This window comes from Hibiscus syriacus, unplaced genomic scaffold (assembly GCF_006381635.1).
Source record: "Hibiscus syriacus cultivar Baekdansim isolate YM2019G1 unplaced genomic scaffold, ASM638163v2 tig00110937_pilon, whole genome shotgun sequence".
Taxonomy (NCBI): domain Eukaryota; kingdom Viridiplantae; phylum Streptophyta; class Magnoliopsida; order Malvales; family Malvaceae; genus Hibiscus; species Hibiscus syriacus.
In genome coordinates this window covers 274,972-419,150 of record NW_024062922.1, presented here as the reverse complement: position 1 = coordinate 419,150, position 144,179 = coordinate 274,972, and the positions used below count along the sequence as shown (strand labels likewise).

General features: G+C 33.9%; 11 protein-coding genes, 1 non-coding gene and 7 pseudogenes across 14 annotated transcripts; 9 read left to right on the top strand and 10 right to left on the bottom strand.

The window, feature by feature from the left end:
* Positions 1-611: 611 nt before the first annotated feature.
* Positions 612-2,086, bottom strand: LOC120147346 (annotated as a pseudogene).
* A 1,295-nt stretch (positions 2,087-3,381) lies between these two features.
* LOC120147339 (oil body-associated protein 2C-like) lies at positions 3,382-4,252 on the bottom strand. The gene is made up of 2 exons (XM_039160737.1): positions 3,964-4,252; positions 3,382-3,883 (listed from the first exon to the last, which is right to left on the bottom strand). The coding sequence occupies exons 1-2, from the start codon at positions 4,250-4,252 to the stop codon at positions 3,429-3,431; spliced, it is 744 nt and encodes a 247-aa protein (XP_039016668.1). The 3' UTR covers positions 3,382-3,428.
* Positions 4,253-8,732: 4,480 nt separating this feature from the next.
* Positions 8,733-19,702, bottom strand: LOC120147340 (U-box domain-containing protein 17-like). Of its 2 annotated transcripts, XM_039160739.1 has the most exons (4): positions 19,697-19,702; positions 11,794-11,801; positions 8,873-11,043; positions 8,733-8,771 (listed from the first exon to the last, which is right to left on the bottom strand). In XM_039160739.1, exon 3 carries the CDS (start codon positions 11,035-11,037, stop codon positions 8,875-8,877), a length of 2,163 nt encoding a protein of 720 aa, XP_039016670.1. In that variant the 5' UTR covers positions 11,038-11,043; positions 11,794-11,801; positions 19,697-19,702; the 3' UTR covers positions 8,733-8,771; positions 8,873-8,874. The 2 variants fall into 2 exon arrangements, with proteins under 2 accessions (XP_039016670.1, XP_039016669.1); XM_039160738.1 differs by lacking the exon at positions 8,733-8,771 and having other exon boundaries at positions 8,784-11,043.
* Positions 19,703-23,863: 4,161 nt separating this feature from the next.
* On the top strand, positions 23,864-27,652 carry LOC120147312 (annotated as a pseudogene).
* A 332-nt stretch (positions 27,653-27,984) lies between these two features.
* Positions 27,985-31,304, bottom strand: LOC120147357 (probable alpha,alpha-trehalose-phosphate synthase [UDP-forming] 7). Of its 2 annotated transcripts, XM_039160751.1 has the most exons (4): positions 31,263-31,304; positions 29,183-31,228; positions 28,807-29,080; positions 27,985-28,633 (listed from the first exon to the last, which is right to left on the bottom strand). In XM_039160751.1, exons 2-4 carry the CDS (start codon positions 31,162-31,164, stop codon positions 28,322-28,324), a joined length of 2,568 nt encoding a protein of 855 aa, XP_039016682.1. In that variant the 5' UTR covers positions 31,165-31,228; positions 31,263-31,304; the 3' UTR covers positions 27,985-28,321. The 2 variants fall into 2 exon arrangements, with proteins under 2 accessions (XP_039016682.1, XP_039016683.1); XM_039160752.1 differs by lacking the exon at positions 31,263-31,304 and having other exon boundaries at positions 29,183-31,245.
* Positions 31,305-38,348: 7,044 nt separating this feature from the next.
* On the bottom strand, positions 38,349-38,867 carry LOC120147311. The gene has a single exon (XM_039160717.1). The coding sequence runs from the start codon at positions 38,865-38,867 to the stop codon at positions 38,349-38,351; it is 519 nt and encodes a 172-aa protein (XP_039016648.1).
* A 1,510-nt stretch (positions 38,868-40,377) lies between these two features.
* On the top strand, positions 40,378-40,450 carry TRNAR-CCU. The gene has a single exon. It is a non-coding gene; the product is annotated as a tRNA-Arg (tRNA).
* Positions 40,451-48,428: 7,978 nt separating this feature from the next.
* LOC120147358 lies at positions 48,429-53,715 on the top strand (annotated as a pseudogene).
* A 1,909-nt stretch (positions 53,716-55,624) lies between these two features.
* On the bottom strand, positions 55,625-55,998 carry LOC120147342. Its single transcript, XM_039160741.1, has one exon. The coding sequence runs from the start codon at positions 55,951-55,953 to the stop codon at positions 55,648-55,650; it is 306 nt and encodes a 101-aa protein (XP_039016672.1). The 5' UTR covers positions 55,954-55,998; the 3' UTR covers positions 55,625-55,647.
* Positions 55,999-62,016: 6,018 nt separating this feature from the next.
* On the top strand, positions 62,017-64,834 carry LOC120147299 (ras-related protein RABA1c-like). Its single transcript, XM_039160706.1, has 2 exons — positions 62,017-62,347; positions 64,182-64,834. The coding sequence occupies exons 1-2, from the start codon at positions 62,127-62,129 to the stop codon at positions 64,615-64,617; spliced, it is 657 nt and encodes a 218-aa protein (XP_039016637.1). The 5' UTR covers positions 62,017-62,126; the 3' UTR covers positions 64,618-64,834.
* A 971-nt stretch (positions 64,835-65,805) lies between these two features.
* Positions 65,806-66,464, bottom strand: LOC120147310. Its single transcript, XM_039160716.1, has 3 exons — positions 66,387-66,464; positions 66,148-66,294; positions 65,806-66,060 (listed from the first exon to the last, which is right to left on the bottom strand). Exons 1-3 carry the CDS (start codon positions 66,462-66,464, stop codon positions 65,806-65,808), a joined length of 480 nt encoding a protein of 159 aa, XP_039016647.1.
* A 6,944-nt stretch (positions 66,465-73,408) lies between these two features.
* On the top strand, positions 73,409-74,286 carry LOC120147298 (annotated as a pseudogene).
* Positions 74,287-75,250: 964 nt separating this feature from the next.
* LOC120147301 (major centromere autoantigen B-like) lies at positions 75,251-76,056 on the top strand. The gene has a single exon (XM_039160708.1). The coding sequence runs from the start codon at positions 75,550-75,552 to the stop codon at positions 75,997-75,999; it is 450 nt and encodes a 149-aa protein (XP_039016639.1). The 5' UTR covers positions 75,251-75,549; the 3' UTR covers positions 76,000-76,056.
* Positions 76,057-85,859: 9,803 nt separating this feature from the next.
* On the bottom strand, positions 85,860-87,807 carry LOC120147300 (60S ribosomal protein L11-like). The gene is made up of 5 exons (XM_039160707.1): positions 87,656-87,807; positions 87,438-87,545; positions 87,305-87,347; positions 87,014-87,209; positions 85,860-86,179 (listed from the first exon to the last, which is right to left on the bottom strand). The coding sequence occupies exons 1-5, from the start codon at positions 87,656-87,658 to the stop codon at positions 85,981-85,983; spliced, it is 549 nt and encodes a 182-aa protein (XP_039016638.1). The 5' UTR covers positions 87,659-87,807; the 3' UTR covers positions 85,860-85,980.
* Positions 87,808-88,973: 1,166 nt separating this feature from the next.
* Positions 88,974-91,270, bottom strand: LOC120147297 (calmodulin-binding receptor kinase CaMRLK-like). The gene is made up of 2 exons (XM_039160705.1): positions 89,800-91,270; positions 88,974-89,636 (listed from the first exon to the last, which is right to left on the bottom strand). The coding sequence occupies exons 1-2, from the start codon at positions 91,163-91,165 to the stop codon at positions 89,002-89,004; spliced, it is 2,001 nt and encodes a 666-aa protein (XP_039016636.1). The 5' UTR covers positions 91,166-91,270; the 3' UTR covers positions 88,974-89,001.
* Positions 91,271-99,477: 8,207 nt separating this feature from the next.
* On the top strand, positions 99,478-101,225 carry LOC120147349 (annotated as a pseudogene).
* An 11,977-nt stretch (positions 101,226-113,202) lies between these two features.
* LOC120147309 (secreted RxLR effector protein 161-like) lies at positions 113,203-113,955 on the top strand. Its single transcript, XM_039160715.1, has 2 exons — positions 113,203-113,567; positions 113,712-113,955. The coding sequence occupies exons 1-2, from the start codon at positions 113,203-113,205 to the stop codon at positions 113,953-113,955; spliced, it is 609 nt and encodes a 202-aa protein (XP_039016646.1).
* Positions 113,956-128,985: 15,030 nt separating this feature from the next.
* LOC120147308 lies at positions 128,986-132,409 on the top strand (annotated as a pseudogene).
* Positions 132,410-140,513: 8,104 nt separating this feature from the next.
* Positions 140,514-142,657, bottom strand: LOC120147350 (annotated as a pseudogene).
* Between the last annotated feature and the right edge of the window lie 1,522 nt (positions 142,658-144,179).

Here is a 144,179-nt window from a genome sequence, read left to right as displayed (position 1 = left end):
CAACAGATCGGGTCGTTTTTTTGGCCAACCCGATCCCAGTGTAAGAAAATATCATCCAATCCAAAATCTGAACAATGACATCAATGTATAAAAAAGACAGTCACATCAAAAGTAAGGAGCTTTTAAATACAGATGATAAACAATGACTTTCTGTGAGTTGAATTTTGTTTTTTGAGTTCTCCTGATCAAAGATTAAGAGTCTTCAAATTAACAACAAAAACAAAGTCATACATACATAATCAAGCAGATAATTTTCTTGACATATTCTTTGATCACATGGTAGGTATTAAGAGAGAAACTTGTTCCATAAGTTCACAGGCATTGATCTAAGCAAACTTTTATTGACCCAAATAAATAAATCAGAACAATAACTTACAGTATGCAAGTTGCAGCAGTCAGTGGACTTGGCAAATTACTTGATTTATAAAATGGCTACCACCAATTTTCAAGGTACGCAACCTTAAATACATTAACTGTTGATAATATATTACGGTGCATCATCATCATAACTTGTAGCAATTACTACGAACCAGTGTACATGCGTTACTATTGATGTAACGAGAGGACAAGGTCAGCCTTATTTGGTAAATTCTTATTAGGCTCTATTGAAGTAGTAGCAGAAGAGAAAGAGCTAATTGGGACTAAGGTTGCATTCAGCAGCCTTCTCCCAGGATTTGAGAGTTTTGTCCTCGGTATCTGTTTTGTACAATGCAAGGCGACTTATCTGGAATAAAGGAGGCTCAAGTGTGGCATGTACGCTACAAGGAAATAGAAGTAATTGTCAATTATCAAAGTCTCAAATTTTATTTTCAGCGAGGATAATAGTCCTCTTATCATAGAAAACAGTTCTATTCCATTCTTAAAGACAAACAGCAATCACCAACAACCACTTGTCTAACCACTCGAGTCCGACAAGCTAAAGCAAAGGTGAGGATATGGGCTCAATAATAAGCTAAATTAGAGAAATTTTGCTTTTAAAAAGAAGGGTAAACAGTCGTTTTAGGCATCAATAGTCATCGTCAAAACGACATCATTTTGTCCACATCATCACAGTGACAAAATGATCTGTCACGTTATTGTGCCGTTAAAATTTAACGTCCCAATAGCATAATTGAAGTTAAAACCAAAGTTCAATTCTATAATTGGAGAAACTAAAAGTTCAATGATATAAACGATCCCCGTCTAAAGTTCAAAGGAATTTGCTGTAGTTTACCCTAAAAAGAATTAGAGAAATAGGGTTCTGGGAGTTTATTTAGGGAAATAGAGTATCTTCTACATTGATTGCCAATTCTGCCTATTTCTCCCCACATTAACACCCCTTTTCCCCTTCTCAATAGAATACTTGTAGCAGTCAAAATGTTATCTTTACTCGATTAGTTACTCCACCTTCTATAATTCCAACCATTTCTGCAGATAAATCATATAAAAACCTCAGGGAATATAGCTATGGGTTAGTCTAATGAATTTCAGCATTAACGTGCAGTGGAGTTACTGAATATTCAGGGTGCCTAAAGATGTTAAAAAAGGCAAACACTTTTAAGCAGTAACAACTTACGGCTTGATCGCTTGTAACCAAAATGGCCACTACAATGCTCACTAGTTTCCACCACCTGGAGAAAATTTCAAAACAAAGTGATAAAACTCTTACTTCATTCACTCCAACAAAGATTTGTTCTTCGAATTTTAGCAAATGGAAGGAAATCCAAAGCGGGAATATTACCTCGGAAGTGGGGTGAAGCAGCAAAAAGACGCACTGATAAAAGAAAGTCCCAGTAGCCACACGATCGACGGTGGCATTATAAGCCTTGAGGCCACCACAGGCGGCCCTGAACTTGGCCAACGCATCATCGGGCGCTAAACTGATGGCCCCAACAACCGTGACATGGGGCTCGAACGGCGGCCCGCCGAACTCGGATCGTAAACCTTCCATCACCTTCTTCACCCTGGCGGTGACGTCTTCGGGCGTAAGTTCCCACACTGAATACACATCTTTCTTGACCACGGCTTCAGGGGTTGCCATGAACGCGAACGAAGTGGGAGTGGAAATGGATCGAGGTGTAAGAGAACAATGGATGGGAATTGGAAGGTGCTTTCTGGGGATTGAATTTGGGATTTTGGAGACGGAAAAAGTATGGGTTTGGGATTTTAAAATGGCAACTTGGGTCAGGTGGCGCATGGGAAGAGCAATATGCCCTTTGAGCTTCCAGTGGAATGCCAGGCTTTTGCGCCATGCGACAAGTTTTCATTTGTTTGTCATTTTTAAACAATCTCCAAGTGTGACTTCAAACCAAGATTTCTTATGATGTGATATATTTTATTAGTATTTTAAATAAATAAATAAAAATATTATAATTCGAAAGTGGTCTCCTCTCTTTCTGAAAAATTGAAAACCATTTTAATTCTCACGACGAAGATGTTATAGACAAATTATCTTTGTCGCTGCAGTTTCAACTCTCCTTTCCCTCTTAATAACAAAATCCGAGATTTCTCCTCTAAGGTTATTGAAAGAAAGATCAATTGTATCGTTGCCATAGATTTTCTTAGTGAATTGTGGTAGGAGTTCATGTTATATTGAATAGTGACTAAACTATGAGTAATTCTAAAATTTAGTAATTATACTGAATCTTTTTAAATTTTAATGACTAAAATAAGAGTAAATGAGAAGAAATCTATTTTAAAGGATAATTACTTTTATAATATATTTTAATTAATATTTAAATAAATAATGAAAAATAATAATATTTTTCTCTTAATTATAGATACTTATTGAACAATTGATAATAAACAAATAGGATTATAACCACTCCACCTAAGAACTGATTGGTTCTTACAAATTAATAGGTCCATAATAGTGAGGAAAACGGTTACATGGCCCAGTGCAAGGATGGGTTTATGAGTGGCGTTCTTGCCGAATTTTAAAAAAGAATATCAAATACATGTGAATATATCAAAAGTTTCATTTTTTTTAAAACTAACTATTAATTTATTCTGTTTAAGACGCTGAAAACATTACATTTTTAATTTTATTCATTACCTTTTAAAAAAACTAAAAAACTGTTGATGTAATATTTTTTCAATGATCAATTTATTTTTTTTAATGATAAGTGTTCCAAATGAAATCAAAAAATAATATTAGTGATATTTTTTAAGATAAAATAATTGAGTGACTAAAATAAAATCAAAAAAGATAATTTAATGACTAAAATAAAATAAAAAGATAATTGAATGACTAAAATGAAACTAAAATAATAATTGGATGACTGAATATGTAATTTAGTCTTAAATTTATTTGCTCCGGATCTGACAAAGATAATTGAACTTTGGACAGTACACACAAACTCTAATGATTATAACGGAAACTACACAATTTTAGTCTACAACACAAGAAAGCACTAATAAGCCACATTTTAGCCAAATTAAGGCGTGTACTAAGGGAATGGAGCTCTCAACTTCATCTCGGTCTTCTCAATGTCAATGGCAAAACCCTTCCCGTGCTGTTTCCAGTAGTCAGCCTGTGGATTGATCCATTCAGGTTCTTCAATCTCCACCCTCGACTCCCTTATTTCTTCACTTGATATGTTGTATTTGTCATCCCTCTTCTTCACCAGCTCCGGGTCTACCTTCCCCAAGTTCACCCCCTGCGGTGACATCATCAACGCCGGTGCACCAAGTGGCAGCTTATCACCCCTATCCACCTGCCATGTGCACCAGAACTTACCGTAGGTCTTAGCCAAGTTTTCCAGTTCTGGTTTCCCAATTATATCTGGGATTCTGGGATTAACCCAGAGGCCTGATTTGATCTCATAAGCATGTGAATGCCAAAGTTTTTGCTCTTCTGTTGGAAGGGCTTCAAACAGTCGATCGGAGATTATATATTCAATCCCTTCATAGAAACCGAATAACACTTGTTCAGTTCAGCATTTTGTTTCATTGTAAATTAGTTTGAAAAGAAAAAAAGCTGACCGATGAGGCGGGCATTGGAGTCATCGGATTCATAAACGGGACACTGGAGAAAGTCCTGGTTGAGCCTGCTGACGTAGTGGTGAGTCTCGATTTGACGACACATATCATGGCTATACAAGGCGAAAGTGCAGACATGTTGGCTGATTTGTTTCACCGGTGTCAAAGACTGCAACATTGATGCGCCCTTGTCGACCACCTGCTGCCCCATCGACATGGGTTTTCCGGGTGGTGTTGACTCGACAGCACCTCGAGCGGGTGTGGGAGCCGGGGACTTGTCACTGGAAGCCATTGGAAAGGACTTTGGGTTGAAGATTGGTGTGAAGATTTAGGGGGTTATATGGGAAGTGAGAAAGTAGATGGGAAACGTGGGGGGGATATTTTGTGGCCACCTTGACATGCATGGAGAATGAGGTGGCTGACGGTGGGCGAGGTGTCTCGCCAGGTGGGTGCTTTTGAGGGAAATTTGGGGTCCATGTGCTCTTCTTTTCAAGAAATTCTTGGATTCGATCCATCCGTTAATAAAATTTATCAATCTCAAAGTAATTTTCAAATAACTTAATTCTTTATCATATGTAGAAAAGAAGTAAAAATTCATTATGTAAAAGAAAAATGAATAGATTAATTTATTAATTATGACCACAAATGATATAATGAGTCGAATTATCTATTATTATTTTGCAACAAGCAAACATTATACGTCATTCAGACACCTAATGATATGTTGACTTGACTTGCATTAGGTAAGCTTATTTACTCACTACGAACCGATTCATACCCATCCTACAAGCCATCATTCAATGGTTCTTAAAATAAAATAATAATAATCTATTATTGACCCAATTAAGAAAATTTTAGCTGATCTTGTTCTAATATGTAATGGGGTAAGGGGAGGTAGGATAGTAGGCTACCCCTAACGTCAGGTTGAGAGCACCTTCCGTGGGAGACCTCAATTATGAATTGTCTACCGTAGAATTTGATCCCACGACCACAAGGTTAAAAACCTTATACACTACCAACTGAGTTAGACAGACAATTCATTTGACCCAATTAAGAGATTAAACCAAATATTTACGGTCTGGAAATGAACTTCTACGTATTGAAGTCCTGGGGTGGATGAATTCTTGGAAGCAATCAGTAAAAAGTACGAGGTGGTGGTGTTCACCGCTGGCCTTGAGCCATACGCGTCATTGTTGCTCGATGTTCTAGGCGCCAAATCTCACCGTTTATACAGAAATTCATGCAAGCAAATAGGTCGGGGAAGATTCATCAAGGATTTGTCAAAGATAGGGAGAGATCTTGGAAAAGTAGTGATTGTTGATGACAACCCTATATCATATTCTTTGCAACCAGCGAACGGGATCCCCATAAAACGATTTGAAGATGACCCGGAAGACATGGTATCGAAGAAATTGACTAAGATATGATAATCGTTTGAGATTATGAGATCTATCTCAGTTGTATCTTAACATCCATCTTAGACCGTCATCAATTTTTTAACGAAAAATAATGAATTTAGAACACAATGAATAGTCGATTGACCATTTTGTAACTTTTAATAGTAAAAAGACTCAACAAAGCAACTCTCTATAGTATGACGACCATTTAGTAATTTTAATAGTCGGTGAACTTAACAAAGTAGTATCTTATAGTCCTGAGACTATTTGTATACTTCACCCTAATTTTTAATTAATAACTATTTATTTAAATACAAACTAAAATATAAATATTACAAAATTATATAACATCGACACATATGAAATTAGTACTAAAATTCGTCACAACTTTAATATTTGTAAATATTGGAAAAAATATAATTAACATCGTAAACATAACAAAAAATTATAACATAATAATATTATAAAAAAATTTATGGGTTTGATCATGATATAGATTAAGTTGTTTGGTGTCTTTATTTTTAAAGGAATATTAATGATAAGTTTATCATTATAATTTAATTTTAAAGGAAGTAAATGATTTTATGTTAGATTTGTTGAGTCAAAAGTATTTTTCGATCAAAGAGATATCATATTTGCATTTAGTAGGCCAAAAGTGAGTCAATTGTAAATTTATGGTCCAACGGTTTTCAGTAACGACGATCGATGGCGATTGAAAATAACGGTGGTGAGTGGTGGACGGCAACAAGAGACTTTAGTCCAATTTATAGGTAAAATTGATATTTTATCTAAAGTTTCGGTTCAAAATGATACTTCATGTAAAGTTCATAGATCAAATTAAAAATTAATCCTTTTCAACTAACATGTCACATCATCAAGTTAACATGAATCAATAGCCCAGTAATCAAATTAAACATTGTTTCATCCGGTGGTTTTGAATATGATGTTTCCTTTGCTGATTTGTTTTCTTCAGAGTTGCTGGCTTTATCTTTTGAAGAACAAGTTTGATGTTTCTGTTGTGTTTTACTTGTTTCGTTCCATAGTTTGAAATCAATTTATTACTTCATTGGTTGCCGTCTAAACTGATGGTGAAGCAGAGTTTTGGGTAATAGAACAAATCTTAATTCAACTCGGTATACACTATACAACGTCGAGTCATATGTTACTTCATATTTGATGACAAATTTATTCAGTAGGGGACCCTATGAAATTGAAAACCCTCTTGGAGGAGTTCGCTACCTGAGGGAGCAAATCAAGTTCATTTATGAGAAAACGACCTTAAAGCAAAACCAAACTGTTCCATCAACTAACTAAAGACTCTGCATGACACGATTACCATGTATTTACTTCGTCAATTACAGTCTCTTTTACCGGTGACAAGTTACTCTAGTGGGACGAGGTATTAAATCCCTTAAGTAAAATCAGAGGTTCGAATCATGACGTTTGTGAATGGAGCTAACTGGGTTGGAGGTTTATCATTGCCTCTGCAGTATCCGATCCAAATTAGTCAATAAATAAATCGGAAACCGGTCATACCAAAAAGAAAATTAGTCTCTTTTGTCATTGAATTCCTGCTGCAGTCTTTTGAGTACCATAAATAAGACAGCAAGTGGCAGCTGTTCTCTTTAACCATTGTCCCTTATAACATCAATCAATTATTACTAGGAGGAATGCATTCAAAATTGTTCCTTGCTTTTCCCCCAATTGTTCACAAGGTTACTTGGATTAAACAAAACCAACCATGTTAATCGGTTAATGGGTGTAGTTTATCCAACACCGACCACCATGTGATTTCTTTACAAGGAGCTTGTTGAAGGAAGGTTGATGTCTTAAGTTGGGTAGAAAGTTGTTTATAGTTTCCATTCATAGGGGTTCAAGAAACAGCAACGGTCCCCATGAATGGGGTTCCAAAAGGCAGAGTATCACTGCAGATAAAAGCTCTGGGTATTTTTCTTGGGTTGGCGACTGTCTTCCTCTGGCGGCTCTCGTCTAGTGTACAAACTAGAGGGCATTGTATCCGACATGGAGTGGGGAAAGATGAATGTAGTTGATTTTAAATAAGTAGTTTGAACCTGCTTTCCCTAAGGAGGTGGGAAGAGACCGTTGTTGCCTCGATATTTGTTGAACTAAACCAGCCTCGGTTAAGGGGAAACACATGATGATGTCTTTTCCTGGTGTTTCCCTCGTGTGGTTATAAAAAGAAACATCAATAATCTACGAGTGTTGTCTCGCTGGAGGAGTTGAAGGTCCGGGTTGGGTGCGTTCAAACGCGTGCTAACAGCTATCAGGTCCTCGCCTCTGATCACCTCTAAACCCCTTTTTTCGATTGCTTTTTGTTTTTTAAATTTATTAAAAAATTAAAACATATATAATAATTAGATAATATATCAAAGATTACAACTATATTTTAAAATCGAAAAATTACATAGTACTTAAGGGTGTTTTTTTTATAATCACTGTTTTCAATTTATTAATCGACTAATCTAAATCGAGTATTTCAAAAGTAAAGAACCCTCCCAACCCAGTTTGCTCAATTCATAAAGCTAGGAATGATGTTTTGATGTTAGTTAGTTGTCCTATTGTGTAAATATTTAAATTATTTTTAAAAAATATTTGAAAATAAAAAAAAATTAAAATTTGCAAAGAAATAAAAAAAAAGTGTAAACAAATACAGATCAAAATTATTCGAAACTGTAAAATTTACAAGAATATTAAAAATATACAAAAATTTGATTAAAAATGAAATAATCATGTCAACTTATATCTATTATTTTTTATCAATTTGAAAGGAGAAAGAGAGAAGAAAAATTAAAAGTTTGAATGCAAAATATGTTAACAAAAGTGTTTTAAAATGGTGATAAAAAAAATTACTTATACATGGTGCAGTAGAAATTATTTTTTGAACTATAATATTTATTACAATACTTGGTGGAAATTATCAGGATTATATAATAATTTCTAAAAAGTGTATGAATTGCCCGACGATTTTTCCATACGATGACCTAGAAAAACATGATTTTTGACAGAATTTGTTGTTAGTCGAATAATATAACAAAAACTTTAATTCAGATTATCACATATAAGATTAATTCTTTTCACTATTTTTCAAGTAAAATGTCCATAAAATCAAAATGTTATAATAAAACAACAAAAAGATTAATTTCACTGTTTGGAAAAGAGAGAATGATAACATGAAGAATGGTGTGACCATAATTCATTGGCCGCCCCTTGTTAGAAAAAGAATTCCAATTGCATCCAAAGTCAGCAATCAATAAGTTTGACCACTGAAATTATCAACTCATTTAGAGGTAGAGTTAAATAAAATTCGACTCGATTAAAAAAAATGATTTTTTTTCAATTTGACTCTAAAATTGATCAGATATTCTCCCAACACATGATCAGATAATCTCAGTTCTATAATGTTTTTTTCATATTATCTGAATTTCAATGAAAGAATTTGTAAATATATTACCAACAAAAATGACAACATATATAAGCGACATTGTGATGTTTGCCTTCACAAAACCTGCACAGAGATGGACATAGGCACCGAGACATCATCGGCAAATCGTGAATCCCTGTTCGAAGTTGCTGAGTTGCCTGCAAATGCATATCCGACACCCAGTCCACCGAAATGCAAGGATGCATTCTCGCACCTCTGAAACACTCTTGCAAGTGATGCAGCCTTTCTCCTTGCCCGTTTTGTGCCCGTGAATAACAGTGTCTGAAGCAAGCCGGCCAATGCTGGGGCCTTGAGCACTCTTTCGGTTGCAGCAGCCCCACCACTGCGGCACAACTCGAGCAGTGCTGCCACTGCATTCTCTTTACCTCTTGCGGTTCCGCATCTCATCATCGTTATTAACCCTGTCACTGCCATTTCTTCCTTCCCCACAGCTTCAGCACCGATTGGTTGCCTAACGATTAAGGCCAAGGCACCCGCAGCTTCCTCCGCAACCCCTTCATTCACCAAAGCTCCTACTAGTGCTGTAACAGCTCCGGCTTCGATCATTCTTGCACAATTCTCCAAATGAGTTGACAGATTAAATAAAGCAGTTACAGCATCCTTCTTCCCTCTCGGAGTCCCCACTCTCAACAACCCTGCTAAAGCTTCAATTGCCCCTCCCTGATCGGCTATTCTCTTCTTATAGTCATGCACTGCTGAGAGGCTGAACAATGTTGCTGCTGCATTTTCCCTAGCCTCCGATGTGAGCCCCAGCCTCAAGACTTCAACAATCGATCCTAGACAACCATCCTCGCCCATAATCCGGATTTTGTTTTTATCATAAATTGATAAGTTCAGCATTGCAGTAACAGAATTCTCTTGGGCAACAGGGTTTGAAGATGACAGCAACTTACGTAAGTGTGGTATTGCCCCGGCCTCTGCAATAAAAGCACGGTTTTTCTTTCCTGTTTTCGCCAACAAGCGTATCTCACGAGCAGCAATAGCCTGAGCTCCCTGAGATCCATTGGCTAGATGTTTAACGAGAAGCGTTGTTGTTGCTCTATTGGCTTCGGTTGCAGCTTTGATTGGCAAAGCTTCAGCAAATGACTCTGTGGATCTATCTGCAGTCTCCACGTGATCATATGGGACATTATGAGCAGTACACCACAGCATGATCAAGCTCTTCAAAGCTCGATTAGGAACAAGGCGAGTATGGATGAGCATTTGCCCCGTCTTCGGACAAGTAAAATGGCCTTCCTCCATCCACCTAACTATCGAGCTCCGATCATAAGTCTGACCTGTCGAAATTATCACTGGATCCGTCATCAAGTCCAAAGATATCGGACAACAGAAGTCCTTAGATATGGTTATAAACGTATCCGCAATCTCCCGGGTAATCAAACCTTTTCTCAGTTTCTTCTGATTGCCAAAAGGCAGCTTCACCTCATCTTCCTCAAAACCAAATAGCAAAAACCTACAATATCTGGTAATTGCAACAAATCCATTAAGCACACAAGCTGTAGGTTCAATATCTCCCTCATGATTCACAATCTGCTCTTCCAAAAACTCGATTTCAGACCTACAACTTTTGGCATCCCTAATTCCCAATCTTTCCACAAAGAACAATCTTAAATCCACATGATTAGGTACCCTTCCTTTCTCAAACTCATTAAGAAACGAAAAGAACCTAAGCCTTAGATTTTCATCACTTTTATCAACATACAATTTTCCCTTCCTAGCATGTTTCTGCAACAGTTCAACCTGTTCCCTGACATCATCACTCAATCCAACATCATTTATTGGGAAAACATCCAAAAGGGTAGAAATTTCTTGATTAAGATCATGGAAATGGCCTGAAATCGAATGGTTTTGAAGCAAAAGCCACAACTTACTGGATTGAGCACAATAATCAAGCAGTATCTTTGACCTGTAGAGCAACAAATAGAGCTCCTTGAAGCACAAAATGGCTGTTGAAGGAAAGCTTGGCATAGACCCTGACCCTGAATCCCTCAGATACTCCAACATAACAAGGAAAACTTCCATCTTGCGAATCAAAGATCGAGAATTCCTCCGCTGAAAGAAGAAGACTCTGTTGGCAAAGCAAGAGATAAGTTCAGATGAGACGGCTGCTAGGGTTTGAACAAGAGCCACCTCGGTTAAGTCAACTGGCGCCAAGAAAGCCTCGAGAGACGGAGATCTTCTCCTCCTTAGAGAAGAGAATATAGCAGCTAAGGCCATGGTTAGCTCTGCAAAAATGAAGAAGAAGACCAAAGGATGATTTTTCAGCCTTATTCTAGCTCTGGGTTGTTGGTTGAATCTTCAAAGGATGTTGTCAACAAAAGATGGCAACATTTTATCTTTAAATTAAAAAAAAAAGTCTTCTTTCTGAAATGGGATTCTTTGATTTGTGTGAAAAACTAAAAACCAAACCCGCGTTTGGGAAGGGGAAGGGAAAGGGAAAAGGAGGTGAATTTTCCTTCAAAGACTTTTCTTTTATAATTAATATAAAACATATTTAAAATAATAAAAAAAAACTTTCCCTTTCCCTTTTGCTTTTGGTTTTCTTTGTTTGTCAAAGAATTTCAATGCAAGTTGCAGTGAAAATGACATGAATAGCTTTGAATGCCCATTCGTTTCTTCTACTCTACTGTTTAAAGAGAGGGTAGTGGTGGTTTAAATGCGTACAGCTATGGTAAAACCATACAAGACGCCACGATTTTTCCATTTCAAGCAAGGATTTAATTTTCCTGGATTTGGAGATTTTTTTCTTTTACCATTTTGAGAAAAGCTATCCTATTGTTTAATTTTATTTTGTTTTGGTTTTATTAAATTTAAATTTAAGATAAAAGTACATAAATGGTCTCCCGGTTATAAGACGTTATGTTATTAAATTTATCAATTATTAAAAGTTACCAAATAATCATTTAATTATAAGATGTTACTTTGTTTATAAAATAGTCACCCGACTATTCATATATATCAAATATAGAAGACTATCTCAACTGAATGTTAACTTGCTCATTGGGACATGATAAAAATTTGATTTCATAACTATTTAAGTTGTATTTTGTGGATCGAGTCTCTGTTTATATTATGTCATCGAGTCAGTTCTTGAAACACTATGACGTTAAACCTGTGTTTGAAAGCAACGACGATGCCAATAGATATTATTAAAATATAATTTTATCATTTCTCAATTAGTAGGTTAACATCCATATCAGATGACCGTAAATTTTTTAACCAAACAGGACAATTTTAGAACATATAAATAGTCGAGTTATTGTTTTGTAACTTTTAATATTTACGGACTCAATAAAGTAACACCCTATAGTCGGAGGATCATTTTGTAACTTTTAATAGTGGATGACTTAATAAACCATTGTCTTATAATCGGGGATCATTTGTATAATTTACCCTCAAATTTATTAGATTTAGTCTACTTTTTAATTTATAAATTAAAAGGTGATTACTTGAATTTAATTGATTTTTATTTATTTATAACTAATTCTAGAACTTTTAATATAAAATAAGTACATTTAAATGAGTAAAGTGATATGAATCAAGCGATATTGGTGGTTAAAAATTTGTTATTATTCATTGAGGTCCTGGGCTCGAACACTGTGTATATTAAGGGTGTATGAGTGTTCATTGTCAAAGGTTAAAAAATCTTTGAACATATAATATCTTATATTTACCGATCTATTTGAATCTGACTAGAAAATTGAAGATTGTACTCCACCTATATATATATATATATTATTTTATTTTATTAAATAAAATAAAGACTTAATTGAAAATTTTTATAGAAATAAATATTAATTCAATTATTCCTAAATATATAAAGAGAATTTATAATATTATGTCGGATTAGATTTCTTCATTCTAAATCTAAATCTGACCCTACTCGATAACACTCTAAAAAATTGACTCGACCTAAAATTAAATTTTTAAAATAAAAAAGTTGATTCAATTAAATTAGATCATATCAAAACTCGAGTAAAATAGTGTTGCCATGTTTCCAATAAATAATTCCTCACGGACTTTTTAAATTTTATTTTGAATTTTAAAAATAGTATAAACTTTGTTTTTATGTTTAAATCTAAAATAAAAGGGATGAGTGGACAATTGCATTTACCTCCATTCAAGGGTTGACCCGAAACAAACAGATGGCCCACTCGACATGTAGGCGCGTGGACTTTTGAAGTTTTATTAGAATAAGAAAGTGAAGCTTTTTTTTTTAATGTTTAATCTTTGTTTTGTAGCCAACTGCCAAGCTGGCAAAAGTTTAAAGGTTTCCACTTTGACTAAAAATAAACGTTTTTCCCCAAAACTCAATTATTACCCGACCCGACCCGTTGACCCGACCCGTTGACCGTTGACCCGTTGACCGTTGACCGGAGTTGACCATTGTTGACCAAAACTTTGACCGGCTTTGATCGGGCATTAAACGACCTTTGACTTCGACCGAGTATACCTATCCTGACATTTTTCGACGTTCCAAATCCGATTCCGCTGTCCGTTTTTCGAAATTCAAACCCGAAGACCTAGAAATTGTCAGTCAAACCCGTTGACTTTGATTTTGACCGAAAATTCCAAATTTCCGAAAAGTCATATTTTATGCTTTCGACGTCCTGAATCCGAATCCGAAGTCTGTTTCACCAAATTCGAACCCGGTAAGCCGTCTTTCACTAATTTATCACCCGATTCGATCCGTTTATCGTAATTAAGCTCCGTTTCTGATATAATTTATGTTGATATGTATCTGAGGAATTATTGGAAGTTGAATTGAAGATCAAAGGCGTTCGAATGGAATTTTTATGGTCGATCAGTATTGCACGGAAATCAAGGTAATACTTTACTACCTCTTTATGCTTTATGGAACATGTTGATATTGGTAAATGCATGAATAAGATAATGTTGATCACTTTTGTGGAGTTGAATAATTTATTCACTCGATATGAATGTGGTAGAAATTCTGTAACTGAATACGGATCGAATGACTAAGATAAGAGATTGATAATTGTTAGAATTAAATTACAAGTTTGTGATTGGTGATAAAGAAATCAGCTCTGGATTTGTAACTTATATTTTATATCATCAAGGGTTAAATGTTAAAGATACTTGGATGAAAAATTATGAGAATACTCCGATATGGTAAAATTACGAAATTACCCTTATGTTGGAAAATGATAAGAATTGTCCCTGGAAGTTGGTTAATAACTCTGAAAATACATATTGATCCGATATAACTACTGATGTGCATAAGAAATGTTAGTTTTATTTGGAAATTATGGATAATCGGTTTTAATCCTATGAGAGTTTGTGAAGGAATCATTTCAAAATCAAAGAATGTTCGGGGAAAGCAATTGATCATAGGATCTCTAAATTATAATTATTTTCGTTAAGTGCTAATATTGAAATTATTTGGTTAAGAAATTACGAAAATGCCATTGAGAGATAAAATAGTCTGAATTGACCCTGAATGAGAGAGTACTTTGAGGATTTGTACTTAACTCGATTAAGTACGAATTTAATTGTTAAGAGTAATTACTTGAAGAGTACTTTGAGAATTGTAACACCCCAATTTAGGGGCTAAATTTAATAAAATATAAATTGGTGGATTTAATTTGGTATTTTGAAAGAAATAAGGGATTAAATTGTAAGATTTCAAAGTTGACAGACTGTTTTAAGAAGTGCATGAAGTTCAGTGGCTAAACTCTTGGTTTAGCCATTTTTAATTATGAGATGTTATAAACCCCCCAGACTCCCGAATGTTTCTGGAAAATTTTCCAGTTTTCCTCTCCCGTTCTCCCTACTTCCAACTCCGATCTACTCGCCGTCCGACCTCCAAACGACAAGCCGAAACAACCATCGTGTTCGTTGTCAACCGAGGAACAAAACCCCTCAAACCTTTCGTCGTGAATCATCGCCGTTCGTCGTGAATTTCAGTCGGAAGTATCGTCGGTAATAACTCGGTTTTAGTTGGTTTTTCATCGATTCACGACGATCGGGTCATCCGTTTACGACACCTCCCGCACCATCGTGTTCCTTGTGCCGTTCCGAGTCCACCGGTGTTCTCCTTTTTCTCCGGCGGCGGCAGCGCGTTGGGAGGTGAACCGGGTCAAACTTCCCGATTTGTTGAAATCGAGCTCTCCGCCGTTCAAAATTGTGAACCGAGCTTTGTAAGTATCTCGAAATCGCTCAAATAATTTTTAGAAATTTTTCCGGATTTTATCACTGTTCACGCGCCCCCACGCGCCGCCACTGCGCGTGGGGAAGGGAAAAGTGACCGGTTTGACCGGTTTTGGAACTGTTTTGACCGGTTTGACCGGTCACAACCCGACCCGACCCGTTGACGGTCTCGACCCGGTTACCCGACCCGGTTACCCGACCCGACCCGTTGACCCGACCCGTTGACCGTTGACCCGTTGACCGTTGACCGGAGTTGACCATTGTTGACCAAAACTTTGACCGGCTTTGATCGGGCATTAAACGACCTTTGACTTCGACCGAGTATACCTATCCTGACATTTTTCGACGTTCCAAATCCGATTCCGCTGTCCGTTTTTCGAAATTCAAACCCGAAGACTTCGAAATTGTCAGTCAAACCCGTTGACTTTGATTTTGACCGAAAATTCCAAATTTCCGAAAAGTCATATTTTATGCTTTCGACGTCCTGAATCCGAATCCGAAGTCCGTTTCACCAAATTCGAACCCGGTAAGCCGTCTTTCACTAATTTATCACCCGATTCGATCCGTTTATCGTAATTAAGCTCCGTTTCTGATATAATTTATGTTGATATGTATCTGAGGAATTATTGGAAGTTGAATTGAAGATCAAAGGCGTTCGAATGGAATTTTTATGGTCGATCAGTATTGCACGGAAATCAAGGTAATACTTTACTACCTCTTTATGCTTTATGGAACATGTTGATATTGGTAAATGCATGAATAAGATAATGTTGGTCACTTTTGTGGAGTTGAATAATTTATTCACTCGATATGAATGTGGTAGAAATTCTGTAACTGAATACGGATCGAATGACTAAGATAAGAGATTGATAATTGTTATAATTAAATTACAAGTTTGTGATTGGTGATAAAGAAATCAGCTCTGGATTTGTAACTTATATTTTATATCATCAAGGGTTAAATGTTAAAGATACTTGGATGAAAAATTATGAGAATACTCCGATATGGTAAAATTACGAAATTACCCTTATGTTGGAAAATGATAAGAATTGCCCCTGGAAGTTGGTTAATAACTCTGAAAATACATATTGATCCGATATAACTACTGATGTGCATAAGAAATGTTAGTTTTATTTGGAAATTATGGATAATCGGTTTTAATCCTATGAGAGTTTGTGAAGGAATCATTTCAAAATCAAAGAATGTTCGGGAAAGCAATTGATCATAGGATCTCTAAATTATAATTATTTTCGTTAAGTGCTAATATTGAAATTATTTGGTTAAGAAATTACGAAAATGCCCTTGAGAGATAAAATAGTCTGAATTGACCCTGAATGAGAGAGTACTTTGAGGATTTGTACTTAACTCGATTAAGTACGAATTTAATTGTTAAGATCCTGTCTTTGTACAGAAAAATTTATAATATTTCGTTTGTAAAATCTGAGAAGACACTTGACCCGAAAATATTCGAATAAGGAGTAAATACTTGAAGAGTAATTTATTGGAGGTATTCTGCTGATAGAATTGTTCGAAATGACTGAAGTAAATGATAAGATTGAATTAAATAATAAGACCGGATGGAAGGAAATGATTGAAATATTCTAGAATTATAAAATGACCAAATTACCCCTGGAATGGAAATAACTCAAGAATGTCACCAAGCTCAGGAATGAATGGATATACTCAAGCTTTGAAATGAATAGAAAAAAATGTTAAGCACCAAAATGACCAAAATGCCCTTATGACCTAGAATAAGTAAATGTCTTGGATTAATTAAGAAATCCAAATAAACATGGATGTTGTGCTACCAGTAAAAGTTGTGAAACACAACTTAAGTGATTAACCAACATTAGTACTATATCATTACCTGAATGATATAAGTATCACTTGAATGTTTGTTCATCTGCTCAAATTTGGATCGATGATAATTCTGGAAGTACTTGGCGCAGCTCAACTCTAGAGCGCATACAGTACTAATAAGTGGGTAGTCGTTAGTCAAATCAACCAAGAATACCATAATAACTTTATTATATGAATAAATTGAAATGAAATGTAGTACAACGTGTATTTGAAAATTCAGAAACGTCTGAATTATTCTGGAAAACTTTAAAGTAATCGAGATAGACTTGCTTACCAAACGAACTAAGTAACATCAATGAGTATGGATTAAATAGGTGATTTGATGAGTTTGGAAACACTGTTGAACTTACATGATGAATTGTCATTATGGGTTATGAGCCATGGATCCAGTACGTCAGTATTTCCTGATATTGTTGAAACGTGGAAATGAAATAAAGACCGTTGGAAGATTTATTCAGTGATGATTATGGGGATGATCTATGGATCTGCACTATGGTATTAAAGAGTGAATGCATTGGAAGGATAATGAATTGATTTGTTGACATGCATCAGTCTGTGAGTTGTGTAACTTGAGTTGTTTGATAATACTATCGATAGTCATAGATCGTAAATGACTTGAATCTTCGATTACATATTTTGATCTAAAATCATTCGGTCATGTTTGAAAACGCAAGTAACGCAGAAGGAAAAGATTCTGAATACCTCATTTGGTACAATTGGGCTGAAATCCTATGAATTCAAAGTATATTCCTGAATACCCCTGATTGTTTGGGTAATGGAATCACTCGCAGTAAATCTGAATTTAGAATTATTATGTAAAAAGGTTTCTGAACGTTTTCCTGATGCACATGGAAACTTAGTGGAATTCTAAAGTATCAATCAGAAATGTCTGATTATATTGGTTAGAAATCGATTCTCTTCAATGAGATCTTATTCCTGGAATCTGATCAAATTGCACAAGTTCGTGTTATCCATATTGATAACTACAAAATGCGTCTGAAAAATATATGGATTCTCTAGTGTGTTCCTTATATTTTGAAAAAAAATGTTTTATTGTTTTAACACGTGGTACACTGAAATCTATGGTTTCTATTTTATGGATGCACCGACTTAACGGTGATGGCTTATGGATTTGTATCATTGTATAAACTGTATCTTGGAGATACATATTTGTAAAGTACAGCTCTGATCAAGCTGGAAAATTTTTATGGACCTAATGTGACACTTAGGTAGGCTCTGCGGCCCTGAGATCATTCTCGGGTAGGCCCTGCGGCCCTAAGATGTGTTCTTAGGTAGGCCCCACGGCCCCGAAATCTATCTTGGGTAGGCTCTCAGGCCCTAAGATGTTCCCTTAGGTTAATTCTTGGTAAGATGGTTTTAAAATACGAGTTTAAAAAGCTCCACTACAATATGGTTTATGGGATTTTACTGAACTATCATTTGATTAGTGTACCTATTATGATTTTTATCGTATTGATGAAACACACTAGACATCCTATTTGACCTCATGAAAACGTGATTGTATGAAAGGTTTCTTATGAACTGAGATTCATGGCTTCTACTCGATGAACTTCTAAGGGAACCCCAAATTATTCTACAAGCTGGTATACATATGATTCAATAAGGAAATTATATGGCTTTCCATTTATCTACATGTCATGTAGCATCATATGGTAGTTCTGTATTACTGAGCTTTCCAAAGCTCACTCTATTACTCACCTTTTCAGGTTAAAACAATTGTACCAGTGCATCTATCGACTTCAGTAAGGGAGTTCTTCCGGCGTGGTTGCAGAGTATGGTACTTGTGATTAGGGGGCATGAAATTGTATTTTGATTTATATACGAGTTTGGAAATCTGTTTTATTTTTAAATAGTGATAAATGATTTTATAAGTTTACATGTTCTGATAAAAAGTTTTAAAATTTCCGCTATTTTTACGGTGGGTCGCTCCGGTGGCCCTAATGTGACTTCCCGAATCGGATCGGGCTACCCGCATCGGTCTGGGGTGTTACAGAGAAAGTATTTTTTAGTCACTCAAATTTATGATTTTTTCATTTGAGTCCTAATCTTTTTGGTCTACATTCATTTTTTAATTTGAATTTTTTTCTTATTTTTAGTCATTTTAGTAATATGGAACCATAACCAACGGAGTTAGTTTAAGTGGTAAACAGCTTGATATCTGTAGACACCTGTTTTTGACCGGGTTTTATATTTTTATTTTTATTATTATAATTTATTTATTATTATTAATAATTTCTTTATTTTATTTTTTGTAGGAACCCATGTTCAACCCCACTACTCCACCACTACCCACTACCCAAAAATAAGGGAACCTCTATTGCTATCTTCACCATTTCAATACTCCCACAGCGTCCATGATCTGACGACCGACCTCTCCACGATTCTGGGCTCTTTTCTCTCTTTCAATTCCATCAACAGGAGGATAAAAACAGGACTCGACCTTCAAATCGAGGGGGACTCGGGCAGGGCCAAGGGGGCTGGTCCTTGCAACATTTAAAACCTACCCTGGAACTCCTAGAGATCAACTAAAAAGATTTGTTAGAGTCTGATAATGTTGCTTCCAAGCCTGAGAAGCAGAAAAAGGTGAACTGACTCAAGAATTCAGTCTGTCAAAGATCAAACCTGAAGAACGTTGCTCCTCGACACGGTGTGGGCAACAAAGGTGGCCATTGGAACCCACCGAGAGCAAGGACCTTTAAACCGAACACCGATAGTGGTGTGAATCCCATGACGATGAAGCCGTCCAGCGGTGGTGTGATCAGAGACGATAGAAGAGACTGGATCGTTGGTTACACCAAAAATATTGGATGTTGCTCAATTTTACAAGCTGAATTCTGGCGGGTTCTTGATGGCCTCGAGGTTGTTTGGGAACGAGGCCTGTAGCAATTGATCGTGGAGATGGATAGCGTCGAAGCCGTTCGTTGCTTGGAGTCTTCCCCTCGCTCTCATGAAACAACAATTGACAGAAGAATCCGAAGACTTATAAATCGGTAATGGATTATCAAATTCAGATACATGCATACCGTTTATTTGTTTTGCATTTAGAATTTGTTGGTTCCATCACTCTTTAATTGCCTCAATAAATACATGGGCTCCACGTCTAGCCTTAGAGAAGCAAAGTGAAGGGACAAACAACACGGGATGAGATTGATTTTCTTTCATGTCACTTTCCCACAGGCATCTAGTGATTGAAAATGGAAACCACTAACTTTCACAAAGTACTTAGTTTTTGGTTTTTTTAAAAAACTTTGATCATTACGTATATAATAAATTATTAATCTTATTAACTAGGCTTCTTGTGAACTACGTTAGTGGCATTTGATTTCTTTTGGTCCAGCCAAAAGAGCTCGACCATTTTGCTTTAAATTTGCAGCTGATGGCTCAAGTTATAGCATAAAAAATTACAATATGTATGCCAATGTGAAGAGATGAAATGAAACCCATTTTCCATTGACTACTTTTTCATGTTGGACATGCTTGGAATACTAACTCTTTGGGTTATTTTTTGTTTTTTTACTTTATTTATTTGAATTTTGTTTTACATATAGGATAATTTTAATCAATCAAAAGGTAATTAATTCGAATTGAATATTTTAAATTTAAATTTAAATTTAAATTTTCGCAATTAAAGACAACCGATAAATTAATTGGTACCGAAAGGGCGGTTCAAGGGTGCTAATCCTTCCTTGACCGTAACCGACTCCTGGACCCGACGTATTTCTGGTAAAACGCAGATCAGGTAAGATGGTGTCCGACCTACCTAAATTCGTTTTAAAGTGGTCGGTGGCGACTCCCAATCTACATTTTCCAAGTCGAAGCCCAATTCCGGGGCCCAACCGAAAGACGGCTACGACAATATCACTTAAATAATTTTAGATTTTAAGACTTTATGTATGTAGAAAATTCCTACTAAGAGACTCACTCGCTAAAATTAAGTATGCATAACGAGTCGATTCAGATTAATCAAGGTAAAATCTTAAAAAATCAAAACGACGATAAAATAATAATAATAGTAATAATATGAAACCATGACACTATCTGATGTGATACTCTTAAAGTATCACGTCATTAAAATAATAAAAATTCTAAGTTAGGGGGGAAATATGGTAAAACAATAAGTTTAAGAACCAAATTAAAAGAAATTATCTAATTAGAGTACTAAAAGTTACTTCATCCCAAAATAAAAACGGGCAACAACAAGAAGTTCATAGTAAATAACATATCTTTAGTTGAAAAAAGTTTTTTTTTTTTTTTTTATTTTTGTAGAGTTAAAGAAATTGTTTGCAAAGGATTTTTAATATATATTTAATTTGATCCTTTAAATTTTTTATTTTACTTTATACCTAATCTTGAAATCATTTGAAACATGATAGTGCCAAAACTAAACCACTCTCTTGATATTTTAACCATCAATCTCATATTTTACTGTTAAGGATAGATTCAGGGTAGTTTTTTATTGTACGGTAGCTTAATTATAATTTAAGATATTTTAAATTTAAAATATTATATAAATTTATAATATTTTATGTTACAATCGAATAATTATTTTACGAGAGTCTAGGGATAATAACAAAAAATATTACGAAAATATAATATTTTCGATTATAATTAAAAATATTACTCTGTACAACTTAAAATATTATAATTATAAAAAATTGTTACAGCAATTTCTATCGTTTTTAACCTCATGTTCACAAATTGTATTTTAGAATAGATTCGACACAAATTTAAAGATTTTACATAAAATATTTACCATGTGCAAGTTGGGGGTAAAACTAGAAGGAAAAGACAAGTGGAGTCCACTAGGGTTAACAGACGGTTGGTGCTGGAATCCAGGAAAAGCAAGTAGAATCGTTGTTTTAGGCCGAACGTAACATCTATTTCAGTTTCTGGTTTGGTTTAGGGTTCCATCGGTTCTTAGGACATTGCAATTTGCCCCCACATCTACTTTTACCCATAAGACACACACCTCGGGTTCCCTCAACTCCATCGTCTAGACGAGTTATTTAAATTTAATTTAATTAAAATTGAATTTATATTCAAATTAAATGGATACAACTCGAGTTTTAACAAATTGAAACGAGTCATATAATAATAGATTTAAAAAAATCGTGAGTAATTCGAAGAAAATAATATATTAATTTTTTAAATTAATTTTTTAATTATATTAATATTTATATGTTTTTAATATATATATATATATCATATAAGACTTTCATGTACTTAAAGTTTAGGTTTGAATTTGAGTTTGAGCTTCAATCAACTTAAGTTTAAGAATATTTTGAGCTCAATTCGAGTTTCAATTTTTAATTTCGAGCCGAGGTTGGCAATTTTAAACTCATAAACTTTATAGTGGAATCAAGTTCAGCTTTAAACTTTTCAATTCAAATTCAATAGTATTTGAGCTTGAGATTACAACCCTACCTCTATCCATCCACCCAATAAAAATTATGTTATTATTTGAAAAAAAAAATATAATGATAAAATCGTTTATATAATGTGGTGGAAAAAATTATTTATATAAGATATATAAATTATTTCTTCAATTAAGATGATTCGTTATAATATTTGGTAGACCTCAACATGATAATACGACGATTTCTGGAAAACATCTAAATTACTCATGACTTCTGGCCGATGTTATTGTTCCGTGCCCCTACCTCCCTTGTGTGTCGTCTGCCTTATTTTGTGCTCAGACTGCATTGTTGCCAGCTAGTGCCCACACAAGCAGCATAGAATATATGTCGTGCAGTTTACACGTTTTTCAAAAGTCATTGGGTAGTCCAGACATTTTTTTAGATGTTATTCGAAAATGATCACGTCGATAATCTTAATATACGATTAAAAAAGTGTTATCAATTTTATTATTATTGAAATAATAAAATCGATAAAAAAATTACCGGAAATATTATTATTTTTATTTGTTTTATTATTATTATATGTTTTACCGGTTTTGTTAACAAAATCGATAAAACACTATCAGTTTTGTTATTTTTCTACTGGTTTTATTGAGCATTTTATCGGAAATATAAAAAACATTAATGTTTTAGGTAGAAATAATAATGTTTTAGTAATTTTTTACCGGTTTTATCATTTTACCGCCTTGTTCTATACGTCATGCGAAATTGCTTCCTCACTTTCATGATTTTCACATTGAATTGTCATGACAACATGCATCGTATTTCACTTCTTCCTGTCATGCATCCTCAGGTATATCTTAATTTCTTTCATAGACTAAACTTGCTTCTAAGAATACCAAATTTTTAGCGGCCATCACTAAAAATGATGAGCCAAAGTTTTATTCTCACGTCAGTAAAGATCGACTTTCATTGGTAAGAGGCAATGAAAAAGGAACTGGTGGCACTTGATCAAAATCAAACATTGAATCTGAAACCACTACCATAAGGGAAGAAGCCGATTGGATGTAAATGGTTTACAAAATCAAATATCATTCAAATGGAATCACTAAGCGATACAAAGCCTAGGTTAGTGGCTAAAGGTTACGTACAAATTGAAGGATTGGACTAGACTGAGACATTCGCTCTAGTTGTAAAGCTCACGATTGTCCGAACTTTACTGGTTATATCTCTTTCCAAAGCATGAGAACTGCACCAACTTGATTTCTATAATGTCATCTTACATGGCGACCTCAATGAGGAAGTATACATGATACCATCACTTGGTTATTTATCACCCAATGAAAATCGAGTACGTCATCTTCGTAAGTCTCTTTATGGTTTGAAACAAGGCTCTCCCTAATGGTTTGTGAAATTCTTTCATGTCATTCTTCAATTTGGGTTTACTCAATAATAAAGCAGATACTTTCCTCTTTACGTACCACAAAGGTAATTCATTCACTGTTTTACTTATTTATGTGGATGATATTATCATTTCTAGCAACAATAATAAGCATACTCAAGCACTAAATATTTATTTCGACACTTGGTTTCATATCAAAGATCTCGATCTAAAGTACTTTCTTGTTCTAGAGATGGCTGATTTCGCTGATGCCATTGTCTTATCACAAAGAAAATATGCGTTAGACATTTTTAAAGTAGGCTCATTTGGCACTAAATCTTCATCTATTCCTATGGAGAAAAATCATAAACTAGCATTAGAAGATGATGTTTTCTTAGACAATCCAAGTGCTTACCGCGGCCTTGTTGGAAGGCTCATCTACTTGACAATCAATCATCCCGAGATTTATTATTCAGTTCATATCCTCTCTTTTAGTTCATGCATCAACCTCGACATGACCATTGGTTAGCATCTCTTGAGGTTCTAAAATATCTTCAAGCTGCTTATGGGCAAGGGATTTTGCTACCCTCTAACAACGACTTTCAACTGCATGCTTAATGTGATTCAGATTGGGCTGGATGTCCACTTACTCGTCGTGCCCTCATCAATTATTTCATTCTCCTCAATTCCTCCCCCATTTCATAGAAAAAACAAAAAGTAGACTGTAGGTTCTCGCGTATCCGTTGAAGCTTAATATCGCTCTATGGAAACTACTACTAGTGAAATAATTTGGCTTTATGCTCTCTTTCATGATTTAACAATTTCAGTCTATTCTCCTGCTCATTTGTATTGTGATAATTGCACTACTCTTCACATCATTGACAATGCATCAAGAGCGCACAAAACACATTGGAGTAGATTGTCATTTTATTCGAGACTGCAACAAAACCTGCTCCATCACTAATTCACGTGTTTTCTCTAATCATCAGCTTGTTGACATCTTCATGAAGGCTCTCGGTTCTCCTTAGTTCTCCTTTTTTTGTTGGCAAGTTGGGCATTGATAACCTCCATGCTCCAACTTGAGGGGGCATATTAACAGAGGCCATTAAATGAGAATATTTGTTTATCATATACTTTCACATTAATCCATAATCTTAAGAATATTTTATATATCTTTTCCTTATTTATATATTATTTTCCCTTGATTTATGAGATAATTGTAGTCAGGGTTTCAAATCACGGTCCGAAAACGTGATAGCGCTAGCGAAATAGCGATTTCGCCGCCGTCCGAGTTACCCGCTACACCCGCAATAGCGCCTGTGACGGCCTCAATCACGGTAAACCCAAATGACAGAAAACACAACCGCGGCCGCGATTTGAAACCCTTATTGTAGCACCTACTTGTATATAATCATCTCATTATTCTGTAACAAAACATAAGAAATACACCAGCCTTTTCTTCACATTTTAGCACCTATACTTAAAAATGAGGAAAAATAATTAAAAATAACCAACAAGGATAAAGAAGAAATGAAGAGCAAATTGACGTTTGCATCTTGCAGAGCTTGTTGGGGGGGGGGGGGGCAACACCAGTGGCCTTGGCTACACGAAGTAGTGGTATTGGCGATCAAAAGAATATCAGATGGTGACAATGCAAGCGAAAGTGGGCTAATGGTTGCTAATTCCGAAGAAGTTTTTAAGATTTTTATGGGAAAAATACTTTAACCATGACATCAATTTTTCTTAACGACGGTTAATGACATTTACTGTAAAGAAAACAAATTAAACATTTAGTAATTGTATTGCAAATTTTAAAATTTTAATGATAGAAATGTAAGTGTTGTAGAAGCTTAAGTACCATTTATGTAGTTACCTTACTTTTTATATACTTTCCTTTTAAGTATTTTAATAAAGCATAGATTGTAAAGTGTAAACACATGTAAAATATGCTTCAATTACATATGTATATCAAAATATAAATTTTAGAAATATAAATATTAAATATCTTAAATAAATATGTAAAAATTGTAAGTTCAAAAATTTAATTTATACACATATAAAAAAAGTTTTATTGGCTTAGAAATTGGCACGTATGGACCAATACGATGGGTACGTATATGATTATAATAATGACTAACACTACTCATAAAACATGTTTTTTAAATTGTCTTCTTAATTCTTATATATGGTTGGCGGCTGCAATTGTTTACCTTTCTGGCTTTGACCTTTGCCCTTGCTTTAACCTAATCCTCAGCCTTATTAATGACTACATGAGACACCTACTAACCTTGGATCCATTCTCACTCTTCACAATCAGGATTGAACTGCTTATTATTTAATTTTAAAAGATGAAATCTTGAATAGAAACTTGTAATAATTTTTTTATAGCCGACTCTAACTAAAACTCTACCAAACATAATCCAAAAAAAAATAGTTTATATCCATTTTGTAGATTGATTTTAATATTAAAATTCAACTACAAGTGTCTGGTGTAATATATTTCACCTTTATATTCTTTACTCACGTTTTTTGTCAATCTCTACTATTTTTTTTTTACCTTTGTATCTTTATCGCTTTGTTTTCCATTTTTGACTCAATTCAAATGCATTTCGGTATGAGAATATCCTAATTACCATTTTGCTTGTGCAGTGAAAACATAATCTGGAAAGCCTTTAGCCCTACAACCATCAACAGTGGCCGTGGGGCTGAATTTGAAGGTGCTGTCATTGCTATGTTCCATCTATTGATAACTAGGACGGACAAAGTTAGAGCACTTCGTGAGGCTTTCTAGCGACAGAATCTTCCAAATGTTGCAAATTTACTAGCTACAGTATTGATCTTCCTTATTGTCATCTACTTCCAAGGTTTCAGTGTTGTTTTGCCTGTAAGATCAAAGAATGCTCGAGGACAACAGGGGTCATATCCAATTAAGTTATTCTACACTTCCAACATGCTTATCATCCTTCAATCTGCTCTTGTTTCAAATCTTTATTTCATCTCCCAGGTACCTCCCTTACACCATATGAATGGTAAAAATGAAAAGCCTTTCATTTACTTTTAATGTCGAACTTCTCCAATGCTGTTTACTCTCGTGCAGTTGCTGTACAGGAAGTACAGTGGTAACTTCTTCGTGAATCTGTTGGGCTAGTGGAAGGAATCTGAATATTCAGGTGGTCAGTTTGTTCCTGTTGGAGATTTAGCATACTATGTTACTGCACCTGCGAGGTTAGAATCGATCTTGTTTCTCTTGCATCTCTTTTAACAAGTTCAGCGTGCCAATGTATCACATTCCAGATGTCTGAATTTTCATTTGTTTGGCTCTCTTCATATATGCTGATGTCTGTTTTTTTTTCCTTTTTTCTAGTTATTGCCTGGCAGCTTGGCAGACATGGCAGCAAATCCCTTCCATGCTCCTTTTTATCTGGTGACTGGTGTTCATGCTCTCGGCCTGTGCTTTGTTTTCAAAAACTTGGATTGAAGTTTATGGTTCTTCGGCCAGAGATGTGGCTAAGCAGCTCAAGGTAAACCTAAGTGCTAAGTGGCGTAATCTTGTTTGCATCACGCATGATATGGCACATTGTTGATCATGAATTCCCTTGCTTAGCATGTGATGGAACGATGCCAAGGCTTAATTGCTCTGTTGATTACACATTTCCTTGTTACCTCTTCTATTCCTTCTTTAAACCGAGAACTTCATAGAAAGAATTTTTGAAAGTCAGAACTTAAAAAGTATTACGAATTGAGTTTTCGAAGTTCAGAACTCAAAAAGCTCAATGTGATGTATCTTATGACGTTTCTATGTTTTAGTGTTATTATTTGCAGGAACAACAAATGGTGATGCCTGGACACAGAGATTCGGAACCGCTACATACCAACAGCAGCTGCCTCCGGTGGAATGCGCATCGGCGCATTAACCTTATTAGCCGATTTCATGGGAGCCATTGGTTCAGGGACTGGGATATTGCTTGCTGTAACCATCATATATCAGTACTTTGAGACATTTGAGGAGAGAGCCAGCGGAATGGGCTTCTTCGGCTTCTGAGCTCTATCAATCTGATTCAAGTCCCAATTAGGGGTGGAAAATTTGTTACGAGAATGTGGGAGAATGATGACAATTTTGATTATCAAATTTAAAGATTTAGAGTAGGTTCCAACTTTGTCTTTAAAAGAATCCAAATCTACTAAAGGGAAAAACATCCGCTTTGTGAGACCACTCAATAGGTTTTTTGATCGTTATGTATATATATATATATATATGAATTCAACACTTGGGTGTGGCAAAGTTAGTTTCAAATATGTAATGATTCTATAACATGTACAGAATTCAATGAAGAAGCAATGGATTCAATGTGCAAACTAAAGGACACTCAAATAAAAAAAAGGTCAAATTTGTATACGTTCATTCAACAGGATGAATCTTCAACCCAGCTGAAACCATCCCCAGAAGAATTTGATTCTGTTTCTTTTTTTGTAATGATACTGACTGTACTCCAATTCAATCTTTTATGACTGCACAAATAAAACTTATTCCAACCCTGTCTCCACATGGCTACACAGCAGGTCCCTTTCATGTGAAAAAGTTCTTCACTTGTATGTTTTTCAACGGCCGCATACTCGGACTAAAGGCCAACAATGTCCCTTTTTCATCACAGATCTCAAGCACCGGCATTAGCGCGATGGAAATTTTGCACGAAAGCCATGGGGGGATACTTCACAGGGTGCCTTCTGATTTGCTATCCGTGAAGGGTTCAGGGTCTGAAGCTTCTGCAAGACCTTCTAGCATGACTAAAACCTCCGCCGGGTCATCCAAATAATATTTGGCTTTGCTAGGTTTCTGACCGACTGTGCAGGCAAACACGTTTGTTTTAGACGACAGGATACCACTGGAAAGTGCGCTACTGATGATCTGAAACATCTCCTCATCGGATCTGTCATCTCCAATGCAGAGTACAAAATCAGCCTGCTTTCCTTTCTCAGACATCGTCGTGAAGATCTTTTCAGCCACCAAACCTTTACTGACTCCCTAAAAGCAACATTGAAAGTTGATTAATCTCGAGTGCCCATCCAAATCAACAAAACCAATGTTCATGATCGTTAAGCATACATCAAAAAGTTGGAATCTCGAATAAACAAATAGAAGAGATTAGCATATTGGATACACAAGTAAGAATATCAAAACCGAAGTTATGTATATACCTGTGGTTTCACTTCAACGATAAACTGGCCCGCTTTTACAGCCACAGGTTCATTTGCTAATACACTCTCAAGATGGTCTAACATCTCCTTTGCCTGGCTAGATCCAAAACCCGGGTCTGCATCCCGATGGTGCCAGACCAATGCACTCTCCTTGGATTCAATAGAGGAGCCATCAGTGGCCTCTGTATACAATTGCATAACAGGCTCAGCCATTTCTTTCCACCCAAATTCACTATTGTGCCCACAAACTTCCCACTCACCATTACTAGACCACCTGGAACATCAACAACTTCGAGATAAGTGCACCTATAGAACCAGCACTAAAATGGGAAGAAACAAAAAAAAAATGGAAAGGAGGAAAAAGAAAACGGCATACCTCATGAAATAACCATGCTCAGCTGCAATTCCTAGCTTCTTACATGGAGAAAACCACTTGCTTAAGCTATCTCTTCCTCTTCCACTTACAACAAAGACTGTATTCTTCGGATCACCAGAGAGTGTATTTATGATTGAGATAACCTCTGCACTTGGGGTCTTGTTATGTGAAGTTTGAGGCATTATGGTTCCATCATAGTCCAATAGTATAGCCCTATTTTTGGACCTTAGATACACAGATACAATGTGATCGATAGACAACTTTCTGAAGTTAGGATCAAGTGCTACAACTCTGAATCCAAAGCTCAAACCAATTCCCCAACAACGTCTTCTGAAATGGTCTTTACATGTCCTTTCCATATCCTGGAAGAAGCTTCGAGACCAATATGCTACATCATGTGTGCTAACGTATCTATAATGCTTCTCATGGCGCAACTGCTTCTCAGCAACTGCCATTGAGATTGCATCACTCATTGCCTCAGCAGTTGCTTCAATATTCCAAGGATTTACCCGAATTGCACCGCTAAGCGAAGGAGAGCAACCAATAAACTCAGATACAACTAGCATGCTCTTCTTAGGTCCACTAGATTCTGAGGATGAGTCCGATTCAGTGACTCCCTGTCGGCACACAATGTACTCATAAGGAGTAAGATTCATTCCATCCCTTACAGCTGTGACTACAACGCACTCAGCTACAGTGTAGTACGCAACTCTTTCGCTGATGGATACTGGCCTATCAATAAAGACAATCGGGTCATAGCCAGGTTGTCCAAAAGTATCGTTGATTCTCTTGCAGGTTGCCTGTATTTCAGCCTCTATCTCCTCAAGATCTTTCCCTTTTCCCTGGGCCGGGTTCGTGATCTGTACCAGAACTGCTCTTCCCTGCCACTTTGGGTGCTGTTTCAGCATCTGCTCCATTGCTAACAGCTTCAAGTTGACACCTTTAAAGACATCCATGTCATCAACTCCAAGCAATACAGTCTTTCCTTCAAACTGTTGTTTAAGCTCTCCGACTCTCCACTCCTTATCTGCAAGTCTCAATGCAGACTGAATCTGCCCCATATGGATCCCAACAGGCATGATCTTTACCCCAATTGTCCTTCCATAGTACTCCAGTCCAATATAACCCCTCTTTGACTGATATTCTAAACCTAGCATACGACTACAGCAAGACAGAAAATGTCGAGCATAGTCAAAAGTATGAAAACCAATAAGGTCTGAATTCAAGAGTGCCTTTAGGATCTCTTCCCTCACGGGCGAAGTCCTATATATCTCAGACGAAGGGAATGGACTATGTAGGAAAAAACCCATTCTCAATCTATTGAACCTTCTCCTTAAGAAAGTAGGCAACACCATCAAATGATAGTCATGGATCCAAACATAATCATCTTCTGGGTTAATAACCTCAATCACCCTTTGATAAAAGATCTTATTTGCAGCAACATAAGCCTCCCACAAAGACCTATCAAACCTGCATCCATGATTCGCTGAAAATGGAAGCATATAATGGAAAAGCGGCCATAAATGTTGTTTACAGAAACCGTGATAGAACTTCGTAAAAATATCAGGCGCAAGAAACGCAGGGACACACTTAAACCTATCCAACAAAAGCTGTGATACGTCATCTTGCTCACTGGGATCAACATCAACATTCAAAGAACCAACATACAAAACCTCCAAATCTTCAGGCAAACCATCTTTTAACTGTAACAACAAGGAATCATCATCCCAACTAAAACTCCACCCTTTATTATCAGGCCTACGTTTAGCTTTAACTGGCAGCTGATTACCTACGATAATAATCCTGTCCTGAATAATCGAGGACTGTACATCCGAGGCAACACTATTAGCCTGCTCATCATCGAGCTCCGAAATAACACCGGCCACAGTCATCACCCGTGGCAGCCGCTTGTGTTCATTAGGTTGACCAAGGAAATCACCAGAAGCTAGATCTAAGAGATTGGTATATGATCTTGATATCATCTTTAACCCTCTTTTTAAGTTATCACCCACAACAAGAATCAATCACAAAGATCTCAAAAAACACACTATAATAAATAAGAGCACTCAAAGATTTTCGTTTCTGTTCCCAAACTACTTTTTCAATTTAGCTCAACCTGCATTTAGTATCAACAAAAACATCATCTTTAAACGAGAATCACAAAAAACAAAATAAACCCATGAATAAATTCTATCCAAAATATAGAACAACCCAATTGAATATTATATCAGAATTCAATCAAAATAAATCTAAAAAGACAATAGCTTTCTGAAACCAAATCAATTCAAACTAATGGGAGCAAGTATTCGAACACTAAAAAAATGAAACTTTGAAACTAACCTCTCGCTTCAAAGCCTTTAATGGGAACCTTTTGGATCCAAAAATGAAAATTTTTAGGGGAAGAATGTGAAAAATTCTAGGGTTTGTTTTGGTTTCTTTTTTTATATAAAAAATCAGTCACATTGACAAAATCCCCTCCTATTCCTTCCTTCCTCTCTCTTTCCTTCGTTTGTATTTTATTGGTATCGTTTTTGCAAACCAAAGTGATATCGTAATGCCGATTGTGAAAAAAAGAAGCAAGCTTTGTTGCCGATGGGATGCTTTGGCCGTTCGATTTAATATAAATTGATCACAACCGTTCTTTAAATATTAACTGATTGAGCAAGTTGCAGGTGAATCTTGTGGGTCCCTTTGTCATTCTTTTATTTTTTTCTCAACACGAAATTTGGGAAATACATCACCGCAAAATAAAGATAAATTTTAGATCAAATTTGAGAAATATTTAATTATATTTATTATATATTGGTTGAGAATAATTTTATTTATTTTTATCAAATAATTTATTTAAAAAATGAATTTATTCAAAATTTAGCATACATAATTTTTATTAATGAAATATGAAATTTAATAGTTAAATTATATTTATATAAAAATGATAAAAATATATAAAACTTCACTAATTTCACAATAATTTAGATGGATTCTCCTAAAATAATTTAAGATAAACTATGTATTTAGTTGTCTATCTATTCTTGCGGTTTTATTTTAATTATCTAATTATTTTTTTAAAATCATATTTAATGTTATATTTTAATCTTCTACCGTTAAAATTAACGATAATATTAATGTGTTATTATAAAATAATATCACATCATCATTAAAAAATAAAAAATATTATATCCATAATTCTATTTATTTATTAACAACGAATGATCAAAATGATATGAAAATATAATATTAAATATTATTTTTTAATTATTAAATTATCAAAATAAAATTACAAAAATAAATGAATAACTAAATACGTAATTTACTCTATTATTTAATATCTTTGCTTTCCTTGTTTTGAAAGTTTTTTTAAATTATATATATATATTGACAATGTAAAAGACACAGGAGAGGATAAGGTTGGCCAGTAGATTATCTTGTAAACCCAGCTGGCAAATTTGAAAATTTTGGCAGTCACGGCAACCAAGGCTGACTATTACGTGGCATCCAGTCAACATCTCCACGTGTTTTCAAAATTCATGAAACCAAATGGTCCCACGTGTCATCTTAAAAAAAAAGGCAAAGAAAGAAATCACGTGTTTTCATGGATAGGCCTCAACTCTTTACTCTTCAACACGTAATAAATGTCTTTGGCCTCACCTTACGTGTCACTGAATCGTTGAAAGGGTCCTGAATACTTATGTAGTCCAACCCTGTATCTGAAAAATACCCAAGGGAGACATCCTGTCCTTCCTTTGAAGATGATAATAGACAAGGATAAGTAAAATTTTATTAGATTAAAAGAAAATAAAATAAATTACTCTACTTGATGTTATAAGTTTGAGTTTATTTAATTCTTCTTATAATTTTATAAATTTGATGTATTGATTTTTAAGTTTGATTTATAGTAATTAATGTATTGATTTTTAAGTTTGAGCCAAAAATTTTAATTATGTATGATAATTTATATCACATATGAAAATATGAAGGAATATAAATTTATATAGTATATATTTATATAGTACATAGTTATGGAAAATAGTTTAAATCGAAATCAAATAATATTATAATATTTACAATTAAATTTAAATAGAAATTCGAACAACTTGAATCAACTCAACTCAACTTGAAAAAATCAAAAAAAAATTTAAATTTTAAAATAATTTTTTTAACTCGAATGATTTAATTTTTTACTAGACTATATTCGAATCTATCAAATGTTCACCTCTAACAATAGATAATAATAGTATTTACTTTTTTTATTCAAATATTGTTGATTTAATATTTAACCCTGAATGTGTCTTAAATCATAATTTACTTTACTTGAATAAAAAAATACATATTTAAATGATTATTTTATTTACTAATACTGATATTTAACGAATTTAAGTTTTAATTAATCGCTCAAAATAAATACAAATAATAGAACATATTCGAATTTTAAAATATACATGAATTAATCTGTTGTCATCCTTTGCTGATAGGGAGCTGAGCTGGAAGGAAAACACGTCACCCGTGAAGTCATGAGAATGACGTGGCACGACTTGGTTTGAGGGAGGCGTTTCTTTGTTGGTGCATATGGATTCAGACAATTGTGGTTGGGATTTGGGAGGCGAAAAAAAACTATTTCTTTTTCTTTTTCTTTTAAGTGAGATGTCATTTAGGCCTCTGTGATTTGTAAATATTAACATGGAAGGAGGATTTGGAATGGATGGAATTATAGGAAAAGAATGGGGGTATTAAAGAGAATACAAGTGGGTTTGACCAGCTCTGAGCCGAGAGTTCCAGGCTGGTTAGGGTCAGACATTGTTGGTTGCTGCTGGAGGCAATATATTAACGATAACAACATCAACAACAACAAATAATAATAAATTTATGAGTTAATTGTATTTCAAGTCCTTAAACCATGAATTTTATTTTAAATTAGTACCTAAAGTTTTGAATGTTTTAATTTTATCCTTAAACTATAACTCTCATTTTAAATCAGTCTTCACATTTTTGAGCATCTCATTTCATCCCAAACTATGACCCTCATTCTAAATTGATTCCCATAAATATGAATATTTCAACTGTCTATATATCTAATCACATACAAATCGTTAGATCATATTTTAAAAATACAATTTAGGTTAAACAATAATTGAAATTAATTGTATACTTGGATGAATTTGGAGATGAAATTGTAAGGTTCAAAGTTTGAGGACTAAAGTAGAATGACAATCATGGTTTGGGGAAAATCCAATATTTAAAAGTTTGAGGACTAATTTAAAATAAGAATCATAGTTGGAGGATAAAATTGAAATATTTAAAATTTTAAGGGGCAACTTAAAATGTTGATCATAATTTTGGGATGCATTATACAATTAACTCTAAATCTATAATTCAACATTTTTAGCTCCTTTAAGTATATATTTTTCAGTTGTGAGGGTAACTTTTAACATTTTTTTATATATTATTTGTGTCGGGTAAAGTTGGATATGTATATTATCTCAAAAGTAGTTCGAGTTTAGGTAAGATAAAATCATCATATACTCAAGTCGAATTGAATTTTAAGTAAAAGATGTATTTTTTTTCCTTTTTATCCGGTCAAGTCGGATTGATCGAAAAAATTTTCCAACTCAATCCATATACATCCCTAATTTAATCTTAAAATTATCAATAAAAACTAATAATAAATGCAAATATTTGGGACCAGATATTCCAAACTTGCATTCGAAATTTGCAAAGGAGGAAAAAATGGAATACATGCACCAAATGGTTAAGATAAAGCACATGGAAAATATGGTGAGAAATCGAGTAAGGTAATGAATAATGGCAATAAGATTTAGGTACAATCACAACTTTTGCATAACATGCTTTCCCACTTCTCAATTATTTCATTTATGGAAAATAGATTAATAAAGTGAACCATATTTTTTTATTAATTAAAATATATTAGAAACTTTTGTACTACATCAATAATCCATTTTAGTTTCTCCGCTATTTAAAAATACGTAAATAATTAAAAGTTATTGGTTGTCATTTTTCTTTTCCACAAAATTTTTCTTCCATTCCTTATAAAAAATTATAAAAAAAATGTCTAAAAAATAAATATTTTACTTTAAAATGTTAACTATATCAATTGAATTTAAATATTTGGTTAAATATTTTTTAGGTCCTTATCGATGTATAACAAGAACAAATCGTTCCTTATTTCAAAAATTAGCAAATAAAGATTATCTATCACGACATTCAATTTTTTGATTGATAAGTTATATGGTTGCTTATCGAGTGATTCGGCCATGAATTAAATAGTGTTCGACTTGCTTTATTAAAATAATTTGTTATTTGGTTCGATTCATTGTTCGTTAAGTTTGATAAAATTTTACTCGACTCTTGCTCATTAAAAAATTTGTTGTTCAACCCGATTCGTTGCTCGTTTAGCTCACTAAGATTTTTACCTTATTTTTTAACTATATGTAAAATCTAGTTAATTAATAATTTGATATCTTTTATGTTGTTTATAAGAAAAATGATTTATTATTAGTAATTATTAATTAGCAATTTAACTTCTTTTTCATTATCTATTAGTAAATTAATAATTATTAGTTAGAATTTTTTAATGGAATAACATTTAAGATAACTACTAAAAAAATCATAAAAAGTAACAAATTTCTCGTGAACTTATCGAGTCTAATTAGATCATGCTCAACTCAACTCATTAATATCTTGAGTTGATTCAACTCGAGTTGAGTGTTGATTGAATTTTAATCGAGTTGAGTTTGAGCAACTCATGAGATACTAACTCATTAAATACACTGATATGTTACATGTGTGCTACATTGATTTTTCAATTTCAAAAAAAAATTTAAAATAAAAAACGATAACTTTAAATTATTTAAAATACTTATTAAAATATAAAATTTTAAAAAACATTAAAAATTAGTGAAATTTTAATAAAATTTTCCAAAAATTGAAGAAAACTATTAAAAATCATAAAAAGAAACATAATAAAACTTAAAATATTATTTAAATTTCAAAAAAATTAACATTTTGAAATAAAAATATTAAAAAATAATATTAAAAAATATTACACTTTTAAAGGATTAAAAAATAAAAAATAATATTCAAGAAAATTATAAAAATGTTTCTAAACAATTTTAAATTATGAGTAGAATAAAAACTAGAGGTACTTTACTCATAATCACAACGGTAGTTTTTATTATTAAATTAATATAATGTCTTTAATATGTTCATAATAATTTAATATATTTAAAAATATTATATTTTTAATGATTTCAAAATTTAAATTATTTTAAATATTATATAAAGTTTTAAAATGTTTAAAATTTATAAAACTATCCAATCACAATTGAATACATGCTAAAAATAAAAGATCAGTGTCATACTGAGTTGTCTTTATTTGTATAAGAATTAAATTACAATTTTTCTAAATTGATAAAAAAATTAAGAGATATTTAAATTAATATTTTAGTAAAAATTCACTTTTCTAAATATAAAAAGACTAAAATATTCGTTTTAATAATTAGAGGGTTAAAATAAATTATAAATATAATAAATGGATTTCTAATAGAGTTAACAATAATTATTCTATATAATTAAAGTTATTATATATATAATGGATGCACGAACCAAGCCAGCTAATAAAATCAATATATTGTGCAGTACTTGAAGTCCACTATGCCATTGGTACACAATTTTTTTAGTATATTTGATTATGTGCCGGACAATCAAAAAATAACTTTTCCATAAAATTATCAATATATTAAAGTTGAAATTTTAATTAAATATTACATCATATAATAAATTAAAAGAAAGAAAACAACTATAAATCAATACATAGATTGAAATGAAAAATGAATACAATGCTTTTCTTCATCAATACCCATATACATAGGCATTTTATATATGTTTGTATAGACCTTCAAGCATCTCTTGTACCTTCAATTGCATATTCCAAATTTATATAATTATGATTCTAAGTGCTAACTACGTCCTTCACATTATGGGTTAGGCCTACTCTATTATTTATTTATCCATTGGTACCCTAAACCCTCTCCGAATGAGTTATTCTGGAGCAGTTATCATCATACAATATAACTAATATATTAAAAGGGTTAGACCATCATAATCCATACAAGACGTGTCAAAGGATATTGTCTTTTGATATCACTATGTCACGTACAAAACAAGGTACAAAGATGTAATATCCAATTTGCCGGGATATCCTTTTTAAAGGTCCAAATATTTTTATTGAAGTTGATTGTGAACTATGAAACGCCGTCAATTTTCAATAAATTTTCAAGTGACATTCGTGCATTTCTAAGGCATTTTTGAAACGTCTTAAACGAACATTGATAACTCAAAATATATTTATTTTAGCGAATATAATATGTGAAGAAAATTGAATATGTGTTCAATTAATTCAAGAATTTTGATTTATTACGATTTTTTAATTATTTTATTGATTATTTGTAATTAAATTCAATTTTAGACTTTTCATTATTTATTTAGGGTAATTTAGGATTTTTTATTATGATATAATTTATTTTTATTTTATGTATCTAATATTAATGAAAAGATACTAGGATTCTCTTTTTTAGAGTTTATGAAGCCCCTATAAATAAGGCATTCATCTTATGAAAAAAGAGAGAGAGAGAAAATCTAAACATTTTTTTAATTCCATATAATCATGCATTACCATTCTTTAATTAAAATTAAAAGAAAATAGTGAAAACATGCGGATAAACATAACATTCCATATAATCATGCATCACCATTCTTTAACTCGACAAAATTTAATCTAAACATACATATGGGCAGATCCGCCTTTACACATCAATTTTTGAAAACTTTTATCTAAGCTTATCAATACGTTTATTACCATGTTAAATAGTACCAGTATAAAATTTTCAGCAAAAAATGGAGTTATAAATCTAAGTGAATTACAAAAATAACCTTTTATGGAGTAATTCATAAAAACTTAGAATAATTTTAGTAATCAACTTTAAATTTCAAAATTTTGATTTTATTATGAAACTAAGTTAAAAAATAAAAATACCGGTGAAATTTTAGACTCCTTTGAGTTAAAATTGAACTTAATTGCATTTTTTAAATTTTAAGACTAAAGTTAAAAGTTTATTTTTTCAATAAAAAAAAGAAGGTTAAAACCATTACATTAGTTTCTCACATGAGAGTAAGGCGGACCATAAGTGTCTCTACGAAGGATATCTAGTAATGGGGCAGAAAATGAATAAAAAATAATAAGAGAACCATCCGGGAGAGCGGTCATCTTGGCGATGTAGCCCGTAGCAACATTTGCTTCACGATAGATCTTCTTGAAATCAATGCACCAAGATTTGTTGTAGAGGGTTGCTATGGATCTCACCAATGCAAAAGTATTTTCTATGGACGGGAGAGAGAGTAATTGAAGAGCCTCGCTACTATCGGTTTGAACAACAATCCTTTCAAAACAATTTTGCCATACAATTCGGAGAACTTCAAGGATGCCCCAAAGCTGAACTTCTAGTACCGTAGTATGGCCTAGGAACATGCGAAAAGCAACTAAGCAATCACCATTGGAGTTCTGTATGAGAACTTTTGCTGAGCCATGATTGGTTGAACGTGAGGGAGCACCGTCCGTGTTCAGGTACAACCTTCCATCCTCCGACAAAGACCACGGAACTGGAAGGAGCATTGGAGTAGTAGGGCCGATAAGATAGCAATATGGAAGGATATCTTGGGGTCGATGTGGAGCTGTAGGAATATTATGCTATTTCTACTTTTCCACAATTGCCAAAGAATGGAAGAGAACAAAATGTTCAACTCTCCATTAATCTCGGAGTAGCGAGTGTTATCTTGTATCAATGTTACATATAGCTTGATTTAAACCACTAGATTTAATAGCTTGATCTAGTATCAGTGTTACAAAGGACATGATATTGATGTTAAATTTATTTAATATCGATATTATTCTAAAAAGCTAAAAAACATAATTTTCATATTTCAAAGCTATAAATCAACCTCAAATCATCATCGAACATTATAATCATTGCTCCTAGCAATTTACCAACATATCAAACATACTATAAAAGTACACTTGCATAACAAGTTTAACAATACAAAACACCCTAGATCAAAACTTAGATCCTATTGTTCATTTTAAGTCATATTGCATACATATTTTTTCATGTATTAAAGGTAATCTCATGCTTCCAACAAGTCTAACATACTATATTCATGCATTTAATCTTTCTCAAACAAATCAATCAACAAATTTCTATATTTTCACGCATTAAATTCTATTACATACTTGAACCTACACATTGACAAAACTAACATTCAACATACTCACATCCATCACATCATGTTATTAAAATAATATTGAAACACATTCAAAACCATATTAAAAAGTCTAAAGTACATTCAACAAGTCCAAAAGAGAACTTCTCCGGGTGTTGCATATTTTAAGTATCATGAATAATTATCTGATAATGATCCACGGGCATTCATATGTCATTTCTATAACATTTATCTTGCCCACTCGGTTGGTGGTCGGATGATTGGGAGAAAAGTAAACACAATATTAGTTCCAAATGTGTCGAAAAATAAAATTTCTCGATCCTTACCAGCTTCTATCTAGTGGATATCCCACAGCCATACTTATTTTGTAACAAGTTGAATGCATACACTTCCCTCGATATCTAAGTTCCTGACCGCCCATTCCTCCATAAAATGTACTCACTTAAATGAATATGAACTTGATTTACGAGATTGAGTACTCGAGCTCTATCAGTCGGCTGAGAAGATGCTTGATTAATACCTATTCTAAGTTATTCATCGTGTTTACTTAAGAGATGGACTCAAGAGGAGAAGAACCATTGCTTGGAAGAAATTATGAAATAACGATTTCGAATTACACCTTTACCGCTATATAACAGTTGTTATTCCGATAGTTGACCGCTATTTAAATCTCTGGTCATAGAATGCCAAGCATAACCGCTTTGTTGTTATGGTTTTTGTGTAACTAAATCAGGAATTGTTGTGCTTTGATATGGGATTCCAAGTCAGTATTTCTCAACATTCACTTGTATACCTGGATTTTTTTTCCTCTTACTAATACTGTTCAGCTACTCGCAAAGTTTCTTTCGTTTAATCATTTGCATAAATATGAAAGTATTTTTTGTATATGCACCAATGATACACGAGCGCCTGTAGCTCAGTGGATAGAGCGTCTGTTTCCTAAGCAGAAGGTCGTAGGTTCGACCCCTATCTGGCGCGCCATCTTATGTTTTAGTTTTGTTTAATTTTTGGGTAAATTACACCGATCATCTCCTACTCCTCATATTTTGGTTATTAAAGTTTAAAATTTTTAAATTAAATCAGTCAATTTTAAAATTGTTCATATTTTAAATTCCACTGCTTATTTTATTATTATTTTTTATAATGTGACATTTATTATTATTATTTTCTTAATATATTTGACACATAAATTAAATTAAAAATCCATCTAATAAATACGAAAATCATGAAAAATTAAGGGACTAAATTTAAAAAATAGAAAATTTGTTATCAAAAAGTTGAATTTAAAGTACATGTGTATTCTACGATGATTTAGGAGCATGTGGTTCAAATTTAGAAAAAAATGACTTAAAATGAAGTGAAATTGAAGGAGTAGGAAATTAGGGACCAAATTATAAATCTGTCAAAATATTCATCCAAAATTTTAATTTTTCGAGTTACTCAAAATTTTGAAATTTCAACTCGACTCGAACTTTAAGTTGATTCGTATAACTCAAAATTAAAAAAATTTGATTTTTTAAGTCGAATTTTACTCATCCCTACAAACCACGGTCAATCTGCATTTGGCTTTTGGCTCTATCTATCATATTTTTTGGCTGACTATTTATGTGGATAAATCAGTGTGAGCAACTTTTTCTTAGGGTATAGAGAGAGAGAGAGATAAAAAAAAATTAAGATTATTATTTTTTGAAAAGAATATTTAACCATCAACTAAACGAACATGTGTAAAAATTGTAAAATTACTTGAACCTTAAATATTCGATTTATACTCTACTACGTATAACTTCTTTTACGATTGCAGGACATTAGTGTTAAATTAGAAATAAAATAACAATTTGTTTAGAAAAAGACATAATGATAAAATTAGTTTTTAATTTTTGTGTAAATGATGATTTTATTCCTTATTCTTTGTGAAGTATTTTAACTCTTAAAATTTTAATTTTTGATCAAAATAACATCAATTGAATGGAAATGTTGATTGACTGAGTCAACACATATTGCTAACGTGATATTTTCATATGTGTTCAATTGATGACGTGACATATGCTATGTCATCATTTTGTGTAACGTGTCATGTACCACATTATTACTTTTGATAACGTGTCACATGTCATATCATCATTTTGGGTGGTATGTCATTATTTAGGTGATATGATACAATCCACATCATCAATTAAATACATGTGAAAATATCACGTCAACAACATGTGTTGATTGTTAGTCAACTAATGATTTTCATCTAACATTGATCATTTTGAAGAAAAATTAAAATGTCATAGTTAAAATGCTCCCAATAAAAGTATATGAGACGAAGTGATCATTTTCACAAACATTGCAGACTAATTTTATCATTGTACCGTATAAAATTATAATAAATTAAAAAAAAACAACTATATTCATCGTTTCCGACTCCATGCGGGATACAATGCCCTCTAGTTTGTACACTAGTCGAGAGCCGCGAAATGAATGGGAAGAAGCTCAGATTTGTTTATCCTGTTGTTTTTCCGAGTCCGTTGGAAGCTGGAAATACATGAATCACCCCTTAACTTGGAAGAAATCAAATTATAACATATACTCAGCAGTGATAAATATCAAAGTTCTGCAAGTTTTGTTTTGTTATTCCACATCAGTTTCAGCCATCGGAGGAACCTGAGCATCTTCAGTAACAAGAAAGAAAGAGAAGCAAATAACCTATGATTAAGTAATAGCATCGAACCAAGTCACGGCTCGTCATATTTGATGAAACATTTTTCGATCGGTAACGACTAACCGCTGGAAGACCAATATGTGTGATTCTGATAAGGGATTTAAATTATGGTCGTGGTTGCGTTTATCGCGATTGCGGAAATGACGAGTGCTATTGCGATCGTTGTGGGTATTGTTGTCGTGCAATAACAATTTCGGACGACATCGATCCGCTATTCAGATAATAGACCACTATTTAAATCCTTGATTTTGATATCATATTGATGAAGCTCCAGTGAGATTAAGAGACGTCATAACAGAAATACAATTAGAACTATCATGCAAGCAATCTCTGGTTCACCTTCCCAATTGCTCGCATGGAACATGCTTTCAAAGCTGCATTGACAGCGAGACCTGTCGCTGCCATTCTTGATGGATTATTGTTGATATAAAAATACTGAATAAGTTAACAATTCAAAATAAATTTAATAAAATGAAACATGTTGAACATATAATTTTCTTTCTTTTATGTGATGCATTCGAAAAGAATTTGATTCTGATGCATTTGCTTGATAAGGTCGTGTCATACTTGATAAGAGGCATTCCTTCGGTATCCTTGTCTTCTCATAATAATTTGTCTAAATAGGCAAGTCATATAGTAATCACAAGTCACAGTATGATCCCAAAATCATAGTTGGAGGAAATAGAGGTTTCCAACTGACGGGGAGACCTAAGGAGAACCACAGAGTCCATCATTTGCATTAAAATAAGCTTGACACTGAAGTTACTCATATTTTTATAATGATTGAGAAGTTGGTCATATTTTAATTTATTAGAATTTAGTCTTTGTACTTTTAGAAAGACAAACAAAAAAGAAGTTAGCTCAATTATTTAACATTAAACTTTTATGTTAAATTGCTATTCTGAAAACCAACGGTTCAATAATTTACATACAGTGAACTGAAAAGTTTTGGAATAAAAATGCTACACTAGCCAGGGATGAATCGAGGGGGTCGCCCCTAAAAGTTTAAAATTATTATATATTTTAGATTTCTTTTATGTATTTTCTATTAAAAATATGTTTTCGTTCTCTTAAAATTTTATAAATTCGTTCCCTAACATAAAATTATGCATTCGTTTGTGACTAGCCATGAGTGTCCCAAAGTTAATTTCTTAGATCAATGGCAATGGCAATGGAAAGGATCAAAGGGATATAACAAAATCAATCCCAATTGAAAGGATATAATCTGAAAGAAAGAATGAAGTAAAGTCTTATTGACAGACTACACACTTCTAAATATGTGTACAATAAAATAGTCCAAACTTTAAAAAAAAAAGAATTAAAAGAAAAAAAAACATAGTAAAATTTGTAGATAAAATATTCAAACAAACAAAGAAAAAAGAAGGCCATGTATGAAGATAAAAAGGAAACTAGGGAGATACTAATGGCCACCGCCGGGGCTTGGAACAGACTGCAGAATCCGATCAAGGCTGGCAAGGTTACGAACAAAAAGGTTCTTGTTATTGAGCGTCGTCGAGAGACCCTTCTTACTAGGAGCAGAAGCCGCCGGCAGGGTGGTACCCTTGGGAAGGGCATTGAGCACCAAGCTTGCAAACAATGAAGGAACGTTTTCATTGCTTTCCCCTGTGTTTAATAGTAGCTTCCTACTTTCCATTTGCGGCATAAACGAACCAGCAAGGGTCACCATGAAAATCAGAAGCAGAGAAGTAAAACGAGCCATGAATTTGTTTTAAAACAGTTGCAGATTCAGATATGTCAATGAAAATTGGAAATGTTGTTTTCTTGCCTTGACAAAGGGCTTTGGCGTAGAAATATATAGAGAGGAGCCAAGGGAGATGGCTAAGTCAAACATTAAAATCTACAAATGAATTTTTGGTTTCTTTTTGTCATTTTCATTATTTGGTAATATTTCTTTTTAAATTAGGACTAATTTTAATGTTTACACATTACATGTTTGTTATCTATGCGAACGAAGTTAGAATTGAACTATGAGCGGGATAATTTATTTAACTTTGAAATAAATAAGATCTTTAAAATTGAATAAACCATAGAATTGAAAGAAGTTATGGTTTAATTTCATCAATTTTAAAATTAAATGATCTTATAGAGTAATTAAATAAAAAATTTGAAATTCATTTTAAAACCGAGAGGGTCCTAAAAAATTTGAATCAATAAATTTTAAAAGAGGAAAAGGCTTTTATCATAATAATTTTAAAAATTAGTAACCTAAAAACAATTAAACAATCAAAAAGTTAGGTAATTACCCCTCCCACCTATAACGTTGATTCGTACCTGACTGTACAATTTTTATCAGTGAATTCAGATATTAAAATGGGTGTTGCCAATGAAATCTTATTTTAAGAATTTAAAGGTTTCATGTTCAAATTTTATCATTTTTAAGTTTGATTAATATTTAAGGTAAATTGCGTATTCAGTCATCAGTTGTTCTTATAGTTTTGTTTTGGTCACCCAATTATTTTTTTTAAATTATACTTAACGTTATATTTTTATTCTGTTTCGATCATCTATCGTTAAAAAATAATTAGAAGTATTGACATGACAATTCTTTTTATTTTTTCAACGATAAAATTGTATTACCTTATAATGACTTGTCAACATCACCATTAATATTTTAATAGTGAGTGACCAAAACATAACATTATGTATGATTTAAAAAAAAGTAATCGGATGACTAAAATGGAATAGTATAATATGTGGATACTACATATGTAGTTTACTCCAATATTTATAGTGATTGATCGTTTAAACACGTTAAATGGAGAGATAAAAAAGTTAGGCACATGGGGAGCAACTACAGCCGCCGTGTTTTTTTTTTGTGTGTGTGAGAAAAGGGGGAGGGGGCCCGGGGGGATGAATTTCATGCACCGCCGTCAACTTTTAACTTTTTTTTTTCAAACTAGGGTTGTCAACGAGTGGAGTTTAAATATTATTGAGTTTAACTCGACTCAAAAGTTCGTGAGCTTAAAATTATTAAGTTCTATTTGAACGTAAAATCAAAAATTGAAGGTCAACTTAAGCTCGAAAAAAGTTTGCATTCGCAACATTCTCAAGCTTTTCTCGATTGAAACTCGAATTTGAGCTTGATTCAAGTTCGAACTCGAGATCAAATTTGAATCTTAAATACATTAAATTCTTATATTATATTTTTTTTTCAAAAATAACATATAAATGTTAATATTACTAATAATTTAATTTTGAAAAATTACTATTAAAAATATTAATTTTTTTTAAATTGGTTGTGAAGTTTTTGAATTGAGTATCAAATAGCTCACGTCGAACTTGAATAACTCATAATGTATCTCATCTTAATTACAGTCTTAGTCCAAACACTTATATACTCATCACCTAAATCTGATTTTGTTTCGACTTGGTTAGGCTTCGGGCTTCATGGAAGCAGCTCAATCAAACTAGTGCAGCACTAAAATGCTTGATTGTGATATTCCGTGACTTGAATCTTCCATCTTTGAAACTCCTCGCATTTTTTTAAGTTAATTTCTTAAACTTCATGAAACCAGGAAACCATTTTCAACCCATTTACTAGTTTTCTTTTACTTTATTTATGGAGATAAGATTCATCACAAAAATATAATAAAAAAACAAGAGTTTCAATTGTAGTAATCTTCTATGACATCTCATCCAAATAACATATGGCCTTACGCAATGTTAAAAAATGGAAAAGTGCACATCTGTTGGATGTTTAAGATAATGTAAGAAAACCTTAAAACAACATGGTACATTGTCTTTTTAATGGTCTCTTTACATCCTGCATCATTATCACTTGTTTTGAGCTTACTAAACCATTGTCTGTTAGTGGGGGACTGGTTCATTTGTTAAAGATGAAGGTAAGCAAGCAACCCTAACAGCACCTGAAAATGGAAATGTTTTTATCCAGACGCAAAAGAAAACATCTCAATAAAGGATAAGCTAGAATAGACAAGACTAAAGAACAATAATGAGGGTTTTGAAGCTTTACTATTCGTTTCTAGGGACGAAGCCATGATGAATACCGGGAGGGATTAGATATCTAAGTTCAAAATAATAAGAATTTATTATGTATTTAATCTAAAAAATTAATTTTACTTAAATTTAAATCGATACGGATCTAAAATATTATTAAACAATTTTTTTGGAGATGTAAGACCCCCTCCCACTCCTGTCTAGATTTGTCACTATTCGTTTCGTATTAATCCACAACAAGATGTCGTTGGATCCTTTTGTTTGTTCGATTATTAGTGGAAACGAACACAATATTTAATGTTAAGAGACAAATTTATAAAATTTTAAGGATGAAAATAATTATCAGTAGAAAATACAACAGGAAATATCTAAAATATATAATAATTTAAAATTTTCAGTTCTCCCCCACCAATTTCCCATTGGTCCATCCCTAATTACTGGTATTAGAAATTCATATGAATAGAAATAAACAATTTCGTGGACATTATTTGTGTTGTAATATCGTAGTTATGTCACTTTTTCCTAAGGTAGTCATGCCATAAGGAGGATTTATGTTTTTGCATGTATTGACATTAGTGTATGGTTTTGGACCAATTAATATATTTGAAACATTTAAAATTTTATGTTAAACGAAACCCAATCTTTAGGTTATAAATAAATTGAGTTTGTAAGAAACGTTTATTTATACTAGTTTAATTAGTTTGTATATTATTCGTGTTTGGTTCATATTTATTAAATTTTAAAAAAATCGTATTCATTTATTTAAAATTATTTATGTGTGTATTCATTCATTTAATATTCATAAATATTAATAAATATGTTCACAAATATTAAATGAATACATTAGAAAATATATATTAGTATTATAACTGAATATATTTATAACTAATTAAAAATTTATTCATGAATAATAACTAGACTAACCGTAAATAAATATTAATTCTTTTATTCTTTAGATGTAAATTAATAATCAAATATAAATGGCCTAAGGGGTATTTTAGCCCTTGAAATTTCTTCTTTAAAAATCAGTTGAGTCTGTGAAAATGCATCTAAGTAAGTCATTGAACTTGAAAAGTACATCAATCATAAAAATTTATCATTAATTGTTTTGTGTTGACAATTATCGATTTATAATATTATTGATTTAGTCATTAATATTATTAATTTATAATAAATTAATAACTAATATTATCAATTTATAATAAATTAATCACTAAATTAATAATTTATAATGAATTGACCCTTTGTCATTAACAGCTGTCACGGAAGGTGACAGAATGCTGACGTGGGGCGTTAACTCACTGACTTAACGCTGATTTTACCATATAAGATTATAATTTTGACCAGGTTTCACTATGTTGTCCTAGCTTATGCTTTCCTCGCCTCTCCATCACTCTACCTTCATTACCCACGAATCTATACCGACCAAAACTACCATATTGCCGTGTTTATTGAAGCAACGTTTTATTTATTCTCTCTCTGTTTCTCTTCCCATCTATTTTCTCTCTCTACAAACCACAACGCCTTTGCTAAACTAAGTGAGTTCATGGCAGTTTAAGAGAATTAAGTTCATGACTTCCTTCATGCGTATTACTTCTTACAAACCCATTTTTTGTTGGTATATGGCATTCTGTAGGTGCTAAGCCTTGATTATCATGGCATATTATTAATGAAGATCTTGAGTTTCTATAGCTAATGATAATTGGTATTCTTTTCGTATTAACAAGTTTGTGAAATATGTTAATGATTCGTAGAAACAAGTGGTAATACTCTTCCCTAGGTTGATTGAACACCGAGTTCATTACCACCATGCAGCAGCGGGGCACGACCATTATCAAAGCTCGCAAGCTATCGAGTGCATTATCTGCTGCAAGTGCTGCTTGTGATCATATACGTGATTGGGTTGTTAGAACTCCCAAGGTGGTTAATCTTTCATTTGCATTGGGAGCTTCATTATTTACTTTTGGGTCATTTATTCAGAGAACATGGGTGTCCATGGGAGTGTGCTCTGATGGGTCATTTATTCAGGGAACAGGGTGTTACCCTTTTAATTATGATTTTACATTAAAGTCTGAATCCGGACAATTCCTCCCTTTGTCCCTCGTAAAACAAAATGATACTTTGAATTTTATAATTATGTTGGGCCAAGCCCCTTACTTCTTTCACCTCCATTATTCCAAATTCTTCTAGATACAAGTGTTGGAAAGTTGGGATGTGTGGTCTATATTAACTGCTCTGTTTTAAATATCAAACAATCAATCAACAATTGCACACCACCATCCTTTTGATCTTTAAACCTTCTCTGTTTTTTTTTCAGTCACTAATTTGTAAATTTTAACTGTCAGTCACTGTTAAGAAATGGAAAGTTGTTTATCTACAGCCATATCATCATCATCATCATCTCCCTTCTCCATTTTCAGTATCCAGGCAAGCAAACTATCATTATTGCATGCATTTGTTTATGTTATTTTTACACGTTGTATGCATTTTGATTCACAAATATTTCTGGGTTTCTGAATTTATCTTCACTCTGGAAGTGTATGCATATTTTTCTGAGAAGATTGTAACTTTTTATACAATATCTTTGAGACTTTGACCTACATGCTCCTTTACCATTTTGGTTACAATCATGGGTTATTTTGAATTTCTTAACTTCATCAACTGAAAAAAAAAACTGCAGGGTGCTTCATCAAATGTTGGTAGAAATTTTACCAAGAGTTGTCAACTTCCTAAACCGTTTCTTCAACTTAATGGAAGACCTCAGTACCTTCTTAACCAACGAAGGTCGGCTTATTTGAATTCTGGAACGTACAAAGGGCCTATAATATCTGCTGAGAATCAGGGTTGGGATTTGGGGAGGTTTTTGAAAACATTGTATTTTTTCAATGGACCACCTTCTCCCGATAAGGTATGACAAAATTCCTACCCCATTTTTAAACATGATGTCTTGATTCTGAAATTTGTGTGCATGCACTAATATGCAATTTTTTTTCCTGAAGATTGTTAAATTCATAATCGGGAAATTATCCGGTTCGTTTTCTGAAGAGTCGACGAAGAAAATGGAAACTACTGGCTACGTTCTGGTAGTTGGAGCTACTGGTGGTGTAGGTAGAAGAGTTGTTGACAACTTAAGGAAGAAAGGGTTGCCTGTTAAAGCTTTGGTATTTGTCTTATACTTTGAACATATTTATCATGCATTTGCTTGAATTATGAATTGATGCCTTTTGAAGTGCTTCATGAAGCCTGTGTTAGTATGTTCTTTTGAGCTTTGCTTCCTTTGAACGCAAAAAGGGGGTGCTTGTTAAATTCTACCTGTTTTTATCTTTCTTTTATCCTCGTTCTTCTTTAGCCTTTTGCCCTTGTAACTTCTGTTTTCATGTGTTCCTACTTTCAGGTCAGGAATGAAGAAAAAGCAAGAAAGATGCTCGGTTCAGATATTGAATTGGTGAGTAGTTTCCCATATTATGTACTCCATGTAATTCTCTTTGTCATTGTTGTTTTATAATGCGGTGACACTCATAAATAAGGTATTTCATAAAAGAATTGTGTTTGTTTCTGTATTTATCATAATTCTCGGACATTGAAACTTAACTATTAGTGCTGTAATGGTGTAGATCCAGGTGATCCTAATTAGACCTATGTTAATATATTCTTCTTCACAGTTGATGGAGTTTTATCTGTTAATCCGTCCATTCCATGTTTCTTAATTTGCCTTTTCGTCCAAGTTGCAGGTTGTTGGAGACATTACTAAGGCGAGCACGCTGCCCTCCGAGTACTTCAAAGGAGTGAGGAAAGTCATAAATGCTGCTTCTGTCATTATTGGCCCAAAGGAAGGGGATACTCCCGACCGAGCAAAATACAGTCAAGTATGATTTTGAGCATTCTCCAACTGATGAATTTTATTGGTTATAAAGAACTTGGCCAAGTTTCCGAAATCTATTAGTACTTTCTGCCATTTAAATGTTATTATGTTAGAATATTGAGTGTTTTCTTGGATTATATTTAATAATTATTTTCATGGTTTAAGATCCTGACATCCAAATGCTATTTCTTTCAGGGAATCAAGTTTTTTGAACCGGAGGTAGCAAACTAATTGCAATTTTGTATCTTTTCAGTTTCTCATAAGGAATTTATACTTGTGAATTCTTTATTTGTTTTTCTTTTATTTTCCCCTAGAGTTAAAATCACTATCTTCACTGTATCTATGATTTGCTTTTGTTTGTTTGATGAAACAGGTAAAAGGTGATTCACCTGAAATGGTTGAGTTTATTGGAATGAAAAACTTGATTAATGCTGTGAGGGAGAGTGTTGGACTTCGAACAGGGAAACTGCTTTTCGGATTGGAAGGTATGGTCTCAAAATTTTTGCTAGCAGAAAACTGCAATTTACCACCGTTCCTGCTGCAAAGCTGCCAGAGCACATTTTTTCTTTTGACTTGGACTAGCTAAATTGGTTATAATTATAAATTATGAAGAGGGGGAAGGGATATTTAGTGCACAATGTTTTACTTTGTTCTATAAATGGAACAACCTTGAATTTAGTTTCTTTGTTCTATGAACGGAACAACCTTGAATTTAGTTTCCATATTTGGATGTGAACAAAATTCTTCTTAGTTTAACATATGAAATTGGTGCAAGCAAAACTCTAGTGACCCAGCCAATTGGTGCAAGCAAAACTCTAGTGACCCAGCCAATTGACAGTTAAGGAAAGATGTGAAATCTTATTTTTCTTGTTTTGTACAAAATATGGTTATTGGCAATTTTTTCATTTTTCCATAAAGCAGATCAGATTTCGAAAGAACTTGATTGGGGTGCTTTAGATGATGTTGTAATGGGAGGTATTAGTGAAAGTACATTTCGAATTGATCGGACTGGTGGTGAGAATGGCAAACCAACTGGTCTTTTCAAAGGTTTGTTCTTTTGAGAACCTTACATCAGATTCTCTCTTTCTTTATACTACATCCAGCTGGCATTATAACAGTGAACTATAAGCCTCTATTATGGCTATATCTCTTTGTTCCTTTCTTTCCCTTTTCCATATGAGATTCTTTGTCTTTGTCAGGCATTGTTTCAACAGCAAACAATGGTGGATTTAGCAGCATCAGAACAAAGGTGTAGACCTGAATAGCTTTTGATGTTCTTACCCCAATCACGTTGATTCCATTTTCTTATACAAAAAATAAAATATTTGTTGGTTTTTACTTTCAGAACTTTTCCTCCCCTGTGGATCTTTCAGCATATGACGGTTTGGAGTTGCGCTTAAAGGGCGATGGTCGCCGATATAAACTAATTGTTCGCACTAGCACCGATTGGGATACTGTGGGTTATACAGCAAGCTTTGACACCGTTGGAGGCCAATGGCAGTCTGTGTGTAACAGCATGATCATTCTACACATGAGCATTACCAAACAAATTATCTTATCCATTCAGCTTGTAACTTTTTGTTTCTTTACAGTTTCGTTTGCCATTCTCTACACTGAGGCCTATATTTCGAGCACGGACTGTATCTGATGCCCACTCTTCGATCCAAGCAATGTTGTATCATTCCAGGTTTGCCACTGTGTCTAACTGTTTATGTTTTCTGATCTTACTAGATTTTTCGGTTTTACCAAACTTTTTACGAGGAATGCAAAATCATTTCAGCTCATGTTCAGCAAGTTTGAATATGATGGGAAACTGAATCCTACTTTTGTAGAAGGACCTTTTGAGCTTCCACTCTCGAGCATAAAAGCATACATCAAGGATCCTATCACTCCCAGGTTAACAATTTATTCTCCTTTTATCAGATTCTTTCCATTATCTGATCTAGACTTTCTTGCTTTCGATTATTTATCTGCTGCTTCACTTCGTAGGTTTGTACATGTGAGCTCTGCAGGAGTTACTAGACCCGACAGGCCTGGCATTGACCTGAGCAAACAACCTCCTGCTGTGCGCTTGAATAAGGAATTGGATTTTGTCCTGACATTCAAGTTGAAGGTTATTTTCTACGCATGTAATTCTATCTGTGCATCATGCTATAAGCATTAAATTATTTGTTGAAATGATCGAAATATCAGCTGCATAACGCTTTCCATTATGAAACAAAATATCGAGTATATGAACATTGTATTGGTTTCAAAACTAGAAAGTTTCCGCACTTGAACAGTAGAGATGCTTGAATGTATGATATTTGAGGTTTAATTTTCCCTATATATGATGCATTTTCCAACTAGTGTAAGAAATAGATTGAGAGTTCATATGAAGCTGGGAATCAGTGTTTTTCCTTAGACCTTTTCTTTTTCCCTAGAGCAGGGGGAGGATTTGTTACGTGAGAGTGGAATTCCCTACGCAATTGTAAGGCCTTGTGCATTAACTGAAGAGCCTGCTGGGGCAGATCTCATTTTTGATCAAGGAGACAATATAACGGTATGTCATTGAACGGAAGCTGAACATTTGGTCGTGATTAAGCTTGTCTAATATTCTTAACCAGTGGTTAATGTCAGACTTCCAAGAAAAGATTTTCTTTCTTATAGTTCTGCTTCTACTTCATAGCTGATTCCACTAGCATGAACATTTGACCACTAATAAGGTGTATACAGTCCTACCTTGTAACTTGTTTCCCTAGTATAGACATTTTTACTAGGCGGAAACTCTGTCTTCTTGCTAAAACTGTTTACATTATCAAACAATACAGGGAAAGATATCAAGAGAAGAAATTGCTCTCATATGCATCGCTGCCTTGGAAAGCCCATATGCATGTGACAAGACATTTGAGGTTAGTCTATCGCTATCATGCTAAATCATGTTTTCACTCCAGATGGTTGTAGCTTTACATTGGGATTAATCAGATTACACCATATTTGGTTAGGGCATTCAAAATATTAAATCCCTTCAACTAAACTGCCGAGAGCGAATTAAAATTCAATGTTAAAGCTCATCAGAAGTCACTAATCCTGAGCTTGTATGTGTACCCTTTAACCATTAACCAAGAAAGCATTTATGGACATTAACAAGAACACAAATCAAAGCTTGAGGGGTTAACTATCATTGTTTAGCAATATTCACATTATGTTTATGCTGTTGTCTACAATATCCTGGGCTCAACATATACCTCGGTTGAACGTAAGCTGCCCGGCATTTTGTCTTTCGATTTTGTTCATGTATATTGTTTGGTCTTTCACAGGTTAAAAGTGTGGTTCCATTTAGTGAGCCATTCACGGTGGACTCTGAAAACCCACCCCCAGAGAAGGACTACAACATTTATTTCCAAACGTTGAAAGATGGCATTACAGGCAAAGAAAGTTTGGAACAAAGTGCCGTTGTCTGAAAATCGACTGAAGTATCACAGAGAATGTCACTTTCGAAATACCTCTAAACAATTACACATGAATGTGATGGATGGTCTATTAGAAAAGGTCGCTCGATGTGCATCTCATCAAAGATCTTATTGTTGTTTACAACCTCAAAACACTGCCTAGAACTAAACTCTTGCTAATACTTTGGTACATGTTAGAGATAGTGTAGGGAATGGTGAATCTCTGTTGAACATTTTGCAAGGTGCAAGGTGATGATTCCATGAACTATTATTACAGAACAAAAAGGCATGTTCATATTGGTGCACATCATCAGGGGCCCCACTGTCCCCAACAGATCATAAATACATTACATTTTTTCAATCTTTGACTGGTACTTCCATAGCTGCATAGGACTTGATGAAAGTTCACTGCTTGAAGAGAACAGTAAAAGTACAAATTTTGGAACTCTGAAAGCTTTTTCCTGTGAAGTTTCTCCATGCCCTTTTCTATTTTTTAACCTTTATTCCCAAGCTAAGAATTTAAGGAGCAGTATATCTTATTTATGCAAAAAAAAAAAAAATTGATTTCTTACAGTGCAGAATCAGAAGAGGAGACCAGTTTGGCTCTGTAATAAGAAAACGAGATTTTTCCTTGGCTGTCCTATCAAATTTGATGTTCTCATTGTAAACTGCATGCGGATTTTTCAATTAATAGGACCCCACCAAAGTTTTTTTTTGCCTGAAATGTAATGAGTTGTGATTTTAGGGATTGCTTACATGAAGCACATGATCAGCATGTGATTTCCATGTGATTCCAAATTGGCATATTTTTATTTTCTTCCGTTAACCAGACAGAATCACAGGTACCATATGAGATTCAACTTTTAGTTTTATTATTTTTTAATGTTAGAAGCAGGGTTTTAAATCACGGTTTGAAAATATGATAGCGCCCGCGAAATAAAGGTTTCGCTGCCGTCCGAGTTACCCGCTACACCCATAATAGTGCCCGCGAAGGTTACAATCACGGTAAACCCGAAATGACCGAAAACACGATCGTGATTTGAAACCCTGGTTAAAGTTCATCCACATGAGAAAAATGTAAAAAGATAGTTGCTGGAATGACCTACATAGCTTCCAGTTCTAAATAAAGAAATAAAGAAACTACAGAATGATGCTCAACAACAAGAATTAGGTGTTTTTGGGCATTGGATGAACAATCAGAAGCTGTTGTTCAGATTGCAATGTTTTTTTTTTTTTTGATAAATCAGAATTTTATATCCAAAAGAGCAGGAAACTGCTTCAAAAATACATCATGTTCTTACAAGAATACCACTACTTACAAGCAAAGCAATAAAACAAAATATCATTAATCAATACCCCATTGCATACAAAGTGTGCTATTGACAATCTTTTCTATTAATTTCCCTACCCCTAAGCTGAATAGCAACATAATATTTAATAGCAAGGAGCAAGTCTGCAAAACTTCTTGAGCATCTTTGGTAAATTCTTTTGTTCCTCTCCTCTCAAATAATGTATGTAAAACTAGTCCAAGCTAACTTCATAATAATGGATAGTAAAGATTTACTTTTCCAGGAAACTGTAGCCCACGAAATGTGAGTACCCCATGAACAGTATCCTCTGCAAATGCCATTGAAATTCAAAACAGCGTTCCATAACGAACTAGCCATAGTACAGTGTAGAAACAAGTGATCTCTAGTTTTCATCAAGTCATGACAAAACACACATGTACCGTCAATATTAAAACCCATTCGAATCAACATGTCTTTAGTCGGTAATCTATTGAGGAATGCCATCCAAGTAATAATACTATACTTTGGAATGTGAAGAGGAAACCAGATCAACTTATGCCAGATTGCAATGTTGGGTTTTGGCTAATTTCCAAGAAACAAACATTCCCAATAAAATTACCAGAAGAAGAAAGGGATGAATTGCAGATGAGCTAGTAAGCAAGTGTATACTACTATTTTTCACTAAATTTTATAAAATTTACATGAAGGAATTACTTCCTTTTCTCTGGCTTTTTTCGCCTTTTGTTGTTAAAATGAACTTACAGAGTAATATGCAAACCTTCACTGTTGCTTCAATAACAGCAAGATCCCTGCAAAAGCAAGAACAAGTTCAACAGATTCATCAAAAGCACTTGAACCTAATCCGAGTTCGAGTCGAATCCCACTTCTCGAAACGAATGATATAGTGATCATACGTTGAAACAAGCATTGAATCTTCTACTACCACGACGTCTTTCCATGACAACTTTGAGCCTTTCCAGCATATCTTGTTCATTGAATATTCTCCCAGGTGAACTCATAAAGACACTTCTTTGAACAGGGGGAGACCAAATCCCACTCTTGGAGTAATCAAAGTTGAACTCCGACACATCGAAGAACTTGCCTAGAAGGCGGTCCGATACGGATTTAGAAACCAGTTGAACCTTAACCGGAGATGACTCGGCAACCGAGTCAGAAGACGGAGATGAAAAAACTTCAGATTCAGAGTTTGACATTGATAAAAAAACAGAAGAGAGAATGGTAATGGTGAAGGTGCTTAGAAGGAGGCTGGAACCTGATTGAAAAAGACACCTATGGAAGTTTGCAATTATGGAGAGGTCGTGGGGTGGCATAACTAAAAGGGTTTTAAAAAGAAAAAACTATTTGGGAGTTGAAATTTAGAGGGAATCAATGATTTGAGGAATGGAAACCTTATTTTGTATATCTGCAAATTTTTGTTCAGCATGGGATCAAAGGGATATATTCTTTCTTTTCTTGTGGACCCTCTTATCTTGATTCGTTGCCAATATCATTTCCAAAATGCGTCTACTCTTTTTTTTTTAATCGACGGTAGTATCAATTTTAATGTTGATTGTCAACCGTAAGTAATTATTAATTCTCTCTTGTTCTTTCATACTATTTCTTTGTTTTCATTTTTTCTTGAATAAGAATTTCTATATTTATAACACGTTTTTTATGCTATTGTAAAACGCTTTTGTCTACGCTTGTGGCACAATTCTTATGACTCTTGGTACATTTTTGTATACCTTTACTATTGTTTTGGTGTTCGCACAAAGATATCCTCAGATATTTGTTTTCTGATTGGTTTGTGATGGTCATGTATAGTTAGATCCATTCTTTTGTAAAAGGTTGTCTGTTGATATAATTAAAATTGTGTAGCGAAGCAGCATGTTAGATAATTTAATTCGCTCACTACTTATTTATCACTTCGTAAAGTGTCTCATTAGATAAAGATAAGAGTTTTTATGAAGATTATTAAGTTCTTTTAATGTCGGTCGTCATTGTCAGAGAATATTTCGTTTTTCTTTATATCTTCGTGTTTAATATTTTTGTTTGTGTTTGAGTCTTTTGGTAACTATTATTTCTAATTTTTTCTGTAAGTTGTAATTCTAATTTATTTTATTATTTTTATTAATGAAAATCAATTGTGATTATTAAAAAAATGTGCCATTAATTTTGGGTATTGTTTATGATTGAATGGGGATGCTAAGAAACGGTCGTAAATGTTAAGATTTGAACATCGAACTTGTAACACATAAAACAGCTGATTTAAGAAAATAGTGATGTTGGTGGCATGGGCGACATGGGAAGATTCTATTTTTGCAGACGGAAAACTAGTGGTTGCTGTTTTGAGAAATTTGCAGAGATTAAATTACCATAAACAGTGATATTTTTGGTGCAGGCTACAATGGAAAGCAAGGAAGCAGTAGGCCTCTTGGACACAAATACATTAAACTCAGCTCAGACTTTGCTGTATTTTCTTTCATTAAACTTCTGGTTTATATAGTTTGATTATGAAGTGAGATGTAATAAATTACTTAAATTTAACTTGTTAACAGTTCAAGCTTGTCAATGATTTAATAGAGTTTGAGTTTTTTTAATCCAATTTGGACACAAATACATTATGATTATCTTAATTGATTTTGTAGCTGAAATATATACAAATCAACAGGTGACCTTTTTGTTGCCTTCCGATTTCTAAGATTCATCTTAATTAATTCATATCGATTCGAGTTGCACACTTAGTTTTGGTGGGTGAGTATTCCAACAGGAGTTTTATGAATACACAAGGACTCGAACTTGAGACTCATTTAAGCGATATCAAATTACTTATCACTTGAATCAACCCGTCGGTGAATAGTATTTTTTTAAATTAAAGAAATGGTTTTGATGTAATTTGTTTGTTCAAAATTTTGCATTTAAAAAATATTGGCCAGTTCTAAAACATGATTACAATGGGAAATTCTATCTTGCAGTAGTTTAATATACGGTTAAGGAAGACGTTACCGATTTTTTTATTATTTTTTTAGTAAAATCGGTAAAAATTACCGAAAATATTATTATTTTACCTAAAACATTAATGTTTTTAACATTTCCGGTAAAGTGTCTAATAATAAAAAAATCGGTAAAAAAAAAACCGATAATGCTTTATAGGATATGTTAACAAAACTGGTAAATCACCTAATAATAACAAAATCGTAAAATAATAATATTTTTAATAATTTTTTTACCAATTTTATTAAAAATATAATAAAAAAATTAATAACATATTTCCTTAACCGTAAATTAAACTATCATCCGTGAGATTTTCTCGGATTACAATGCAAGGGATTTGACCTAAAAAGATGATCAAAGTATCAAAGGAAGTGTAAGACTAGCCTTGATTACGACTAGGGATGCCTAAAGGGTCGGGTTAGTGCATTGGTGGGGTGTGGTGGGGCGCAGCAGAGTTTTTACAGTCTCGATATTATTTATTTCGTTTGAATTTGATTTTTTTAAAACATATTATTATATTAATTTAAAATTCATAATCATTCTTTGTTTCACTAAAAATAAAATCTGTAAAATGATTTTTGTAAAAAAAGGTAAACTATAATAATTGGTCACTTTCGTTTAAATTTTATACTTTTTTCCTAATTGAATTTAAAAATCATAATAGTTTTATCACTTTCGTTTTTATTTAATTAAGATGTAGTTAGTGAATATATGAAATTAAAAAAGGTAAAATACACAAATGATTACTAATATTTGAGTAAGTTTTTGTTTTTCTACTAAAGTTTTAAAAGTAACAAATTGATCAAGACCATTTTTTATTATATGTTCGATAATGATCCGAACCGATACGGAACTCCACCAGCACAAAAGGAAGTAGTCGAAGCATTTACAAGCATTGTCCTACGAGCTACACTTTGATTTTCAATACAAACTGTAAATGCAATCTTCTACACTTTGATTTTTTATCTACATTTCTAATCTGCTCCTAACTTCCCTTTTCCAAAGGGATTGCTTCGAGTATGGAGGAATCTTTGGACAATTTGACTGCACAAAAGTTTTACAGCCGTTGCTATGGGGATTGCGCTACTGAGGATGCTACCGAAGCGGCCATTTTTGTTGACCTGTGATTACTCTTTTGCCTTCGCTGTTTCTAGTCCACCTGATGCTCCATCAATCTAGGATGTGTCTCATTCTTATTGGCAATGACAACCTTTATTTCCTTATAATTGATTGGCTGGTATTTTATTTTTTTCCTGAATGTATATCAGCTTGTTCATGAACAACCCTGTGTTATATTTAACAAAATACACTCCAATGCAAATAATTCTTGATATTACAGGTGTCATGACGACTTTTTTCGAAATGTATACGTAATGATTTTTTAAATTGGGATTAGGAATTGGAATTTTAGAAAAGATTTGAAACGTTTAGAGTAATCATCGACCTTTGGGATTAGATAAGTCAGAAACACGCTCTTTTAAATAAAAAATTTAAAAAGATATGATTTAGTATGCGGTTTAGAGATTATGGGTTCGAGTTAATGTTCTTGGGATTTGGGTGTTTGATCCAAAAATAACTAGTGTTGAGTGGTTTTTGGTGTTAATGGAAGATTAAACTTTGGTTTTTGGGGAAAAACATGTTAGTGTTCTTGGGAAAATTTGGTGGATGGTATTTTGATGTTTGTGGAGGATTAAAGTGAGGTTTTAAGATGAACATGGAATGAGCAAGGATGAATGTTTGAAGAGAGGATTTTGGGAGGAAAATTTTTGAAAGGATGAAAATGAGGCTTGTCTTAAAATTTTGTCTTTTATAGTGTATTTTTCGGGCAAACTGTTTCATTAAAACAATCTATTTTACGCGTTTTTTGACTTTAAGATGTAACTTTTTATTTATTTTATTTTGGTTACTAAATACTTTTACATTGTTCACCGAATTTTGATTGAGTTCAATTTAGTCATTGGTTTCATTCCAATTGCCTTTATTATTTTATTAAATATGTTTGAATTATTACTTGTAAATGTTAATTTTTAATTCATTCAAAGTGGTCACATGTTTAGACCAAGATTAAAACTCTTAGATCTTTAAATCTCTTAATTTAGTTACTAATGTTAAAATAAACCTTAGATTTTTAATTAAACCTTAGATTTTAAGTTCTTTAGTTTTAATTATTAATTAAAGCATTAGTTTAGGTTCTTTAATTAGAAATTAATTAAGTTTAGAATTATCCTTTTAGGATTAGTTTCTTTAATAATTTTAATTAGAAATCACTAATTAAATTCATAATTTGATTAAATAGAATGTCTATTTATTTTTAGATATTAAAAATTGTGGTCTTAAAGTGACTAGACATTTCTTTTTCAATATTTTTAAATAAAATAAACGTTCTACCGGTAGTCACACAAAAATAAAATAGGTTCATTAATTAAAAACAAAATGGTAGAGGTTTGTTCCTACGTTTAAATTGCTAAGGACACGATGTTTGATTAACGTCAAATGCTTGGCCTTCATTCTTTAAATCAAGGAACATCCTTATTCTTTTTAATAATAATTTGATTAATTTGTCATTTTTATTTTCTTGTTTGGGGTTTAATAATTGATTCAATCTCTAATTTTTAAGGATGACAATGTTTCATTATTTCGATTAAAACATAAGAAATAATTGACTTAATTCCGAATAGGGCTTAGTTTCTTCTTTAATTGAAATAGACAAATATTGTGTGTCTCTCTAAAATTCCTTAATTAGATTAATTTTTTTTATTTTTGAAAATAAAATGATCATTAATTAAATAAAAATTCGAACTTCTTAAATTTTCAATATAGGGATAAATTCGTAATTGAAGGTATAAATTTTGGGCTTTGTGGGGTGCTAATCATTCTCTAAGCGTAATTGACTCACAAAACCATAATCTCAAAAAAACGCATACTAAATCATTTCTTTTTAAATGTTTTATTTAAATGGTGTATCCCGAGTTTTCGACCTACTTAATCCCAAAAGTTGATTACGACTCCTAGCGTTTCAAATCTTTTCTAAAATTCCAATTCCTAATCCCGATTTCAAAAATCATTCCGTATACGCTTCGAAAAAAGTCGTCATGACACATGTATCGCAATTAATTACAAAGGAATAAATTTGTACAAAAAATGGGTTGCAATATGAATCTCAGATTATAACAACACTGCTATAACTGCAACACCGAGAAGCACAGCAAGAAACATTTAGCTTGTGGTTTAAAGCCCTTGGCAATGAGATGATTGTTTACAGGCTATTTCTCCCCCCCAAAAAAAAAAGATTGTTTACAGGCTAGGCAATCCAAAGGAGGACCTGTCTATTGTTGGTTTACATCTTGCTGTTGCGTGCGCGATGCTGAAGTCCAATCCAAGCTTCAAGGTGATGTTTACAAGGCGAGAAGCAAATTCTGCTGCGCATGAATTAGCTCACTTGGCTCTCTCTTCTTGTTCTTCTCCTTTTTAGTTTTCTTTGGAAGTTCTAGATTGTATCTCAAACATTATCATTTTGGATATAATTAATGGTTAATTAAGCTCGTTTTTATTAAAAAAAAACTAATAAAAAACAAGAGTATTAAATTTAATGATTATATTTTATTTTTTTTTAATTATAAAAATAAAATGAAAATGATATACATATTTATCCTGAAAATTTTAAGAAAAAAATTATTTAAGTTTTAATATTTTCAGTCTTTCTTGGTATTCAATTTTTTATTTTTTGTCAATTTGAATCAATTGACAGAAAATATAACATATACACTAAACAAACATCAATTACTTTATCTTTTATTATTTTTTTATAAATTTTTAATGATATAAATATATTTTATATTATAATTTTTAATATCTTATTATTTTAGTATTTTTTTGAATATTTGTAAAAAATGAAAAAATATGTAAGATTAGCATTAAAAAAAGATAAATTAATTGATTTCATCTTAACACGTATGTTATTCCCCCCCCCCCCCCCACCCAAATTGATCTCAAACATTAAGAATACACACAAAGATGTCAACACCAGCAATGCCTCATTTGAAGCATTCAAACTGAAAGAACCTTTTGTGAAAACAAAACAAAAACAACAAATAGTGTCTTGTAATTACACGGTAAGCCATTGGTTAAATTGACCCATAAACCCTAATTTTCTAACACCAAAAAGACACTGTAATAGTGAAAATCTCCAAGGACAATTCCCCACATTTTCTGGAGCCCTACCTAGCATTCCATCTGCCTTTTACATTTCCAACTCACCTTTATTTTTAAAAGAAAAAGTTGAAGAAACGGGCCATTGCCCATTGCTCTTTCACACACTCGTTTATTACTTGACGCCAAAAAAAGAAGAAGAGGTAAACGCGTTTGAGGAGTGCAACAGCTGTGGTTGTGAGAGATGGCGGGTTACAGAGCAGAGGATGACTACGACTACCTTTTCAAGGTGGTTCTGATCGGCGATTCAGGTGTGGGGAAGTCGAATCTGCTTTCTAGGTTCACCAGGAACGAGTTTAGCCTCGAGTCCAAGTCCACTATTGGCGTTGAGTTCGCTACTCGTAGCTTGAATGTTGATGGAAAGGTCATCAAGGCTCAGATTTGGGACACTGCTGGTCAAGAAAGGTCTTGCTTTTTTTTACCACATCCTTGTCCTCCTTTCATGTTTCTTGATCTGGGTATTTTTAGTTATCTTCTGATTTTGCGTACAGATATGAGCAAATATCAAAAGGGAATTGGGTTTTCTTCTTGAAATTCTTGGTTTGCTTGGGAAAAGAAAGCTGATCTAAAATGAGATTTTTAATAAATCTTTCTTTGACCTATATATATGGGGAAAACGGTTTTGCATATCTAGATCCGTGTTCAGCTTGCGAGTAAATGGTGTCATGGTTGCCTGTTTCTTACAAATCTGTTGTTAAGATCTAGTTTCTTTTCCTAATAGGCTTGTGTTGCTAATAGGTCCAACATAGATTTGAAAGTGAGGATCAGTAGATCTTGATGTTTCTTAATCTTGTGATCTTGTTATATGAGTTGTGTGTGTTCTTCTGGAGTTTAAGTGGCTTGACAATGAGTAACAAATGTTCATACTTTGTGTTAAAACGTTTGCTTCCTGCTAGATATAAGATATGGTTTCAATTTCATGTTAGCGCTAGATTGCACCCAGGGAGCCGGACGCAAGACTTTAAGGGGCAACTGCCCCCAGCCCTCCTCGGTCCATCCCTGATTGCACCATAATAATTTTAGCTGAAGCCTCTGAGCGTCTGAGTTCTATAACAAGTTGCTCGAAGAGAAACTGACCCGCATATAATGCCAATCAAAACACTCATCTGTTTGCCCTAATTTTGTCGTGTAATCAGTAGTCACAGAGATGACGATTGCTTACCAGTATCTTGTATCTCCACGTGTGTATAGAATTTGTTACTTTAATGTTTAGCATCAGTCTAGACCGGTATTTCAGGTTCTTGCGGCTTACATATAGTTACCGGTTGGTAAATTGGTAGTTAGAGGGACCATTTGAGTCATTGTGCAGAGAGCCCTCTACCATATTTTATTCCGTTGTATATCTAAAATTGGCATCTGCCTCAAGAATGGCAGAGAATTCACCTGTTGCCGATATAGCTTGCTTCACCTCTGATGCTACAGAATCTTGGTTGACAAATGATATGATTCTTTTGAGGCATGGTCATTTGTATTGCAGGCCAAATACACTTGGGATTTCATCCATGCGCTTTGAAATAGTGATGAGGCATTGACTTGTTTGATCAGGCCTCAAATTGAAGTATGAGAGAAATAATCTTAGACATCCTAAAGTACGAGAAAACAATAATCTTAGACTTTACTTTCTAGACTATCAAAAAGGGTTAATGTGAACTTCCAGGAGTAATAAATTGTTTCTCTGTCTGAGATTCCTAGGGCCATAGCTAATTAAGCAGTGACGCTATGCTCCATTTCAAGTTATTTCCAATCTGTGTGGAGATATCTTATATCTATAATGTCGGTATACCTGTTAGTGGCTGCTTGTGTTACGGCCTTGATATGGCTTGATTTCCCTGATCCAATATGATGTAAGGCTACTAAGTTCGCGTATGTTTTCAAATGTGATTCATTGATTTGAAAGACGGAATATAAAGCTTCATCCTTGGAATGAAAGGAAGGGAGTAAAATACCTACACTATAGTTTTAGTATCATAGGAAACAGATGCATTGATTCATTGCTTTCAACCCTTATAATGTTTTGGAACAATAAATACTTATAATTAGGGTCGACGAGGTCAATAAATTGCAGGATAGATTATGATCGTACTATTGCTTTGTGTTTAAAACATATTTCTTTTGTACTCAAAATGAGAGCTGCGGATAAATTTGTTTTAATTCCGGATCCATAACATTCTTATGTGTGGAAATTATATGCCCCATTCTCTTATCATTGTTATCTGAACTTCTCTTTTTACATTGATAGGTACCGCGCCGTCACAAGTGCCTATTACCGAGGGGCTGTTGGTGCACTTCTGGTGTACGATGTTACACGACACTCCACGTTTGAAAATGTCGAGAGGTGGCTAAGAGAGTTGAGGGATCACACGGATCCCAACATTGTAGTCATGCTCATTGGTAATAAATCAGATCTCCGTCACCTCGTGGCCGTCTCAACCGAGGATGGGAAATCCTTTGCCGAGAAAGAATCCCTCTACTTCATGGAAACTTCAGCCCTGGAAGCTACTAATGTCGAAAACGCGTTTGCTGAAGTTCTCACACAGATATACCATATCGTGAGCAAGAAAGCTATGGAGACTGGTGATGAAGGGAACGGTTCAGCCGTGCCCTCCAAGGGAGAGAAGATTGATGTCAGTAAAGACGTGTCGGCTATGAAGAAGGGAGGTTGCTGCTCAACCTAGGATGTTGCTCAACCTTGGTTTTGTAAAATTTTCTTAGAAGAGTGCCTAAAGTAGATCAGCAGAGATTGATTTAATTCTTCATTAAGAAAATAATATTTTTCCCCGTCTTGATGACTGCTATATTTAGTAGAGAAGAGGCTTATGAAGAAGAACAGGGTCTTGGGGTTTTACACTATTGCATTTCAATAGGTTGTTGTTATAGTATCTGTTTATTGAACCAATTGTGCCAAACTCTATTGTAATATTTACAAAATTTGAATTAGATAATTTTGGGTTCTATATCCTATTTGAAGTCCATGTACTTGGAAATGACTTGAAACTACCAAGGAGTATCTTATGCCTTCAGAATTTTGCAGCAAAAATGGTAAAACACATTGCACCTTAGATTTAAAGTCGTGGGTTTGAGCTACCTCATGCCCTATATCCCAGTTTCACTCCTTTTTCATGCCCTCAAAATATTAATGGGTAAATTACACCCGAAACCACCGCTCTCTTTAAAGTTCATTTAGACTCCAAACTTTCCCCGCATTCAACTTAATCCTAATTTTCTACAGTTTTCTTTCAATTTAAATCTCACACTTTAATACTAATCAATTTAATCCTTTACAACTTTACTAATTTTATAAAATAATTTCTAAATTTTTTAAAGTTGCGATTTGACCCCAAATATACTGAATAAAAAATTTAGTCCTAAATTAGGGTGTAACACTAATTCTATGTCTACTTGGTTTCTGATTCAACAGATTATCTAATCGAGTTCGGTTTTGACAACACTGCTGAAAATCAACTTTGATGGCTCATTAATTGTAATGGGACAGATTGGTAGTGTAGGCAAGATTACAAGGAACCATGTAGGGTTCGCTATGGGCCAATGTAGCTTGCAAAATCAACAATGCCACAAATGCTTTCATGGTGGAAGTGCCAGTAGCCCTTGACATGGGACTCCAACATATTATAGCACGGAGGGTGATGCATTTCAAGTGAAGTGATAAGTACATAAACGGCACGAACGATGACATCTCCTCTAGTGGCCCCTTTCTTGGAATGTGAGAGCTAATGAGGAATTTTTCCTACTTGCCATGCTACACATTAATAAAGGATTTTGTTTTTGTTTTATCTGAACTTTAATTGAGAAGAAGATACAAAAAGGAGAATCTCACTAATGATTCTTATCTTTCTCATTTTCTACTAAACAATGACATTTCCTTGCTTTTCGATGGCTTTAAGAACAGCTTGAGTAATATCTTTGATTTCTGTAGTTTCTTGGTGTTGATCCACAACAATGGCTTCCATGGAAAAGAAATGATTGCAACAAACTCTTGCTTGAACAACATTAAGACCCAGTTCTTCAAACGCCTCCACAATTGACACTAACGTATCCCCTCCTTTGTTGCATCCCACTTTAACTACAAACTCTTTTCCATTCTTCTCCACCTTCACTTCCTGCTAAAACACTATGAAAACATAAATCCAAAAGGAAAAGATGAAGTGCTTATATATGGATTACATATAGAGGGAAACATGGTTCACCTTTGGGATTTGTAATTGGTTCAATAGAGTGAAGTATTCGTTCCTGATAGCTATAAGGTTTCGGTAATCTCTTTGTATTTCTTCCAACTTGACTCTAACCTTGTGAAAATGGAGAAGAACATTTAAGATGCTGGAGTTTCCTTTAACCTTCAAGAAAAGAGAAAAAAAAAACAGGTGGGGTTAACGTTTAGAACCAGAAAAGCTTTATGAATCCAAACCAAGAGTGAATTTTGTATTACGGATTTAGAGTTGGTGAGAGTTCGCATCAGTTGAAGCTTTCTATGAAATGCAGCTCTTCTTTGAAGCTTATTTGCCATCTCTGCTCTCTTTTCACTGTGTAATGATTTCTATGTGAACTTTGTAGTTGTAGTGGCCTAGCTTATATAGGATGGGAAAAGGGATTGAGTTTTTGAGATAAAGGTTTGTCATTGGGATCCATAAATAGCTTAGTCTAATCATGTGAACTCTTAAAATGAATAATTTAATCAACAATAATGCATGAACCAGCAAATACCAAGACAAGAAGCCTTGTGACAAAATGATAAGGCAAAATTTGAAATGACAGATAAAAATGGATTATTTGGTTGTCATATTGCATGGGAAGGGATGTGGGATTTGAGTCAGAATCAGGCCATTGGCATTGGGGACACAGTGTCAGTCAATGTTTGTATATATCTATGTCATTGCCATTCTGGTTGAAGCATATTTCAGTCATTCACGGGCCATTCCTTAATGGATTTTACTTTTGTTTGTCATCCAGCAAGCAAGACCCCTTGCCTGCTGCTAGTGGTAGCCATTGTAGGTCACATGCCTCTATCACTCTCACTTGTGTTCTATTCTTGACCGTTCTTTCTCCTCCTGAGGTTTCACAATGTCACATCTTTAAACCCAGCTGTCTACTTATACAGGGATGTATATAGGGGGATGGCCGGGGCGGGGCGGATGTCCCTGGCGCTATAAATGAGACTAAACAGATCGTGAGTTATTCGAGTTTAACTTGGTTAAACTCTAATTAAATGGATACGACTCGAGCTCGAACTTGACTCAAGTTCTTAACGAGTCGAAGCGAGTTGCTTGATACTCAACTCGAAAAGCTACGAGCAACTAAAAAAATATTATATTATATATTTTTTTAAAATTAAATTATTAATGATACTAATATTTATAGGTTGTTTTTTTAATAAATATTCAATATAAGGTTTTCATGTAATCAAGGTTCATATTCGAGCTTCAATCAAATTAAGTCTGAGAATCAAGTTTTTTCGAACTCGAGTCGAACTTCAATTCAAGTTAAGCACATGAACTTTCGAGTCGAATCTACCTCAGATTTAAACTTTTCGATTTGAGTCGAGCTCGTCAATACTCAACCTTGACTCGACTCATTTACCGCCCTAGTTGTCCCCTATTCTTATATATTTTATTTTTATTAATAATCGTTTTTGTCCTATTTAAAATTTTATAAATCTATCCTCTACAATATTATAAATTTACTTTTTCAGTATAAAATCACATGTAGTTCTACAGTATAACCAAATATTTAAGGCTAAAAAATCAGAAATTGTATGCAACCGAAAATGTTACCAAAAACACATAACATTTTAAGTTAAATGTAACTTAAAATATTACCTTCTTCATAAAATTTTCGGTTGACAACCGAAAATATTATTTTTTTCTTAACATTTTAATTTACAACCTAAAATATTATCCGAAAATATTATAAAAAAATAACATTTTAAGTTACTTCTAACCTAAAATATTATGGGTTTTTACAATATTTTCAGTCGTACTCAATTTCCCTTCTTTAAGCCTTAAATTAGACCCGCTTTTCTATACTTTCGCTAAAATCACATATCGTACTTGTACCTATACATGTTCAATTTTCACTATTAACCTAAACCCTAATCATGAGAATGCTAAAGATTATAAAGGCATATTAATGATAATCTAATCCGTTAGTAGGGTGGAGCTGATCAGCTCTGGAACCAAGAAAAGACCAAATATACTAATGACAGCATAGTTTGTCCATATATCATTCCTTCTCAAAAGCGTGCAGCTGCCATAAAGGCAAAAAGGGCATGCGCCATTGGTTTTTAGTGGAGCGGATAAGATTTTTTTTTTAATATCCAATTTCATATAACTTTTTAGAGAAATTGTTTAGTACTAAATTCATATAATTACTTCAATGAATAATATTATATTTGAAAGGTATATTTTTACAAAAATATTTAACATGGTAGTTATATTTTAAAAAATATCTAATATTTTATATGTATTTTGATAAAGTGTTTAGTTTAAAGAAAAATCTATTTTATTTTTGTTATATTCATATTTTCACATAGTATTAGCATTTTCATGTGGATTCAGGGAAAAATATTCATGTGTTCAGTAGCTTTTTTTATATAAACAATATTAATTTTAGGTGTCATAATAATACATAAAATGATAGTTCAAATATATTATTATTTTTTTTTCAAAATATGTGTATCACATTAAACATTTTTGAAGTGTAGATATCACATTAAACATTCTATCAAAGAATTGATATCACAAAAGATATTTGAGTAGCTCCAGTGCTGGAAATTTCAATATTTTTTCATCTGTTTCCTTTGTCCAGTTGTGCTTGACATGTCTCCCCCTCAGTATGTGAAAGGAGGCTCTACTTTCTACCCAGTTTTCTTTTGCTTTTTGTCTAGAAATTGAGGCTGTTTTCCCTTTTATCCTCTCGTCCAGGGAATCCGGACTCACATGACCAAACTATGGTGCTTGCAACTTGACAAACACTATAAGTTGTACTTTGGAAAATAAAACAATTCTTTACCCAAAACTCTAACTCAGTCACATAAGAGAAGTTTTATAGGTATGTACTAATGTTTTGTGATTAACTCCATAAAGCTCTAAACTCTAATTCATTAAGTATAAGAAATCATCAAACGAAATAAATTTCAAACACCGCTCAGTTAATTCATATAATATTAGTATAATATTGCTGTAACAATATAACACACAAACCATGATAATCCTAACCTTTCAAACCATAACACTATAAAAACCATTTAATAACTCCATAACTAAATTGAACTAAATTACATTCTATTTTTACTCTTCAATTTGGAACATTTTATTGTATAAGTCTGACGATCATCATTCTGTCTACACAAGATTACAAGAGAGGAAAACCAATACAAAAGAATTCAACAATATTATCATGGTGCTTTACATCAGCCATTTTTGCTGTCATTTTAATTGCACGTTATAATGCAACTAAGATGAATGTGATCGATAAATGTTGGAGAGGGAATCCTTTTTGAAGTGTTGAGCTTCTTGAAGTGCATAGAACTTAATGTTCATATACTTTGTTTTGCTGAAACAAACTGGATTCTCTTAAATGTCTATTGCTGATTTGTTGTCAACTAGAACTTCAGTAGCTTCCTCTTGCTTATGTCTTAAGTCTGTTAATATTTTCCTGAGCCACACAGCTTGATTCACTACTGCAAATGTTGCAATGTACTCAGCTTTAGCCATGGATTGAGCCACAATTTCTTGCTTTTTTAAAATCTATGAAAACACTCCAGACCCAGGTGAAAAAACATAGCTAAGAGTACTTTTCATGTCATCCATTGATCCAACCCAGTCACTATCTGAATATGCAAACAATTTTAAGTCTGCGCATTGATTAAACATAACTCCAAAATCTGCACTCTTCTTGCAGCACTCATATGAACATTACTTGGTTCAGTCATGAATTTTGAAAACAAACTTGCTGCAAACACCAAATTTGGTCTAATTGTTGCGAGGTAAAGTAGACTTCCAACTAAGCTTTTGTACTCATTAGCGTCAACTTTCCTCTGACAATCAAACTTGGACAATTTCTCATCACCACAAGAGGTGTACTAACCGGTTTGCAATTTTGCATCTTGAACTTCTTAAGAACATCATTGGCATACTTCCTTTGAGAAATAAAAATTTCATCTTCTCCTTGATGAACTTCCATCCCAAAAAGTAATTCATTAAGCCCAAGTCTATCATTTAGAACTTTTTCTTTATCTCCTTCTTGAATGAGAGGATCATTTTTGAATTGTTTCTTGTGACAAGAATATCGTTAACCTAAAGTGAAATGATGAGAAAATCATTCTTGCCTTGATTTTTCACATAAAGAGTGTGCTTATTTTTGCTTCTCTCAAACCCCTTTTCAATGAGATAAGTCAATTTTCCTATACCACGCTCGTGGTGCTTGTTTTAGGCCGTAAATAGCTTTTCTCAGCTGGCACACTTTTTCTTCTTTTCATTCGACAATAAATTCAAGAGGTTGCTCGTTGAAAATTTACTCGTCGAGTTCATCATTGAGGAAGACAGACTTAACATCAAGTTGATAAATCTTCCATTGCTCTTGTGCTACTAAAGCAATCAAAGTTTTCACTGTGTCAAGTCTTGCAACAGGAGCAAATGTATATCTATAATCAATTCCTGCCTACTGGGAGTATCCTTTGACGACTAGTCTAGCCTTGTACTTGCTTATAGAGCCACCGGGATTTAATTTGATCTTGTAGACCCATTTCACTCCTATCACTTTGCGATCGTTTGGTCTATCAACCAACTCCCAAGTTTGATTTTTCTTGATCATGTTCATTTCATTTTTCATCGCTTACTGCCACCTTTTGTCTTCATAAGCCTGCTCATATGTTTGGGACTCTTCAACTCCAAGGTAGCATTTTTCACATTCATTCGGATCTAAGTGAAAGATAGGGCATTCTTTATACAAGCCCGAGAGTGATTTTTTTACCTCGAGGACTTATAACATTCTTACTATCACTTGACTCACCACTATCATCGTTAAGTTGTATAGGAGAAGAAGGTGGCATGTGATTGTCATTGTTAGCTTCTTCATCATTCTCATTGCTATGTTCATCACTCACTACATCGTTGGGATTAAAAACCAGCACATAGTTCCTTTTTTAACCTTCTCTTCATCCATTAGAGCTTGCATCTTTATTAAACTCCACATCTCTACTGATCATGATCTTCTCAGTGTCAAGTTTGAAATTCGATAGCCTTTGGCTTGAGAATCATAGCCAAGGAAGATTACTCTTTCAGCCTTTGCGTCTAGTTTGCTTTCTTTGAGTTGGAATATGAGCATAACAAATTGATCCAAATACTCTCAAGTGTTTCAGTGATGGCTTTTTTCTAAACCATGCTTCAATCGGAGTTTTATCTTGAACCACCTTGGTGAGCAATCTATTAATCATATAATGTTGTTCTCACAGCTTCCACCCAAAATTTATTTGGTAAATTATTCTCCATTAGAATGCATCGAACCATTTGTAACATCATACTCAATTCCTTCATCGTTATAGAAAACATCAAATTCTGTAGAAGTATATCTTTACCTCGATCTAATCTGAGTTTCTGCAGTTTACACCCACTTTGGGCTTCTGTGAGTGCTTGAAAGTTTTTGAAGAAATTGAAAACTTCTGACTTTTCTTTTATAAAATACTCATGTCATACAAGTGAAATCATCCATGAAGAGGATGAAATACTTGTTTCCACCAAGAGACAAAGTTCTGTGAGGTCCACAAATATCTGTATAAACTAGTTGCAATTTTTCTGACGTTCCCAAACTTTCTCCTTCGGGAAATGTAACCTATGTCGCTTGCCAAGTTTACAAGGCTCACATAGATCATTGCTTAAGGAAATTGAAGGAAATTCTCTCACCATATTTTTCTTCTGAAGTTCACAAAGAGTACGTATATTGAAATATCCATACTTCTTGTGTCGTAGCCATGTATCGTTCGAGTGAGTTGCATGTGTTCCTTCTACTGCAAAATCCTATTTCAAAGCAAAGATTTTGTTTTCCATAGGGACATTTGCAATCTCCTTTTTCTCCAGGTCCATGATAGTAAAATGGTTATTTTCAAAGACAGGTGAATAATCATTTATGACCATTTGAGCAACACTAAGTAACTCTCATTCAAATCTGGAACAAGGAGAACATCGTTAATGTATTTTGTAGATTTATTTGTTTGTACAACAATCGTGCCTTTTCCAGTGGACTTTACCACAACTCCATTCCCCATGCGAACTGGAACTTTGATTGAAGAGTTAAGCTTGCAGAATATGCTTGAATCATTTGTCATGTGAGAAGTGCACCCACTGTCAATCAACCACTTATCTTTGCTTCCACTACAGGTGAAAGCTTGTCGTGCATAAAACAAGGAGTCTTTTACTTTATTGGAAATACGAGCCTGTGATTATTGTGTCTTTTGTTTGTGCCAGGAATCTTTCTCCAAATGGCCAAATTTATTACAGTAATTGCATTTTAACTTCCCCTAGTGATTCAACGATGATGGTGGACATCGTGTTGAACTTTCTATTCAAAGATCCTAAGATATTTTGCACTATTTTTGTATTTGAGATATCCTCCCCATATATCTTATTGGTTTACAACTTCTATGAATCTAGAAGTGTAACTTTTGATATCCTCACTTTCCTTATCTTCATGTTATCATATTACCTCCTTAAAATGTTCAGTCGAATATTTCTGATTTTTTCATCACCATGGAACTCCTCCTGGAGAAGTCTCCATGCTTCTTTTGCGGAAGAGGCTCTCATGATTTTGGGAAAAATTGTATATGAGACACAATTGATGATATGAGATAAGGCTCTTGCGTCCTTCATCTCATCATCACTTAATTTTTTAATTTTGAATTAGTGTACTGTACATCTTTCTTTTTCTCTTCGTAACAAGTCTCTATGATCTCCCATAATGCACTTGCTTTAAGAAAAAGCTTCATTTTAATGCATCAATAATCATAGTTATCCCCCATGAAAATAGGAGGTGATGGCATAGAAGCTGATACATAAGAGGTTGACGTCGAAGCTATATTTCAACTGTTCAAATTCTTCTTTTTCCTTACTTCTATTCCTTTTGAGTTTGTTTGTGATTTGCTCTTAAGACCATATGGCTCTTAATACCAATTGTTGGAGAAAAGTAAAGAAAATATAGAGAAAAGTAGAGGAAAAGAAGTAGAAGTAGAGAGAATTCTGACTTTGATTGATGTGTTTGTATATCTATTTAATGAGTACAAGAGTTCTTTATATAGAGGGGAGGGATGCATTATAATAATTATGATACAATAAATTGTCACAACATTTTGGCATTTCAATTACTCTATCAACTCTAGACACTTTTCTCTTAATTAAACTTGACATATTCATGAACATAATTTATTGAGTAGCTAAAAGGTCTCATTTACTAACACGAATCATGATGCAAAGGCCACTTCTCTTGAGCAGTTTCACTACCATCGATGGTGTGGTGTCGAAGTCCACATAACGGGAGCAGTTGCCTCGTGGTGCGCAAGGCTACCAATATTATCATCCATGGCTTACACATCCACCATTGCAAGTCCCAACCACCAAGCACCGTGATGGGGCCTGATTCAAAGTTGATACCCCTCGGTCAAATGGATGGCGATGCTATAAGATTGGTTATGGCAAGGAAAGTTTGGATCGATCATAAACATTGTTTGAGTGCCAAGATGGTCTCCTTGATGTTACTCGTGGTTCAACCGATGTTACTATATCTAACAATTGGTTTAGGAACCAAGATAAAGTCATGCTTCTTGGGCATGATGATGGCCATTTAAGAGAAAGAAACAGGAAGGTCACCGTCATTTTTAACTATTTTGGATCTAACTGCAACCAAATCCATGTTTGAATAGTTTGCAAGTAATAAACTGCATATTACGCCATTTATTCGACCGTTGTTATTAATTATATTGCAGAGTCCGTCATGGATACGCACACGTAGCCAACAATTTCTACCAAGGATGGGAACAATATGCCATTGGTGGAAGAAAGAGGCCAAGCATCAAGAGTGAAGCCAACCTTTTGTTGCTCCAAATGTTGGCGACAAGGAGGTTACATGGAGAAAAGGCGAAAGGCGGATAAAGCTTTATGGAAATTCTATTCTGAAGGAGATCTTTTAAAAATGGAGCCTCTTTCAATAAGCAAACAGGTATAGGTGGAGCAAAGCCTAATTATAACAAGGAACAACATTTTAAGGTTGCCAATTCTGGGTCAGTTAAAGAATTGACAAGCGCATCGGGTGTTCTAAAATGCTCTAGGAGTCTGACATGCTAGGTTCATGTATAGTTTAAGCACCATCAGTTAATCATAATATCAATACGTGTATAATTGATAAGCTATAAAAGCCTAATGTTAAATCTTTTGTCAGGTTTATATTCTGCATGCGTGTGTGTAGATTTATAGTTTAAGTTCTAATGAATGGCGTAAGAAAATAAGATAAATGTGGCACTCAGATTTAGCTATTGAGAATTTTAACAAGTTTCAAACTGTTGAAAACCATTAAAAGATATATACATGTTTTACTTATTTTTTTTCTTAACTGATGTTTTGTCTCACTGAAAGATTTTTAATTAGGCAGCATGTTATGCATATTAAAAAATATGCACTCGTTTTATATTTTTCTCACATGTGTTTTATCTTAGTAAAATTTTAACGAGGTACATTATCTTCATAAACATTTAAGAAAGAGTGTTATGAATATTTATTTATGTGAATTTATTATGATTAAAACATTGTGTATTAAATATGAATTAGATGTACTTTATTATTAGGAGTTTTTTTATAAATATTATTAAAAGTTTAATATCCATTAATATTAAATTTTATATATTATCTACTTCTTATATATAAATATAAAATTTATAGAAAACATTATACACCGTTCATATTACATAAATATATAAAGGTTTCCATAAAAAAATGTACGATAATATGTTTCACCACAAACAATGATTCAACGTTGATTGACTTGCTTCTTCTTAAAGCCACGTCATGTCCGCAGGTTACAAATCACTTTGCCTTCCACGAAAAAGCAACTCACTTCGGGTCCGACAATTTAATAGTTTATACCAAACATTTACTAATTCAACGTTAAATAATTTTTTTTATTACCATATTACCCATCTCTTTGATTGATTTGTTCTTATTTATATACGTGTTGAAGGGTATTATGGTCATATTTTTGGTCTATATTAGGGTTAAGGTCTGCAATTAAACCATAACCCCTCGGTTTAAGGAAGACTATCTTGTTTTCTGTTTCTTCAGCTGACTTTAATGGAGGTAGAAGAGATTATGAAACTCTTCGATTCGTGCTGGTTCGAGATGGAAATCTTTAAGAACGATCATCTCAGTCGACATTCACGAGCTTCAAACCGAACCCAGATCTCCAAACTGAAGAAAACTCGACGAGACCCTGTTTTCTCACCATTCAAGATCCATGAGTGATCAGCTGAGCTTAATCAGAACGAGCTTCATATAGGTTCCTGCGATTCTTTCTCACCTGACTCAGTTCTCCACTCACCGAATCTCCATAAAACCATGTCGGGCAAAGACATTGCAGAAGAAGATACACGAGAAAGTTACAGTGATATGAAGATTACGAGAAGAAAGAGAGGGAAAAGTAAGAGCTTGTCGGACTTGGAATTTGAAGAGCTAAAAGGGTTTATGGATCTTGGCTTCGTTTTCTCAGCGGAAGATAATAAGGATTCAAGGTTGGTAAAGATAATCCCAGGGTTACAAAGATTAAAAAAGAAAGAGCCCGAAGAAGACGACGACGAAGAAGGAGAAAAAAAAGAAGCTGATGAAGATGATGATGACGAGGCTCCTGAAGTTGCTAGACCTTATCTTTCAGAAGCGTGGAAAGTTTCAGAAAGGAGAAAAGAAAATAACCCTTTGATGAAATGGAGAGTCCCTGATTTAGGTAACGAGATTGACATGAAAGACAGCCTTAGATTGTGGGCTCACACTGTTGCCTCTACAGTCAGATGATAACAAAAAGATCATTGATTTCATTGTTCCAAGTTTTGGTTATTTTTCGTTGGAATTTTACATGATTTTCCTCCTCTATCTGTTTCCTTTATTTTACCAATGATTTACCGAGTCTTTATTTTTTATGTGCATGGTAACTTTGATTTTGAATACTCTGAAGAAAGAAATTAGGGGTTTGAAATTAGAATCAATTTATCCTGTGGTGGTAAGGTATATAAGGGGAGTACGTATGATTTAATGTTAGAGATGTGAATTTAAGAAGTTACATTAGAAATTTAAAAATGTAAAATTAAATCATTAATAGAAAATATAAATAAAAACTTAAATTATATCGAAATTTAAAAATTATACGATCGTACCCCAACATTCCTTAATCCATACCAGGTACACTGTTTATTAAATAACAAAATCTTATATGCAATTGCATTATTGTTGAACAAGTTGAATTATTTTGTCATCCTAAAGAGTAACTTGATTGTATTAGTCAACCATCTATAGAATAATTGATTAAAAACTCTCAACGCTTCCTTTCTTATGTAGGTTGTAGATTCAATAATATCTATTAGGAGTAAAATTTTTATTTCATCTCCTCTATATAGAAATTGTTAAAAAAAACTTGATTCGATTAAAATATGAAAATAGATTCAGTTTTGAAATAGTTAATTTGAGCGAATCTAGGTTGATGTTATCGCCCATCAAAGTGGAAAGTTGACTTGTATCTTATTCTTTTGTACATGACAGGAACTTTCCACTAAAAAATATCAATTTGTTGTTTCACATCTTTGTCTGAAAATGAAGGTATGCTGTAAATAGCAATTGGTTTTTGTCATGGTGTCCATAAATAATTAAATGTTGACGTAAGTTTTCGAACCAATAAATGTCTAATTAATATTGTACTACATGTGACGTTTACTCCTCAACCAACAGAAACAACCGTTGCTTTACTTGGAAGTTGTATTTAATTGTATATTATTTTATTTTTGATTTAGTCGGTTCATTTTTAGGTTATAAATTAATTGAGCTTGAATAATATGAACCGACTAAATAAATTAATTACACAAATATAATATGGTCAACTTATATGAACACCGACATAATTTTCTTACAGAATATAGTGTAAGTAAATTAAATTAGAGGATAAAAATTATATGAATCCCTCAAATGGTTTCAATAGTAAGAGACGTTGTCCTCCTAGAGGCCCTGGATTAGAGCATATGCGTTTGCAAAGTATGTGTGCACTGTCAATTATTTAAGAAATTTTTTAACATATACTACTTTATTATCATCACATAATAATAAAAAAATAAATTATACAAATACAATTGGTTTACTTATTAAAAGTTGTTAAAATTTATCTTTGGAAGATGTTAAAATTTAATTATATAGTGTTACAAACTATTAATTAATTGAATAGTTTATAGGATAGTATTATCTTTTAAGTAAGAATATATGCTTGAATTTTGAGGTTGCGAATGGAGTAAATAAATTGAAAAGCCACTCAAATATAAATTTTTGTAATATTAATTTCAGATTAATAAGTCAATGAATCGATTATCAATGTTATTACAAAGATATTAATTATATCTATTCGAAATTTATATAGGTATTTCGAGATAGAAATATTTTAATTTGAATCTAAACAAGAACTATTTACTTTAAAATTTTGGCAAGCAGTTAAAATCCATATTGCACGAACTTCAATGATTATCATGCAGGCGCTCTAACAAATGATTCACAAGAGAAGATTCACCCAAAAAAACCAGAGAAAAAAGTCTCTAGGGTTTAATAAAATATTATAAAATCAAAATCTCCAAAATCAGTCCACAAGCCGGACTGTTATAGCCAAAAATCGTCTTTATTATTGAATTTTGCCAAAAATAGAAAAATCCCGAAAATCACTCTAAATTGAAATTCGAATAAAATAAGCAATCTCCAAAAAATTCGGCCTAAATCGGATTTAAATTGACTTACTAATTGACAATCGAAATATTACCATAAATAGTAAAAAAAAATATCTAAATCTAGTGATTCGGAGGGGAAAACGACAGAATTTGAGGTCTTATGCGCGATTCTGACACCTGTAGCTAAAGTTATGGCCAAAAGACTGAAACATACTCAAACGACCCAAATGAGGAACATGTCACAATCAATTCTCGTCTTTGTGTTGATCTGCCAATTCATGGTATCTCAGCGCCATCAAGGTGCAATCTGACAGCTCAACATCATCTGTCTCGGATCTCCCTGCATCAAAATGCCTCAATAGATGGATGTTCCAGTTGCCATCGTTCGTGATATAATCTCGGACAACAACATCATGGTCTAGAATCTGATTGGAATATTTTTAACCAATTAATAACGCACACACACCCTATAGATGTAGTTGCTCGAAGTTAGGACATCTAAGGATAACAATAAGTAAACTTTTTCCTTCCTACAAGATCTCATTAATGGAGCTAACTCTGTACCAAAACTGACATCAGTATGATCATCGTATCAATTATCACCTTCTTTCATTTTTTTTCCGGTTGCATGGAGCTCTTTAGCTACTTTGATCTTACATGATTCATACCTGTTTCATTTCGTTGTAATATTATTCTACCAGAAATTGTCTTGTTTGATAATAGAGCCATGCATTTAAACTTGAGGATATGGTAGCTAACATGACCTCCTGCCCTAAATTTTAACATGTTGTTTCGACCACAATTTCCTTGGGGAGAAGAGGGTGAACTGTTTCATGATCAATCGATCACCAGATCATGAATAATACTTTGTATGAGTTGCAATCGTCCAATATGAAAGGATTCTAAAAGACCAGTTACTTACTCGAGTAGCAACCTTGTCCAATAGAGGAGCACAATCCTTCTATGTAAGTCTTCAAGTGATAAGGGAGACTCTAAGATAACGCATTGGCAGCTTCCCAATCTTAAACCTTGTAATGTCCTTAGTATCATGCAACTCATCACAGTTTATGCCAGAATAATAAACTTCAGGTTTAAAAGGATTCAAATGGAGACGAGAGAACTTGTAGAACTCTTGTAACACACATTATTCCCACTACAGAATCCACATTTCCTTTCGAAAATATTAGTAAATCGTATGCAAAGCTTAGGTGAGTAAGATAGATTCTGTTGTATGTTGGGCGAAATTGAAAATTGCCTTGGGCTGCCGCTACATCCAACATTTTAGAAAGTATATTCACGACTAATACAAAGAGGTAAGGGGATAATGAAGATAGAGTCTTCATAACCCTCCACTAACTCTTGAGCTAGAAGAATATTACTCATGTCTTTCACAAATGTTAACCATCTAGTCTTATGAGAAACCATGACTTTAGTAATGCATTTATAAAATACTTGACATCATGAGATAGACATGAGTTTGAGTTTAACTTGTTTAGAACAAGAGTAATAATAGTTGCATTGAAACCCTTAAAAGGCTCTAGATAATGGAAATCATAAAGAACAATATTAGTTACCTCTTGATGCAGGGGGATCTGAGACAGATGATTGCTGAGCTGTCAGATTGCACGTTGATGGCGCTGAGATACCATGAGTTGGCAGATCAGCGCAAAGGCGGGAATTGATTGTGACATGTTCCTTATTGGGGTCGTTTTGAGTATGTTTCAGTCTTTTGGCCATAACTTTGGCTACAGGTGTCAGAATCGCGCATAAGACCCCAATCCGGAAAGCTCTTTTCGACGCGCACGCTCTCCACATTGAGCTACGCTCCATGTGGCCTTTTTTTCAACCTCAAATTCTGCCGTTTTCCCCTCCGAATCACTAGATTTAGTTATTTTTTACTATTTATGGTAATATTTCGATTGTTAATTAGGAAGTCAATTTAAATCCGATTTAGACCGGATTTTTGGGAGATTGCTTATTTTATTTCGAATTTCAATTTAGAGTGATTTTCGGGATTTTGCTATTTTTGGCAAAATTCGAATAAATACGATTTTTGCTATTTTTGGCAAAATTCGAATAAAGACGATTTTTTTTAGCTATAACAGTCCGGCTTGTGGACTGCTTTTGACAGTTATTGATTTTATAATATTTTATTAAACCCTAGAGACTTTTTTTCTCTGGTTTTTGGGCGAATTTTCTCTTTGTGAATCGTCTGTCGGAGCTAGCCTACAGGATAATCACTATTCTGTCTGGCGTCACCTCTTCACCCACAATGTAACAAGTCTTTTGGGAAGAATAAGATGTAAAACCATCTGGGGCCCTTGAGCATTTTCTCCATTTAAAGCAAACAATACATCTTTGACCTTCTCCTTAACAACTTCTTTGTTCAAATATGTCTTACCTTTCACTGTAATTCCATCCCAACTCCTTCAAGAAACTAACAGATGGGACAATAACATATTTATTCTCATTTCTCAAAAAAAATTTTAAAAAAAATGAATAATCGGATTAGATACGGATCACCTAAATTTTAATTCCAGATTATCTAAAAATCCAAAAAAAAAAAAAGAAGTTAGATTTAAAAATTTTAAATAGATTCCAGCCCAATAAATAACCCGTTAAAACACTAACCCTCAACTCTTGTAAAATGCCTTCGTCGGCCACTATAGACATTTTCCCTGCGAGGACCTACGGATTTGAATTCAAATGTCTGCTAAAAAAAATTAAAGTAATACACAGCCCTTGTAAATAACTCAATTTTAATTTCCAAAACTAATGCATTAATCCAATAAGGCACAAACATATTTTAATTTATATACAATCTTTATGATCTCAATTTCAAGTGTATAAAGTTGGTATGTTGAGGACTTGATTCTCTTATGTAATCAATTTATTTTCAACTTTTTAAGTGTTGAATTTAAAAATTAAAAATTTAGCTATTTATTAGGAATGAATAATTATATGTATAACTTCTTGAATGTTAAATTTAAGACTTAAAATAAATGGATATTGAATATATGTTATATAGAGGTTAGGTTGTATAAAGTTGCAAATATATACATATTAAGTATGAATTTTCTATTGAATTAAGTTTTATTTTCAGATTTGGATATATGAATATCTATTTTTTTTCAAATTAGATTTAAATCGTAATATTAATAATCTAAATTTTCAACTCAAATAACATTTGATATCAATAAATACATACCGTTGTAACCGGTCCCGACCATGATCACAAGTACTAAAGAATCTCCTCACCAACTAAATTAACTTCCCTCTTGTATATGCCTTCTCCCTTCGCTTCCAAACTCACTTAACTCCTACGGTTCTCACTCTCTTCTCAACCATGAACCACCACCACCTCCTCTTCCTTTTTCGTACCACCTCCGCCGCCTCTTCCATGACAAATACCACCAAACCAGGTACTCCAACAACCCCCACACTCTCCCCTACTCCCCCCCCATCCTCCCCAACACACCCATCACAAAAACTCCCTCTTCTTCCCCCTCTGCTTCCCCCTCTGCTCTAGACCCCAAGCAAATTCGAGCACTGCAATCCCTCAACATCACCACCGCAAGAGACCCTTGCGTTCAACCTTCCCCTCACAACGCCACCGTCTGCGACACCTCCAAGCCTTTCCGCCTCCTCGTTCCCTCCACCTCTCCAACTGCTCCTCGACGTTTCCCTATTCTCCTTGTGATAAGCATGGCTTGCCGATATCACTGCGCCTTCTAAGGATCTTCGAGAGACATTGAGAGTGAGTCTTCGGATTTTGACAAAGACGATGACTATGATGGTGGTAGTGCCGACGATACAAGTGAGAAAAAGGAACATCATCACGGACCAAACGAGGTTGTTCTCGGTGTTGCAATTGGGGTGTTGCAATTGGGGTGTCTTCAATAGTCTTCCTCATCGTTTTCTTGCTGCTTCTCTCAAAATGGTGTGGTTGAAACTTGAAAGAGGGATAAAAACAAGTACTTTTGATTATTGATTAGGTTCTTAGAGCAGAGGCAATTGATATTTGATCCACTTAATTTATGAGAAAAAGGGGTAACTATGGTTTATGGGTGGAATTTTGTGGGGTAAAAGAAATCAGTTTGAACTGCTGTGATAATTTTTTACAGCTTTTTTGGTCATTGAATGGTTAAAACAACAGTGATTTCTTTTTGTTGTTGTATGAAGTGAAGGCATGCAATGCAAAGTAATTCATGTATTTTTTATTCTTCTTCTTGATCTTCATGCATTTGAAGCCTTTACAACATTTCTCAGTGTTATCCATTCTGATAATTCATTGTGCTTTACTTTTTTGTTGCTGTGCTTCACATGGTGTTGATGTCTTTAGTAATGCGGCCACACCTGTTGCTAATTATGTGTTCCTACTAAAAGTTTTCGTGCCTCCAAATATTTTTCAAATGTATAAAAGAACAAAAGATTGTTTGTTATTATGAAAGAGATAATGGCTACAGGCCAAGTTGGTGGTGATGGATGAAGTTGTAGATGTTAAAGTATTAGAGTAAAAATGATGACTCGTTACAAAAGATATGCTGCCATAGTTTTTGGATTGATGATATCTTAAAATGTAGAGGTTCCTTCTCACTCAAAATGGAGTTTCAATCATGTGGATGGATGGGCAGTGGCCAGGCTTCCTCAAATTTTTCCATTGAGATCTCTTAGAGATCTCGGGTTCGAGCAGCTGTCTGCAGGGAGGTGTGCATATATTATTAATTGGTTAATAAAATTATGAATAGATACTATCTTATAAATCACCTCAAACTAATAAAAAACAAAAAAAATATACTTTCATCTAGCAATGGCCCCTGTACCATAGCCAACAAGCTTTTCTTTTTATGTCATCCTTTCTTGAGATTTTGGAGAAATGGTCCAATGGAAGCCAAGAAAGCTCTTCAAGGAAGGCATGTGATGAAATCATGTTGATCAAGAATGCAAGTGATGTTAATAATTATGACCATTATCATTTACCACCCCCTTTTTCTTTATAAAAAAATGCAGAAAAAAAATGAGAGTCATCTTGGGTTGCTCATCATTCTACTGCACTTCAAATTTTCAATATTTATTGAGAAAGAGGTCAAGTGAAAACAGTACTTTTACTGCCCATACCATAAAAACCACTCTGCCAGCTGATGTAGCCTTGTTTTAATGAATGAAGTTAATTTTTAAGGTTTTAGCTCAAATGCTAAAGGTCTGTGTGCCTATATAAGTGCAGTCAAATTCCTGACAAAATGCTCTTTACCGGATATCCACAACTTCCTACAAAGAAATGGAATTCAGATCCCTTTAGTGTATGGAATTGTACAAATCTGATTTACTGTCGGTATCTCTGTAAATTAATTGTTAGTCTTGGATATTCCTATGTTGGAATAGGTGAAGGAATGATGGTGCAATTGAATCAAAGAGTATACTACTATTTATTTACTCACTCACCTCTATTACTTTGTTTAACATTTTTTAATTATCTTTTCAATTTTTACTCTTTCATCATCACTATTTCTTAATGATTTTTTTCCGACGAATAAAAGAATAAAAACAAGAGTATTTGAGCAGAATTTAAACCCATGCCCTCCTGGGTAAGAGTGCAAACATCTAGTCACTGAGTTAAATATATTATTGTATTTGTTTTACTAAAACTAATATTGAATTTTTACTCTTTCATCATCAGTATTTCTTAATGATCGTTTCTCCATGATGGTCGATTACTCCCTGCTTGGAGGGTGGTGTTGTCCAGCGGCACGTTGTTATCGACTTATTTCGCAGCCATTGGCCTCCTCACAAGGGATCATCAGGGTATGGTGGTTGCTGCCCAAGCTCTACCTTTCGATCGCCCATGTGACGTTGGGATTGTGAAAGCCTACACTATTACCAGGGTAGAAAGGTCTCGAATTGGGAAGCCATTGATTGTGTTCGTATTGAGAGTGATGCAGCTACCGTTGTCCAACAATTACTCTCCCCTCAGGCAGAGTTATCTTCTGTTGGTTTTCATCTGACGGATGCATGAGAGCTTCTCCAGGTTCATCGACACCTTACGGTTCATTCTATCCGACGATCGGCTAATACCTCCGCTCATTCTCTAGCTCAGTTTGCACTGTCTTCTGACACGCCTAGTTATTATACTTTTGATTTCCCTTCATGTATGTCAAATATTCTCGTAACCGATGTCATCCATAGCTAATGTTATTAAATATGTAAGAAAAAACTTATACTTCACTATCAACACGAAATAAATTTATAAATGCAGAATAATAACATTAAATTTTGGTGTAGCCTTGTGGTGATATTTCTAGTTTCTAAAAAAAAATCCATCTGGTAGTTTCGATGTCCAGTCTTTGTGAAATTTGCATGTAATGTAGTGTAGGACTTTCGTGATTCTACAGAGAACAATGAGTATTTCTCACTAGAGGGTTCATGGGATGTATTTGAGCAGGTATGGTTATTTGATTCTGCAAATTGGCATTTTTTATGGTCATAAATTTGGGGTTCTGCCGCATCTTATATGTTCCAGAATGTTTTCTTATTTCTCAATTGCGGATATATAGGACTCCTGGTTTGGAGACACCATGATAGCAGATACTCGAGGACTGAAATTATGAGGTCGTGTTATAACCACAGCCATAAATAAGCTTGTTTGGTAAACTGGTTGAATATCGAGTAGGATCCTTGAAGAAATTTTGCATCTACGATCTAGTATTCGCAGTGTGTAACAGTTAGGTGTTATAACCTCATATGATTGATCGATTCCATTAACGGGGTAAATATAAATTTTGGTAAAACAATCATTGATAACAGACTTAGCCAAGTGCCCACCCACCTGCCACTTACCTAGGAGGCCATGAGTTCCATTTAATAGATTGTATTTGTAATTTTTTGGTTAATTTTTTTCGACCAATAAGGCAATAATATAATGATCACATAAAATTGGAAAAATATGACGTTAATGTTTTAGTGACAAATAATCAAAAGTACCATGAAATATAATATTTTCAAAAAAAAAGACAATATGATATAAAAAATCATAATGTTTAACATCATGATAGACTTACCACAGTATCTAAACACTTAAAAGCACAAGAAAAAGCCTGAGTTCACTTCAATTCCCATTTCTACCGACCCAACCGTGAGGATATTGAAGCCATGAAAAGTCAACAATTAGATGATCCGTTTGGTACGTGATGTGCACGTTCCTAAAAGGTGTAGGCCCTTTATCCTTGTTTAGAAAGATACAATCTTCAATCTCCAAGGGGTTCCAACTCATCCTATGATAAGACCACAACTGAATCAATCATGGATGTTCTTCACAAATCAGGAAAGAATCTACAAGGTAACACCCTTTGGCATCCAATTCAATATCGTTCTATGCTACCAACATGCACTATGTTGGGGTCTAGTTTGGATAGTTATTGTTCTGCCTGTCGAAATGCCTGCAAGAAGGGAAACTAGGGGGGAAGGCCACAGGAGTTTGGTCAGGGGGCCGTTACAATCGTAACCGGACCTCAAGATAGACAATGAATTTTAATCCCCACTTGATATGTCAACATGGCCCACCCAATGGTAACAAAATTTACAATCCAAAGAATTGAGATGGACAAGTAGCATCTCTAAGAAAAGACAAAATGAGGGGAAGAAGGCTCCTGCAGCAACAGAGGATTTCAAATTGTCAAGGCCACCATCTAGTTCTCTGAAGAGGTCACCAATTCCAACCCTAACAGCCTCAAGAATAAAGAATCTCAAGGGGAAACATTGAAGCAGTAATGACTGTCGACTGCTGATGGGTTGGAGTTGGCAAACATAGAGAAACTAAAGCTTCCAGAGTTGAAATAACTAGCAAAAGCTAGAGGAATCAAGGGTTACCCCAAATCAAATTGAGGAAGAATGAACTTATAAAATTATTGGCATCAAATGAGAAGTGTAACTAGTTTTTCCCGCTTTTTTCCTGTTGACAAATGCTAAACCAGCAAAGAAAGTACTTTGGATTTTCAAATCAATCATAAATCTCTTCAGAAAACCAAAAAACTGATACAGAAAATAGTCAAAATTAAATAACCAAAACAACTTGTAACTTCTATACCTAAGCTCCAATATTTTGAGACTTGTTAAGGATGACACCTTCATATTTGACCTGGAACCACTTCATGGCATCTTCCTTGGTAACTCTGTGTTGAATTCCAACACGTGACTTGCACCTGCGACGACGACCAACACGGTATCCAGCTCGTTCCAGGACAACATAGAAGTCCATACCATAAATACCGGTTGAAGGATCATACCTAGAAAGAGAACAAGGGTTGCAATTTATACCTTCATGGAACATATCAACATTGAATGTAACAAACAACAGAATGAAGCTACCAAGAACTATTAATTAACTCATTAATGAGAATAAAAAAACAGATATCCACATCCCTTTCATGCAATCCAGTATTTAAGTAATGCTAACACCGAACTGGGGTTAGCTAGTTTTCAAGCCACAATACAAGAAAACCTTTAAATAACTTAGGGGCTGTTTGTTTGCCTCTTAATGGAACCATTCGGCGCTGAATGTTCAGCATTTAGCTCGTTTGTTTCGCACCTCTAAATGATTCAGTGCTAACTGATTCAGCAAAACAATGATGAATGATTCAGCACAAAAGTACATTCTGAATGATTCAGAGTCATTATCAAATAACATGTTACATTCAGAGCTAATTTATAGAGAGCCTCTGAATCATTCAGCATTAGAATCACTCGGCGCTTAATCATTCTAAAGTAAACAAACAGTCCCTTAGCCCTGTTAAAAGTAGCATACTTATCTTATATACCATACTAAAATAGCTAACGGACAAAGAAGCTCCACTTGCATCCTAACATCAACCTCAACCTATAGAGCATTACAGTATACAAACAAATGCATTTCCATTTAAGTAATATAGTAATTTAATCATAAAGTTCAAATAACAATAAAAGATTGAAACATATGAGGAAAAACGAACTAAGTTCTATTACGATCATTCTATTTTAATGGTAAAGTTTCAAACCCTAGTCTCCAAAATGCAGTAGAAATGTAGAAACACCAATCAAAACACGTACAGATCGATAAAGATGTACCAAGAAGAATAACTTACTTGATACCAAGATCAATGTGCTCCTGGATACCGAATCCGAAGCATCCAGTATCACTGAAGTTTCTCCTCAAAAGTTCATACTCCTTAACCTTCAAACCGCTCTCAAGAAGCTGCATAGCTTTCTCTCCCCTAACAGTCACGTAGCATGCAATCTTTTCATTACGCCTGATTCCAAAAGATCTCACAGTGTACCTAGCTACTCACATCAAACCCACATTTTGAATTCCATTAACAACATAAAACCAAAAAAAAAAAAACTAAAAGGCATCATTTTGACTTCCATCATTTTACCCTTGGAGAAGACAGGGGTTTGACCACTGAGTTGTTCCAAAACCTAAACAAAAGCAAAACGGATTGAACTAATACTAATCAAACCATTTCAAATAAGAAAAACGGTTTTTTTGTTTGGATTTGAGTTGGTTACCTTGGCGGCGCGGGTGAGACGGTCACCGCTTTCACCGACGGAGATATTGAGGACAAGTTTTTGGACTTTAATCTCCCTCATTGGGTTGGATAGCTTCTTTTCCGATGCCTTTTCATAGTTGGGAGAAAGGATACCATAAGAAGTGAATTAGACATGAATTCTATATTGAGAAAAAAGATGCGTGAATCAAGAAATGAGATTGAGAGAAAGAGGTGTACCATGGTGAAGCATACAAGGTTGAGGAGCAGCGGAGGACACACAGAGAAGGCAATTGAGTTAGAGATTGGAGTTTAAAAACAAAAGGAACTGAGACTTTAGGGCTAGGGTTTTATTTCTGCTACTTGTGCCCTTCGCTTTTGAGCCCAAAAAGGTCATAATAGGCCCATAATGCATAAAATTAAAATTTTAAAAGTAACAAATTGGTCATTCAAATATCAAATAGATCATTAAACAATGATTTTACATCAAATAATTAAATTACTAAATATCAATTTACTTCTTTCACTAGCAGTTAGCAATCATTAGAGTGTTCGACAAGTGGATGTTCATAGTAGAAGCTGAATATTTTACTTTAGTTGATGCTTCGTATGAAATAATGTTTTGTTTTAGATGATCTTGACATTTTTTAAAAAAAGTTCCCAAGATTTAGAGTTACAAAACAAGAGAGTTGTCTTGGCTTCCAAACTGATTCTTTATATTATAACTAAACATGTATAATTAGATCTTCATTTTGTTCGAGAGGAAGTCATTGACAAACAACTCCAATTTAACCACATACTAACAACTACAATTTGGAGTCACGATAACTAAAATTTTATCAGCCTAACACCTTCACTACATTTCACCAAAAGTTCAAGATTTGTTCAATAAAAGGAGTGGTTACAACTTTGCATTATATTATTAATAAAATATCAATTAGGTGAATGTATATTAGATATACCACTACAAATTTATAGTATTAGATTCAATCTCTTGGCAGTTGCTACTGATATTATATGATTGGTCATGGAAACTTGTTTCAAGATTCTAATATGCTGAAATTTAGGGTAAAATTTATGAAGTTTTGCATGCACTTCCAATAATATTCCATTATCCACCTTCTTTCCTTTGCATGCACTTACAATCATTCATGTTCTAAGTGGTTGCAATCTTGTTTAGAACTTTAGATGATTTGCTATCACATCAAATTTTCCAAAAAGAAAGGGAAATCGTGACGTAGGAAAAGAAAAAAAAAAGTTGATGAAAGAATGGAAATGAAGGGTTGATGATTGTAGCCAGTCCCCATGCGACTACAAGAGGGAGTGGGATTCTCTGCCTGCTTTGCCAACCACTAACACAACATCTGCTTAATTAAATTACCCCACATTTTCCCTTTCTTTTTCATTTTTTTTAACCCATAAAATTATTGTCTGTATGCACATCATAAAGCAAGAAAGATATCTAAAATTCGAGAGACGACAAGGCATGGTCTCGGTTAACATCGCTTGAATATCACCGCCAAAAGGAGTCGTCTTATCGTGGGTTTTACTGTTACACTTTCACCCATAGAATCGGTTGAAATCGTCTACTGCCCCGGATGTATGTCTTTGAGCAAACCCAACACTTGCTGCATCGTGGGCCTTTTCTCAGCCGACTCCGCCGTACACAAGTACCCAACTCGGAGGCTCTCCACCATCTCAGCCTCCGAGTCATCGCCGAGTCTCAACCTCGAGTCAAGCGCTACAACCCCATTTCTTTCCTTCACTAACCTCCTCACCCGCTTCACGTTTTCCTCAGTCCCTTGCTTCCCCGTCAAAAGCTCCAACAAAACAACACCAAAGCAATAAACATCGAATTCAACATCGTTTTCACCCTTCTTATCCCTTTCTTTTTTAGACCCGATGTTTCTTATCCCGAAATCGGATATCCGAGGTTCTAGATTATCGGAGAGAAGAACATTAGAAGCCACGAGATTGCCATGGCTGGACCCTACATGATGCAGATAAGCCAGCCCACGAGCAACTCCAACCGCGATACGGTGGCGCATCAGCCAGTTGGCTTTCTCCGGCAAAGAAGTATGGGACCCGATTCCGTTGTGAATAACATCCCAGGTGTCGGTGCTCCAATCCTCCACGTTAGGCGCCCCCGTCGGCAGCTCGTGTAACCACCAGTGTAAATCCCCGTTTGCCATAAATTCATACAACACCAGCTTCTCCTTACCTTTAAGAAACAAAACCCAGAAATTATAATTAACGTGAAAACTGAAAATGTACATGCATTAATGAAACTGAAAAGAAGCGCCAAAAATTCACGAATGTCAAAACAAACCCGTGAGTCTACTTAATGCAGTAAATCTTATCGGATATGCAATCATTAGGGTTACCTGCAATGCAGTAACCGGAGAGAGGTAATAGGTTAGGGTGTTTAAGCCTAGAGAGATCTTCAAACATGGCAACGGCTTCATCATGGTCGACTTCTCTGGCGTGTTCTAAAACCTTGATCGCCACGTGGAGGTCTCCCGGTAGGACGGCTCTGTAAAGTGGCCCACACCGGCCTTCCGACATCAGGGACTCCTTCCCAAAACGAGACGTGGCGGCGATCAAGTCCTTGAAGGAGAAGTTCATCAACGGCTTTGATGACATGATGACCGGCGCCGATGTCGGTTCTTTGATGTCCGCTACCCAAGATGAACCGGATTCCGTCTCGAAAGAGAACGGCCCCGATTTTTCCATCTTGAAATTTGGCTGAACCGGGTTGGAGATAGCCCATTTGTTTTTTCTCCTTGAAAGTTTTTGTCTTCTGTATGTGAAAAAGATACAAAACGCAAGGGAAGCAAGTAGAAACCCAGAAGAACACGATAAACCAATGACCAAAGCTTTGGTTTTTGATTTGGGTTTATGTTTTTTCTTCTGGTTTTTGATAGGTAACTGTTTTTTCAAGAAATGAGGTTTAATTTGATTGCTCGATGCTTTTCTTGAAGTATTGAAAACGAAATTTCCAGCATGAACAAAAGCAGATTTTCCAAATCTTTGGAACTTGTCAAACCCAACTGAACCGTTGAAGTTGTTGAGCGAAATGTTGAGAAACTTTAAGCTATGGACTAAAGGGAAATCGGAAGGGAAAGTACCATTCATGGAGTTTTCTGATACATCCAAGTAATTCAATGAACGGAGAGCTGAAATAGGCTTTACACTGCCTGCAATCTTGCAACTCGAAATATCCAAGTGCCGGAGCTTAGTAAGATTGAGGAACCCGTAAGGAAGAGCTCCAAGATCATTGTTGGAAAGATCAATACCTTCAAGGTTGGGAAAACCAGAGAGTTTAACCAAATTGGTAAACCTGTTAGCCTTAAGGTTCAGCACCCGAACCGATGAAAACGAGACATTTCCCGATGTGGGTTCGAACCTGATAGTCCCTCCGAACTTGTTTCTCGACAGATTGACATCAACGAGTGAAGGCATAGACCAGAACCAACCGGGAACAGAGCCTTGAAGAGAATTGTTGGAGAGATCAATGGTGTTCAAGTGTGAAACGTTCCTGAGAAATTTCCATGAAACTGTACCGGCTAAACCCTTTGAAGAGAAATTCAATACCGTAATTTGAGGATACGAGCAGTTCAACCAAGAGACGTTGAATCCAGAGACTGATTTAAAAGCTTTGGAAACCAGTGCGTGGTCTGTACTGGTGCATGTAGATGTTGCCACTACCAGTAGGGAAAAGAGAAGTGAAAATCTTGTGAGAAATTCCATTTCTTTTCACTTCAAGCGCCGAGCTTTTCTGCAGTTTTGGGCATTTCCACGCTGAAGAAGAAGAAGAGAGAAGAGTGAAGAAATGTATGAAAAGAAAGCCTTTATCTTTTATGGTTTAGGGTTGGGGTACCCTGAAAAGGTAGTGAAGTAGGATAGTTGCGGAAGTTGGGTATAAAAATGGTGGAGCAGTTAACGCTGTAAATTGTGTTCAACTGTCAATGGAGGTTGGTTTTCTGTGCATTTTCTCATACTCATTGACTCACTCCTAATAAAAAAGTTAGATGTTTAAGTATATTTAGTTTTATATTTTCTATATGATATATTATGATATGAGTCGAATTAATTTAATTAAATATAAATTATTTTAATTAATTTGATTAATTAATTATAAATTTATAATAATTAAATTTAAAATACTATACACAAATTTAGAAAATTATTTTTTTACATTATCTAAATTTTATAAAAAAAATATATTTACCATAGTGTTAATATAATTTACATTAAATAATATTAAAAGGTAAATAAGTAAATATTATATATTTAATAAATAAAATTAAAACCTAAATATAATATTAATAAAGATATTAAAAATACTATTTAAATAATGCAACAAATTCAAATACTTAACTATTTAGTTAAAAATTAAATAAGAAATAGATCAATATAAAAAAGACTTATTAAACCCACTAAGATCAAGTGACCTTAGTGATCAAAGAAATAAAATTTGATTTTTTTCAGAAATTTTAGATTCGAACAGTTACGTCTGCAGGGATTATGTGTATTGTTAATTAATTAAAATAATTCGAATATACTTTATCTAATAATCATTCCATAATATATATATATAAGTGACATGCATTGATAAACAACTAAGAAATGAGTGAGAATTCCTGGAATCTTGATAAAGAAAACACTACTGATAAAAAATATTATGACAGAAGTTTTAACGACCCTCCAGGACTATTGCAACACAACGGGATACCCTTGACGTGTTAAGCTAGTTTGTTAGCTCTCTTCTCATAAATAAATATATATATATTATTTTCATTTGATGGAAATAAGAATAAATCAAACTTATATATAATTATAAAAACTTATTAATTTTAATAATAATATTTTTATGCAAATCAATTAAAGTATCATTATATAATTAAAGTATCATTATATAATTAAAGTATCATATATTGTGCAAAACATGATCCATGATTTTAGGGGTGTTCAAAATTCGGTTTTAACCTAATTAACCGACCGAATCGAATTAGTTCAGTTAATTCGGTCGGTCACCGAATTAATTCGGTCAGGGAACGGTTAAGGATTTTTTTAGAATTCGGTTAACGGTTAATTCGGTTCGAAATCGGTTAATTAACCGAATTAACCTTTAAATATAATTATATTAAGAGGCCCAATCTATTTAAAATCCATTTAAAACCCAAATCAATATTAATTAATTAAAAATAATATCAAAACTAAATGCAAAATGTTTGAATCAAATTAATTAAATATTATTTATAATTAGATATTATTTAAATTAATTGTAAATTGTTTTTTTTAATTAAAAAAATATTAAATTCTAAAATTCTAAAAAATTTCGGTTAATTCGAAAATTAATCGAAATTTATTCGGTTCGGTTAACGGTTAAAAAAAATTCGGTTAATTCAAAAATGATAGTTCGATCGGTTCGGCCACCGAATTAACCGAATGAACACCCCTACACGATTTACGTGTTTGTGTATACATACATAAATGACTTTATGTACTGGAACTCAATGCAAATGCTGGGTCTCTGACTCTTTGCAAAATAAAGTTCAAATTGGTGGTCAATACGGCAAAACTTTGGTACTTCAGATGAAAGCCTCACGCGTATGCTCCATATTTGGGTCTGTTTCAGTGCTCCATTTTGGACATGTTTAGTTAAATCATGCAGTTGTTCTGTCTTCCTTTTATAAAAAAAAGCCAAAACAAGGGCTTTTATTCCTCTGCCAATTGCATCCAACCACAGAAGCTTGTTTTCTCTTCTTGGAAAATCCTGTACTCAATTTATTTTACAGATTAAAGATTTTCTTTTTATTTTCAATATATTTATTTTCATTAAATATAATGAGGTACTAATATAATGACTCATTGTCTTCTTTACTTCAAATAGTAGATTTAAGAGTATCAATAGTTTAAATTTTTAACTAAAAGATTAAACATTCATTAAAATTGTAACTAAAACCAATTCAATTATACTTCTTACAAAATACATTAACCGAGATAATAAACCAAACTAAATTATTATTTTGATTACCGTATGATTGTCAATAAGTTAATTGTTTTTTTTTTCTCTTTTCATTGTCAATCCATTAGACCATTATCAATTCTTTTTGAACTGGACATACCGATTTCACACAGTGGAGTATACTATTTGTTAATGTGTGATTTCAACAATCGTGCTTATTGGAATTACAACTTTAATACCAATAATTAAAACCCTAATTTCAAGAGTTGAAAGAATGCGCGTGAAAGCTAATGATGGAGAATATTTGTTCTTTAGAGGCGAAAACGATTAAAAAAAAGAAAAAGCAGCAGCATTCCCTTCATTAACGAACCCCAACCACATAAATTTGTAATGGACAAATAAATAATTAAGGAACTATCCCATAATATACATATTGCATATGGCAGCGGCTCCACTACCATTATTCTCCAACTTTTTGACCAGTAAAAGCTAATCTACTTTATCAATCAAATGAGAGAGAAACTTTATAATCTACTATTGTTTTAGACTTCGACTGAAATTTTTGTTTAATATCGCCATTAATGCACTGTATTTCTCACTCAACTTCACAAAAACTTATCAGTAGTTGGATTTAACAATAACTTTAAGAGTATAAAGTATACTTAAGATGACATGTTAAAGTCTTCTTCCAAAAAAATATCATGGTTCTAAATTGATAGTTGGAGCAAAGATTAAGTTTTCGATGAATGCAACCATTGTCGGTTAATCTTAACGGCAAGAAGTTTGTTTTTGATAGGAATATCAACACAATTTAATTTTTAGTTGATTTGAAGATTGACATTTATAAACCGAAAGTTTTAACTTTTAGTTTTGATTGATATTTGAGGATATTTAAAAGTTTTTCAACGAGTTTGAATCTAAAGAAAGAAAAAAAAGAAGAAGATGAATATGAGTGATTCAGTGATTTTTTCAATTAGAGAAACCATCAAACGACGATGAGAGGAGTGATAGTTATCAAGTTTTTTAACGTTTATTTTCGTTAATAGTTTAATGATCAATAGACTCAAATAAATGTTTTTCTTAATAGTATTATTCCAATAAAACTTTTCAATTTTGACAATTTAAAGTAAAAGCACTCTAAAAATTCAATGTAGTTTACCCTAATTTTAATATTCAATCAATTAATTATATCTCACCACCCTCCGCACATGATATTTGGCTGAATTACTCACATCGTTTATAAAGATAACATATTCCTACTTGTTTCACAGGATAAAAACAACTACAACTAGCACTGTATATACGCAGACATGTTTGGATTGTTTTGAGGATAAGTTTGATGGTTGGATTTGGATTCACCTAATCCACAAAATTCCAAAAGGGATGAAAACTAAGTTTAGGGACAAAACAATTTTATGCCCTCAGATGATCCTACCTAAAAGTTATTTGACAAAATGTTAATAATCCTTATTATATGCTTTCTATTTTATGAAAAATTAGGTTATGGTAATGGAACTAGAGCTATCTGTCCACCTAGTACGCCTTGAAATGTAAAATACATTTTTTTATTTGTACCTTGTTTAGTCGTGATTAGTGGGTGACAGCCTTGTAAAACACTGGAAATCTCTGTGACCGATGACCGATGAGTGGCCGCTGGTAACCGATGACCAACGACAGTGATGAGTGGCCGCCAATGATGTGAAGTACTTTGATTGGATTCAATATTAAATTGATATTTTATATAAAATTTAGAAGTTAAAGTAATTTTTTATTTGAAGTTTAGGGTCAAATTAGTATTTTTGTCTAAAATTTAGGAGTTAAGTTAAAATTTAACAACTTTTAATAATGCGTCATATCAGCACAGTAATAGGAGTAACGAATCCAAGGACCAAAACAAGACGCACTGAAAAAAATGACCAAAACAAAACTTTTTAAAAACTGATAACCAAAATCGAACAGACAAAAAACATAAGGACCACATGTTGCGTACCTTTACATTATTTATTTGGATAAATTCTACTATTCATCACCCAACTATTTTCTCACTTATATTTTGGTCACTAAGTTTAATGATTTTCAATTTGATCACTCAACTTTTGAATTCCTCATGTTTTTATCATTCTACAATAACTTGAATTATTTATATTGATTTTTAAAAATTTAATTATAATGTATACTTAACTATTAGTTAATTTTATGCACCATTAGCATTTTTGTTTTCATTAATTATTTATGTATAATATGTATAATTTTATCGCAAACATTTTATATTTGTTTCACTCATGATAGTTAATGGTTTTGTTTGCATCACATATTTGATTTTATAAAAAAATATTAAGACAATATTATTTTATTAGAGGATTAACGAGATAGTCTCCTAAATAATTGGAGTACGAGCTTCGTTAATTTTTTGACATAAAAGAATGTTCTTTTTTTTTTAAAAAAAAAAGGTCAAATGAATAAAGTTGTTTTCAAAAGTAATCAATTGAGATTTTATAAAGTTCATTCCACCATAGCAAATTTTCTATTAAAGTCTCAGGTTCAATCCACCATTAGCCTGATGTATTTTCTTTTAATCTTTATATTAATTTATTATGAGAAATGGGATTAGCTGTGGTTAATGGTTTAGCGACCTACTAATCAAAATGAATTTTTTAAATGAAAATGACTCTAATGAAAGTGTTTCGATTTTAGCAACAAAAATAGAATCACCCAAAAGTTCAATGGCTAAAAGTGTAATTTACCTTAAAAACAAATTATAGAAGTTCCTGGCCCTGGGTTGTTCGAATGTCCAAAGAACAAAATTTGGAAACTCTGTCCAAAGAATTAGAATTACGAGGATGGGGATAGAGCGAAAGTTATACACTGAAATATATCAATAACGTAACATCTTAATGTATATCATTAATTAATTTCTTTTATAGAAAATTCTTAAAAATTTTAGAAACCTCTCTATTACTCGCTGTTTTCTTTTTGGTCCATATGCAACAATAATAATTTAAAAATTAATTTTATAGTTAAAAGCTAATTACGTATATCACTCTTCTAATTTTTAATTTCATAAAATTTAAATTTTAGTTAGATTATTAAAATATAAATTATAAAAATAATTTTTATTTAGATTGTTAAAATATTAATTGTAAAATTAATTTTTAATTAGATTATTAAATATTAATAATAATTTTTAATTATATTATTAAAATACAATTGGACTTCCAAGTTAATATAAGTGCAAATATATAAATCTAAGTCCGATCCAAATAAAATATTCAAAATCCAAAGTATAAAATCTGATTAAAATTCTCTTTTGTAAAGTTACACTAAAAAATATCTATGAAGACGATAAATAAATTTTCTTTAAACAAACATCTTTAAAGTAGTAGCACAAATAAATCTTAACAAATTTTGCAATTCAATGTGTAATAAAATGTAACTGTAACTCAAAATCCGACTTAAAAATAAAAGTCAATAAATAAATTGTTTTTATTTTCAGGTGGATGGTGTATAATTTTCGGTCAACTCGATATGACTCGAAAATTATACATCATCCACCCGAACTCGACCCAACCCGAAAAAATACAATCTCCGCCAGATCCGAATCCAGTCCAACTTTTTGAGATAAAATATGAACTTGCTCCGATCCAACCCGAAATAATCTATTTATTTAAAATGTTATTTTATTCAATAAAAATAGAGATTTAATTAAAAATATATATATAGAGTGACATTATCGCAATTATCCCTAAATATAAATGTAAAATTATATGTTTTTCTCGGGTCTATATTTTTCACCCTAAATCTGAATCTAAATTTTTAAAATAAGATCGAGTTGAATCGGGTCGAAATCTATCGGATTCAGGTCCATGCCCATCCATATTCAACATTCTGCCATGCTCAGAATATTAAATTTGTTACCATCTACAATAATTCGTTGCTCCTCTATGTATGTCTCCATCTCGCACCAACGAGGTCATTTTAAAGGTTGTTGCAAAATATGCATTTTCTCATAATCCTTCAACATCATCCGAATCAATTAATAGCCTTTACTCTTATCATTTGCAAATGATATAAGAAAAAGTTGTCGATCAACCACTTTTTTTCATACTCATCTACCCATACAGCCAATACTATCACATTAAAATTCACCATCATCATAAAAAAGAATGCTAAAATATAAAGAAACACACTCAAGTTTTCCCCTTAGATCCAAAACTGATGTCATCGATAATATACATTAAGAATTTTTTATTACTTATCAAATTTCACAATCATATTTGATGCCATCAATTCGATTGTTTTATTTCCCACGAGACAACCATGTTCTTAATCCAAGTTTAATTTCACTAACCTTTTAAAAATACAAGCTTATAGTAAGATAGTTTGTCCTTGAAAAGTCTAATTACCCTTTTAAATAATGCTAACTTATCACAAATATCACCTGCCATTTGCTACTCATCTTTAATAGGCTGTTGGAATCTATCTTTTCACCTTTTCCTAATTTTTATGTCTAATCGAGTAAAGCATCTTTTATGTCCACTAGCCTTCTTGTTCTTGTGTTTCCGTTGTCATTCGGTGCCAAATGGTTTCCGTTCTGATTTTTTTTTAAAGGAAGTGAAGTCAATGTTGGTGTTTAAGGGAATGTTGACATTGTGAGAGACATCGATATGGGTTTTGATAAAGAAAAAAAAAAGTTAAGGAAAAACCCATAAACGAAAGACTATGTTCGCCTCGATGGAATATTGTTTATCTCATCGAATTTCCTTTTTTGAATCGGGTCGAACTCAGATTAGATTCGGGGTAAATTGTCTTCTTTATCAAATGTTTATCATCACTGCTAGACCTAATTTTAGGCTGCTGTGAAGTCATTTCTAGGTCCTCGTCCCAAAACAACTTCCAAGATACATGTTATTGGAAACAAGTACCGGAGCAAATTGCTTGAGACTATTGATGCTGGTGAGTTGCCAGGATTTTTGGGTGGTAGCTGTACGTGTGCAGACCAAGGAGGGCTGTTGCCTTGGGTCTGATAAGAGGCCCTGGAAAAAATCCAGAAATATTGAAGATGGTTCCTAATGGCAAGGCACAAATTGCCAGACAAGTTAAATAAAAATCTTAATTAGTGAAGGGAAGGTTATTGCTTAGGCTAAGCCACAATATCCAACGTTTTGATGAGGCAAGAAGAACTTCGATAGTCAAGTACCTAAATTATGCATCTTCTGCTTAATTGAGGTCTGATTCTATTAGAAATTTAATCATGATTAATTTGTATTCAATAACATTTAATAATATGATTTATTGTGAGTAATTATGTCATACTTTTGCATGTTAGCGTTGCAAAAACACAAATTTAATATTTAATTAGAAAAATAGACTTTGATTTCGTTTGTTGCCTGGTTATTTGGCCTTAGGTAGGATCGTTGACTGGTGAATAGATTGTATCAGATGTGTGTTAAAATGTTATTTCTTTAAAAAAGAAATAGAAAAATGTTATTTCGAGGTTTTAGAAGAAAGGACACAAAATTTAATGCCTTGGTGTAGAAGTGGACAAATTATGGTTACCTTGAAAGGCCATCACCATCTCAATTTCAACTTACCAGGAAAAAAACTTTAACCTAAAATATGAACATGAAATCTTTTAATTTATGTAATTATAAATTTATCAAATTTATTAAGTCAGTCACTTCCCAAACTTAGTCTTCCTTTATTTATAAAAGTCATGATTAGGAATTGTTAATGAACCAAATTATTATATTAATTTATTTTTATTAACATAATAATAAATTTAATTATTATTTTTTATTTTATATTAGTTTGATACTGATTTTAAAAATTCAACATATATTTCTCAATTTACATGTTATGCAAATGTCGAGATTAAATATGTTATATAAATTAAAATTATATATAATTAATAGAACAATATTAATGGAATGATTAGTTATCTTTAACTAATTATTTTTATAATTAAAAATGATTAAAATGTTTTTTTAAGGATTACTTTGTATAATTTTAAATTTAAGAGAGATGTGAGAGGTATGTTTACCTTTAGTTTTTAAATAATATTAAAATATATATTTTTTAATAAAAAAAATAGCAAGAGAATTGCCTTCCTATTTAAAAGCTTCTCCTTTCTTTAAACTACAAATTTAGTTTCAACCAAAAAAGAAAACCCTTCAATTTTACACCTTCAAATGGCTAATCATTAACCATTCAATTTCCAGTTCCCAATTTTCTCAAATACCCAAACTTTCAACCACCACGACCACCGTAATGGCATTCACCTCCGTCGCCCTCGCCAGCAAGAATGACTCCAACGGTGGCCAAGGTCTCATCTTAGGACGCTACGAGGTCGGAAAACTCCTCGGCCATGGTGCTTTCGCAAAAGTTTACCAAGCCTGCAACGTTAAAACCGGTGAAAGCGTCGCCATCAAAGTTCTCGACAAGGAGAAGATCCTCAAAGGTGGCATGATCGCTCACATCAAGCGCGAAATCGCCATCCTCCGCCGTGTCCGCCACCCCAACATCGTGCAACTCTTCCAAGTCATGGCCACCAAAACCAAGATTTACTTCGTCATGGAATACGTACGTGGCGGTGAGCTTTTCAACAAGGTTTCCAAAGGCCGGTTAAAAGAATCCGTCGCCAGGAAATACTTCCAGCAATTAATATCCGCCGTAAATTTCTGCCACGCCCGCGGCGTTTACCACCGGGACTTGAAGCCCGAGAATCTCCTCCTCGACGATAACGGCGATTTGAAAGTCTCCGATTTCGGGTTAAGCGCTGTTTCGGATCAGATCCGATCAGACGGTTTGTTCCACACGTTTTGCGGTACTCCAGCTTATGTGGCGCCGGAAGTTTTGGGCCGGAAAGGATACGATGCGGCCAAAGTCGATATCTGGTCCTGTGGGGTAATTTTGTTTATTTTAATGGCGGGTTATTTACCATTTAACGATCAAAACGTTATGGCTATGTATAAGAAAATTTACAGAGGTGAGTTCAGGTGTCCGAGATGGTTTTCATCTGAGTTAGTCCGGCTACTCATGAAGCTACTGGATACTAACCCCGAAACTCGGATAACGATCCCCGAAATCATGGAGAATCGTTGGTTTAGAAAAGGATTTAAACACATTAAATTCTACACTGAAGATGATAAATTTTGCAGCGTTGAAGAAACCGACGATGACATCGGAGCATATTCAACGGACCATTCATCAATGTCCGAGTCCGAAACCGAGGTCGAAACCAGGCCAAGAGTCGGTCCATTGCCGAGGCCTGCGAGTTTAAACGCATTCGATCTCATTTCATTCTCCCCAAGTTTCAATTTATCAGGGTTGTTCGAGGAATGAGGTGAAGGTTCGAGGTTCCTGTCCGGTGCTCCGGTGTCGAAGATTATATCGAAACTGGAAGAGATAGCGAAGGTGGTTTGTTTTACAGTGAGGAAGAAGGATTGTAGATTGAGTTTGGAGGGTTCAAGAGAAGGTGTTAAAGGGCCATTGACGATCGCAGCTGAGATATTCGAGCTAACTCCTTCATTGGTTGTCGTCGAAATAAAGAAGAAAGGAGGCGACCGAGGCGAGTTCGAGGAGTTTTACACCAGGGAACTAAAACCAGCGTTAGAGAATTTGATGGAGGAGGAATCACTTTCAGCTGCAACTGCCGCCGTCGCTACGGGTGATTCAAGTTTACCCTCGGATTCGGAATAGAAATATAAGCTTTTGTCTCTGTTTGTATCATAAAAAAGGTGAATATTCTCTTTGTTTTGTTTAGATGACTGGATGTATGTGTATGATCTATTCTTGCATGGAGAAGGATCGATTCCATTACCACAATTTGATTACAAATCTCTACTGATCTTTGGCATTTGGGTTGCTTGTATATTCCTCCAACTTTATTCGTAAATGAATTAATGAATGTAAAAACTGAACTGTTGTAAAAGTTGAGGTATTTTGAGAAGTTTAACTTTCACACTACTTATGAAAAGTTTGTAAAGGAAGAGCTTATTGAATCTCCAAATATACGGTATAAGATAAAGTATATATCTTTCAAGACGATACATTTTTTGTGCCTCGACATATTTATCACATTTGTTGATTCGATGTAATATTTATAACATATTTATCATATAATGTTATTATTATTGTTAAGTTATTCATGTTCGCTTTCATGCCACTATTGTTATTGTCGCATCATACATGCATTGTTACTATCGTGTTGTTGTATGTATTCTTACGTAATCAAGTTTTCTGTAATTAAAGCATTCAATGTTTCTAAACCAAGTAATATTATTCATTTTGCGATAATTATGGTTAATAATATTTACTTATCAGATTGGAATAATCTTTTTAATCTAAGATGTTACATCTTACTTCTCGATTATACGTATAGTTGGCCTTAAAATTAGAGTACAATAAAGAAAACTTTCATCGATACGAATGAATATAGATCGTGGCTTCATTAATTTTTAATCCAAGAATTAAATTTGAATAAAATTTTATTTATGGTGTGAAATTTTTATTCTTATATTAGATTTCTTTGAGTTGTATTATTATTTATTTTTTTATTATTACAAATCCAAATAAAATTTGAGAAGAGGATGAAAAGAAAAAGAGAAATTAGTTTGTTTGTGGAAAATCTATAAATGGTTTCGGAAAAGAAGAATGAATGATTTTAGGAAATATTTGGTATTTGAGAGTGTCTTGTTTGTTGAGAACTTACCTGTGCATTGTTTAGCTCTATTTTTTTACTATTCAATTATTATGGCGAACTGGATTTCTATATAAATTAGTGTAGAAACAAATGAAGAAATGATAATCATATCAAGTCAAATGTCAATTTGGTCAAAGCTGATGATATGTTAGAAATGAAGCTTCTATTATGGGCTTAGAGTCATGTTTGCTAACTCGACCTTTAGGGGCTGATTGTTCATTTTAGAATGATTAAGCGCTGAATGATTCAAATATTGAATGATTCAGAGGTTCTGAATGAATTAGCTCTGAATGTGACATGCTGTTTGATAATGACTCTGAATCATTCAGAATATACTTCTGTGCTGAATCATTCAACACTGTTTTGCTGAATCAGTCAGCACTAAATCATTTAGAGGTGCGAAATAAACGCGCAGAATACTGAACGATTCAGCATTCAACGCTGAATGGTTTCATTAAGAGACAAACAAACAGCCCCTTAGTTATGAATCTAGTTAATAGACTGTAAACTGTTGTTGAGCTGGTTACAACCCATCGTCATTGAGCTATAAATACTTGCGATGTATATATTAGGGTAAATTATAATTATAAACCCTTTGTGCTGGTTCATTTTCGGTTAGTAAAATCTGATTCATTTTTCTGTTGCTTCTGATATCACAAACCCTAGTTCAATCATTTTACTTATCTTCTCCATCAATCACGCCCGATCATCTACCCCTTTCACCATTCTTACTCATATGTTCGACATTCATACCTATATCTATCGGAATGTTTAGTAGAAAGTTGAATATACGTATTCTGTTGGACACATACCAAAGTTGGGTACTCACATTCAAGGTAGAGGGGCATATATTGACATTTATTGGCACAAAGACAGTTACATGTCGATATCTGACATGAAGTGGTGTAATATGGTCGTAATGACTTGCAACAAGACAGGTGCATGTCGATCTCTGACAGCAAGTGCCGGAATATGGCTGTAGTCACTAGCAAGAGTTGCATCTCATGTCTCATTCTCTGTTATTTTCACATTGAGCGTTTGCTAAAATAAAATATTTATACAATTTCAACCGCTGCATTTCATGCCAAATTACTCAAACGTGGATAACAACTGCCATTAATACGAACGAACATAAAATTTTATATTAAATGATGCATTTATAAAATTTTAAGATAATAGATTTATGATATTTTAATATATGAATATATATTATTAGTAAAGAATATATAAAAAAATCTTAAATTATATACCGATCTTTCTGTTAACCCTTCATTCCATCTTGATTAACACTTAAACATATTTTACTTAAACATGTGATTAATCAATTGTATTTGGTTTGGCCATTTGGATTACGAACCATAAGACATTGTTTGTACGGTTCATAAGACATTGTTTTGACGTAATTAAAGTGGCTTTCTGTAACACCCCAACCCGTATCTGACCTGGATATGAGTCTGAGATGTCACATTGACTTTTAAAACAATATCCTTACAAAATATCAGAATATTTGAACTTATATTAAGAAAATACGATAATATACTGTTGAATTACATTTCGTTATAACAAATTTAAGGAAAAAAAATGCTTTTATGAATAGTATTATACTGTATGAATAGTACCGACAATGTGCAAATAGTACCGATACTCTGCAAAAAGTATCGATACTGTGTGAACAGTACTAATTCACAAAAAATTCCAAAATGTTACAGGAGTATCGATACCCTGCTACAGTGTACCAATACCCTGCTACAGTGTACCAATACCCTGCTACAGTGTATCAATACCCTGCTACAGTGTACAAATACCCTGCTACAGTAATTTCGGCCATACATATATAAAAATCATAAAAATTTAAATGTTCATTCACCATAAAGTTACCATTTACATATATACGTTTAAAACATTACAAAAGTCGATCAGAGCATACATACTTAATTTAACGACTTTGTTTACATGCCAACCTATTTATCACATAACAAGACATATTGTGTAATTTACTTCTGATTTGATCTTTGAGCGAAGATATGTTGTTCCTTTGAACTTAGCTTTGATTCTCATGCTTCTCAGTACCTACGTGTAAATCACTTACACGCTAAGTCATAGACTTAGTGAGGCATAAAATATAATAATGATGCATTTCTTATAAATATGAACATGCAATCTATCAATTCAATCATGTCACATGTACTTCAGTGTAAAGAATAATAATAACAACACTTTTGATACCTATTATAAGCCCATGTACATTACTGAGAACTTAAGGTATGTGAGTACATTAAGGTTGTGCACAATTATACTGTCACCACATCTCAATCAATGTCCCGAAGGACCAGTCTATAGATCCATCAGAACCTAGGTAATCAGTCCATATGTCCCGAAGAATATAGGTAATCAGTCCATATGTCCCGAAGAACATAGGTAAATAGTCCATATGTCCCGAAGAACATAGGTAAGCAGGCAATATATCCCGAAGAACATAAGTAAACAGTCCATGTCCCGAAGAACCATGTCCCGAAGAACGTAGGTAACCCTCGACTCTTGGCATGCCAACTATACCCCTAACTCTCATATCATATAAATCGTATCATATAGCTTATATCATTTCTTATGAGTTCATGTAAACACGTATGTTATATCTTATTCACATATGTTCATACCGATCATGGTCACATATATAATAGCATATACCCATTTTCGTGTACTCATGCACACATAAGAATCACATCAATCATATAACATTTTAGGAGTCACTTCTTACCATAGTAACTCCGTCACTGGCTCATCGCAAGCCAATGTTTATTCAATAACATAAGTACAAATTAAATTACAATCACCTTAGCCTCACTTGATTCGAATTGATTATAATTCTTCTATTGTTCCGGAACTTGTTTAGGCTCAATATCTACATAAACATAATTTTCGGGACAATTATCAGAAGCCTAAACCTTATAACTTGATGTTAATAACTTAAGCTAATTTAATGAACCAAAATTCCATTTTTCCTTTAGGGGTGTACCGATACACTCCTGATGTATCGGTACCCAAATTCAATTTGAAATTCAAAGGTATCGATACACCTTTAAAATTGGTCTTAGTGTATCGATACCCATTCATAGTGTACTGATACACCCTGTCCAGATCATATTTTTTCACCCGAAAATTCCAAAACTTTTCATTCAATTCTCCATGTTTCATTCCCTTTTATATTCTTAACTCAAGTACACATACTTAAAACTAATTTCTACTCATTTAATACATTCTTAACCTCAAAATCCTATCTTTCATATGGAAATCAATAATCATACCAAATTTTCAACATGTTCTAAATCCAATTCTATCACTTTATATATATTAATTTAGTTGATGACAAGTAAAATTCCATCTCAAAGTTCGTTTATCAACTCTTTTTCAGAAATTTATTTAGAAACTTCTTATCTTTAATCTCTCATAACTTCTTTATCTTTTGATTTTAAGACAACTTAAGCTTTCCTTAAGCTTAAGTACCACCTAAGGATCAAAACCCACACTTAAAATCAACAAATAATCAATTAACCAGAAAATTCACCTTTAATGGAGGCTTACAGGGAGAAGAAGAAGGAGAAAAAGATAAGGAGATAAGCTTCAGATACTCCCTCACTCCCCCATGCTTATATCTTTAAATCATAGATAAATATCTTTTATATGAAATGACCACCATACCCTTCATACTTTTATTCTTCATAATTAAATCCAATACCGGAATATTTCACTTTAAATCTCTAAACTTTTCAATAAATTCTACTTTAGTCACTAACTTTTAAACTTTTACAATTTAGTCACTAACCCATTGTTTGGGATGTTACACTTTCTATTGTCATCTTTACAACCATGTGAGAACGAATTATGAACCATTTTTGTGTTTTCTAGATTTTGATTGCCATCATATGATACAAAAATACCCATATCCTAAAATAATGGCCCCTCTTTATTTTTAATTACTTTATTTGTATGTTATCAAAGATTTTTACCATATCATAGGCAAACAATTTTGCCATGTTCATGTAGGAGGTTTATTGAATTATCATGTGATATTCATTGACTTAGCATTGATCATTATTTTCTTTGTTTTCTAAATCTTGCTTTGTAATTTTGCGTTTTACATACACTATAAAAAATAAGATTACCTCTGTTGGAGGCTGTGTGCCTCATCGTCGTCCATGTCAAAAATAGTGAAAGTATAGCATAACTTGAATATGGAAGGTCATGTTGCATGTCTCACATCTCCTTCTCCCAACGTATTTTGTGCTCTTATTGCTAAGACGTTCCTCCTATGTTGGAAAATAAAACAAAAGAACGAGTAATTTCCCTATAACCAGATTAGTAAGAATACGAAATAAAAGCGGAAAAATAATACCCTAAATTGATAACAGAGTTCAACCAATTATGCCTACGTCTCCGGACTGCTGCATATCTTTTACTAAGAGAGAAAATTTACAGGTGTTTACAAAACACTCACTACTCACAAGAAAGCCCTCTAGTATTAGGAGAAAGAAACAATTTGGATGATTTTAAAGCTAAATGGGTTAGGGTATTTATAGTTGAAGCTTAAGGACTAATCTTATAAATACCCTAAAGTGTGTAAGGACTAAAATGAAATTATGCCAATACCATTTTCAAAAAACATAAATGCACTGAATTCGGTGCCCCTTAGTCCTCTTTTTGACTCCCTCTTAACCCCTCTTTTTGACTTTTCTAACAATCTCTCACTTGAAGACTGATTTTAATCTGTCTTCACACATCGATCAATGCAACAGTATTTCTGGTCTTGTTACTCTAGCATGCCAATTGAAGTTGAACACAACTTCAGTTTGTCCGTAGTCACCGTCTTTGTTAACATGTCTGTCGGATTTTGAGCTCCACTAATCTTTTAAAGTTTCAAAATCACATCTTCCAGAAGAGACCGGATAAAATGATATCGTAATTATATGTGCTTTGTCCTAGAATGAAAAGATGGATTCTTTGCTAGATGGATAGCACTTTGACTGTAGCAATACAAGACATTGTTTTCTTATTTCTTGCTTAACTCTTCCAAGAAACTTTGGAGCCAGATTATTTCCTTGATGGATTCCGTAACAGCGACATATTTTGCTTCAGTTGTGGAGAGAGCAACTATCTTCTATAGTTGAAAAATCCAACTCACTGCAGTTTCTCCTAGAGTATAGACATACCCTGTAGTGTTTCTTCTGATGTCGACATTTCCGGCTAAGTTAGCATCTACATAGCCTATCAGTATCATATCTCCACCTTTAAAACAAAATGCTTTGTTTTTGGTACCTCGCAGATATTTGAGGATCCATTTGACTGCTTCCCAGTGTACCTTACCCAGATTATTCATGTACCTGCTAACAGCTCCTACTGCTTGAGCAATATCTGGTCTGGTACAAACCATGGCATACATTAGACTTCCAATTACTGAGGCATAACCATGTGTGCACGTTCTTCCTCCGTATTTGGTGAATGTTCTTTGGAGGGTCTAAAATGAACACCTAAAGGTGTACTTACTGGTTTAACATCTTGCATGTTGAACCTGGAGAGTACTTTGTTGATGTACTTAGCTTGTGATAACATCAAAGTCCCCGACTTTGTGTCTCTCTTAATCCTCATCCTAAGAATCTGCTTTGCAGCACCCAAATCCTTCATAGAAAACTACTTCGACAATTTTTGCTTCAAGTATATAATCTCTTGCTTGTCTGAGCCTACAGAGCATGTCATCAACGTACAACAATAAAATAATGAAGTTATTGTCGAACCTCTTGATGTAGCAACAATGATCTACTTGGCATCTGGTAAAACCACTGTTACTCATGAAGCTATCGAACTTCTTGTACCACTGTCTAGGAGCTTGTTTTAAACCATACAAGCTCTTCTTCAACCTGCATACCGGGTTTTTCTTGTCTGCCTTTATAAAGCCTTCTGGCTGCCTCATATAGATTTCTTCCTCCAAATCACCATGGAGGAAAGCTATCTTCACATCTAATTGCTCAAGATATAGATTCTCTACATCTACAATTTTCAACACCAGTCTGATTGTAGACAGTTTCACGACTGGAGAGAAAATTGCATTATAGTCAATACCTTCTTTTTGTTGAAAACCTTTGACAACCAATCTTACTTTGTAGAGTTTGCTCCCATCGTGCTCTTCTTTGATCCTGTAAACCCACTTTTTATAGAGCACTTTCTTGCCTGGTGGTAATTCAACTAATTCGCAAGTCTGATTTGACATAAGCGAGTCCATATCATCTTTCATGGAAGACTCCCACTTGATTGAATCCTCCACATGCATTACTTCATCATAGCGCTCTGGTTCACCATTGTCAGTCAACAACAAGTAGTACAAAGAAGGCGAATAACGCTGGGTTGGTTTAGGAATTCTGGAGGAGTGTCTTAGTTATGATGTTTCTGGTTCTTCTTGAACTGCTTTAGGACTGATCTGAACATCATTTCCAGAAATCTCCTCGAACTCAGCAAATTCCTTTATTTCAGCTTCAGTATTGAAGCTACTTGATTCTATGGTTGACATGTCTTTGTGTCTCACATTCTCATTGAAAATGACATCTCTGCTTTTGATGATCTTCTGATTTTCGTAGTCCCAAAATCGGTAACCGAACTCATCACCACCATAACCAACAAAGGCACAATTGTTGGACTTGGCATCAAGTTTACTTCTTTCAGCAAAATTTATGTGAACATAAGAAATACAACTAAACACTCTTAAGTGTGAAAGGTTTTTTTCTTTTTTTCTTCAAACTTCCTATGGTATTCCACCATCTAAGGGAATTGAGGGCCCACGGTTAATCAGGTAAGCTGCAGTGTTGATAACTTCAGTTCATAGTATTTTAGGCAAGCCGACATGTATCCTCATACTTCTGGCACGTTCATTCAGAGTTCTGTTCATGTGCTCTGCTACTCCATTCTGCTACGGTGTCATAGGAACTGTTGTCTCTATCTTGATCCCATTGTTTGCGTAGAAATCTCTGAATCTCCTATTTTTGTATTTTCTTCTATTATCAAACCTCAACCGCTTGACTTTCAAACCAATCTCATTTTCCACCATGGCCTTCCATTTTCTGAAGGTATCAAAGACTTCTGATTTCTTCTTCAGAAAATAAACCCACACCTTCCTTGTAGAATAATCGATGAAGGTGACATAATATAGTAAGCCTGCAAGAGATGGAACTTGAGATGGTCTGTATACATCAGTATGAACTAACTCTAACTTTTTTTGCCTTGGGTGTCTTGCCAATCTTTGCAAAACTAACTTTCTTTTGTTTGTCAAAGATGCAATCCTCAAATAGTCCGCCATCTACATTCTTTAGATCCGGCAACTTCTCTTTTGACAAAAGTGTCTTCATTCCTTTCTTGCTCATATGGCCAAGCCTTTGGTGCCATAGGTTTGATTTTCTATCAGCATCTGCTACTGTAATGATATTCTCTAAATTTGAGGTTACATAGAGAGTGCCAATATTCTTACCACGAGCAATGACGAGTGCTTCTTTGGTAATCTTCCATTCACAGCCTTACAGAAATCAAATTTCTTTTGAGGCCAGGAATATGTCTCACTCCTTTCAGCTTCCAAGTGGTCTGGTTTGGCAATTTTAATTGGATGTCTCATTTTCCGACGATCTTCAAGGTTTCATCATCAACTAGATGCACCTTCCCAAAATCACCACTGACATAGTTCTTCATGTTTTCTTGGCATGGGGTGGAGTGGAAAGATGCCCCTAAATCCAAGATCCATGATTCAATCAGACTGTTGTCGCTTAGAATCATGGCATCACCTGTCTCCTCTGTCATGTTGGCAGATTCTTGTGTGTCGGTATCTTTCTTAGTGCTCGACAATCTCTTTTAAAGTGACCCTTCTTGCCACAATTATAACAGGTAAAATATTTATTTCCCGTTCTTGATTTTCCCCTTCTGGATTTCGATCTGCCACGATTTAAATTTCTTTATGAAGTTCTCCCTCTAGACTTGATTGTGCAAGGCTGAAGAGCTTGATGCTTCACCCAATTCTCTCCGTCGAATTTCTTCACTCAATACCAAATCCTGAACATCGTTGAATTTTAATTTGTTGTTTCCCAACGAGCTGCTTACTGCTGTAACAATAGCATTCCAACTGTCTGATAGAGATGATAAGTAAAGCTTGAACTTCATCATCGAATTCAATTTCCACGGAACTCAATTAGATTGTAATTGTGTTGAGTTCATGTAGGTGTTGAGCCACTGATGCCCCTTTCGCCATCCACAAATTAAATATTTGACTTATCAAGTGAACTTTGTTTGAGGCTAATGGCTTCTCATACATACTGGAGAGAGCCGCCATAAGACCCGCCATAGTCTTTTCCTTTGCTATGTTGAAAGCAACATTTCGGGATAACGTCAATCAGATAACTCTAAGGGCTTGTCTGTCGAGAAGAGCCCAGACTTAATTCTTCATGTCATCTGGTTGCTTTCCTTAGAGATGTTGATATAGATTTTTCTGGTACAGAAAATCTTCAATATGCATCTTCCAAAAGCCAAAGTATGCACCATCGAACTTCTCAATTTTCACATTCCTTTCGTCTGCAGCCATCGCTCTCACTCGAATTTGGCTTCGTTTAGATCATTTTTGACAATTCTTGCGAACCATCATGTATTAGAACACATCCGTCGATAAATTAGTATCGCCAACAAATATTTTTTACTATTTATAAAATTCAATATTCATGTGAATAGTAACCTCGTAAAAAATTGACAAAATTCATAACCAAATGCTCTGATACCAGTTGTTGGGAAATAAAACGAAAGAACGAGTAATTTCCCTATAACCAGATTAGTGAGAATGTGAAATAAAAGCTAAAAAATAATACCCGAAATTGATAACGGAGTTCAACCAATTATGCCTATGTCTCCGGACTACTGCAGATCTTTTACTAAGAGAGAAATTTTACAGGTGTTTGTGAAACACTCACTACTCATAAGAAAACTCTCTAGTATTGAGAGAAAGAAATAATTTGGGATGATTTTGAAGCTAAATGGGTTAGAGTATTTATAGTTAAAGCTTAAGGACTAATCTTATAAATACCCTAAAGTGTGCAAGAACTAAAATGTAATTATACCAATATTATTTTCAACAAAAATAAATGCACCGAATTCAGTGCCCCCTTAGCCCATCTTTTTGACTCCCCCTTAGCCTTTTTTTAGTTTTCTAACATCATATGTTTCCTAAGTAACCCTAGGAGTGGGTGTCTCAATTGTTCGGGTATTAAGGGAATGAATAATTTACTACTACTGATGATGTGTTTCGACGTTAGAGATTAAGGGTTATGCTTGTGAGGTATATTAATTGATATCAAAGTTTTATTGATATTCTGGTTGAGAGAAATGTTTATAAGGATGATCAAAGGTAATGTAAAAAGTCAAAAAGGATTACATAATCTTTTTATCCGCTGGCGTTTTCACGCAGCTCTTTGAAATAAATGGTTTGAGGAATATCTGGCTTGAGATGTTCATCGCGATTGATTATTTTCTGATGAAAGGTGTTACATGCTTACTACACTAATTTTTGATGGGAACAATTGGATTACAATGAGACAGTTCACTTCTTTTAATTTATGCATAGAGCTGTAACTAATAAGAGTAAGGTCATCAAATGGTAGACCTGATAAAGGAGATACAAGGAAAGAATTGGAAAAAGGATTATGACTCTCATTTGTTCTCGAGAGAGCCCCTTTTTTCATCCATGTTCTGTGGTTTAAATAATGCCTTTTGTATTGGTGTCATGACTGAGGCCATGATGCTTATTTGTAGGCTAGCGGGATTGATAGGCCTACTTGATGTGATCAACTATCAACTAATTCTAGCATATCATGCGTGCCATGACAAGGGATATGTAAGAAGATTGTGATTTTTCAATGAGTGTAAGGCTCAGGGCCCCCCATTCTTATATCCAAAGATATTCTTCTGTGGTGGCTTCATAGGAGTTATTGAGAGATCTTGATTTACAAAGTGAAACAAATTTGAAATGGGTATAATAATTCTGAAGTTAGAATGGACTTTTCATATCTGTAGCATTTGAAAATAAACCTAAGAATATTTTAAGGTCTCAACATGGTGTGTCGGAGATTTGAAGACTTTAAGGGCACGTTTGATTATTCTTCAAACTTAACACTGTTAATAATAGTATTAAAACAATGAATGAAATTAAAATTTAGATGTCAACTTGAAAATAAATGTCTTTTTAATATCAACTTAAAAGAACATGTTTAATTCTAGTATCAATTTAAATATTGTAAAAACTGATAAAATTACGATAATTATTTGTAGAATAAAACTAAAATGTATAGTCTAAACCAATTAGGAATATCTTTCTAGGATATAAGATGGAGGAAATTAAGGATAAACTACCTCTCAATGTATATTATGTTAAAAGACAAGAAATTAAGATAGCTCAAATAAGTTTGAGTATAGGAACATTTTTGGAGCAACACATTCATATTTTCACTGTGTTTGTAGTACTGATTGGAAGCCTAGGAAAAGCGATTCGAGTGCCACAGAGTTCCATCTAGATGACTGCACCAATAAATTAAGGATAAATTTGTTATTGTGAAATGATCTGAAATGAGCTGGTTGCTTAGATGGCTTCTCATAGTTTGTTAGAGTTAGTTAAGGTTGTTGTTAACAGTTGAAACTGCTAGAGCTTCTACTAGAGTTTCTAGAATTGCTTCTATCAACTATATAAATATAGCTTTTTGTGATTGAGAGGATAACAGTCATATAATGAAGTGAATTCAGTAATCTTGCTTCTTGTTTCCTTTATCTCTTCTTGTGTCTATCGAGTATTATAGTAAACTATAACATTATATATTTGCTTGTGTATATCGATGATATCATTGTTACTGAAAGCTGTGAACAAGAAGTACAAGGTATGATTAATAAACTCAATGGTCAGTTTGCTTTAAAAGATCTGGGGGGTTTGAATTTTTTCTTGGAATTGAGGTATGTCGAACATGTGGTGAAATCATTCTAAGTCAGTAGAAGTACATACGTGATCTCCTGTGCAAGAGTGGCCTCGAAGATGCTAAAGGACTCCCCACACCTATGGCTACGGGTTACAAATTGACTGCTGATACCGGGTCACCGGTTAAGGATGCTACACAGTATCGGAGTATAGTCGGTGCGTTGCAGTACGTTGTTATCACTCGTCCCGATGTTGTATTCGTAGTGAATAGGGTATGCCAATTCATGCAGTCTCCGTGTGATGTTCATCTTCAGGCGGTAAAGCGCATATTAAGATACTTACAGGCCACTATCGACTTTGGTCTTCGATTTTCAGCATCACCTCGCTTGTCCTTGACAGGGTTTGCTTATGCAAATTGTGGATCAGATGCAGATGACAGACGTTCGACCTCTGGTTACTGCATTTACTTTGCGGGGAATTTAGTTTCCTGGGGCTCTCGTAAACAGTAGGTGGTAGCTCGCTCTACTGCAGAAGCTGAGTATTGCAGTGTGGCGTGTGCTGCTACTGAGATAGCATGGCTTGAGTCCCTTCTAAGAGAACTATGTATGACTGTTCATGGCAAATATGTCTTGTGGTGTGATAATTCTAGTGCTGTTGCAATATGTATGAATCCAATTCTTCGTTCCAAATTTAAACATGTTGAGCTTGATATGTTTTTTGTTCGAGAGATGGTGGCTGCTGGAAAACTCTATGTTCAGGAGGTTCATGCTTTTGAACAAGTGGTTGATGTTCTAACTAAGCCATTGTATGCTCCTATGTTTTTTAAACATCGACAGCGGTTACTTGTGTCTCAAATTCCAGAAAAGTCTCTGATTTCAAGAGTTGAGGAGTAAACAAGTAGAATCTGCAGTACCGGGAGTACTGATGCATGGTGTTGTGTATACCTCGGTCTTGCGTAAAGATGGTTTCTTAAACAAGGAGGTGTTTGCAGTAGGGGGAATGTTAGTGTGAAATGATTTGGTCTCGTGGAGTCGGTTTCTTAAACAAGGAGGTGTTTGCAGTAGGGGGAATGTTAGTGTGCAATGATCTGAAATGAGCCGGTTGCTTAGTTGGCTTCTCATAGTTAGTTTGTTAGAGTTAGTTAAGGTTGTTGTTAACAGTTGAAACTGCTATAGCTTCTACTAGAGTTTCTAGAATTGCTTCTATCAATTGTATAAATATAGATCTTTGTGATTGAGAGGATAACAATCATATAATGAAGTGAATTCAGTAATCTTGCTTCTTGTTTCTGCCTTGTTTCCTTTATCTCTTCTTGTGTCTGTCGAGTATTATTGTAAACTATAACAAAATTTATCAAATTTTAAGAAGTTTGAAGAGGTTCGTGTTCGATCTTGAGCCACAAATACATATGCATTCTACTATATTCTTGGAGATTCACTACAATCGCTCATGTTCTTTAAAAAATATCGTCTAATTCTAGGCGTTGTTCTGTCTATTCATGGACAGGTAGTTAAAATCTTTGCAATGTCTTTAGTGGACTTAACTACACAATGCTTTATACGCCATGGCCCATGAGTGTTGGCCGGTGGGTGTGATTATGTAGCTTTGTTCGGCCATAAAATCACATCAACTTCTTACACTTGTTCTCCTTGCCTCCAATTAATAGCCATGAAAATTGACCTAACAGTCCATGACATGAGATGGAAGAGTCAGTGTGGTTGTCTCTTTGATTGGACCATGGTAGACACTGGGATTTGTTGGTTTAAGAAATTAAGGTCCATGCTATGAACTGTTTGGTCTGTACTTGTCAGGCAATGTTGGATGGATTAAAAGCAATTGGTAGAGGACCATCATCAATGCATTCCTATAAGAACACACATCTTCCATATGTATCTATTCAAACTTAGAAATTTAAGAAAAAAAATATTTTCTTTAATCGTTGATGTCATTCAATCTATTCACATTTTATTTGTTTAACCCGAATAAACTCATAAACATTAAGCGTTAAAATTAATTTTTATGCATTTAATATTTGACTCCATAAACATTTGTGATTGAATTTATAATTCTAATTAAAACCTGTTTGGAAAAGGTGCACTTACCCTTTACCCTATGATTATTCTATCACCCATTATTACTTTTACATGGTAATTATTTCATACATTGATTGATAGTAGAAAAATATCAAAGCATGTTTACTTATCTGTCATTTCAATATTTAAATGATCATAAACTCAAAACATTAAATTCTTAAATCTTAAATTTAAATTTCAACTCTTAAAATATGTAATTTTAAACACTAAATCTTAAATAGGACACCTACGACATAAAATTCTGCTTATAGAATAATATTTTTATCGTCGGTATATGAGATAATAATCCCTTTAAAAATTATATATTTCATCTTGTATTGTAACATCAAAAATATATTTCATCTTGTATTTATTGCTAAAACAAAAGGCATATCAAAGCTTTCTTATAGCTTTACATTATTTTCCTCTAGTGTATCTGGCCTTCTTACTCAAGTATACTTAAAAAATTATTATTAAAATAATATCTATTTACGAGTAATTTTTCAAATGACACCCTTTTAGTGAAAATGTTTTCTACATAAAGCGTTTATTGCGTATATGACAAAATATGGCACACTTTTAAGAACCTAATTCATAGAAAACGCCTTTACCACATTTGCAATAATCGATTTTCGTAGAAAAAATATCATTTCAAAAAGTAATCGTAAATAAATATTATTTTTTTTATAAAAATATATTCGAGTAAAAGGGTCCGAGTATCTTACATGTTTGGTGTTATCAACCTCCCCCTTAAATTTACTTTATGTGGGAGAGGAGCTGTTATGGGAGTAGTTGGCTTCGTTTGAGGAAAAGAAATGAAGAAGAAACAAATGCTACTAAGTACGTCCCCATTATGAATAAATCCTCTCTCACGCCTTTTCCAATAAATTTACTGAATCCAACCACAACTCCACAAATGCATGTAAAGTACCATCTACACTCGATAAAAGCTGCTGCCTACTGCCCGAATCCTGCAATGTTAAAAATGTGCAGTGACGACCATTTTGCATTTAAAAAAACATGTTTGGTAATCATTGAAAACCCATAAAACGTCTATTAAACTCAAAATCTACAGGAGACAACTTTTAACCGTATATGTTCTAAAGATTATTGACGATGTTTTCTTCTTATTAGTTTTGTTATTTTAGTTGATTGTAAAATCTGTAACACTAATAGAAAGCTATAATACCAGGAAATGTGAGGCCCTATGAAAGTAGTTGAAGAATTAAGGATGAATTTAGGGTTGTAAACTAATTGAGTTTGGCTCGAGTATTGCTGAGTTCGATTTGACTCGAAAGGTTTAAAGTTGAGCTTGAATCGAAAGCCCACGAGTTTAAAATTGACAAACTCAAACTCGACTCGAACTCGAAATATTTTCAGGCTTAACTCGATTGAAGCTCAAACTCGAATTTAAACATAATCCTTAAGAACATGCAACGCGAAAATGGTTGTAGAAAATTCTGTTTTTTGCTGCACAGTTGCACCTAATTGCATTGTCGGTGCGGCCAATTTATTTCAAATGCCAGTTTCTGAGCAATCGACCAGGACACTGGTAATTTGGTCCTGTTTTCTTTTATAGATGGATTTGGTTTTCTTCTTATGTACGGAAATGAATGTAAAAAAGACAGGTTTTGTAGCCAAGAAGTGTGTGTGTATATTTATACTTGTGAAAGAAGAACATTTATTCTTATGTCTAAATTAAGGAAAAGAATTTTATCAATGAACATTTTTTTCTTTGATACATTAATACTTGTTTTGTCTCTTTTTTCTTTTATTGGAATACTTTTATCCGAAAGAAATCTAACAAATTGCCCAACTCCTCTTCAAGGCAAAGGTGTACCTATTTTTAAGGCATAATGACAGAACTAGGCTCAAATGTTTATAGAAATTGTCACTTTGTTCCTCATTCTTTTTTTTAGAGCATTTTAATTCCTAACGTTTTGGTTTTTGATCAAAAATGTCCATATTGAATGGAAATCGTTAGTTAACAAATAATCAACATATATTATTAAAGTAATATTTATGCATATATTAAATTAATGATGTGATATATGTCACGTCACTCAAAATAATGATATAGTATTACCATGTCACTTATAATAATGATATGACGGTGTTTATCATCTTGCAATGAATATATATATATATATATATATATATATATATTTGCACTGACGTGTGAACTATTTACCTCCTTTACGAGCACTGATTTGAGGATTCGACGCTGAAACATGCAAATATATAGGTTTAATATAAATGACACTTTTGAAACCAAAAGTTAAGGTTATTTACAAACATTTATTCTTCAACAAAAAGTGGTCGGTTTCAAGAATAACTTTCTTATAATTATCAAATTATTGTTTCATATAAAACATTCTTACCAATTTAATAAAGAGTTAAGAAATAAATTTCTATTATAATTTTATCTTCCATATGATTCTACCCGGTTCGATAAATATTTAAATCATTAAATATTTTTTACAGCAATAACGAATAAAGTTGTCATGAGTTATTATCCTTACATGACCTCGACTAATTAAAACCACACTTAGTTATTATTTTATTGAATTATTTTTAATTTAGGTTATCGAATTAAATTTAGATATATAGTTTTTGTTCAGAGATAATTTTATCACGATGTTTTATTTTGATTTATAATTGTTGGTGGTCTTTTAGTGTTTGATCTCCTGTTATGATTAATTTACTGATACAATCAAATATGTTTGCATATATATTTTGTTCGAGCTTTTTAGATGATTTTAAATATTTTTATTGTATTTATATAATTCTTGTATGATCTCACGTAACTAGTTTTTATGTTAATAATTATAAAAAAAATATTCTAATTATGCATTTACTTTATTTTTATAATTATAAGACTTCATTATAAATTTAAATACTTTTTTCTTTTTTAATAAAATTAACAGCTTCTACTTACTTAAAAAAAACTAGCTCACGAGTTTTAGTGGGAAAGCAGGCGATTAATCAGCCGGTTCATGACAGCAATGGAATCCAAAATCTGGAACAGTGAAAGGGTCCAAACAGGAAGAAATGGGAACACTAAACATTCATAAGATACAAACAAAAGAAAACCACATAATTTAATCATATTAAAGTTGGTTTATGGATTTATCAGCATGATTCTTTCTTACCCTTTAACTAATTTATTTTAAAGAGTTTCCCGATGCCATGATGGGCAGTGATGCTGCTAGGTCGGATGTCTTTATCCTCCACAATGGCGATGCAAAACAAACATGTAAGAATTCTTCGAAAGATTCTCTATGGGGTTTTAAACAATTAAAAACATCGTCAACTCCCTCATGCAAACCAAGACAACAAATATTTGTGTTTTCTAGCAACCTAGGGTTGTTGTTTTCTTTATTATTAAGATAAACATCAATAAAATATCAGAATTTAAACCTGGAATAAGGATTAAATCTATTTAATAATTACAACGTGTTCCTCCATCTCTCTCTCTCTCTTTTTTAGATAAATCAAAATTTTTATTATCCAAATAACAAAGAATTGTTACAAAACAATCAACCAATTTTTAACAAAATGGTCTAAGAACAACCTACTTGTAAAAAGAACACAGATTGATTAGACTATACCCCAAACATTACAAAGGTTTTCATTGATACTATCTATTCTATTAATATTTCTACCCTTTAGTTGGATTCCCACTGCTTCTTTAATGGCCTTCAGAACGTCTTCGGTAGTTCTATGTCGACCTTCGAAGATTATGCGGTTCCTTTTTTCCCACAAAAAAAATATATATAAGCAGTCCATGAAATTTTCAAAAATTATAATGAATAGTGATTTTCCTTTCTATGTTGAAGTAGCCCGAGCGACCATACTGTCCCATGTTAATTGAGCATTCTTCAAACCTTTTTGTTGGACAAAAATAAATCAAATGTCACAAATAACGAGCTACTTTTCTGTGTCATTTAGCCAAACCTAATCCTATTAATTATTCGCCCAGAAGACGAAACAGTCCAAATTCTGTGTGATTCAGCCTCGGAAACTGTTGACGAAAACGGGTAAAGAAAACGAAAGAACACGAGAATTTTACGAGGTTCGGCAATGTGCTTACGTCCTCGGTGCCTAGGCGGTGCTAGAAGTTTTATTCAATGATATTTTAGGTCTAGGTTACATCTCTATTTATAATAGAAAACCCTGGTACATAATTACAAAATCAACCCTGTACCGTACCGCGGGGGCTGCGCCCCCACACCCCCAACCCACATAATTCGTAACCCCACAACGAGACTTTTTATGAGCCATACATAACAAATCTCCACCTTGGCGAATATCCTGCCCCCTTGGAAACTTCAATGTGGGTTGGGTTACCTTGCTTCTTTAACAACTCGAAACATTCAACAAGTCCAAGCAATGCTTGAACTTGTCTGTCGTAACTGGCTTGGTGAACATATCAGCGGCATTCTCATCAGTATGTACCTTCTGAAACAAAACCTCTCCAGATGCAACCAACTCTCTGATCTTGTGGAACCTTACATCAATATGTTTAGTTCTAGCACGATACACCTGATTCTTAGCCAAGTGAATAGCACTTTGATTATCACAAAGCAACTGAACTCCACCTTGTTGAACACCCAACTCCTTCACTAAACCAGTAAGCCATAAAGCTTCTTTTGCAGCTTCAGCCGCTGCCATGTATTCAGTTGTAGATAGTGCCACGACAGATTGAACAGTAGACTTCCAGCAAATAGGCCCTCCACCAAGAGTAAACACATACCCTGTCGTAGATCTTCTATTATCCAAGTCACCTGCATAATCTGAATCCACATATCCTACAACCAAAGGATTATCCCGCTGGCTCCCAAAAACAATTCCATGTCCCACAGTACCCTTTAAGTACCGAAAGATCCACTTGACTGAATCCCAATGTTGCTTACCAGGTTTAGACATGTACTTACAAACTTGACTAACAGCATGAGCTAAATCAGGACGAGTACATACCATCGCATACATCAAGCAGCCAACAGCATTAGAATACAGAACCTTTGCCATATTTTCAGCTTCCTTATCTGTCTTAGGGCACTGTTCTGATGAGAGCTTAAAGTGATTCGCCAATGGAGTGCTAACTGGTTTCGCGCTGCTCATCGCAAACCTTTCTAGCATTTTCTCAACATAACCCCGTTGAGATAGCCGCAGTTTCCTTGAGTCTCTGTCCCTGCAAATTTCCATTCCAAGAATTTTCTTTGCAGCACCTAAATCTTTCATATCAAATTCCTGACTCAATAAAGTTTTCAAACCGATAACATCATCCATGTTCTTCGCAGCAATCAACATATCATCAACATACAGTAATAGAAAAATAAAGAACCATCATCAAGGCTCTTAACATAGACACAACAATCATACTCACATCGGTTGTAGCCAATCTTGATCATATAGGAGTCAAACCGTTTATACCACTGTCTCGGAGACTGTTTTAACCCGTACAAAGATTTCTTCAATCTGCAAAATAAATGCTCGTTTCCAGGTTGAGTGAAACCTTCAGGTTGCCGCATGTAGATCTGTTCCTCTAAATCACCATGCAAAAAAGCAGTTTTAACATCCATCTGCTCTAAATGCAAATCCCAACTAGCCACCAATGCAAGTACTGCTCGGATTGAAGTGTGCCTGACCACAGGAGAAAAGATTTCATCATAATCAACTCCTTTCTGCTGTGAAAAACCCTTCGCTACCAAACGAGCCTTGAACTTCTCCCCTCTTTTTCTGTTACTGCTGGTTTCTTCTTATACACCCATTTGCAACCAATCGCTTCTTACCCTCAGGAAGGGGAACTAACTCCCATGTGCGATTGTGATTCAAAGACTCCATCTCCTCAACCATGGCTGCCATCCACTTGTCGTTTTCCTGACTAGTAACGGCATCATGAAAAGTAACTGGATCATCACTGCTAACAGTAAGTGCAAAGATACCAAGTCTTCAAAACCCAATCTGTTCGGAGGCTTTATATTCGTCCGTCTCACCCTGTCTCTGGCGAGACTATAATCCTGCAAATCATCCGTAGTGGAACCACCAGAAGTCGGTTGAGAAGTTTCTGGTTTCTCAACTGGAAACTGCTCGAAATCTACCACTGTCGTGTCTTGCTTCTGCTGCAACATAGACTGTTCATCAAAAACGACATCTCTACTAATCACAACTTTCTTCGCAACTGGATCCCAGAACTTGAATCCTTTGACACCTTTCTTGTAACCCAGAAAAATGCACTCATTCGATTTTGCATCAAGTTTGGATCTCTCATCAGCAGGTACATGCACATAAGCAGAACAACCAAAAATCCGTAAGTTATCAAAACTAACATCATGACCAGTCCATACCTCTTCTGTAACTTTCCCAGCCAGCGATGCCCTTGGCGATCTGTTGATAAGGTAACACGCCATGTTAACAGCCTCAGCCCAGAAGTGTTTGGGAAGCCCCGCATTCAACCGCAAACATCTGGCTCTTTCATTCAACGACCTGTTCATTCGTTCCACAACACCATTCTGTTGTGGTGTCTTGCGCACTGTAAAATGCCTCTGAATCCCATGCTCCTTACAGAATTGTAGGAACCGTGAATCTGTGTACTCCGTACCATTATCAGACCGCAAACACTTGATTTTTCGTCCTGTTTGGTTTTCTACCTCAGCTTTCCACAGCTTGAACTTCTCAAAAACTTCAGATTTCTGTTTCAAAAAATACACCCAAACTTTCCGTGAAAAATCATCAATAAAAGTAACATAGTACCTAGATCCACCCAAAGACGATGTCGTGGAAGGCCCCCATACATCAGAATGCACATAATCAAGAATCCCTTGAGTTGTGTGCTTCGCAGTCTTGAAACGGACTTTAGTCTGTTTACCAAGAACACAATACTTGCAAAAATCGAGCTTACAGCTTTTGACACCATGCAACAAGTTTCTCTTGTGTAATTCTGCCATACCACGTTCACTAAGATGAGCAAGGCGCATATGCCACAATTTTGTCGTATCATCACAGGACTCAACAGAGTGAACTCCACCTGCAACGGTACTCCCTAACAATCTGTAGATATTCCCTGCAGTCATCTTGCCTTTCATCACAGTCAATGCTCCTTTAACAATCCGAATGGTTTCCCTATCCTCGTCAGCCTTAGGGATAAAACCATTCTTGTGCAAAGTGCCCAAGGAAATCAAATTCTTCTTCAAGTCTGGGATATGTCGAACACCACTCAACGTCCGAACGGAGCCATCGTGCATCTTAATTCTGACATCACCAATACCAACAATATTGCAACATCGATCATCACCCAAATAAACCGAACCAGAATTAACCGGCCTGTATGTCGAAAACCATTCCCTATTTGGCGTGATGTGATAAGAACATCCAGAATCAAGAATCCAAGCATCCGTCAATTGTGTCGTTGAAATAGAAAGCATATCACCCTCACTGCAATCAGAAGTATCATCCTCGACCACGTTCACAGACTTTGATAAGCCATCACGCTTCTCATCGGTCTGCTTTTTCAACTTCGGACAGTCTCGCTTCATATGTCCCGCTGCTTATGAGTTCTCTTACGAGCTTTTGCTTGTAAAATTCTATTTCAACCTTTCTCATTAATGAGTTTTACTCTGGAATTTCATTAACATCAAACATGTACGTATACACATAGTGATAGAGTAGATTTATATAGTGTGAGGTCCACATATAAATATAATATTAAAGAAATGTAAATAAATAAATAGATTAAAATTTTGTATATTAATATTATTTTTTTAACTTTTATGTAATTAAAGAATTGATAAATTTTTAAAGCACACAAAATAATATTCTATTTTACTACTGAAATCACGGGATGTCTAAGGTACAACAGCCTTAATATACGATTAAAGAAAGGCGTTATCGAAAATATTAATATTTTTTTAAAATTTTCGGTAAAACGGTACCCAAAACATTATTTTTTTCTACTGAAAATGTTAATATTTAGAGCCACCTAAAATGTTTAATATTTCCGGTAAACCCAAACATTATTTTTCTACCATAAATGTTAATATTGGGCGCTACCTAAAATGTTAATTTTTTCTACTAGAATTAGGAAGCAAAAATAATATTTTCGGTAAAAAAATAATGTTTTAGATAGCGCTTTGCCGGAAATGTTAAAAAAATATTGACATTTCCGGTAACACATTTCCTTAACCGTATATTAAGGCTGTCGTTCAACATAACTACCATGAAATCATTCAATGAGTTCAAACTCAAACTTTAATATCAATAAAAATTTAAATAACATAATTCATTTGTCATCAGTAATTAGTTGACATAAAATAAATAATTTTACTAATTGTGATGAGTTTCTTGCTCGTATTAGTTGTGATTTAATATATTTTTTAATAGTTTAGGGTGATTATAAGATAATATTTATTATTAATCTTACTTAATCATTAATAACGCATACACACTATGAAAACGTAGTTGCTCAAATTTAAGACTTCAAGAAAAATAATATTCTCTTTAACCACTAATATCACTCAATAACTCTGTTAGAATTTTTTATATCATCAAAATTAATATATATAAAGTACAGTTACATCTAACTTCATTTATAAAATTAAAAAAATAGTACATAAAAATATCCCAAAAATTTATTCGATTGATTATTCAATTATTTTTAATAAATGATACCTAATTTAAAATATAGCTCCCTTCATATAAAAGAATAAAAAAATGCTTTAAATTTTAAGTCACTCAAGATTTTCGGTTGTGTAGTTGTAACTATATTTAGTAATTTTTTAATAGTATGATGTAATTATAAAATAATATAAATTCAAAATATTTTTAAATTATTGATAACACATATATTCAATAGATGTAGTTGTTTGAATCTAACACCAATTATATTTAGTAATTTCAATCTTGTTAATAATCCCCTGAAACATATTCTCCACTTAGCTCTGCATTGTACGATTTTTTTTTAATTATGACATTGAAAAACAATTGGATTGTGGTAAGGTATACCTGCTGGTACCCTTACCGATAAATATTTTGGTAAGGTACCCTTACCAATAAATATTTTGCAGTCACAGATTTAGTTATTTCACTTTGTGGCAAAATTAAAATTTAAGCTATTGCCTAGTAAGTAGGTTTAAAACACTTCAAAGTATAATTCAAGTGAAAATATAAGCCATCCTTATAAGAATTATTGCGGGTAGCAAATAGATGTTTATATTATTTTGACTTTCTTTGTTCAAATATAAAAAAATAAGATTATCGGTAAAATTTAAACCTCTAGTTAAAAAAATAAATCATATGTTAAGATGCTAGGTTAATTAATTAACATGAATTATTTCATTAACTTTTTAAACTTTGGATACCCACAAATTAAATTGAGTCTATTTAAAAAATATTCGATTAAAAATAGTTTTTTCAATAATTATATTAAATCAACTTTAAAAGATAAGTAAAAACAATATATGTTTTTAAATCAATATTTATGTATATTTTTCTTTTCCTATTAGAAAACAAATGAAACTATATATATATATATTGATTAGGATTTATTTAATAATGTAAAAATATTTTAGTTTTATATAAATTTAGGATCGTTTGATGAGTGAAAGTAGAGGGATAAAATTAACTTCTTATTTTTTTTCTAGTAAATATATTCTTAGTTCATACTATTAATTTCAACATTCTATTTTCACTCATCTAACGATCTTAAATCCATGTAAAACTAAAAAAATATTTTCTACCTAAAATCTATTGTCAAAATCATAGCAATAATATATGTTAGATTTGCACTGAAAATTAAGACTCTGGACATGGGGACAAGACAAAAATATGCTACTTTAAGAAACATTTTTATTTTTCTTTCTGAACGAAAAGTCTTTGTTTAGGTAGGAAGAAATTGATGGTTTTGATGAAGAAAACGAACCCTACAATTATCCCATAATGTTAATCAACATTATACTTGAATTAACATTTAACACTCAAAAACCTTAAGCCCTTAACAACAAAGTGTCAAACAATTAATTTATTCACCAAAATAAAAGAGAAAAAGAGGTTTTAGATTTTTTTTAAAAGGAAGACAACTGTCGATGGAGAATTCATTATTCATGAAAATAATATGAGAAATAAAAGAGTGAATGGCCACATGATGTATGCAACAGTGCATCTGTATCTCATAATATTCCAAACCATCGTTGATTATTCTCTTTTTTTTTTTGGATTTCAATTTCATGGTTCAATGAAAACCAAATTACATATAATCCTCAGAGCAAATTGAAAAACCTTACCCACCATTTTCTTCTTTTTCTTTCTCTTTCTTGATCATCAGTTTAAAGGGAAGGCCAAGTTGAAGCCTCTCTCTATATAGACATACACACACACACACACATCGTTCTCTGCAATTTTGATGATCAACAGCATGGAAGGAATATAGGCTTCAGCAATCTCCAGCATCAATGGTTTGTATCTTTGAGAACAAAGAAGAAGAAGAAGAAGAAGAAAAAACCCTTGATTTCTCTGTGTTAATTGATTTCTTATTGTTCTGTGTCTACTGATTGCTTTATATTCTTTTCCATCAAATCATGAAGTTGAGATATATAGATATATATATAAAAGTGATTCTTGACAAGAATTCTGGAAAGGGTTTATCATAACATCGATAAAGAACTCTATATAGTTCATGTTTATGCACAACTGAAAAACACAGTTTTCTTCTTCTTCTTCATCTTCTTCTTTTGCTTTAATTTTATTCTTACACGATAAGTATTAGATCGGATCCAAACTCCATTGATGTTATGTATTCTTTCCTTACCTACACAATGTATAATTTATGTTGGTTTTACTGCCTCACTAGACCTAGTTGAGACCGATATGCAAGTATGCCCATTTTTCTTTCCTGTCATGCATTAATGTTGTTTTATTGTAATAGAGAGAACTTGTTTAATGTTCTGATTTGTCAAAGTTTTGCAGAGAAAAAAAAAACTCATTAAATTTGAAACTACATCCATTTACATAGGTGGATGATGATGTTTTTGCTAATGGTTAATGTTTCCATGACAAGAGAAATTGGTTGCAGTTGAAACCTTTTAAACCCACAACAAATGTTGGGGATTCCCAATTATTGCGTTTTAAAACAATTTCAACGTCTTGTTCGGTGTAGGGTTATTGTCTTAATTTTTCATTAATTTAAGACAAAACCCATAATGTAAAACTAAGATTAGTGTCCTGAAGACAAATAAATCTAAACTCTCTACGGTAAGAATTTCCTTTGCCAATTTGTACTTTGTGGGAATATGTTTGATGAAAATACTGACAAATCTTTTAATATTTGCTTTCAATTTTAACTTTTTTTCCAAACCATCGTTGATTATTCTCTTTTTTTTTTGGATTTCAATTTCATGGTTCAATGAATTACATATAATCCTCAGAGCAAATTGAAAAACCTTACCCACCATTTTCTTCTTTTTTTTTCTCTTTCTTGATCATCAGTTTAAAGGGAAGGCCAAGTTGAAGCCTCTCTCTATATAGACATACACACACACACACACATCGTTCTCTGCAATTTTGATGATCAACAGCATGGAAGGAATATAGGCTTCAGCAATCTCCAGCATCAATGATTTGTATCTTTGAGAACAAAGAAGAAGAAGAAGAAGAAGAAGAAAAAACCCTTGATTTCTCTGTGTTAATTGATTTCTTATTGTTCTGTGTCTACTGATTGCTTTATATTCTTTTCCATCAAATCATGAAGTTGAGATATATAGATATATATATAAAAGTGATTCTTGACAAGAATTCTGGAAAGGGTTTATCATAACATCGATAAAGAACTCTATATAGTTCATGTTTATGCACAACTGAAAAACACAGTTTTCTTCTTCTTCTTCATCTTCTTCTTTTGCTTTAATTTTATTCTTACACGATAAGTATTAGATCGGATCCAAACTCCATTGATGTTATGTATTCTTTCCTTACCTACACAATGTATAATTTATGTTGGTTTTACTGCCTCACTAGACCTAGTTGAGACCGATATGCAAGTATGCCCATTTTTCTTTCCTGTCATGCATTAATGTTGTTTTATTGTAATAGAGAGAACTTGTTTAATGTTCTGATTTGTCAAAGTTTTGCAGAGAAAAAAAAAACTCATTAAATTTGAAACTACATCCATTTACATAGGTGGATGATGATGTTTTTGCTAATGGTTAATGTTTCCATGACAAGAGAAATTGGTTGCAGTTGAAACCTTTTAAACCCACAACAAATGTTGGGGATTCCCAATTATTGCGTTTTAAAACAATTTCAACGTCTTGTTCGGTGTAGGGTTATTGTCTTAATTTTTCATTAATTTAAGACAAAACCCATAATGTAAAACTAAGATTAGTGTCCTGAAGACAAATAAATCTAAACTCTCTACGGTAAGAATTTCCTTTGCCAATTTGTACTTTGTGGGAATATGTTTGATGAAAATACTGACAAATCTTTTAATATTTGCTTTCAATTTTAACTTTTTTTCCAAACCATCGTTGATTATTCTCTTTTTTTTTTGGATTTCAATTTCATGGTTCAATGAATTACATATAATCCTCAGAGCAAATTGAAAAACCTTACCCACCATTTTCTTCTTTTTTTTTCTCTTTCTTGATCATCAGTTTAAAGGGAAGGCCAAGTTGAAGCCTCTCTCTATATAGACATACACACACACACACACATCGTTCTCTGCAATTTTGATGATCAACAGCATGGAAGGAATATAGGCTTCAGCAATCTCCAGCATCAATGATTTGTATCTTTGAGAACAAAGAAGAAGAAGAAGAAGAAGAAGAAAAAACCCTTGATTTCTCTGTGTTAATTGATTTCTTATTGTTCTGTGTCTACTGATTGCTTTATATTCTTTTCCATCAAATCATGAAGTTGAGATATATAGATATATATAAAAGTGATTCTTGACAAGAATTCTGGAAAGGGTTTATCATAACATCGATAAAGAACTCTATATAGTTCATGTTTATGCACAACTGAAAAACACAGTTTTCTTCTTCTTCTTCATCTTCTTCTTTGCTTAATTTTATTCTTACACGATAAGTATTAGATCGGATCCAAACTCCATTGATGTTATGTATTCTTTCCTTACCTACACAATGTATAATTTATGTTGGTTTACTGCCTCACTAGACCTAGTTGAGACCAATATGCAAGTATGCCCATTTTTCTTTCCTGTCATGCATTAATGTTGTTTTATTGTAATAGAGAGAACTTGTTTAATGTTCTGATTTGTCAAAGTTTTGCAGAGAAAAAAAAAACTCATTAAATTTGAAACTACATCCATTTACATAGGTGGATGATGATGTTTTTGCTAATGGTTAATGTTTCCATGACAAGTGAAAATGGTTGCAGTTGAAACCTTTTAAACCCACAACAAATGTTGGGGATTCCCAATTATTGCGTTTTAAAACAATTTCAACGTCTTGTTCGGTGTAGGGTTATTGTCTTAATTTTTCATTAATTTAAGACAAAACCCATAATGTAAAACTAAGATTAGTGTCCTGAAGACAAATAAATCTAAACTCTCTACGGTAAGAATTTCCTTTGCCAATTTGTACTTTGTGGGAATATGTTGATGAAAATACTGACAAATCTTTAATATTTGCTTTCAATTTTAACTTTTTTTCCAGCCATTGTTGTTTGTTTACTAAAGGGGAAATTTATTTCATAAAACTAATTTTATTGCATCGTACAACTTTTACATTAATGCTGGAATTGGTAGGTTAATATGGTAAATATATATATATATTCATTTCTCTCAGAATGGAGATGGAAGATGAAGAAAAGAGGGTTGGCTGCAGTGATCAACAAGCTCAGAATTTATCTTCTGCGATGGTCATTTCTTCCCAGAAATGTTCATCCTTTGACTTGAATGAAGAAGCTAACAGCAAAGATGATTATTATTACAACATTGATGGAAAAGAAGGCGTGGATGATGAGATTGAGAAGAAAACCGAAGGTAGTTCCGGCAACGACAGAAGAACGTACGGCAATACATTAGGTCGAAATTGCCTCGGCTTCGATGGACTCCGGATCTTCATCTCTCTTTCGTGCATGCTGTTGAAAGGCTTGGCGGACAAGAGAGTATGTTCAAATATTAGTATTATTGGATGAGTGTAAATAAATAGTTGAGATTTTTTTTTTTGAAGTTTGAATATCTTCTATTTCCTACCATTAATCTTCTCGTTCTATACCTCATATATATATATACTTGTATATTAAATTCTTATGATTTTGAGGGGTTTAAGGTTTTTTTACTGTAATTTTTGTTGTTGCAGGAGCAACTCCGAAGTTAGTTCTTCAATTGATGAATGTGAAGGGACTTAGCATCGCCCATGTAAAAAGCCACTTGCAGGTAATAAGAACATAACATTTTATTATTATTGATATTTCAAATGGTTACTTGAATCTTTTTTGATCCATTATTCAAAAAAGTTTTAATATTCTTGTGTTCAGATGTATCGAAGTAAGAGACTAGATGAAGTTGGGCAAGGTGAGTTTCTTTTTCCTATGTGATTTACTACAATCATTTGATCTTATACATTACTTATTTTTCATTTTCAATAGTAATCTTTTTATCATTATTCTATCAACTTAGGTATAATTAATAAATAATTGGATAATAGATGATTAAATTTATTGAATCATATATAAGGTGGGTTTAATTAGGAGATAAAATTAGAAAATGAAATAAAATTTTTATTAATAGGTTAAGTACATAACTTCATAACTCACTTTAGAAACCATAGATTGACCAGCTTTATCTTAAATTTACAATAAATTTTTAAAATTTAGAATGTGACAACTACTATGTCACTTGGGGTTAATAAAAGAGGATGAAGTTAGATGTTAAATAATAAAAAATATTAAATATAAGTAATTATTTTAGTAGTTAAAAATTATTTTTCGATTAAGTAGTCAAGAATTCTGTGGGATACTGGGAAGTTATAGGGTAAAGAATTTACTGAGGTAAAAAAATGAAAATTTACTAAGAAAGACGATTATGAGAAAGGTTAGACTAAATTTTTAACATATCTCATAGGCTCATAGCTATAATAAGTATCGTATGTTATCCACTTAATGACGTAAAAATGTTAACATTAGTTGAAATTATTGAAAAAATTGTGAAAATTTGTAAGATTTCATCTTTAACAAATTTCGTCAATATTTATCGTAAATATGACATTTGTTAAATATTTTTTTCTCAATGAATTCCATAACTATTGATGTTAATCTAAGTTAGTATTATATATTCAAATACAAATCATGAAGCTTTGCACTTATTGTGCAGTTTTGAGCCAAAGAAGTAGATCAATTCAAGGGAGGGATGAATTCCAAAGCATGTTGCAGCAGTCCTCAACTCCCCATTTGCATTTCAGAATGGAGAATGGTGGATTCGTTTTAGCCAGAGAATCTTCCCTCTACCATCCACCATCATATTTCAAACCCACCTTCCCCAGGTTATGATCCTACAAGTTTCTCAACTTCTAATGCATGAGCGTCACATACATTTTTCGGTTTATTCCATTCATAAACTAATTTAGATCAGATACTGTAAAAACCTAACATGGAACGATATTTCCAACCTAATTTTCTTCATTCACAACGTCAAGTTTTGAACCCTAATCTTGCTTAACATTACTTGCTAATTAAGAAGTTAAATTTGATTTTGTATAGGCACCAAGCGCCAAACTCTTTCGTGAGCAAAGCTGGTGACCGGATTCATGCAACGGATACAAGCATGGGAATCGGAGCGATGAGAACCGGGCGATCACTTGAAGGGAAGAAGTGGCATCCTTTTGAAATGATGGGTGATAGATGGGGGTGCTTTAATGGAAATATGAACAAGCTGGGCAACGTTGCTGACATTTTCTCGCAATCTCTTTGCAAAAGACCAGGCTCGGATGGCAGACGCTACCCCACATGGGCAACCGAGGGAAACAAGAAAATGGTTCCGGACAAGCACGATTCCGTGAGCAAATACGATAGCTGGAGAGCAGAGTTTGAGGCCCGGTTTTTGCTCCAGGTAACAACTCTTGCTGGACTTTTGACTATAGGATTCTTATAGATGATAGTTTAAAGGTAGAATCAGGTATGGACGTGAGGAGGATAGGTTGCGACAGTCATCATTTAGAAAATTTAAATTACTATATATTTTAGATATTATGATTATCAGGCTTATCTCAATAGATAGATAGACCCAATGCTACTCTTTAAAATGAGGTCCCTAAAATATTTCATAATAAAAAATAATTTATTAAATTTAAAATTATGAGGGATATACTAGATCTTATTATCAAAATTCATCATACAAAACAATTAAAGACATAGTATTCGTTTGCAACTTTATCTGTCATTTTTCCAAGAACTAAACGAAAAGTTTATTTTCATTTTAAACGAAAATAACATTATGACACAAAATTATATATGGACAAACCTTAATGATATTAATGCGAGGAACCCAAGTTTAGAGACCCCATAACATGTCATATAGTGCACATATAAATAGACGAGCCTGATTATCATACATACATATGTACACTGACTTGTCATGGCAACATAGTTTGAATGGTTTATTTAAAAATTTTATATGCTCAAAATCAAAATTTTCAAAAAAAAAAATTTTAAGATTTAATTTATTTTTCTAAAAAATTAGGATTTAATAAAATATTTTAAAAACTTAAACCTTAATGATAATTTTCAAAAAAAATCAAAAAGATATTTAACTAAAAATATTTAATTTCTTCATTGTACTTTATTTTCTCTCCTATCTCACTCACTATACTTTAAATCTTTTCAATTTTATCACTGAATTTAATACATTGAGTTTTTTTTGTCACTCAATCATTTTTTCACTAACAACATTGTCAAATAAATTGTTTTATAGATGCAAAACGACGTCATTTTAGTGAAAATCTTATTGTTTTTTAAAACAACATCGTTTTAACTCCGTTAATTATTTAACTTAATAATTTTTAGATTTAAAATAATAATTTAACAAATAGATTTAAATTAATATTTTTTAAAATGCACTGTGAGTGTTGCTTTTGAAATAATTCCTTTGTTTTCATGGTTGCAGTTGAAGCAAGATAAAAAGGTGCAAGACAGGGAGTGGTTGCCGGATCTTCAGTTAAGACTAAGCCAAAGAACTGCAATTGAAGCTGAAACGACGAAAACGACGACAACGAGCCATTACAAAGGCCCCAAGGAAAGTAGCACACACCTTTCACTTTCATAACCTCAATATTTACCCACCACAACCAAGCAAAACAAGAGAAAATTACCCACGCCAAGGCGGAAGGAGGGTGAGTACTTAATTAAGGATCTGGCAATGTAAAAAGTAAACCCACACCAAGTTAGATCTTTCTAAGTACTTGTCCCTACAGCCAATTTATAAAGATTAGTGTTTCTTTGTCATTTTCAATCCTTTTCCCCCCTCGTAAACCAGTTTTGAATAAGATAGAGTTCTCAACCTTTGGAAGGTTTGTGATTTCACAAATATATATATTCTTCACTCATCCATGCATGGACTTTAGTGTTCTTTACCATGATATTGAAAGCTATGTCGATGCATATGCATTCATGCATTATTTTGTATTACATATGAACTAAAATTGTGGATTTTGATAAAGTTTGGACACTTGGAAAATGACGGATGACATTCCTACTTCCATTGAAACTCTTATCTCTCTCTTTTTTTTTAAAAAAAAAATTAGGACCAGGATAAGCCAAAAAAAATATAATCTTCAATTTAAACTCTTATCTATGTTTTTTTAATAGGATTAGGATAAGTCAAAAGGATCTTAAGAGAGGAGAAGAATAACATCTCTCTCATTCTTTTCGTTTTTTAGATTTTCTATTTCTTCATGAGTTGCTAAACTCTATCTAGTCAAAGTTCCAAAAGAATACCCATGTACCTAAGTATACTCGAAATCTTGTGGCATGCCACTATATCCAATGGTTCCAAAAGAATTCAATAGCCAATAGATTCAAGTGTTTTATCATTTATTTCAAGACCGGTTTAAGATGCACCAATTACACTTAGTATAAGGGGTTAGCCTATTCCTAAGTACCTAGGTAATTCCAAGGATAGCGATGACCCACAATTATACCATACCCTCACCGCTACAATCGACAATGAACGACTTCTTTCCCCTTTGCCTTGCTACTTGAAGCTCCCGATGGATTAAGAGCTTCAAGGATACAACAAAATGCACACATACCGGCAGGTTTCTACCTGTTAGGAAATATAACGAGAACAAGTAATTTCCCTATAGCCAGATTAGTGAGAATACGAAATAAAAGCGGAAAATAATACCCGAAAAATTGATAACGGAGTTCAGCCAATTGTGCTTACGTCTCCGGACTGCTGCAGATCTTTTACTGAAGAGAAAAATTACAAGTGTTTACAAAACACACTTGAGAGAGAACTGGAAGATTTTGGGATGATTTTGAAGCTAAATGAGCTAGGGTATTTATAGTTGAAACTTAGGGACTAATCTTTGAAAATACCCTAAAGTACAATGACTAAATGTGTGATTTACCCTTGCCCAAATTCAACAAAACACAACAGCCCCTATTTTTTAAATTCAACCGGCTGCCATCTAGAATGGCAGCCATCTAGAATTTCAACAATCTCCCACTTGAAGACTGATTTTAATCTGTCTTCACACCTTGATCGATGCAGCAGTATTTCTGGTCTTTTATTCTAACATGCCAACTGAAGCTGAACACAACTTCAGTTTGTCCGTTGTCACCGTCTTTGTCAACATGTCTGCCGGATTTTGAGCTCCACTAATCTTTTCAAGTTTCAAAATCCCATCTTCCAGAAGAGACCGGAAAATGATATCGCAATTGTATATGCTTTGTCCTGGAATGAAAAGACGGATTCTTCGCTAGATGGATAGCACTTTGACTGTCGCAATACAAGACATTTTTTTTTTCTTGCCTAACTCTTCCAAGAAACTTTGGAGCCAAAACCATCTCCTTGCTGGCTTCCGTAACAGCGACATATTCTGCTTCGGTTGTGGAGAGAGCAACTATCTTCTGTAGTTGAGAAACCCAACTCACTGCAGTTCCTCCTAGAGTATAAACATACCCTGTAGTGCTTCTTCTGATGTCGACATTTCCGGCTAAGTCAGCATCTACATAGCCTGTCAGTATCGTATCTCCACCTTTGAAACAAAGTGCTTTGTTTGTAGTACCCGTAGATATCTGAGGATCCATTTGACTGCTTCCCAGTGTACCTTGCCCGGATTATTCATGTACCTGCTAACAGCTCCCACTGCTTGAGCAATATCTGGTCTGGTACAAACCATGGCATACATCAGACTTCCAATTGCTGAGGCATATGACACCTTCACCATGTGTGCACGTTCTTCCTCCGTCTTTGGTGACTGTTCTTTGGAGAGTTTAAAATGAACACCTAAAGGTGTACTTACTGGTTTAGAATCTTGCATGTTGAATCTGGAGAGTACTTTGTTGATGTACTCAGCCTGTGATAACATCAAAGTCCCCGACTTTGTGTCTCTCTTGATCCTCATCCCAAGAATCTGCTTTGTAGCGCCCAGATCTTTCATTACAAATTGCTTCGACAATTTTTGCTTCAAGTTTATGATCTCTTGCATGTTTGAGCCTGCAACGAGCATGTCATCAACGTACAACAATAAAATAATGAAGCTATTGTCGAACCTCTTGATGTAGCAACAATGATCTGCTTGACATCTGGTAAAACCACTGCTACCCATGAAACTATCGAACTTCTTGTACCACTGTCTAGAAGCTTGTTTTAAACCATACAAACTCTTCTTCAACCTGCATACCAGGTTTTTCTTGCCTGCCTCGATGAAGCCTTCTGGCTGCCTCATATAGATTTCTTCCTCCAAATCACCATGAAGAAAAGCTGTCTTTACATCTAACTGCTCAAGATGTAAATTCTCTGCAGCTACAATTTTCAACACCAGTCTGATTGTAGACAGTTTACGACTGGAGAGAAAATTTCATTGTAGTCAATACCTTCTTTTTGCTGAAAACCTTTGACTACCAATCTTGCTTTGTAGCGTTTGCTCCCATCGTGCTCTTCTTTGATCCTGTAAATCCACTTGTTATGGAGCGCTTCTTGCCTTGTGGTAATTCAGCTAATTCCCATGTCTGATTGACATAAGCGAGTCCATCTCATCTTTCATGGAAGACTCCCACTTGACTGAATCCTCCACTTGCATTGCTTCATCATAGCACTCTGGTTCACCATTGTCAGTTAGCAACAAGTAGTGCAAAGAAGGAGAATACCGTTGGGTTGGTTTAGGAATTCTGGAGGAGCGTCTCAGTTCTGGTGTGCTTGGTTCTTCTTGAACTGCTTCAGGATTGATTTGAACATCATTTCCAGGAATCTCCTTAAACTCAGCAAATTCCTTTGTTTCAGCTTTGGTATTTGAACTACTTGATTCTACAATTGACATGTCTTTGTACATCACATTCTCATTGAAAATGACATCTCTGCTTCTGATGATCTTCCGATTTTCATAGTCCCAAAACCGGTAACCGAACTCATCACCGCCATAACCAACAAAGGCACATTTGTTGGACTTAGCATCAAACTTACTTCTTTCAGCAGAGTCTATGTGTACATAAGAAATACAACCAAACACTCTTAAGTGTGAAAGGTTATTTCTTTCTTGCTCCAAACTTCCTCTGGTATTCTGCCATCCAAAGGAACTGAGGGCCCACGGTTGATCAAGTAAGCTGCAGTGTTGATTGCTTCAGCCCATAGAAATTTGGGCAAGCCGGCATGTATCCTCATACTTCTGGCACGTTCATTCAGAGTTCTGTTCATGCGCTCTGCTACACCATTATGTTGCGGTGTCTTGGGAACTGTTGTCTCCATCTTGATCACATTGTTTGCGCAGAAATCTCTGAATCTACTGTCTCTGTACTCTCCTCCATTGTCAGACCTCAACCGCTTGACTTTCAAACCAGTCTCATTTTCCACCATGGCCTTCCATTTTCTGAAGATATCGAAGACTTCTGATTTCTTCTTCAGAAAATAAACCCACACCTTCCTTGTTGAATCATCGATGAAGGTGACATAATATAGTGAGCCTGCAAGAGATGGAACTGGGGATGGTCCACATACATCAGTATGAACCAATTCTAACCTTTCTGCCTTGGGTGTCTTGCCAATCTTTGCAAAACTGACTTTCTTTTGTTTGCCAAATATGCAATCCTCGCATAGTCCGACATCTACATTCTTTAGATCCGGCAACTTCCCTTTTGACAGAAGTATCTTTATTCCTTTCTCGCTCATATGGCCAAGCCTTTGGTGCCATAGGTTTGATTTTCCATCAGCATCTGCTACTGCAATGATATTCTCTAAATTTGAGGTTACATAGAGAGTATCAGTCTTCTTACCACGAGCAATGACGAGTGCTCCTTTGGTAATCTTCCATTCACAGCCTGAAAAGGTTGTACTGTATCCTTCTCCATCAAGCTGTCCTACAGAAATCAAATTTCTTTTGAGACCAGAAATATGTCTCACTCCTGTCAGCTTCCAGGTGGTCTGGTTTGGCAGCTTTAGTCGGATGTCTCCTTTTCCGACGATCTTCAAGGTTTCATCATCAGCAAGACGAACCTTCCCAAAATCACCACTGACATAGTTCTCCATGATTTCTTGGCATGACGTGGAGTGGAAAGATGCCCCTGAATCCAAGATCCATGATTCAATCGGACTGTTGACGCTTAGAATCATGGCATCACCTGTCTCCTCTGTCATGTTGGCAGATCCTTGTGCGCTGGTATCTTTCTTCAGTGCTCGACAGTCTCTTTTAAAGTGACCCTTCTTGCCGCAATTATAACAGGTAAAATCTTTATTTCATGTTCTTGATTTTCCCCTTCTGGATTTCGATCTGCCACGATTTGAATTCCTTTCTGAAGTTCTCCCTCTGGACTCCGTGTGCAAGGCTGATGAGGTTGATGCTTCACCCGATTCTCTCCGTCGAATTTCTTCGCTCAGTACCAGATCCCGAACATCGTCGAATTTTAATTTGTTGTTTCCCGACGAACTGCTGACTGCTGTAACAGTAGCATTCCAACTGTCTGGTAAAGATGATAAGAGAATTAAAGCTCGAACTTCATCATCGAATTCAATTTCCACTGAACTCAACTGGGTTGTGATTGTGTTGAGTTCATTTAGGTGTTGTGCCATCGATGCCCCTTCCGTCATCCGCAAATTAAATAATCGCCTCATCAAATGAACTTTGTTTGAGGCCGATGGCTTCTCATACATACTGGAGAGAGCTGCCATAAGACCCGCCGTGGTCTTTTCCTTTGCTATGTTGAAAGCAACATTGCGGGATAACGTCAGTCGGATAACTCCGAGGGCTTGTCTGTCGAGAAGAGCCCAATCTTCATCCTTCATGCCCTCTGGTTGCTTTCCTGAGAGGGGTTGATATAGATTTTTCTGGTACAGAAAATCTTCGATCTGCATCTTCCAAAAGCCAAAGTCCACACCATCGAACTTTTCAATTTTCACATTCCCTTCGTCTGCAGCCATTGCTCCCACTCGAATCTGGTTTCTTTGAATCGTTTTTGACAATTTCTGCGAACCGCCGTGTATTTGAACACCTCCGTCGACAAATTCGTATCGCCGACAAAATTTCACTATTCACGAAATTCACTATTCACGTGAATAGTAACCCCGCAGAAAAATTGGCAAAATTCACAACCAAAAGCTCATGATACCAGTTGTTAGGAAATATAACGAGAACAAGTAATTTCCCTATAGCCAGATTAGTGAGAATACGAAATAAAAGCGGAAAATAATACCCGAAAAATTGATAACGGAGTTCAGCCAATTGTGCTTACGTCTCCGGACTGCTGCAGATCTTTTACTGAAGAGAAAAATTACAAGTGTTTACAAAACACACTTGAGAGAGAACTGGAAGATTTTGGGATGATTTTGAAGCTAAATGAGCTAGGGTGTTTATAGTTGAAACTTAGGGACTAATCTTTGAAAATACCCTAAAGTACAATGACTAAATGTGTGATTTACCCTTGCCCAAATTCAACAAAACACAACAGCCCCTATTTTTGAATTCAACCGGCTGCCATCTAGAATGGCAGCCATCTAGAATTTCAACACTACCAAAAATTCTCTCCAAGTCACTACCAAACAACATTCTGAATTTATATAATCAAATATGTGAAACAATATTCAATTTGGCGATTCCCTATCCAATCTAATACCGATCTCTAATAAATATTTTCCAACACATAAATATATAATTAAGAAAATTAAGAAAAATCAACGTTCTATTATCAGATTCAACAAAAAAATCTAACTCAATTAATCAAAATCAAAACCCCAAAATTATGAACAATGCCCAATTTAGACATCCAAAATCAACATGAAATCTCTTGAACTAATAATCAACACTTTTTGTACTTATAAGCCATGTATCAAATTATCATAATAAACTAATCTTTCATAAGGTAAAAGAGAAATTTTACTCTAAATAATTCAAAATAAAATCTTGAAATAAACCCAATTTCGCACATAACATTCTATTGAATTTGAAGCATTGCAAATGAGGAATTTTTTCGATCTTTAAAGGAAAAATAACAACTATCTAAATGTCAAGGCAGATGAAGTAACTTGGAACAAAGCCTTGGAAAGAATGAAGAAAATAGGAAGAGTTTTGATGAAAAGTGACGAGAGAATTTGAGAGAAAAGTGAGGAGTATTTGGGTGAAAAATTGGAATTATCACTTTAGTGAAAGTCGGTTATGATTTTGTTAAAATCAATAAGAGGCTTTTAATATTATTTAATATTAAAATATGATTCACTAAAATAATATTAATTAAAATTCGATTTAAAAAGTGAATGTTGGTTAGCCGATAGCGACTAGCGGCAACAAGGCTGGCCAGCTTATGGAATTTATATAATAAAATGTTAGCGCGAGAAGGACAAAAGAAAGAAAAAAGTTGTGAAAACGGTGCCAATTTGGGATGCCTATTTAGAACCCCAAAAGGTCGTCATTTTGGAGGTACTTGGCTTGTGACTCATATGTTTGGCCGATCTTTGTCATTCTCTATTTTTGGATAAATTGTCCGCCTTTGTGCATATTTTGATTTAGTTCTTTATATTTTAATTGATTGTTATTTTGGTCATTTTAACTTCTGAATTCGTAGTCTTATTTTACATATTAATTTTTATTTTGGTCGTTATAAGTTCTTTTTTTTTTTTGGTAATTTAATCCTAATATGTAAATTAATTAATTAATTTGATTATTTTTAGGGTTATTTGTTTTTATTATTTATAATTATTAATCATATATGTTATTACTAACATCTTATTTTTAGGACTAATGATAAACATATATAAGGGATCATAAATTAAATAAAATTCTGAACTCGTAATATCCAATTTTAAAACAATGGATAATAAATTAGGGATCAATTTTAGGCTTTGTGGAGGTGTTAATCCTTCTGCACACGTAATCGAATCCCGAACTCGTTTTCTGATTCCGTAGACCAAAATCAATATTTTAGTAAAATTAATTTTTTTATTAAAATTATCCGTTTTTATGTGGTCTAATCTCACTTGAAAATGATCGACGACGACTCATATTTTTACAATGTTTTTCAAATCCAACATTGGCATGAAAAATCTTTATGACACTAATCAAAACGACCGATCACAACTCTAACCATATAACGAGTTCTTTTTTAAGACTCACAACATATTCGAACCAACCCAAAAAAAGGGTTCGACTATAAGTAGGATAGAACAAATCCTTCTCCATGGCGCAGTGTATGATGCCGAAATGATAGAAGTGCCGTTGGAATAGAATATGCCCTATCCTCATTGTGAGATGGAATCCCACAGGATCAACGAGGCTTGCACACGCTTTTATCATGGTCCACTCAGCACTTTAACCACATATGTTCAAGGTTTACCCTTCCTCTTTGCAAGGAAAAAAAACATTGAACATAAAATATTTTAAATAAATAAAAAAATCTCCATTTATATTTTTTAAAAGATTTTCATACCATGTAATAATTCTTTTATAAACTACTGACTCATGTTATACACATATTTTTTAAAACATGATAATTTTTTTTGTTGTCCTCTAATTTTTAAAGGTTTTATCTTGATTAATTATGATTGACCCATATTACATACATAGTTTTGATAAGTGAGTATTCTAACGAGAATTTTTATATATACAAGACATCGAATTTGAAACTTATTTAAATAATATTAAATCGCTTACCACTTAAATCAATCCTATCGGTACAAACTTTAATACATGCATATCTTGCTTTCATCATAAAGTCTGAGTAATAATGATTAAGCGTTGTAGTTTATTCGACGAGTCTGCGTATAGTTCTTCTAATCAGGACCGTGACGGTTGATGCTATTAAGCGCATCCTCGAATCGACGGCAGGATCCGACTCTCATCTCGGTGGTCGTGTCATTCTCCGGTGCCGGGTAATAATCTTCTCTAAGTTGAACATCTCTCAGCGTTGGGATTCTCAGCAGAAACATCATGAAGTGTTCATTAGCAGTTCCATGGATGAAGAGTTTCCTTAGGCTCCCACACTGGGATAGCAAAGCAGCTGCAGGAAGAAATAGGCTTCTCTGGTTCACATCCATGTCATGTGCTGGCCAATAGTTTAGCTCAATTAGATTCAAATTCTCGATTCCGCTGAGGAAAAACCGCTCCCACAGGCTCAAATCTGTGTACCCCGGTGGAGCCGTGAGACCATAGCCGATAACTCTACTGCAGTCCAGAAGCATCTCGAAAGACTAGGATAACCGGACAAGAAACGCAGACCCAATGAGTTGTTACAAGGCCTACGTGGATCCCTGCAATCGCCTTCGATCTTTATTTCGATCTCTTCGAGTGATGGACAATCATCTAAACCGGCCATGGATAATGGAGTGAGCAATTCACCTACAGCAATCCAGAGGGAAAGATGGTGTAGTTTAGACCATGTTCTGGATCCGACATGGAGGGACTTGCTTTTCTTTTTCAACCTTGTTTCTTCCCTGGAACTCCCTGTGTGGTTTCCTGAATTGTCCACACTGTCCCACACGCAATCTAGTGGAGTCGCTCGATCCGGTCCCGAATCGGTTCGATTGCCTGCAATGATGAAGCTGCATTGAGGTTTTTGCAGAAAGAATTTTGACATCGACCAAAGTTTTCCTGAGAACATGAGTGAATTTCCAATCCCTTTTACTGTGATTTTCTTACATCCTTGAACCTCAAACTTGGAAAGTCTCGGGCAGCCAAGAGAAATGGCTTCCAAAGAGTTGTCGGTTAAATCGGCTGAATTCTTGATCAACAAAGATTCTAACCCTTGGCATAGGGCGATCCCATCTGGTCGAGAATCAATGCCTCTGCAGATTCCATGGAACTGTCCCAGCTTTAATGATTTAAGCCTGGGGCACCTGGAATTAAGCAACTCCAACGCTGGCCAAGCGTCCCCAACATTGTGGCAAACATCGAGAACCAATACTTCGAGTAGCGGCAATCTGGCGAATACATCACCGAGTATAGCATGTGTGATACTTGCATCTTCAGATGTGTAACCCTCATTGTTGGAATCGGGGAAAACGTTGGACAAAGAAGTAGCATCCACAAGGTGAAGTACAGAAAGAAGGACAGTTCGCTGCTAGAGCCAGCAGAGTTTGATCGCCGACAAATCCCACGAATCGGTGGTCGAACATACATGTTGCAAGCAATTCACGGAGGTTTGGGCAGGATGCAGTAATGGCTAAAAGCTCATGGGACTTGAATCCCTCAGCTGAGGAATGTTTGAGGATATTAAGATGAGAAAGAGAGGCTGCAAGTGTAGGGTACGCTTCAATGGCAGTGGAAGATCCTCGGTCCAGCAATGAAAATGCGAAACATCGAGTGAGGAAAGCAAACGACAATGCTCGAAAAGTGTGATAAACTCGGTCCCGTGAGGTAGCATCGGCAAACGTTGGTGCCAACGTATGAGCTTGATATGTCGTAAGTCAGGCCATTGTGGAGCTAAAAGATGGAGAGTCGAAGGGTTACGGATATAAACAATGAGAGAACAACCGATGGAAATGCATGACGAAGGAGTTGAGCGAGAAGGAGTGGGTTTGGGGAGGAATCAAGAAGAGGGTGTCCCCATGGAGATAGCAAAGAGAGGTCAAGATCAGTGACAGCTCGAAAGCAAGTCGGAGGAGGAAGAGATCGCGGACGTTGCCGCGGAGGGTGAGGGATTTGCGAGTGGAACGCTCAAGCAAGTACCATTTGGGACACACAAGGGACATGGCATTGCGAGTGCGAGTATCGGTAACTAAGGAGAATATGGTAGCGAGAACAACATCGGGAATGTCATGGAAATGAACACTGCTTGAGGTTCCACCCATTGTTGTGTGGCATATACCGTCTAGGGGAAACAACATATATATAATGTTGTGAATGTGGCTACCTATCTACTCTGGATATCATCGGAGAGAGAGAAATATGTCGATTCTGAGACTTAAATTCTATAATTTTGTGTATGGCGACAAAGGGAATATCAAAGAGAAGTGTATAAACCACATAAAATCATCCCTAGATTCAACTTTTTTTTTTGGCCAAAACCGGCTGCTAGTTTACATAGCGAATATATGTATAAGTGGGTTGTCTATTTATTCCAAAAGTACGCATGCACATATGTTATATAAAAAAATGTTATCTAACAAAATTATTAACTGAAATTTATTTTCACACATTATTTTAATATTTTTATTGATAATATTAATTTTTAATGATATAAAAATATAAGATTATATCACATATTAATATTTTTAAATAAAAAATAAAATTTGTAAGAATTTATTAGAAATACCAAAATAATGAATGGAATTAAAGTTCACTTACCAACTTGAGAGTAAAAAATTATTTAGATACCAACTTAGAAGAAAATGTTTAATTCAAGTATCAAATGTATATTTAAAACTTTGAACTTTGATGCACAGCTAATGCTGGTGTATATATATTAGATAATATTTTTATTTTTATATGAAATAATTATTTTACCACGTGATACTTTCCTAACACATCACGTAACACTTTGAAACATTTTATTTTAATGAATAGTATTAATGATGAATTTATAGATATAATTGTTTAAATCGGATTTTTTTAAAGAGAATAACAATTTATTTTATCACCGAACCCATTCAATAAGTTCAACTATATACAACTTCGAATATTAAAGTGTTGGAAATGGATAATTTTAAGCCATATATATTTAACCCTTTTTAAAAAAAATCATAAATACATATTTGAAATATCGTAAATGTATATGAATAATAATGGTGAAGAAGGCAAAAGAAAAAGTAGATACGTAATCCATATGGACAAGAGAAATGGGGTGAAAGTGAAGAAGTGTGTAAACTGGTGGCCTACAAAAGAGATAGATCTTTTAATTGGTTGAAAAGGGAAGATAAAAAGTGAACCAAAAACTGGGTTACAATTAAAAGAACCACTGCAGATATTGGCAACCTTTGGACGTGCAATGTGAGGGTGAAAATGAAGAACCAATGGAAGCGAACAAAGAGATGGTGCCGAATCTTTATGTCAAGGTGAGGAAATAAAGATCAAAAACACCAAAATAAAGTAGTGGAAACTGGGAGGCTCTCGGGGGGAGTTTCTAAACCCACAGTTGCGATTCATGGTTGTCGTTTTCTTGAAATTTTAAATTTTTATATAATTTAATGATAATTTATCCTAATCATCTCTAAAATTTTATAAGTTAGATAGTCTAATATAAAATAGTACTTTCATCCCTCTCTAAACTTGTAGGCTATGGAGTTTCCTGGCCTCATATTGGAGGGGGAGACAATCAAAACATACGTATAGATTTAAAGTTGATTTCACAACACAAGTTTTAGATATGTGGGAGCATGCCACTTGCATATGCCCAAGCTCATGTATTTTTTTTAGTCGATCATCATCCACTTCCTAATTATACCATTTCCCTTT

Bases quoted from the DNA above. Each gene is read 5' to 3' on its own strand.
- LOC120147339 (XM_039160737.1), bottom strand. From the start codon at position 4,252: ATGGCTTCCAGTGACAAGTCCCCGGCTCCCACACCCGCTCGAGGTGCT. The intron at 3,884-3,963 runs GTCAGCTTTTTT...GTTTCTATGAAG, and splicing joins CTCCAATGCCCGCCTCATCG to GGATTGAATATATAATCTCC.
- LOC120147340 (XM_039160739.1), bottom strand. From the start codon at position 11,037: ATGGCCTTAGCTGCTATATTCTCTTCTCTAAGGAGGAGAAGATCTCCG.
- LOC120147357 (XM_039160751.1), bottom strand. From the start codon at position 31,164: ATGATATCAAGATCATATACCAATCTCTTAGATCTAGCTTCTGGTGAT. The intron at 29,081-29,182 runs GTATGCCGTTTT...TTGATGTTCCAG, and splicing joins GAGCATGGTTATTTCATGAG to GTGGTCTAGTAATGGTGAGT. The intron at 28,634-28,806 runs GTATATACATAA...TGTTGCTTTTAG, and splicing joins TCGTTGAAGTGAAACCACAG to GGAGTCAGTAAAGGTTTGGT.
- LOC120147311 (XM_039160717.1), bottom strand. From the start codon at position 38,867: ATGCTCCTTCCAGTTCCGTGGTCTTTGTCGGAGGATGGAAGGTTGTAC.
- LOC120147342 (XM_039160741.1), bottom strand. From the start codon at position 55,953: ATGTCAAACTCTGAATCTGAAGTTTTTTCATCTCCGTCTTCTGACTCG.
- LOC120147299 (XM_039160706.1), top strand. From the start codon at position 62,127: ATGGCGGGTTACAGAGCAGAGGATGACTACGACTACCTTTTCAAGGTG. The intron at 62,348-64,181 runs GTCTTGCTTTTT...TTACATTGATAG, and splicing joins GACACTGCTGGTCAAGAAAG to GTACCGCGCCGTCACAAGTG.
- LOC120147310 (XM_039160716.1), bottom strand. From the start codon at position 66,464: ATGGCAAATAAGCTTCAAAGAAGAGCTGCATTTCATAGAAAGCTTCAA. The intron at 66,295-66,386 runs GTAATACAAAAT...CTTTTCTTGAAG, and splicing joins CTCTCACCAACTCTAAATCC to GTTAAAGGAAACTCCAGCAT. The intron at 66,061-66,147 runs GTGAACCATGTT...GTGTTTTAGCAG, and splicing joins ACCAATTACAAATCCCAAAG to GAAGTGAAGGTGGAGAAGAA.
- LOC120147301 (XM_039160708.1), top strand. From the start codon at position 75,550: ATGTCGGGCAAAGACATTGCAGAAGAAGATACACGAGAAAGTTACAGT.
- LOC120147300 (XM_039160707.1), bottom strand. The intron at 87,210-87,304 runs GTAAAATGATGG...TGATGTGAGTAG, and splicing joins AACCCCTGTCTTCTCCAAGG to CTAGGTACACTGTGAGATCT. The intron at 86,180-87,013 runs GTAAGTTATTCT...TTCTCTTTCTAG, and splicing joins CACATTGATCTTGGTATCAA to GTATGATCCTTCAACCGGTA.
- LOC120147297 (XM_039160705.1), bottom strand. From the start codon at position 91,165: ATGGAATTTCTCACAAGATTTTCACTTCTCTTTTCCCTACTGGTAGTG. The intron at 89,637-89,799 runs GTAACCCTAATG...TGTTTCTTAAAG, and splicing joins CTCCGGTTACTGCATTGCAG to GTAAGGAGAAGCTGGTGTTG.
- LOC120147309 (XM_039160715.1), top strand. From the start codon at position 113,203: ATGGCTACGGGTTACAAATTGACTGCTGATACCGGGTCACCGGTTAAG. The intron at 113,568-113,711 runs GTAGGTGGTAGC...TGATAATTCTAG, and splicing joins TCCTGGGGCTCTCGTAAACA to TGCTGTTGCAATATGTATGA.